A 122,079-nucleotide genomic window follows, 5' to 3' on the forward strand; every position below is an offset into this window, starting at 1 on the left:
TTCACAACAGAAAGTGAGGAATTAACAGTTTTGATGTGGAAAATCTTACTACACTGCAGAAATAAACACGCTCGCCAGCCAGAGGCGTTTTCTAGTCTAAATAAACAGGAGCATAAACACAACACCTTCCTTGTTAACACACTGTAAAATACCTTTGATGCAATGAAAGAACGACATCACGGAAATTATCAAATTCCGCACTCACTAACTGCCTGAAACAAAAAACAAAAAATTATAGTTTGACAGACTGCCACCGTATCGACCAGTAGCAATAAAAACCAAAGCCTGGAAACACAGCTGTCTGGTATTGAGATGAAATATCTGTTATTGAGATGGTGAACTACCGATCAATCAATAAGGTGGAGGCTACCACAGCTGGACTGCGTTTGAGATGTACTTCTGCAGGCTGTACACGCGTGACGGGGAACTCCCATATGATGTTGTGAGCAGACACCTGCATGCTGTGGTTTGTTAATCATCGTAAATACAGAATCAAGCAAATGACGGGAGCGTCCATGTCTGATCTCTTTTCCGCCGTGGACCACCTGCTGTCAAGCCGGAAAAAAATATTTCAATGTCACAAGCAAAGTTAGCTTGCAGCTACATACCAAACACACGACAGCTGCTGTCAGAGAATGAACTCTCCGTACTCCACCGTACGTGCACTTCACCCTATCCCGAAGAATCCGAAGCATCCACGCGCGCGCGTACTGTGCATTGTTTCAGGGTAGCCTCCGAGTCTCACACCGGGCTTTGACACACTGAAAAACAAGTTTCCATAACACGGTTTGGAATGTAATCCTGCTTAATGGATCAGTGTCAATAAATCAATAATGAAGCGTACAACGTAAAGTCGGGAGCTGGAGCTTGGTTGAAATGAGAGCAACAGTAGAACCGCTGGAAGGCTCACACAGACTCTTTTTGTCTGGCAGTGTAATCCTTGATATGACAGAGTGCTATCCAAACAAACCACACATTTTAATAAAGACAGGAATTCTTCTTCTCCGGACTATAACAAGATCGGGACGTGATTGGATTGAACACTGAAGGGAATGCGTATTGCTTTCGAGTATGAAGATTTGATTTGTATATTTAAAATGGCTTGGAAAGATTGATAACTGTCCTCCTCATTGTCTGTGACGGCCCTCAGTCATCCGGGGCTGAGGTCAATCCCAAAGAGCAAAAACAAAGAATCAACGGGACTTGTTTAAGTTTGGCTGAAGACGTTTCACCTTGTCCGTCCAGGCAGCCATCATGCTGAATGTGTGGCAGTCCTCTCTTTTGCAGGCTCATGTATCTCCCATATTTAATGTTTTAATCTTGCCAAGCGCTGTGGAGTCACTGTTAACAACTCATCTCTAATAGCACAACTTTAGTTTCCCAACAAGTTGTAGCAGAGGAAACCCTCGATGAACTTTCTTGGTGACTCCATGTCCTTGTCTTTGAACCCAACCCAGATCCCGTGAACCAAAGCACCCCCCCCCCACCCCTCCCTCGTCGACCAAGTCTATTATTATCATATGAAGTACCTTCATGCCTTTTAAGTGAGCTCTCAGGCTTTTAATGAGAGGCACGCAGAACTAATGAACTTGTCATGTCATCTCGAACGAGATGTCAAAATTTAGAGTGAATTCCGTGCTCTTCTGCTTGCCGCTGTGTTTTATTTATGAGCTGGCGTCCCTGCATGATGACATCGAGATGGATATTTAGCCAGCCTCAGGGAGGATTTTATTTAATGGAAGAAAATCATTGGCCTTGCAGAGCAGTGATAAAATGAATTTAACTCCTCATCCAAATCTGTTATTACAGGTTTAAATTCAACCTGGAGCCTAAAAAGAACAATGGAAAAACAACAACAAATGTTCTGTATTGGACTGGATATGAAGGATAACAATCACAGACCATGTGTCAGACAGGCGTGAGTGTGTGTGTGTGTGTGTGTGTGTGTGTGTGTGGCTGTGCCAGAGAGAGTTCATGCATCACATGTAATCACCTTTATATGTCGGATTAAGAAGTCCCAATGCTGATCAAGAGATTGCATTGTGCTTCAAGCTATTGCTTATGATGAAGGTAAGACTTTGTGCAACCCTTGATATGTGAGGTAAGCTGTAGCCACTTAGCACTGATGTTGAATGTCATGCATGGCTACAAGTGAAGCAATTCCCAACTGGAGCAGTCAGGAATCCTGTAAGATTAGCCCCAGTCCCTCTGAAGCACATCGGCGTCAGCGTCTGATATACAGCCTCACGGCATTCACCCGCCTCTCAGCAATCCTTTGACAACGAAGTCAGGATCTTTGTTCCTCACACTAAAGCTCAAACAAACACATTTACCATACACTCCCATTTCCTTTTGCTGGAGACAGAGGTCTCTCCTGGGCGTGTGAAATAATTGGGTGAAAGGCTGAAGTCCAAATTGGTTGGGCGTGACGGCCGCTGATTTGCCAATCATTCCATTGCTTTTACGGGACCGACTGGAATGCCAAAATAAAAGGAGGGAGAACTTCTAAAACCTGACAGAAAAAGAAGGAATACAGTAGTTACGAGGAAAAGAAACTTCAAATGTACCAGTTTTCTGAGGGATGTGAGGGAACCAATAAAAAACGGCACGGTTTAATCACAGCAGATGATCTCACTTGATGCTTATTTTATCATTTGTTCTGAAGAGTCTGCGGCTGTGGCGTCCACTGGCTTGAAAGTGATTCCACTGTTTTTTATGGTATCTGTAAATATCAGGCTGGACGTCTACGTGCATCGCATAGGTCGGGAAATGACAGCAAACACCTACCGTCGGTATGAAAACATTCCCTTTCCATTCTGTCTCTTTAATATGACCTCATCGCTGCACGTGTTTGCATTACTGGATAGGTCTTTGTTTGTCTACCCATCAATCTGGGCAGCCCTTGTGTTTGGGGTGCAGGAGAGGATGCAGACTAGAAGCTGAAAGAGTAAAATATTGTTAGTCATAAAACAGACCTTCCAGAAACTCAACGCGGAGCCAACGCTGCCTTTATTGCAGCGCCAGCTACGTGTAACCGAGGCCACTCCCGGATCAGATGTTTGCTTTGGACTGGATGTCTTCTCGACAAGAGCCTACGAGAACAAGACACCCTGATTCCGAACTGATAGCTGGATGATCCTCTCAGGTTCTAGTAACCCACCTGGCAAAACAGGAAAGGATTTTAGTGTATGTAAAAGGCACACGCACACGCACACACACACACACACACACACATGGACGTATGCACAAAATCATTCAACACCCATATGCATGCATTTGTAAACTTGGGCTTCATGTCTTGAAGCCAAAAAGAGAAAACTAGAGCGTTTTTCCATATGCTTAGTGTATATTAATAAATCATCTTGTTTATTAAGACTACTGTAACAAAAATATATTTTTATTTTATAAATCCTGATGATGGCTGCTTCCAGTTCGGCCTTGGCGTATGTATTTATTTACTTCAGGCTTTTAACTGCGATCTCCTGCAGACATGTCCACAGCAGATTCCTCTCAGGACACTGCAGTGGGTCGTGTGCAGGAACGCTGTGTTGAGGCCTGACTTTCATTAGCTCGCTGTGGTTCAGTGCTAATGCAAATATGGAAAAGGCCCACAACAGAAACGTGGAGACTCTCCAGGTCCAGGGCCATGGCCAATGTAATGTGTGTTTACTGGCCCGACACCATGGATCAGGGAAGTAAACATCACCAGCAGCTCCCGGCAAAGCCACAAAACAAAGAGTGCGACGCAAAGACGGGGGGGTCGAAAGAGTGACGAGTGTCTGTGGAAACCTCTGAGTGATGCTCCCGCTGGGTTGGCCGCAGAGCGAGGCAATCACTGATCTGGGCTGGGTGGCCTAAGCCGTGGTAATCATTGAGCCGACATGACACAATTACACCACACCTAACATGTTGCTGGAGCAACAGGATGTAATACTTTTACTTTCATTTGTCATTCTGTTTTGTTTGTAACAATGTACTACATGACCATGACCTGATCTGGGCTCGTTGTCCCTTCTTTGCAGACCCAGATCTCGCTATGATCTCAGACGACAGCGTTCTGGTCGTATCTGCATTTGGGCGGCTGTTAAATTTCGTGTGTGTGTGTGTGTGTGTGGCCACGCACACTAACAGAAGCGTGTCCTATTAGACAGACTTTAATTGCAGTGGTGACAGCAGCAGGATGGGACAAGATTACGAGATTAGAGACGAAGGAGAGATCGAGTTAGAAAAGAAGAGGAAGATATCGACTTAATATCCCTAATAAACACGGCATGGTGAAAAAGCGTCTTTTAGGTCTGTGAATGATTAAAAGTTGGAGAGCTTAGAATGCAGAGGAGCGCAAACTAGAAGATGCTTTAAAACAAATCAAGTCCTGCTCTAAAACTCTGGGTGATTGTCCTATAACTCAACATCAGTCCGGACTGGGAAAGGCAGAGGAATGGAGGTTATGGTTAATAAAAAGTTAAGTGTTTGAGTTTGTGTGTTCCTTTGTTTCACACACACACAGATTGATGGCAGTTTAGAGCTCTCGGTTTGTTGCTTGCAGATTCTTTGATATGTGGACTTTCCCAGAGACGAACACTGTAAAAAACAACCAAAGAAAGTGAGCTAAATCACAAGAAATAAATACTGAGATGTGAGGGAAATGTCCGTGCACAGCCCGGCACAGAGTCATTCTTGAGAACTCTCTGGATTCTGCACAAGGCTTAGTCAAGGGTTTAGTCCAGGGAGCACTAATAGAGGAAATTGATAAATAGCAGAAATAAAGACAGAAGGAAACAGGATTGCCTTTAATTCCCAGTAGAAAACAGTGAGTGATGAACGTTTTCATCCTTCTCGGAGCCCGGACTGCTCAGGGAAGCCCTTCAGTCCTGCCCTTCCTCTCCACCCCATAACTATTCAGTGCCCCCCCCCCCCCCCCGGGTGTGGGGGCCACCAGGAGGGGTCTGCTTTCACCTCCAAACCCTCGCCGCTCACAGGCGCACAAATGTTGAAGAACAATGAGGAAGAGAGAAAGTGAGCATTAGCAAAGAGGTTTTTGTGTGTGTGTGTGTGTGGGGGGGGGGGGGGGGGGTGGGGGGGTGCAGCAGTATTCAAAGGCTTTTTGCTGTGACAGGGTCTGTCAGAGTTCATGCTTTGAATGCCACAGCCAAAGACAACACACACTAGAAATGGAAGTCAGAGATCAGTCCTGTGATGGGGGGGTGGACGGTATCTGATGGGCTCTGGACTGGGAGCTGCGGCCAGTAAAGGAGCTTCACTGTGGTTTGGCTAAACGCTGCTTGATTCAACATGACTTGTTAATCTCTCCGGGATGATTTACAGCAGAGGCGCAGACACTTTCATGAGCTCTGTGACAACAGCGGGGCAGGACAGTGGAGGTTATGCCCATCTCTGTTGCTCTGCTACCTCTGCGTGTGTGTGTGTGTGCGTGTGCACTAATCACAGCATGCTCTCTTTTCACTTCTGCACCTTACGCTAGTTAGCCTGGAACATTTGCTGGCCAGCTGTCTTGCCCTGATGCTGCACATAATCAGACGCAGAAGCACCGACAGACGTGAATGCCTGCTGACCAGACCTCAAAGGTTTACCGCCTTGTTTTTACCTCCTGCCTCTAATCACTATAACAGAACATATTGTTCACACACTCTCATGCCCCCCCCCCCCCCCCCCCCCCGATCCCCTGGTGTATATGGATTTTCAAGGAGGGAATTTTAATTTAGTCTATCCCTGCTTTTAGTGCTCACCCATGACACACACACACACACACACACACACGCACTTTGTATGTTTTGGCACTAGAGCTCATGCTGTGCACGCGCCCCACGCTGCACACTCTAGTAGGCGTCCTGGGAAAACGTACACGTGCTCGCTCCACATTTGGGTCATGCGAGTCAGACGTGTGAACCTGTGCTGAAACACATATGAATCACACCCTGGTCATGAAGAAACACACTGATGAAGGAAGATAATATTGGAAATATGCAAAGTCTGGACACTGGTGTGTGTGTGTGTCACGCCTGAATAGCATCCCAAATGAGCCATCCTGCCAAATGTTTGCGACTTTGCTTTTGCCTTTACAAATTGTGCAAAACATTGAAAATGGGAAACAGAGCTTCACTCGTGTACAAGCGTCTTTCTGCACAAGCTAATTGTGGGACACGGGCAATTACCAAAAAGCCTAACGTTTGACAAGCCATTCGTTATAATTACGCATCTTGCCATACATCAAAGAGGTCGCAGGGGAAAGCAGGCTTCCCAACCGTGGGTGGAAGCCAGACAGCAGGCGGAGAAATGGCAACAAGTAATCTGTCCAGAAAGAGGCAGAACATGAGAAACAGCCGCTTGGAATTAAAACCTCGAGAAATAAGGTGACAGAGGGCAATAAAAAAAACCCCAGCTGACTCTGCAAACTGATAAATCTCTATATCCCTCCACATGTTTCTGAATTTCCACCAACAAAAAGAAATCCACAACATCGATTGATGATCGAGTGGAGCCAGGATTTGTTCAGCCTATACAATAATCAACATTTAAACCAGAGTTGATGCTCAGTCAAGATCTTACACCAACATCCACTCCCCTCGCTGCCGTGGGACGGGAGGCTGGGCGAATGACTGGGAGCGGAACAGAGGGGCCTGTGTTTACACTGGCAGGCCGAGCAGCTCGAGAGCCCCGTGGAAATGGCCGAGCTCACATGTAATGGAGTGAAAGCTCCACCGTGACTGACAGAGCCCGCTTGTCTTTGACTTACCTCACAATCAAAGCAGCCCGGTTCCCAGCATGTCTCGGGGCCCCAAGGGTGACTGCACCAAACGAAACAAACAGGAGTAGAAAGGCACCGGTTGCCACACCAGCAACATGGCAGCGGAGCGTTCACCGTAGGGCAAAGGGGTCCGCGAGGCCCAGCGAGGCCCAGCGAGGCCGGACACGTAATGAATCGTCCACTGACACTGTGACTCCAGCAATAATGGACGGGCAAGAACGCCAAGAGGGGTCCCGATTCTGAGACTGTCATCATTTCCCATGAGAAAGAAATGTAATCTACAAATAATTGCTGTACATTTCCTTCCATGTCGTTCTGATTTGTTTCCAGCATGTGTTCCAAGCCACTTTCTCCGTTTAATTGCATTCAGAAGGAAAGAAACAGCGTAACAACTAGACCCGCTGGAATACAGACACCGCTCTGACCTTCTTTTAAGATGCAAATGCATTTTTTTTCAAAAAGGGGGGTATTTCACTCATTGCCTTGAAATTCACAATGAAATCGGTCTTCTGGGACGAAAATAGATTTCATGCATTTAGAATTCCATCAACAGGCCCAGACTTCATTGATTCAGAGTGCCGTAGGAGGCATGGCATTGAGGGTTATAGACGGCCCCGTGGAGCCAGGGCACGTCAAAGCCAAGACATACAGCTGGAGGGGGTACTCGGGAAGGGCAGTTATAAACGAATGGATGGATGGATCAGGGGGGCTAACGCGAAGATGGGACACAATCTCACACACGGCTCGTAAATGGATGGTATAATCAAATGCATCTTAACGTCTGCTTCTGTGACGTGTGATCCACTCCTTTATTTATTTATTCTTCCACCTGTCGCCTTTATGGCCATCAGGAAGCCCAGAGATGATTTCCACCCAGAGATTCAGCCACTGCTATATCTGAAGCTATTACTGAGCGCAGCAACTTTACAGTCAGTGTGTCCTGTATGCTCACTTCTACAGTCCCAATCACGAGACTCCGCAGTGTTACCTGATGCTGTAGTCAAGCTTCACATAAAAGCCAAAGGCCGCCATCTAGTGGACGAGAATGAGAAGACGGTACTGCGACGTGCAAACCATTTCATATCAAGTGTTGACTTTTATTCAAATACACTGAAATTCAAGAAATCAAACACAACTAGGTCTTTATGGACAATTTGGGAGGAAAATAGTCTTTGCTATCACAAAGCGTGATTTTGGCAATGACCATTTTTAAATAAAGTTTTGGCACCATTAAAGTATCACAATCCAAAAAAAAAGATCTTTATAATATTTGAGGTGTAGAAACACAACAGTCACACATTAAACATACAGAATAAGAATTTATTTAGCTGAAATCCACCACTGTAACCCAGTATAAAATCTACACACACAGACCATTACATACGAGGGTCCATTGGCCTCCTTTTACAGTGAGATTATTTCAGTTCTGACTCTGGAGATCTTAGTGGGCGCCGCAGTCCACGGTAACATCTTCAGGCAGCTCCACCACCACGGGGGCACAGTCGTCCAAGTCGGCATCAAAGTCCCAGCGAAACTTCTTGGTCAGGTGAGCTTTGAACTTCTCTGCTCTCTTACGCAGCGTGGCATCGATGCCTGCTCCGCTGGCAAACTGGAAGAAGTCCTGCGAGAAGAAAAGCCCAACACGTCAATGGTTTGCAGCCGTGTGGCCCCATGACGCCAATAACAACGCAGGTAATCATGCTATTTTATAATCATTTAATAACACATAAACAGCTCCTGCTGTTCATTTCCTGTCACAACATCGAGGTCTAGGGTAATGAATGCGCTCGCACTGACACCGTTTAACCAAGTTTATTTGGTACAACATGCATTCGGAGCGTTGCATCATAGCCAATTTGTTGAGGACCCACCTGCAGAGTGGATGTGAGGAAGTTGTCCTGAGACACAATGTCCACAAAGAAGTCCGGTGGAATTTCTCCGAGCTGGTGGTACAGCACAGCGATGAGCCCCAGGTAGAGCTCCTTCCGTTTCCGCATCGTGTCCTCCGATCGGCACAGCAGCGCGAGGAGACTCTTCCAGTGCTCGAAGCCCTCGTATACATTTCCAACCAGGAAGCACACAAAGGCAAACTGCAACTCGCCTGGAGAGAGGGCAAGAGACAACATAATAATAATAATAATGTTTTAGGCAGCGTGTGCCCGCAACTAAATAATGATCAAACGCATACCGAGCAAGTTGAGAGGCTGCAGCTCGTGGTTCTTCTGGAGCACGGACTCCAGGGCGTAGCTCAGGTCCATGCTGCAGCGGGTGACTTCGGCCGGCGCAGCCCCAGGAGGGTAGGACCTTTCTGGGATAACGGAGAAGCGCATCTCCGTCCCTTCCCTCGGTTTCATTTTAGGGAGTCTGTCGAGCCCCTCCTTCATGCTCTGACAGGCGGTGTCATTCCTCGGCTGCTCCGCTCGGTCTTTGGTGTGTCTGAACTGAATCTCGGGGATGACATCGCTGAACGCACACACGCGACCCGAAAGCGGCTGCAGGGTTTCGACCAACTCTTGGCTGAGACGGTCAGTGAGGGACACCCATTTCCTCATCACCTCGTACGGATAGGGCCCCAGGAAAGGGTCGAGGTCTCGCAAGTTGGCCCTGATGCGGCTCATCTCTTCTTCGTTCTGGGAAGATGAGAAGTCCAGATCTTCGTTTTTGGCATCCCAATTGGCGAGGAGGATTTCCCTGGGCTTGAGACTGAGGAAGATCCCCGTCTTTGGGCCGATTTCTCCACCAAGGCTCGCCGGATTAGCGGAACAGTAATGGAGGAAGTGCAGGCCGGGAGGAATCATCTTCACGCCTTTGAAGCGAGGACCAACCTGCCAACTCTTGCAGTCGATCCCCAGCTCCGTGCCCTGTGGAACACCAAACAGCACCAGGAAAGCCCCCTCCTCGAACAGCCTCTGGGCAAGGTCCGGATCCATGTCCACGACTCCTCTGCTGTCGGCCATGGCTGCTCCGCCAAAAGGCAACTTTACTTAAACTTATTATTTATTTATCCAATTCTGGGCAGGAACGTGACGACAGCTTCAAGTCTTGCGTTAGTTTCTCACATTTAGACGATTCGGCGACACTTATCCATTAATTTATCCGTACCACTTATTCCTCTTAGACAAATTTATATACTCAAAAATATAATCTGATAGATTTATTAAAGTAGCCCGATGTTTACACGTAGTAGCGATGCTAATTTGTTGTAAAGAAACCTTGCGCGGTTAGATCGCATCGCTAGGAAATCGTTTGGTCCGGGCTGTACGTCGTGACTTTCGCTCCGGAGAGAAACGGTGCTGCATTAGAAAGAGTTCCGCTTCAAACGGAATGACGTCACTACAGAGGATCTCCGTATTTTTGCCATAGAGAGAGAGAGAGAGAGAGCTGTTGTTTTAATGTGGCTTTAAGGGGGTTCTCGCTATTTACATAGAATGTTTCATTACATACACTCAAAAAGAATAGAAAAACATGGTGGGAAAAAAATTAAGTTAAAAAGGTGAATCAAACAAAACAATATGGTATTTCCAAAAAAATTAAATATTCTACATACTTGTGTGGGGTTTGTTGTGTTTCAGATAACACCTCTATTATTATTAATCATCATCGTTATCATCATCATCATCATATGATGATACGTTTCATGTGAAAAAAAATAGATTTTTTAAATATTGTTTTATTATATAATCTACACTCAAAAACATGTGTATGGTAACATATGACTTGTTTGCAGTATAAGTGCATTGTCGATATTTTTATCTTATACCACTACTACTATATACTGCATTCAATAACAATCACGCCCAATGCCTGGCGTAATTTCAATATGCAAAATGCTGAGAACGTGACTATAGTGAACATTTCTACTACAGCATTTTATACTGGATGTCTAAAAGCAGAAATGTATTGAATGACAATCGGAATACTGATATCTCCAAGGCGGAAATTACTTTTTGATCAGTGAACTTTAGGAAAATTCATCTAACATCTTTGTGAAAAATCTGCAGAGGTGTACAGGATGCAGGGAGACACAATTCTCACTTTGGTTGCTTATAAACAGTCTGAAGTTTCTGCCAACAAGTGATCAATGCCTCAATAACTCTCATTAACCTGATCCTCTTCCTCTTCTTTCCTTTCATTTTCTTGACAGATGAACAGGACACTTTTCTCCCCTGAAATCACACAAGAAGCATTTTTTTGTTACTTTTTTATAAAGTTTTCAAGTTTTACTCAATAATATATTTTAATAATGTTCACGGTCACATCATCAATGTAAACTTGTGTAGATCACTACAAGAAGCCCATTCCCGAGACAATCCTTCATCTTCCTCTTATTGATTGGGCAGAGCAGTTTAAAAATAAAATAATATATTTGATCTTGTGGCCTTATGTGTTGTTGGGAAATTGAACATTACTCGAAACGCTCAGTTGTGAAAATGGAACAGCACAACTCTCTGAGTCCTCCTCACCAGATAATCAGGGCTGCAGTTGTGAATGATGAGCTGCTCCATGCGTTCCAGCGGTCTCTCGGTTTTCCCACTACACCGCATCTGCTGCGTCATACGAAGGATGGAGACCAGGATGTGACGTGCCTGCCATGTCCAGTCGTGCGTAAACGCGACAGAAAGAGTCACAGAAATGGTGAAAGAAACGGAAAAAAGAAATTAAAATTAATATCAGGTCCACGCTACACAAAAGCAGTTTAAATTACACCTGTAGGATTTCGTATTTTGCTTCCCCCCCCCCCCCCCCCCCCCCCCAAATATTTAATATACAACATGGTCAGTGATCCAGTGATGCGAGGCGCGCGTTCTGCTGTCATTTACCTTTCCTGAGCGGCAGGGGTCTCTCTCTTTGGATACATTGAATGACTCGGTCATATTCTACAGAGGAACAACCAAGTATGGAATTAGGACTTGCCTGTGATTCGGACTCGAACCAACTTAAAAGTGGCCAACTTGGCCTGTAATGTTTGAGGGAATAAAACTAAATGCATCGTGTTTAGAACAACGTCATCATACCAACTTCTGAAGCTCGACGAGGATGATCCCCGCGTAGGAGCGCAGGATCTCTTTATAGTTGCATCTACGCACGCCACAGGAGTTGGCCAGCAACACACCCATCAGGATACCGCGGAGCAGAGTTCCAGGCAGATACTGTGGAAAAGAGAAGACATGCGAAGTGCCTAAGTATCGCTCAAGCGGCTTGAGCGCGCAGCGCGCCGCCGACTGCTGTGCGTAATCCGACAGATGCTTTAAATACCGCTTCGTAACCAGATGCGCAATAGCTTTCTCGGCGAGTTCGCCTCTTGCGTAAAAACGCAGCCGATGTTAAAACCACACGTACCATTTATCATCTTCTACTGCAGGACCATTAGACGAGCAGAAATCATCCCCATCAGCAGCAGCAGGGAAATCCAATCAGTCGCCGCTCATCCAACCGCGCTCATTGTCTACCAAGTTTTCTCACGCTTCGTCTTGGCGGCTGGAAGACCAGTGCCGCGCTCCGTGGTCTCCAAAACCACCGAACCTGCTCCGATTTCCTCTCCCGTCGTGGATTGTTGAAGCCGAAGTTAAGGTTTCACCAAACTCCAGTCACGTCAAGTCGAGGAAAACGTCTGCAATTAATCACTCTCCTCTGCCCTTTCTGTTTCTCTTGGGAGACATGACACCGATGAGGCGAGGAATCGGGCGTAATCGGGTGGATGTTTATATGCATTTATATATATAAAAACTTTTTTGAGTAGTATTGGAGTACCAGCAGCATGAGCTACACACTGCACAGTGCGTAAATAATGGCCCGAAATATTTGGGAAATCGTCTCAAAGCAATGACGTGCTTCCAAACTTCATACAACTTGATGTGCAGTAAACAATGTTTATTTGATGTCTGCAAAGTATTTAAACACATCTGAAGCAAACTACAGTTTAAAAAAATGCTGTTCATTCTTCCAACATGACGAATGTGTTTAATATGAAGTTCCTGACAAGTTTATTTACACTAGATAGAAAGCCAACTCTGGATGGCCTACAAAAAAAACTTCTTCAGACCGCAGATGATTTTTTTTTTTAACATTTAGAATGAGACATTTTTACTGAATACAAAAAAGGTAAATCCAAACATGATGTAAAGGTGTTCAGTATATTTCTGTTGCAGGTCTCATTTAAAGTTCAACCTGCCTCTTCGTGTTTGTAGAGCGTCACAATAATAGAAATGAGAATTTTAACACTAAATCAGCAAAAAAAGATGGATGTCAAAGTGAAGACAAAATAACAATTTATTCTAATTTGCCAGATGTGAGATTCAATCAAAGTTAAACCAAAGTATTAGAACCATCTGCCTTTGGAGGAACGTTTACCTCCCATCAGATACTTTATACACAATACGAAGCTAAAGCAGAAACGGCTCTAAGAACAGCAAAATAACTTCCTGGTGCGGCTGGATCTGAGCCCAGGCTGCGATTAATGAAGACAGCAGCTAACCATCAATCTCCATGCTACATTAGACCACAGAGCTGCTACAACCAGTCAATTTAAACAGATAATGATTTTGAGTTTTATCCTGGTAGTATTTTAGAAGTTTGAGACGTGTGATCACTTTGACATTTGCTCTTGAGAACACAAACCGTGGCATGAGTTCATAAAACAGGAAAAAGGGGCATTTGAACACTTGGAATATTTTCACGAAGGAGCAAGTCTCAGTAGAGAACCAGAGTCAAGCATGTCCGCTGCTGCGTCCTGCTGGACCTCTCCTGCCCTTCAGGCATTTTCAGTCCAAACGGCCTCCGTTCCTAGAACGTGTTTTTGATTTTACTGGCTACTTGTGCTAAGATTTCTCCCGTCTTCTTCTGCCAGTTCAGAACGTGTTTGGACTCGGCACACCACAGCTCTCCATGGCGAGGCTCGGCATTGTCGCAGCGCTTCCGCACCTCTTCCTGCTGTTCCTGTTGGATGCGATACAGAGACATCAGACACCCATAACACGACGCATGGCCGAAGCCCTCCTCACACCGAGACTGGGTAACATAAATACTGGTACAAGACTACTTTTGTTTTTAGTATGTTACAACAAAAAAATAAATTAAGAACGCTTAAATGGAGGCAGCCGTGCGCAGGCCTGGAGAAACAGTTTCTACTCTTGATAAGAGATAAAATAAAATAGAAAAAAGTAAACAAATCTCACGTAAAAGCTTATACAAGTTCTATAAGAGCAGATCTTTACCTCTGTCCCATGCTGCAGCTCAAACTTGAAGAAGAGAGCCCAACCATCTCCTAAATCTGGCTCTATCTTCACTGTCCGAAGGAACCACTCTCTGGCTTTGGTGATTTTGCGCTCGCTCCAGAACAACCTAGAATTGTGCACACACGATTGCCTTTAGAAGGGACATGAACTCACATGCAGGTTTGGCCAACTACATTTTTTCAAACAGGATTGCAGGGAATGATAATACAAATGGAGATGAAGCACAAAGTGCAGCGTTTATTCTTGGGGAAGGAAGGGGTAGAAAACAATGAAAAGATGGATGTCTTACTTAGCCACAGCGAGCAAAACATGAGGATCGTGTTCACACTTCTTCAAAGCATCAACACTTTTAGTTTTCCTCTGGGGTCTGGCCTCCAAAAACACTGCCTCAGCCCACAGGATACCTTGTAGGAACATTTTTGTCGAGTGTTAGAGCTTATATTACATTTGGCAATTATAAACAATATCAATAGTGTATTTTTGTCCAAACTACCACCTTAAAGGTATGAAAACTGTTTACAAATATAAACATTTCTATCTAAACACATGATTTCAAAAGAAGGTGTCGTATTTGTCTTGTGAACTAATTTAGCTTCTCCTGTTGCTCAACAGTAAATTCTCTTTAAGGGTGAGTAAACGGCTGTAAACGGTCAGTCTCACCTGAATTGGGGCACTCCTGCAGGGCTTTAGCCATCAGCGTGTTGGAGATGTTCTTCAGTCCAGCCCGGAACTCCAGTCGGACCGACTCCAACCTGATTAATATGAAGACAAACGAAAAGTTTAGGCAACTTACTTTTTTATTTTATCTTGGTGAGCTAATTAGTCGTAATTCTAATCTTCCTATTGTGGAAATTAACATTAATCTCTAGAAGTGTGCTGTATTTTATTCCTATGAAGCCAAACAAACGCATCAACGAAGTTGAATAGGAAGTCCCATGAAAGACAAAGTAAATACTGATACTCTAATTCCAAACAGGATCCTGATCATCCAAACTCATTTATTTAAAGCACTCTCTTGATACGAACATATAAAAGCTCATCTTCTGACTGTGTTCTCACCATAGCTCAGGGCTCTGGGGGTTTTTCAGCCGAGCCTTTTCCAAGATTGCTCTGGCTCTGGTTAGTTGTCCCACCCTCTCTTCGAGATGAGACAGCAACAACCACAGGGCAAATGAGTGGGGGCACTTTTTCAACTGCAGCAACAAACAGAAAGTCATTGGCCATCAGGAAAAACATCAAACATCAAAATATGCCCCTGAACTCACCCCCTGGTTGTAGGCCTCTCTGGCCTTATCCATGTTTTCACATTGCTCTTCTATCTGGCCTCTCATCATCCAAAGTTTTGGGAAGTCCTCGTAGTGTTTTAGGGCCTCCGTGCACAATTCCTGGGCGGCATCAATGTTTCCCAACACCCACTCCAACTTCACCGACTTCATGAATACCTGTGGAGATGACAAACACACCGAAGCTATTCAGGGGAAGTGGTGCATAAAAACAAGATGCTGGCACTCGTATTTCATGTTCCCCTGGGTTGGACATATACTGAGCATTTTAACAACGCCGGAAACACCCGTCTGCTTTAAAGTGCTATAAATAGCAAATTCTTAGGGCCCAGCCAAACTCAGATTGATTCTGAAGGGAATCATCAATAACTGTCTCGTCTCTGGGGAACATCAACAAACATGTTTTCATGTTAACAAATGGAATACGTACAACTAATGTGGAAAAGGTGCCAGCTCAGCAGCTACAGATTGATAGCCTTAAAGCACTGCTGACAGCATCTATCAGCCCGGCTGCTTTAAGGTTTGGAAACCTGACAGTCTATCCCAGATCAGGACGGAATGCTTGTAGACCACACATCAATAACAGGGAACTACTAACTAAGTATTAAACATTTAAACTATTAGAAGAAAGCCTGGGGATCACAGGTCAGAGAACATTTCGAAATGAAAAACTAATGCTGCGTTCGTACACAGGGTCACGGAAAGGGAAAGTGTAAGCGACGAGGAATGTTGAAGTACACGCCGAACAAATCTCAGGAAACGTTGATTAATCTTTGTAATCTTTCTGGTTGGATTATGTCCAATAAATCTCAAAAGACATCATCGACGAAATGTTAGCTTAATAATGAGAATAGACCTAAATTGACAATCATTTTCCACCATGTAGTTACTGCATTTGTTTAACTTTCAGCTCTGTGTTTATGAGTTTCTGCTTTGTCAGTCAAGCACTCACTCTGGCTGTCGGGGCGCTGCTGCGGGCCTTGGCCAGCAGCCGACGGGCTCTTTCATACTCGTTATTCTCAGACTCCAGCTTGACAGCAGCCAGCCAGATCTCCTCACTATTTGGGTTAGCCTAAAAAGGACAATAAAGTGACCGAGAAGATGAGACATGGGGGGAAAAACAGGAAAATATGAAAGCAAGATAGCACGCGAGCTAATCAGCTGCACATTGTCTCATTACCTGGAAGGCCAGAGCGAGGATACTCCGAGCTGCAGGTACATCCTCAGCCAGCCACTTGGATTTGGCCCCCATCAGCCACAGCACCTCAGCCTTCGGACAGTGAGCCACAGCTCTTTGGAGCAAGGCCTCCAAAGACTCCCTGAGAGGAGAAAGGCAGCGTTGAAGAGCAATGGAGAAGACAACAAAGACCTGATGGATGACAAAGTTGAACAAATAAGGTTCATATTATTTAGAAAAATGAATCCGGTCACCTGGTGCCGTGATTTTTCTCAAAGTACGCAGCTCTAAGCCAAACACTCTTTTTACTGGGGAACACCTGCAGAGCATGGGCGTAGATGGCCCTGGCACACTCCAGGGCGCCGTGGGCCACACACTGAAAAATACGGCCCCATCTCCGTTATGTTAAAACCAGGAAGCAAAGGAATATGAGAATGGCGCCTATAAATGAACACATGTACGAGAGAGTAAAGTAGTAATCAATACTCACGCTGTCGGCGTCCTCCATCCAGGTGTGCTTGCGGTCCTCCTCTTCAATGCCAATCCCGATGACGGCCCGTATCACAGCCTGACACGTAGCAACGCTGCCCGCTTTGTCACACTCCTCTGCATCCTGCAGCAAAACAGCACCAGTGGGAAATACACTGTGGGTAGCACACTGGAGATAATGCAAATACAAGTACCGGTAGTAAATAAAGTCACAGGAATGATGAAGGAATTTACATGGAAGCAAACACACTGCTAAAATGGCAGAGAAAAGTTGAAACCCCTAAAAAGGTTTTGATTACTGAGAAATAACCAGATCAGAGATCATTAGTCTTTAACGAGAGCTCATGAGGGAGGATATTTGCGAGTAGAATAAAGGACTAATGCGGGGTCACAAAAAGGATAACTAACAACCATATTTCATGCCAGGTGTTCAGGAAAAGATAAACAACACGAATCAGTACTGCTGCTGCAGATAAAGGTTCTGATTGCAAAACAAACTTGCAGTCAACAAGATGTGCCGGCTTGTATTCTGTTGCACCCAGATGGAAAAGCAGAGCAGCTCTGCCAAGGTGTGCTGGTACGCTGTGAAAGATGCCAAACCCATGATGCAGATCTAACAGCCTGCCCTCCAACACCAGAGATAAAGGCACAAGCATTTAATAGTTCACTTTCAACGTTTACGGGTTTAATCTTCATAGATGGGAGATTAGAATCGTCTCATTATAACTGCAGCTGCACAAAAGACTTCTGGTCTGGTTCTCAGAGGAGCAGCTGAGGACGTTGCCCGGTGGTCACCTTTTGCACTGCATGAAGCAGGCATTGATTTTTTTTTTAAAGCTCACTGTCATCATTCGTTGCCAATAAAATTCCGTTACTGAAAGGATATACGCTGTAAAGAGAACTATTTATTCTGTGGGGACATTTTTAAGACATAAAAAGCTTCAGAAATCCCTGCTGGTGTCAAAACAACAACAACAACAACAACAACACACCTGTATCCACTGCTCTCTGTTGATCTCCACACCGTTGGCTCCTAGGGAAGTGATGGCTCTGTCAATAATCTTTTCCACCATCTGCGTGTTGCCATTGGCCTCTTCTAACTTGGCAGCAGTGATCCAGATGTGGCGATCGGTGGGAATGTTCTCCCGGGCTTTGTTTAGAACGCGCCGGGCGTTCTCGTATGTTTCTAACCGGGCCAGTGCCAGCCACAGCTAGGGGACAGAGAGATAGTTAGTGTAAAGGTTCATGTTGTGGAAAACCAAAATGAGATGACAGAGCAGCGCGTACCTCCACACTTGTGGGGCAACACTCCACAGCTCTGCTGAGCATAATCCTGGCGTCCTCGGGTTCCTCCAGCTCAACCGCCGTCTTCCACAGTCGGACTGACTTGGACACATTCTCCAGGGCTACATGGGCAACAATTACCTAAATGTTAAGCCCGGCTCATTTTGGACAATTATCTTTCATATTGACTATAATTACCATCGAATACAATCAAGATTTGAGCTAAAACATTCGACAGAAACAAACCAAACTGCATATGGAACAAGTTGAGCAGAATCCGAGAGGGGAGGTACTGTTGTGTATTTAATGAGGAGAAGCAGCAGCAGAGCCAACTGAACAAGTCGAGGCGAAGGCAGTTTCTCCACAGAGGAACTCCCATCAATCTCCGTCAGTGGAGTACGCTGCTGGGAAATACCGGTGTGTGTGTGTGTGTGTGTGCATGAGTGTGATAGGGCATTAAACGCAATGGTTCAAATGGGATGTCGAGCCTTGACAAGGAGCCGGAAGCACGGCTGTCTAACGCAACCCTGATGAAATCTGTCATGCTTTCTTATGTGAGTGGTGAAGACTGCTTCTGAATCGTAAATCTTTATTTATTTATTTAATAACTGCCTTTTTCTTGGCAGGGAACTTTTTTTTTTTTTTGACACATTCCTTCAGTATTCACTGCTGGGAAGTCACAACTCCTCCCAACAACTGAAGAGCAACACACATCTTGTCAAAACAAGCTTTACCCTTCCTGAGGACTCGTTTCTTGGCTCTGACGTCCGTCTCCAGCTCTGCAGCTCTGATGTAGATGCGGACGGACTGCGGTAGGTGGCGGACGGCCTGGGCGACCACGGCTTTGGCCGTGTCGCCAGGCTGGAGCCGAGCGGCCTCCAACCACACGTCTTCACTCTGGTGGGCAGGGAAACGCACCGATTATCAGCAGAAGGGCGGCGATTAAGTGGATTTGCAAATCCACTTAATACTGCCGTGAACACGCAGGTCTCAAGCATCCATTACCTTAACACACATCTCTGTGCCTTTCATAATGAGGTTTCTGGCAACCTGAAGTTTGCCTGTCACCTCCTCCAGCCTGGCAGAGGCAATCCAGGCAGGAGGATGATGAGGGTTGGTCTCCCTGACGGATTTCAGTAGCAGGCGAGCCTTCTTGATGTCGCTAGATACACATAACCGAAGATGAGACGACACATTCACCTCACATAACCACTGGGCCCTCTTATCCGACTCTACCTGATGTCTCCTCCATGTGTCGGGATCATGGAGTTGAGATCCGTAAGGTAGCCCTTTGGATCCACCACCGTCTGTCCGCTCACTGAGTCGGACACCTGAAGAGCGATAAAGATGAGAGGAGCCCCGTTAGATCCGACATATTGGAATGACAACAGCGAATGAACGATAGAACAGGCTCACGGACGATTATTAATTACCTGGCTAAGCCTCATATCCATGAGTGTGTTCCTGGCCTGTCCGATTTTCCTCATGTCCAGCTCACCTGTCCCCGGCGTCATTAAGCCAGGGGTCATACTTCCTGGGTAAGGTGTGTTCAGACCTCCAAGCTAGGAGAGAGAAAAGACAATGGAAAAAGAGAGGATCTCTGTGAGGAGTCTGTTACAGCATTGGTGAAAGGCACTTTTTAGTCAGCAGGCCATGTTTCAACTGGTTTAAACGTGAAGCTCTGTACAATCAATGCACTTTACTCAGAATATTAATTGTGTATTGACGTCACTGAATGGGCTCGAGAACACTTCCAAAAGCCATTGTCTTTTGGAAGAAAAAGGGTATTCTGAATGTATAACAGCATGGCGCCTGGCTAAAAGAGTCCTGGGAATAAACTAATCTGCATTCAGTCCAAATCTGTCACCCATTGGAAATATTTGTCATATTATGAAGCGTAAATTAAGACAAAGGAGATTATTTGAGAAGCTGAAATCCTACATTATCCAAGAATGTATAAACATTCCACTTTCAAAATGATGGCAGCTATTCTCAATTCTCAAAGGCATTAGGAGTTTTCTTAGAATATATATATATATATATATATACACACGCGTGTCTATATATGTGTTTGTTTCCATACTGACCCCTTGCAGAGGGTCAACGGTCGTATGCTTGTCTCCGGTCTGAAGGTGTTTGGAGAAGAAACTGTCGGGGACAGGCGTGAGTTTTTCATAGCGAGGATTCCGCTGGCGTTTATTCCTGGCATCGCCCACCTCAGGGATACTCAGCCACTCCTCCTCTGACACCTCTGACAACTTCCTCTGTATGGAAGTGGGGGTGGCAAGAAGAATAAAGAAGGATGACAGAATAGAGATGTGAATGGACTCGATGTTGAAATGTTTGCTTTAATCACAAGGAGCTTAGTTATTTTAAGCACTAAGAAGGCAAGAAGTTCATGAAGACAAATATATAAAAAAGAGGTACCGGTAATAATTTATATTTCATGTACAATTTAATTACCTTTAAATCCGAAAACTGCTGCTGGATTTTTGGTCGCTCCATACGATATTTCTCAATTTCTTCCTTTTCTCTCAGCTCCCTAAACACAAACAGGACAGCATTCACAATCTTAAGTGAGCAGGCTTTCAAACATGATTGTGATATTTCCGCTGTGGAGGGTACTGAACGTTTGTTCCATAAAATTCAAGGACTATTATTTCTAATAACCTTCTTTCTTTACGTCTTTCATCCATCCTTTTGTCCAGTGCTGCATATATAGCATCTGCTTCTTCATCATCCTTCTCATAAGGCCCACTGGAGAACAAACTCCCGGCATATCCATTAAACTACATGGAAAAAGAACGATTCTATCAGAAGGATTAAGGTCATCACAATCATTATATAAGTGGGGATATTATATGGTGAAATAACAAAGAGATGTGGCCATTAAAAGGCACCTCGTCATAATTTGTGTCATTAAGATCTTCTTCATCTTCTTCCTGGCTCTTCTTCATCTGATCTCCAACGGTCCTCTTCCCTGGTGGAGCATGTCGATCATCAACTGGATCATTGGCATCACGAGCCGGACCAATGTCGGATCGGGTGGTAAAACCAGTCGCTCTAAAGAGGAGAAATGTCGTCAAATGCTACAGAAACAAACAACAGCAGGATCAGGGGGTTCAACGGAACACATCCAGCTTTGAGGGTTGGTTGCCAAGCTTAATAACTTTATGCGTTTTTATTTTTGGTGACTGACTAATAAATGAAAACCATTCAGCCTATATTTTATAAAATGACTGTAAAAAAAAAAATAGGTTTTTCCATAATGCCTGCACTTCTGTATTTTTTTGAGGAGCCTCCTGAAAACGAGATCGTTTCATCTCAAACCAACAAACAAATAAATACTATTTATCTTTTATGAAGAGCTTTTAAGTCGTATATTTTCACAATTAACCTACCGGTAATATACAGTGTGGCTTGAAGATTCTAGTCCCGTCAGTAGCTAGCTTTAACTGCTGTTCTATGCATTGATCTTATTTAATTGGCTTACAGCGTTTGATATCTTGTCTCGTTAAATTAATTGGCATCACGCTATAACAAAGAAAGACTGCTGCAAATCCACTGATCCATCTACCGCTAAATAACCTAGCATGCTAGCTAGCACACTAGCATGTCAGACTGGCTTACCCTCTGCCGAGACCGGGAACGTAGCCCAGCGGAGCAGGCATGCCCAGAAACGGCTTCTTCTTTTTCCCCATGAGCGGCGAGGCAAGAGGCAGAGCCGGAGGGGCGCCGCTTGCCCCCGCCGCCCCGCCGCCTCCCGCAGACGTTTTGGAAACAATTTTGGGAACAATTTTGGGAACAATTTTGGGCCCATGTTTTCCTGCAGCGGCCGCCATCGTTGCAACGACGAGGAAAATAAGGACCGGATGAACAACAGCCGCACTTCCGACATGACGTTCTTCAACGCTCTGCTGACATGAGTAACAGCGCCCCCACAAGGCCGGCGGACTCCTTGTTTATTTTCACGAAAAATAATTTAATCCTGAAATAAATTTCGTTGAAATTTGTTAAATCCAAATTATGAAATGCGCTTATTTCCACGTCTCGCCGTGTTATATACTGATTGTGTTATAATTTGTTTAAGATTTGTCTCTTGTTTCCACACAATTTGTTTTCCACGGGAACCAGTGGAGGGCGCTGCAACCTTAGAAGAAATAAACCTACTGAACGTGTGCAATAATTTTATGTAGGCTATTTGTTGTTTTTCCCCGCAATAAGTATTGATTATTTTATTCAAGAACTTATATCCAGGTTGTTTAATGAAAGTTCTTTCAATATTTGCATTTGGGTTTTCTGCTTGAGTTGTCTCCGGGTTCTCTGGCTTCCGATTGAGTTCGAATTGTCTCCAAGAAAATGGAAGGATAGATGTTGCTTTTTATTTTTATTTTTCACATTTGTGCCTTGCTCCTTTACGTCCCCCTTAAGGCATTAATATGAAGCCCACAGGCACATATAGTAAACCCATTAATGCTTGCCGTGTAGTTGATGAGATTTAATTTCCTGCCTTGAGTGTCACAAATGGACCTCTGACCCCAATCATGGGATGTATGACACAGATGACATTTGGTTAAATTCTCAGTCCCCGAGGTTTCATATCGGCCAATTAAAATGAGACATCCAATTTTGCATAATCCCAGGGTTTAAATAACGCTCATACATAAAAACGAGCAGTACACAGTAGTGGTATAACCTAAACCAAACTATGACGCCCATTCGATAATGAAATGCTGAATTATAATTCAGGTCCTTATTGAGAGTCTATACATTTGCAACATTTGGCTGGCATTTAAGAGTAATTCTGACACTCATGTCAATGTGTTAAAGTAATAATTATGTTTCTTGTTTATTGAATGGAAACAGATCCATGTTGAAAAGACTGGATTTTATTGTGGAACAAGAGAATGCAATAAAACGAATTAAATTCTAACGTGACATTTCTGGGTTATTATCCCTTGAGAGGAAGCAAAGCCATGCATCAATTCGTTTCAATCAAGTTTAACTTAACCTGCTGTCTGAGTCTCGGCCCATGCCTTTACATTTTCTTTAATTTACGTCGCCTGGAGGCCAGACATTATTTTACTCGTGGGAGAAGAATGTTATGATGAAAATAAAATACCAGACACATTAGAAGAAATATAGCTCCCACAGCTGAGAACAGATTTAAACATGAAGTGCAGCTCAAGCCTTGATTTCACAGTCTCTTTTACTTCCCTTATTATTTTATTTTAGTTGATTGATTTTAATAACGACATGGAAAAAATGGCACAATGTGCAGCTTCACTTTATTTATTTAGTCCAATAAGGGAAATCAAACAAACCCACAAAACAACACGTGCTTATACACTGATCATACTGCTGTCCTGTCGATGGGTGATCCAGAGCAGAGTCATTAATCCCCAATAAAATATAAAGAGCATTGGACAATGCCCACCATGAGAAAGCTGCAAACACAGACCCCTGCTTAATTTGCACATGCTTCCATTTATTTATGTCATGACTAACAATAACAAAATATGACAACTTGTATTTCACTAACAAAAATGTTTATCAGTAAACAAATATATATCCAGTCCTCCTTCATACATAATCACAGTCATTACTATTGTTACCAACACTGCTATTCATAATGAGTTATTTCAATGTGATTGAAAATCACATTTTAACTGATATTAGTATTTATATATGTTTCAAAACGAATGCTATGTGTCAATAGGACGTATGATTGTGACACCGTTTATACTGAGGACAGTGTAAGTAATTTCATTGTGAACATTGGAGTTGTATTTTCAAGGAGCAAAGCTGAAAGGCATTTAATGGTTAAGCTATTCCTTTCTTTTAACCAAACTATTATCACTTCAATAGAATTAATGGAATTACATTTTTGACGTGGGACATCCACAATAATACTGGAATGTAATTTTTTTTACATGATGAGAAATTTATGTAAGAAAATATGTAATGACTACCACAATCTAACTGAAATGTTCTGAAAGAACGTCAATTATAGCTGGATCGCTAATGGTGTTTAAGCTTCCATGCAGAGTATTCTGCATGGTCTGCAGATTATCCATTTGTGTGTGTGTCAGTTTGCATGGATGCATGACTCCATTTAATTTGTGTATCCAGTGCATGTGACAGGATATATGGGGGAGTTGCACAGGAATATCTGGACTATCTGTTGGAGCAGATGTCTATAGTGTCATACAGTATTACATGTAGATGCAGAATGTATGTGGAGCTGCAAGGATGCATCACAAGCAGCACATAGGAAACCAAGAAAGTCCATGTTATTTATATGACCCTAAATCACACACAGCAGGGCTTCACTGGGCTTGACAAACTACAGTGTCTTAGACCCTTGATTTAATAGAGGAAAACTCCACCTACATTTTTTTTTGTAAAGAAAAAGCCTTCAGGAAAAGCCATTGGAGGGTGAATCCAGCCAAAGGCAGACAAGTTTACTAGATTTCAAATGTATATAAAAGATTAATAGATGAACAAACGAAAGGAAAATGACATGTTGCAGCAACTACCCTAATTAAAGTCCACTGACAGATGGAAAGCTACAGAGGTGTTGAGATGACAGGTTTAGCAATACACTTTCATGCATCACCTATACAAACACACACCCGCACACAGACAAAGAGACCGACAAGTCATTAATACTACTTGAGCTCCATTATGAGATAGGTTTCGCTAATTTTATTCAACAATACAATGAGCACAAAGGAAAAAAAAGGATGAAGACATCATCATCTGTCACCCTCTGTGCAAATATGCTAAAAAAAAAAAGCACCTGTCTGAGCTGAAAGCTGTCTGCATGCACAAAGTCTGACTTTTTACATCGAAGAAAATCCTGAAAGGATGAATTCTGTTTTGTTTGTTTTTTGTTGTTGTTGGAGATACTGACTGGCTGAAATAAAGGCACGTGCCCTTCATAGAGGACAGCAATAAATTACTATTGGCCTCTCTTGAAGTGGCCATCAAGAGCCATTTTGAGCAACAGATGCCAAGATAGAATTTCATTGATCCTCTGAGCTTGGAGCAACAACAAAGCTTTGAATGAGAGCAGTCCTGTAATTAGTCTGGGGCAGGATCTGAGACACTGTGCAAAGGAGGAAAAGATGATTGATTCTGTGTTTTGAATCCTAATGCATTTGCAAGCATGCCATGTGTGCTTAGTGGGTCACAATCGGGATGATTAATTCATTTACTCATCACTGTGTAATATCGTGTACATGTATGTCCCTCTCACCTCACGTGTTGCTGTCTGCTTTGCGCTCAGGTTCTCTCAGAGGTCTGAGAGTCTGAGGGTTTTACTCAGCATGGTAGCTTTTCCTAGTTCTTCTGGATAACTCATGACCCATTTGTCTCCAGGTATGAGGGTATGGGCCACGGTGGGGCTTCAGGATGGCAAGGATATTTCTATATGCGACCCCAAATAGCTGACCTCCTTGCATTCTCCTTGTGGCTCCTACTGAGCTACAAGGAGAATGCTACAGTGGGATATGAGTTTGAATAAACACCCATGTGTTTGTAGCTGTAGTATGTCTGGTCTCCTGACACGTGGTCATCAGGCAGCCACATTGTGTGTGTGTGTTTCAGCACAGCTTCGTGCATTGCCTGTCTTTGGTCATTTGCATAGTGGTGAGGTCACTGTCAAATGAGTGAGTGGAATTAGAATCTCTTTCCCACCCTTCTGTCCCTGCACATATGTGAATACATACACATGGACAAATAGAGAAGAAGCACAAAAATGTGACAAAAAATACAACCCACTCACAAAAGCACACACACACACACACTAGAGCAGGAGACAAAATGATGGTGATTAGGAATATCTTCAAAATGGTTTCTGTCATCTTTTGTCACCTTCAATAAAGAGGGGACGCGTTTTTCAGATGAGATCTCTTAACAATACGCACACAGAAATTAAAACAGCTCAGGGCCACATCTTTAATACTTTAAAGTGGATTCCTGTGTATCATCTTAGTGGAGGAAAATAACTTCCTGTGGGAATTCATTAGATTGCGTTCCCTTCCACCTGAAAGAGACCCCTCTTTCACATCAGATTAAGTGCGGACTGAAGAGAATGCTTATGTTCTACTGAAATCCAACCTCTTTAAATCTTTTCTGCTTCCAAGCATTTAGATACACCCGAGGCGGGGACAGTCTTTTCTCAGCGCTTCTTTTCTATTTTATGTCCTATTTGGTGCCATTATTTCCAACTGCCAACTCAGAGACAGCCATTCACCATGACACCAGCTTTGGCAGGGCTGATGCCACACTCCACCATCAATGGCTCCTCTGTCTCTGAAGAAGTGCTTGAGAGGGGGGGGAAGAGCGACAGAGAGAGAGAGAGCGAGTAGAGAGATGTGGGGGAGGGTACTCGTGCAGAAGCCAATGGCACTGATTTTTCATCATCACATTCTGATTGTTTGCAATATTAACACACTGTTTTGCTTTGCAGTCCAAAAAAAGAAACACAAAGTGGTGTCACAGCAACAATTTATTCAAGGAAGGCCATATGTGATCTTTTAAAAGTGTGATGACACTATCTCTGAGTTAAAAGATGGTCACCAAAAGGCTCTGACCAAACGCTCCCGTTCCCTGGGCTCCTGTCTTGTCATGGTCATCTTTGATGTACCGCTTGAGATGATTATTTCTAATAAGATTATTATTTCCACAGCAGCTCTGCCACTATGACACTGATGCACCGGTGCTGAGCAAGCCTGGCCCTTTGGTCCCTGCAGGTTCCAGCGTATTCATTATTCACTGCACTGACCGTGCTTTGAATTCAAGATATAAGCTGAGATTGCTCAATTTTTTAATTTTTGTTTTACAAGACAAAATGCCCTGGCAGGCACACAGTAGCACACATCTAAATGAAGCTCTGTCTCCAAGAGTACAGTGTGAGTGAGCATGCACTAATGTGTGCGGGTCTGCGTTGGTGTGTGTTTCTATGTGCATTCAAGACTGCAGGGATAAATATTAGAAATACATCTGCATGAGTGTGAACGTGTCTTTGCGTGGGCGATCCGGTGATGATGGACCAGCTAGTCCCGTGGTTTCTTACTGTACATGCCCTTTGATGATCCAGTAGCCGGGCTTTGGAGAGGACCTACTTCTTCCAACACACTGATGGATTGTCTTGAAGTCTTTCTTGGGACGTATCTTTTCATTGCTCACAACGAGTCCGGTGCTGAGCAGGCTGCATGCATCAGAATGCTGGCAGAATTAATTAGATTAAACTAACAAAGACGTGCTCACAACTTCCTCTAAATTACTCTGCTTTGAAGTGAAGCACCAGTGTTAGTGGTTGATGGTGGTGTCTACCGGGGATGTCTTTTTTTTTTTTAGGCTTTTCTGGAAACATCCAGTGCATTTCCTCCTTGTTTCTGTTTCTGTTTCTTGGTTCTTCCGAGGTGACTCTTTTTCTGTATTCCTTTATGTGTGCATGTTTGTTTATGCTACAGTGGGATATGAGCTTGAATAAAATAGTTGTGTCTAGTTTGAATTCTCTGAAAATAAAAGGAAATGGTATGCACTGTTTGGTTTTCACTGCTGCCGTAGGAAGTTATAGAGATTCTCAGGGGATGACTTACTGTGTTTTACTTTCAAGCGGACAAATTCTTCAGACGATCCCTGTTAAATTGAGGTTTTCTCGAAAAACAGGAGGCTTGTGCTGCTTGCCTTAACCACACCCTGTACTTCTCACCTTTTAGCATAAATTCTACGTTGTTTATGTGTGCATGTTTTTTAACGCATTGGATAAAAAACTTTTGTCAAAGAGGGTAAAAATATGTCAATTTATGCACATCCAGAAGAACAAATGCCTCAATTTCAATCTGATATATTAATATTAGAATAAGCTTTTCATTAGTACATAAAATACTTTGCTTTTAATATGTCGTACTAAATTATCATTATGGTTATGTACATCATGTTATCTTATTGGGTATTATAAGATATTATTTACAGTGCTATATATTTGATTATAGCCACATGAGAGACACGAATGTCCCTCCTGAGGAAACTTGATGTCTCTGCAGCTGACAACCAGCCAAACCAGGCTTGAAATAGTATGCCTGGTAATATCCATTAAAAGAGAGCATTCTATAGTTGCCGTGATTTATGTGTTTCGGGTGCAGCTGATGGACAGAAAATATATTCTTGCATTATATAGTAACACGTTCCAAAAACATTTCTCTGTTACATGAGGCAAAATGTATGTTAGTACAGTAAATTTAGTTGCATAATATACTTGTTGTGATATAGTTACTTTGGACACCGCCCCGCAAGAGAAAATGCACAAATTGATATGAAGCTTCCTGAAAAGACTGCACAGAGATTTGTCTTCCAGTGGGCAACAACGCTGTCAGCAGCGTCACCAGCTGATTCTCAAACATGGAAGATATTGACAGCATGGTTTTATTTTCTCCAGACAGGAAATGAAAAAAGGTAGCTAGTCTGGAAGGCTTGAGAAACAGCTTCAAACGAAAAGGAAAGAAAAAAACTTTACAAAAATCTAGGGTTGACTTTGATGGAGGGGGAATGGTGACGGAGGTCAGATGGTCACCACTGTTTGTCAGCTTTGTCACGTGATGAAAGGAAACCTACAGAGAGTTATGAGCCATCGAAGGAAGATGTCAATTTAAGAATTAGATATTTAAAAAGAAATATCTTCAGTAATATTCCTATTATAGTTTTTTTTTATTATGAAAGTGGGCGTGTGTGACTGAGTGCGCGCGCGCGCGCGAGAGAGGGAGAGAGAGAGAGAGAGAGAGAGAAAATCTATTCCGTATCTAGGAACAGCCGGTGTCGGGGCGGAATGACCTTTTGCCAGGTGAGGAGAGTTGGACGGAGATTCACACAGACCCGTTACGCATCGGACCGGTCCCGGTGTTCCAGACAACAGATGACGGTTAACCGACTGAGGGGGAGATTTTAGTCCCGGTTTCTTTTTCCTCTCAGTACAATTACAGTAAGAACCGTATCCATGCTCCCGTAGCGCGTTAAAGAGAGCAATACGCGCTCCTCATCCTCACTCTTGTTACATCTGATCCATCCGGCAGAAGAATGGGAGACTCCCGCTAGCACCACGGAGAGGTACCCGCTGAGACCGACTATGGCTGTGGACGGTAAGCGCGCGTCCCGTTCCGCTTGCACGCAACCCAATAGGCGTCCACACACCGGGACTTAATTGGCACTCAGCAATGAGTTCACTTCACTCTGACCTGAAAATACTACTTCTATGTTTTTTTTTACATCAAATCCAGGAAGTATACCTTCTGCCTCCAGGGATATGTGCTTATTGAAAAACAAAAAACAAAAAACATCCGTTCCTAGAAAGAAAATGAATCGGAACAAGGTCCGCCCCCCCTTTTCATCTTTTATTTTTAAATAGAAGTAAGCTTCACTGTGAGATATCCTGTTGATATGAGCTTTGGGTTGACCTTTTGAATTTTCATTAACCTTAAGATCCCAGAAGGTGTGAAGACGAAGTGTGATTCCTCCACTGTTTGTTTTTTGCTCATGGGTTGTCTTCATTTTGACATAATCCACTATGAAAACTTGATTCATGTCGTATCAGAGGGGACTTGAAAATCAATGAAAAATGGATGCATTGAAAAAATAAAACTTTTATTTTCACTGCATTTAAACAACACATATATTCTTTGTATCACTAAAGATGGAGAGAAACATTCTGGGATAGGCTCCAGCGACTCCCGTGACCTGCAAAAGGGGAAAATGGAAATATTAAATTGAAGGAGATGAGCCTCAATATTCACAAAAAAAGTGTTTGTTGTTTGTTTGAGAAGTTATTTTTGACAATAATTCAAGAAAAATCACATCTAAACTCAGACACTCATATTGTCTCCACTTTAAACCTAAAGAACCTGCTAATGTCTGATGTAATGCATGGAATTTATTTATTTACTTTTTTTTTCTGAATGTCCAAAACGCCAAAACTTTCTTTCATTATCAAACTAAATTGTCAAATTTGACAAGTTGAAAAATTGTGTATCACAATCGAGGTGAATATTCTAGCTGAGGTGCATCCATGCTGCTTGTTCCTATAGGCCTCTGGGAAATCTTGCTCAGTTCCTCAGCCTCAGGGACGGAGCTGATTATATATTAACATACTGTCAATAAAAAGTTTAAAGTCAGCCTTTAAAAAAAATATATATATTGTTTGCATTGATGTTGTTGTTGTTTTTGTACTGCTGCTCCATCTTGGCTGACTGGTGTTTGCTCTCAGCAAAGTGCTAACAAAGCTCTGAAGCGTAATCGGCGTCTCTGTGTGCTCAGTGTCTTCTGTCTGCTGGAGCAGGTTAGCTCTTCATTAACACGGCTGCAGGTATAGGACGCTCGGCTACGCGCATATGACGAGCAACACATTGTGCTATCTATAATTGATCCATAGTTTACTTAAGCATCATTAATTTACCGAGTGCCTTGGGTGCTGATGCCACCGTGACGGTGTGAAACGTTAGAAAGACTGCCGCTCCAGAAAGACTGTAGCGCTACTGACCATGGGGTAACAAGATATACACAATCTGTCCTTTTCATGCATGTTAGAGCACAGTGACATTTTTGATGTTGTATTTTATTAGTTCAAGAACTGGATACCAGCCAATTGATACTGAGGTTGATGGAAAATGGAAAAACCATTTCCCCTCAGAAATGGAGGAAACCAAAAATCAAACCTTTTACTGTGGATCATCTGGGAGTATTAACAACAGCGAATGTTTCAGGTGGGATATGTTTTGGCTGTAGTTTCATTTCAGCTTCAGGTCATCTGTGTTTTAAACGGTGTAATAGGCATTGTCGTCTAATTACACTCCCTTCTCTCTGCTGGCTGAGCAGCAAATAACACTATACAATTGTGCTTCTTCTATTTTTGGCTTCTCAGGTTGGAAGAAATTCTTCAAATGTTTGCTTGGATCACACAGAACATCTGGCTGTATTGTTATATCCAAGATAAGCAGTCGCACAAATGATGCTACTCCATTGTCCAGTCGGCAACATCCAATTTTTTGTTTAGCGAGAGAAAGAAAGCCCCCCCCCCCCCCCCCCCCCGTTTACATCAAGAGGAGGCATGAGGCAACCCTGTGTGTGTGCGTGTGTGTGCTCGCGCGCGCACAAGGTTTTGCTCAACTCAGCATGTAGGCCATCCAAACAACCAGGATATTGGTTGTATATTGGTGGACACACCCCATGTGCTGACCATCATACTGACAGGCCTGCAGGGAACAGAGCCCACGGTTCGATCCAGACCTAAAGCCAACCTTCTCTTATTTTTATCTCAGCCCCATGTCTCTCTGAGGGCACAAGTGGACAGGCTGCAGGAGGAGGGTAGATGGTATCTGCTCTTTGCCTACATGATGGACATGTGAGGAGAATGGGGGCTAACATATTTAACATTGGACGTCTCCGAGTAAAAGAAGAGTGAATGGGATCTGCTTCTTACTTTATAGTAAACTGGAATCAAAAGCAACCAATCCATGTAATGTACTTCCAGCGTTGAACACGTCACCTTTCTGGTGTTAACCCCTGTGAAGCAAACACACACACACTTTTTTCTCATCAGGTCACAGAGTCGTCTGCTCTGTCGACCGAAAAATCATTGCTCCTTTCCATCAGTGCGGTCCTACGATGCCTGAAAAATCTAATATGTATGTATGTGAGTGTCTGCATGCATGTGTTTTGGTGTGTGTGTGTGTGTGCGAGAACATGAAGATGAAGCAGAATTGGAGCCAGCACCTCAGTGGTTAGGATGACGATGGTGAGGGAGGTGGAGATCAACAGACCCTTTGTTGCCTTCCTGCCGTGCGTCACTTTGTCTGAAACGGCATCCATTTGGTGCAAATGGTGTCGAAGCCAAAAGTGTTTCCGGACTTTGTAGTTAAGTAATGGTGTTTTAACCCCAGCCATTAAAGTGACACATGAGATTATACGTATTGTGTGTGTGTGTTGGGGGGGGGGGGGGGGGTGCAAGGGAGAGAGAGAGAGCAAGCTGTTAACCTCTATCCCCAGTTCATCATCATCCCCTAGCTCCTCACAGCAGGGAGTGTGTCACTCAATACAATGCAAGGAGAATCTTCGTGCACACACACACGCACACACACACACACGCAGACGTAGCCTGCAGTCATCCATCACCCGGGCTCTTATCCACCGCAGCTCAACAGCTGCACTTGGCCCGAGCTTGCGGATTTTAACCCCACAGAAAGAAGAATACATATAGAGAAGATACCACGCAGGATGCGTTTCTGAAATGTTAAATGTTTACATTTTGCCTCAAATATCAATATATTGCCAACAATATCATACTAAAATTAGGTTTTGTTTCAATGGTTTTTTGTTTTTGTTTTCTGAAAATAGAGAATCTTTTTTTGTTTTGTTTTAGAAAGCTCAGCTCACTCCGTTCATAGAGCTGTCGATTTGGCTGTGCTCCTTTGGCAGCTCAGAGGCCTTTAAAAATGTTTATACAGAACCATGAGGTGCAATAAAAGTGCACCAGTCTTTCTATATGGGCTACAGAGGCCTGTAAAGTCATATCCTTCCAACTCCACACCCCCATTGTGTTTTTAGTTGTCAACCTTAAAGTGCTCAGACCAGCGGTTCCCACCAGGAACCGTAAAATACTCCCCCAAGGCAATTTGCGTAAAAAACAGAGGAGTACTACTTTCGATTTTTCTGTTAATTTCTAGAGGCTGCCCTATTGCCTTGCCTTTCATCAATCAGAGTTGGGAGTACATGGTTATGGAAATAATTAAAATAGACCAAAATTAAGATGAGCATGAATTATTCCAAACGAAACCCATGTGTAATACTGGATTAAGGCACTTAAGACTGCTCCCATTAAGGGTAACACAATAATCAATTCCATTCAAATTTGGACATCCAGGAAATGTAATGATGGGTGAGAACATTTCCGGTGAGTTATTGATTTGTCAAGTGGTCCTCTCAAAACGCCTGCCACCCTCTGAGCCAGTATGCCGTGGTGAGATGAGCAAAGGAAGATTCAGTGGATAAATATCTACAGACATCTGAGAGATTGATGACGTAGTAAAAGAGGAGAAAGTAGAGTCCACTTTAGTGTAAATCAGATGTGGATTAGCAGCTACAGAGTGCGGTGGATTTTGGCTTCTGTCCTGAGGTGTCACACTTTAGCTGTCTCATGCATTTTGCACTTGCTGCTAACCTTGCCATCCCTTTAATACTTACAAAAAATGACAAGGCTTCACCGTTCTGATCCAATGCACTTGTTCCGGGCCTGACTTCTCCCCCACACCCCTCACCTCCCTCCTTCCGCTCCCTGAATTAGAGCGAGCATGGGTCCATATCCAATTTCTTTCCTTTAATTAGCCTTCTGTGTGAGGAGAGACAGCGTGTGTGTGTGTGTATGGGGGGGGGGTCTTTACAGCTGGATAAAAAAACAAAAGTGAATTTTCTAAAAGGATTTCACAAATTAGGTATAATTTCATCAACAATCAATCATCTTAATCAATGTGGTTTACCCTTTCAGATAAATGATTTTTTTTGGCACTTCAATTTCAAGCCTCAATTGTCTTAAAGGTAAATTTAATCATTACAATTCCCTTATGAATATCATCTATTGCTTCTGTCCATCATCCTTGACCAGATGTTTTGCAGCCTGCAGATTCAACAATAGCAGTTGTCCTTCCCCCCTACTTGCCATCCTCGCCATTAGAGTCCGCTAAACAAACGGACTAATTAAGTGTGGCCCTGTGTGATGGGGTACATCTGGAGCCTTTCAGTTCTATCAAGTGCCGGGGGGGGGGGAGCCTGTGGTTCAGATTGCCCATTAAACCAAAGGGCTAATGGCCCCAGCTACACCGTAACAAGGGAAATATCCTTGTAGGCTCAGGAGCACAGGTCACATTCGTCCGCTACAAAAGCAATTACATTAGCTCTCGCCATCTAGAGCATGATCTGTGACTAGTTTATATGCATATGTAAGACTGTTGGGGTGCATATGAGTTTCAAATTTTAATATGTTTGAGAATCATTACACCAATTGGTCAAATTCCCAAAATAGAAATCCTTCTGCTTCCTGTAATCCTGACATCAACCTTTTCAACGTTCATGTTCTCTCTGCTCCTTCTCTCGCTGCTCCAGCCTACAGTTCACACTGTCAAAAATTGTCCTCCCTCCACGCTGTTCGCCTCCTGCAGCATACTCCTTTGTGCACTTTCCTCTGTCTCTTTCTTCTCCTGCTGTGTCGCCTGATGAGTGTTGTAATAGTGACAGTATGGAAGCTGGCTGCCACAGGGCCCTCAATTTACCATGTCAATAGGCATAGCCAACTGTTAGCGTGTCGGTTCCACAGCTGAGGTGGGGAGACAGAGTTGTTTAAGATGCAGCTCAACTTTCTGTGACACCATTTAACCCGTGGGACTAACATTTTCCCAGAACTGCCGTTTTTCTTTCCTCACATATGCGCTGCATTTATTGCCTGTTTTTTTTTTTTTCATTCTTGCAGAGACAATCTTTAATAATTCTGCAGTATTCCTCTCTGTATCCCCTATTGTGCACCTCTCTGGAGTTACATTAAAAAGCACTCATCACGATTAAAATGTTAGACTTTCATTTCACAAACTTTTCCGTTTCCCCTTCTAAACTGAGCCCGGGGGAACCTCTGGTGTAGCTTTATAACAGCCATATGGCACTATCAAGGAACAGCCCATGCTGTAGCGAATATATATATATATATCTGTGTATATATATATTGCAGGGATTTATAGCGTGCTCAAACTGCATGAATATTTCCCACTAGTTTAATTTGACATTCAGGTTTCCATTTCTGTGTACTATCTAATTTGATTTTCTGCTTTTCAGCCACAAATGCAAACTGACTGACTGAGCCACAGCCTAGGAAATGTCTTTGATGGTGAACTGAAGGGACTTTTTTTTTGCCTTAACGTAACCCACCGCCTCGTATGCTTCCTCCTGACTTCCTGTTAAATAATTTATTCTCGGAAAGAGATTGAAGCGACGATGCCAGAATGAGTTTCATGCAACATTTAGCATGTTTCAGAGAGGTTTTATTCAATTGTTTACAGATTTGGAATCCCAAACTCTACTTGATATAACACAAAAAAAGGATCTAATATTTCATGAGATGATAAAACAAATTTGGGCTCCTTTTTTGTATCAAGTGGTGTGAAAATTGACTCTAACGCTTTACACCAATTTGTTCGCACAAAATGTCCTTTTATATCTTGTATTCATTCATGTTCTTATCTGGGCCTGGGTCCTGGGGGAAGCCCACACCTCCTTCCTCCTAGTCGCCTCCATCACCTTTGGTAGGACACCAAGGTGACCCTGAGCCGTTCGAGATATAAGCCGTCCGCATGTCTTGGATCTCCCACTGGGACTCGCTCAGGGCGGTATTCTAATCAAATGCAGGAGTAGCAAGACACATATAAAGGCATGTTGGAGAAATTTAAAATGTCTTCTACGAAGCTTTAAAGTATTAAAGAAAGAAACATTCATCACTCTCATCATCTTTGTCAGTGCATTAATATATCGTCCTTAAAACAACTTGTTCTCTTGATTCCGGTGCATTTTTATTTATTTTTTATTTTTGTCTTGTCCTCTCGTCCTGTCAAGATACTGTTCTAGAATTTTGCCCCAGAAATGCTTGTTACCCTGAGCTCAGAATGACAGACGTTGAAATAACAACAATACCAAACTATTGTCGCAGGACTCGTCCAAGGTTGCAGGGCTGTCAGACAGAGTTAGTGGGGGCAGGGACTTTGCTTCCGTCCCAGAGTCTCAGTCTTGCCCTACATATCAGGTCAGTGGTGCTCTGCAGGCTTTGTGTTTTGCATGGTGGGATCAAGCACACACAGTCAGACACTCATACTGTACTTCTACATGTGCATAACTAAAGCTATGCATGCATGTGTTGGCACACATTTGCACTTTTGTGAGTTCACCATTGGTGCCAAAGAGAATGAATTCCATGTACAAATTAAATGGATTCAAGTCATGGATTTAGAGTTCAAGAATGCTCAGGGAAGGAAACCCTTTTTTTAAATTGCTCACTAGAGGTGAGATGGATCTTTTTAGAATCTGTTAGAGGCACAGTTGATCTGAAATTGAAGTAATTAAGAGTTAAACAATCAAGCTCTTTGTTTTATCCTCTATGTATTGACAATCAGCCAGTGCATTAAAATCAGTCCCCAAAATGCACACAGACGTGTGTGTGTTTGAAATAGAAAAAGAAAAAGCCAAGGGGTTTGCCCACGCATGTGCTATTAATGTCACTTTAACATGATGCGTCTGTGGGATAATTGGAGTGTGTTAAAATTTGTGTGACTGTGTTTCTCTATGTGTGTGCAATTGTCTGACATCTGAATGGTCGGTGATGATATGGAAAGTGGTTCAGTGGCGAGGAAAAGAGGAAAAGAGGGAGGGAATGAGAGCTGGACTGGAGCAGAGCTGTGACTCAAACCACGGGACGTGTCAGCCTTAACAAGCAGGTGCACACTTGTTGACGGGCACACACTGAGGATGATTAATGGGCATGTCTTTTAAGAGGAGCCTTGAACAGCCTCTGCTTTGCTGTGCTGTCTATGAAACATTAACATTTGGGCGTTGTCAACGGAGAGCGAGTGGTGTTTGGAAACCTGACGTTGATAGCGCTGTGATGCGTTTGCCTGAATAAATGGGTATAGGAAGTCATTTTTAGATCGGCTAATTACATTGGCTCAATCCGATTCAGATGGCAGAAAGGATTGACAATATTAGTATTATTATTTTAAATTCTCGTTACAATGATTTTCCAAAGACATTCGAAAATATTTTACCGTAAACTCTGGTTTCTGAATGATAACATTACTACATTAAACCCACGACTTTGTCCGACTGTGCAACTTTTGACTTGCTACTGTTAGCTTCAACATAAGTTGTGCATGAACCACACACAATCAAACGGCTGAGTTCATGCAAAATCTTGAAAAAGTTATGTCAAAATATGAATATTGAAAAAATCATAAAAGACATGCATTTTTTTTAAACGTGCCTTTTTAAATTCTGATCTCCCTCTCCATTCCTTCTGTAACTCACTCGGCCATTGCTGCTGTTTGTTTATTGGAAGGGTAACTTTATATAGAATAATGTTTTTACAAACAAACCAGGAAAAGATAAAATAATGTTAATCAATAATGAAATCGTTTTTTTTGAGCTAGCGCTCGCCATTTTACATTATGTTGTTGACATTGGCAGATATAAATGTAGAAACGAATGCAGATGGAATCTACCTTGAATCCATTAATCAAATGTCATCAACATTGGTTCTGATTAATCCTCGTTATTTCAATCCTAATCCTATAATTCATGTCAGAGACTTGGTGTGAACCCGAGGACTACAGTTCAATCAAGAGAGACTGGTAGTTGAAATAAGCATCACTGCTTATTACAACAAAGGTGATATGTCAAATTATTTGGTGTTTATAAACTCTTCACAGAGATTGAGATCAACAGGGGCATCGGTCCTGCAGCAGCAGCAGCAAGATGGATGAATGATTAAATCGGTGAATCAGCAGCATGAATGAGCTGCTAGAGCAATGGAGTCTGTGATGTATAAAAACAAGGACAGTAGCAAGACAATGGGTTGATAACGAAGGTGTTATCATTGGATAGACGTGACCAGCGGATAACTGACAGGGATAGCAGGAGCAGGAGCATGCGTGATGGGGGTGAATAACAGAATGATGATACCTGCTGACTCGATCAGCGAAATAATATTTCATCACTATAATAAAATATATCTTTCAGGAAAGGAACATTAAGAAGAACATGGAACGAGAGATAAGAATAGAGAGAAAATGACAATGTGAAGTGGATTCAAAGTAAAGGATTAAAAGGGAAACGGAAGTCGAGGTTCGCTTCGTGTCTTGTGGCTCCTGCTGGGACTTTGTGTTTCCTGATGTGTGTAGTTCTCTGCATGTGTGCACAAGGGCTCCAAAGACCTATGATTCACTCCTCCCGGTTTCACCCCGGAGTGCTGACTGTGTAGCAGGCATTGCAACCTCCGGAAACCATGCGAGTGAAAAGCAAGTGAGGGTAAGAGGAGGCGTAATTGCCTTGTCCACCTGAGTGAGAGGCCTGGGCTAAGTGATGGGGCAGGAGTGGAGCTGATAACACAGCAATTAAGACGGAGACAGAGCCTCAAACGCAACCCAAAAGCATTGGATCCTGCAGAGACACATAGAGACAGGAAGGACTGCAGGGAAGAGGATACAGATCCGGAGAGAAATAGCGAGAGCCTAAAGAGTAAAGCAATTTGCCTCGTGTTTGGTACAAGCGCCCGAAAGGCTTGTTCCAAGCACGTCTGTATTTCACCCTCCGCCTGAAGATCCATGCTGCTGCTAAGGAAATCCAGGTTTTATCACGTCTTTCGTTGTTAAACGACACTTTAAAGTGTGTTGAAAAATAAAGTGTGTTGAGTTCCTGGCAAAGTTTACGATTTCCATCCTGCATGTGTAAAAATAAGCCAGAGGAGATTTGGTTGGATTTTTATTTTAATATCTAGATCAGCCGGTGCCAGTGTTACGATCATCTCCTCGCTTGTCTCGGCGTTATTGCCGAAGCGTAGCTGGTATGGCCTCCTACTGCAACTTTTAAATCTTTAACCTGTCTTTCTCTTCTTTCACTCTTTTCTGGGAAATATTTGAAGCAGCATCCTGGATCACATCACACAGGAGCAACACACTTTAAAAACTTCAAAAGGGTCATGGGGTCTTGACAAAATAAGTGTCAAGACCCCATCCACCGCCGGCACCACCAGCAGCAGCACCGCTGTAGAGCTGCTGCTTCTAATTATTCATGCTTCAGACGAATCTTCAAACTAACACCCTGTCTGCAATTTTTCATTCTCCCGATGTATATCTCTTCTTCCAGCTCATCTCGTTCTCCCCTGTGCTCTTTTGTCTCTCTGTTTACCACTCAGCTTCTGTGGAGCATTCAATTTTATCTCCCTTCTTTACCACCCCCTTCCATAAGCCTGTTTCATCTTCTTTTTTTTCTCATGCTTTATTTTCCTTTATCCTGCATGATCTGGTTTCTTTGTTGGATGCAAGGATGGCGTGGAGCGTATTTTCAACCTGCTCTCACAACGGCTATTTATTCACTTTATTGTTTGCAGACGTCTATGTGTTTAATCATCTGTGTGTTTTTGTATGTGTTGCCCAAAGTAGTGTACATTTTCTTCTATCAACTGGCTGTTATTTTTGCCATGTTACGTTTCTCAGATATTTCTATTCCAGCGTGTCAAAGAGGTCTACGACCACTGACACACACACACACGTGCAGGCAAGGAAGGGCACTTGTCTGATATTCATGGTTTAAAGAAACTCAATAACTTATTCCACATCCAGTTCTCTCACTGGGCCACAGCTTGAGTGCACCACATCGATTTACAGGACACGCGTGACAATCACAGTCCACTCTCATGATCTGAGTGCAATGTTAGGTCCACTCTGACAGATTGAACCTCTGCAGGGTGTGGTGATCCTCTCTGATCTCAACACAATGTGAGAGTACAAGGACCGGCTTCTTTATGGTCACCATCCAAATTGTACTAGATTGCTGCCAGATGGCCTTGCAGGCTATCAGCGAAGGTATGTGTCCAAATGTATGTAAAGTGTTTTACTTACTTTTGGTCTCGGGGGGGGGGGGGGAATATTTGACAAATGGCTTTAATCAATTCAGAGTTTATTAGCAGCCCATCTGGCTAATAGTGCTTGGTTCCAAATCATTGCACTTGAAATCAGAGGATTAATTTTCTTATTGAACTGCATGTTGCCGTTACCTTTTTAACAGTCTGCTAAATTATTTACAGTTTACAGTTAATTTAATTTACAATTTATGAAGATTTTGTTGCACAATTAAGATTAAAGTGGAATATTTTAGAGTCAATACCTCACTCAGACACTACATTGGGAAACTTATAGACGCTAAATATCTAGAGTGCAGAGAATTCAGAGACAGAGGCACGAATAAAAGTTCAGCAAAAACACTTTACTCATATAAATAGAAAAGATAAAAGAACTAAGGCTTGGACTGGCTCAAGTCCAGCAAACATTAACATAAAATACAGCAAAAACAAAACACATCACTTGTCATATTGTGAATCTGCCAGTTGAGGAAGAGGATGAGCAGTGAGATTATTTAACATCTTGACCTTTCACTATATTAAATTATTAATTTAATGGGATAGAATTTTTGATCCAACCTTTATAACCCTTGCCGCGTGCATTTAGAACTGACTCTGACCATTCTGACCTTTTAATTTAATTTTCCCTATTTCATGATCCGTCCCATTTGATGCCCGGATCTTTTTGGAGATCCTAAATAGGCCAGCGTGGAGGGATTCTCATGAGCTGTGAGTGATAGCGGTGTGAACAGATGATCATCTCAATTACTTAAACACTTAGACTCGCTTGTCAAATTAGAATTAAACATATAATAAACAAGATCATGCAAATGTTCATGGACATTTGTCCTTGACGATCCCTGGTACTTCAACCTTCATTACATAATCCCTGACGCTGATGGGGTTTTTTTTTTTTTTTACTAGAACCATCACGTAGATTATGCTATGGATAAATCATGCAAATGCAGCTTCTGTTGTTCTATATATGGATGGGAGTCACAGCATCAAGGTTGAAGTCGCTGAATTGCAGCATATGAACGCAGACACTTGTCAATCCTGGATTGGCCGAGGCAGTTTTGGGTTTCAGTGCTTAATAATATTTGGAATTTCCTCCATTCTTGAAGGAAGTATGGGGAGTTTTACAACAATTAACTTGACATTAAAGCTTGAGTAGCCCAAAAATGTGTTTACAGATTGGACATTCATCCATCATAACGTAGCCAGGAGGCTCCACAAACACCAGAGGAACCTAAGATACCAGGAATACCAGTGCAAAGGAATCGTCAGTTTGATCACAGCTCGACCTCAGTCCTCTTGCTTTCCCCTCTGACATTTGCTTTGAATTATCGATTGTCAGTTATACTCGCCCCTCCCCCATGAGTGATTGGCCGTGAAACAGAGAAAACAAGAGAATCTCATCTTCTCATCATTTCCATTTTGCAATTAATATTAATGCTCTGCTCTGAAGCTTCTGTCCATGCATATCCTCCTCTGTGGCTTGCCATCTACTCATTTCTCTCTCCGTCTGTCCATTTATCATCCTTTGTTCCTCTGACAGGGGTACAAACATGCCAGCCTCCTGTAGCCCATCTCAGGGACATGTGTCATTCGCTCGTTTCCTCCCGATGGCTGAAACATGTGGCGAGTATCGTTGAGCAGGAGTGAACATGACAGCCAGAAGCCTCGAGTCGGGGGGAGACGGGTGGAATGGGCTTTTGCCTCTGCCTGTTTATGTGCGTTTCATTTAAGCTGATCTATAATTGTATGTTCTCTGACACAGTGAAACCAGGGTAGGGTGAAGAGTTATCGAATAAAATATGCGTTGTCCTCCATGATGGAATCTTTTCTTCTTCCTTTGCCTTACGACTTAAAGAGAGGAATCAGAGGTCGGCCAGGCTTTTCTCATGCCATCTCTGAATTCAGAGGACAGTTGGAGCTGAACAACGTTTGTCAGTGCGTTAACAGCAATGCTACCATGCTCTGAGCTCCACTTTGCATTTTGAGTCACGCCGAATTTTATATCCAGAAATCATCCACATTGCTGCTTGTAAATTTCAGGGTTGAGGCAGCCTTGCCTACATTCACTAACACGCAAGCATATGGCAGATTTAGTTAGCAATTCCCACATCTGTGTGCCGATGGCAATTGGTGTGTGTGTGTGTGTGTGCATGTGTGTGTTATCTTTAATAAGTCGGCATCGTGCATTGTTTAGCGCCATCTCAGGAAGTTCATGCTCCAGTGAGTCTGATAGTTTGTGAGAGGTAATCCTCAGCGCCAGCATCGGCTTCAGTGTCTTATGTCACAGTGGGTAGTAAACCGCAATGCATTATGGGGGAAAAGCCTTGGGGTTCTGGGTTTTATTTTTTATTATTAACGCTTCTACCAGAATCCCACCCAACCCGCCAACCCTTGCTCTTTCAAAAATGGAGTCATTTCATGGCTCATTCCTGGGGTTGGTCTGCCGTGATGGAAAAGTAAAGAGCCCCTTGCTCAGCCCTCAACATATTCGTCTCTGCAGGACCACAAATCCGGATCATTGCTCGATGCACTTGACCTTGTGGAAGTCGGCAGCATTGCTATTGATACATTTAAGACTTCAAGTTTGGTGTGACTCACACCCCCACACCCCCCCCCCCCCACCCTTCTCAGATTACAGAAGAATGAGCATGAGCCTCCTGGCTTCATGCAAATGGTTGACTGTAAATAGAAATGTTATCTTTCAGTTGAATGGGAGGTGCTTAGCGGGGAGGAGGCTAATGCAATCATGCTTCTGAAATGGCCAAGGCACCCCCGTCTGTGATGCCTGAAATTAACAGGATTATGCAGACACTTCCCTGATCCTTTATGGACTTTAAGGGGCAAGCACACACACACACACACATGCACCCTTAGGTTGATGCCACCATTATGCAAAAAAATTCAACTTCTACAAAAAGCCTAGACAGCAAAATAGGCTGCATGTAGTAATTTAGACACTTGCTTTTAGAGTCCGATGCCTAATTTCCAGTGATGACATGTTAATCAACTGTATGACTTGACTTGGAACGACCTTCCAGGGTGCTGGACCCAAATCTTAATTACCTTTTGAGAAGGGAATACCTCTGAGAGTTAGCAGCCGCTCTGCACGGCAGGTGATATGAGGTTACACTTCAGTGGGCTGACCTACGTACCCTCTGTGCACGCACACACACACTGACACACGAATACCGGCCTGACACTTTACCCTTGATTTTTTTGCATGCATAGCCCCCCAACAGTTCTTTCTCCTTCACGCCACCACCTTATTCACTTGTTGTAACTCATAGGACCCATCTCAACCTTTTTCTCCTTTTCACCCGGCCTCTTTCCAGCCGCCCTTAATTATCCCCTATCTTCTCCACCCTGCCTTGACTGGAGGTAATAAAAGTCACCGGCGTTTGTGGCCAGAGATGATGCGACTCCGGGTAGTGACAAATTGATGGGAGATGTGGCGCTGGTTCCGACTGATCAACTGCGTGTTGAGACAGGAAAGGAAAGGTGAAAGAAACGCCTCCCGCTGAGTGGAATGAAAGATGATCAACACACGACGATCCATTTCAAGAGATCATGATATATCACACATAAATCCTCGTTTCCCTCTTCTTTTTTTATATATATAAATGTTTCAACTTTAAAAAAAAAAGTACAGCAATGTCATTTTGAATGGCAGCTAATCAATTTGAGCTGATTCTAGATCCTCAGCCTGTGCCAGAAGGTTGAGCCGAAGAAGTCTACTAAAGCGTTTCAAAATTATCAGGTAGTATTGAGTAACTGTTTTGACGGCCTGGCAAAGCAATATTTTCTGAACTCCTTTCTGAGCTCGTATAACTTGCAACAGTTTGAGCTGTTTGTTGGTCAGCACAGATCCGCAGCTAATTTCTGCCACCGCTTTTTTCTACTTTCTTGTAAATCTTTGCTTTTGCACTGCCGGCTGTCTTTTTCTGTGATATTGGCCGGCCTTTAGGGAAGCGAGGTGCTTAGCCTCCCAGGTTTCCTCATCCTGTCGGCTCCCTCTCTGTCTGACTGGCAGTAATTACATTAGGGCTGGGCTTGGTTCATCCCAACGACCCCCAAAGACCTGACAACCAGAAAGAGACGGACAGAGGGAAGAGAAAGGAAATGAGAGAGAAACAGCTGCATAAGACAAATTTGACAGTATCAGCAACATGTAAAAATGGGGAAAGTGGAGGTGATATGTGATGAGGAGGTAGAAAAGGTTAGACAGCAGTCATTTTTGACAGCCCTTCATTTTCATCTCAATGAGTGCAAGCTCTTGTATTCACGTAATTGGTCATTTGAGTGCAGAATAAATTTAACGCAGGATATTAGAGAAGATTTCATATGCATTTCAACCTCGCAACTTTTCAGTAATAGCAATGATTTCTATTCTTGCATATTTTTAACCAATGCTGACATTTGATGCGTGTCATTATGTAAATTCTTTCGTGTATCGTAGAACACAACAGAACTGAGAAAGACCCTTTTATTTAGATGAGAACCATTTTGTCTAACATCAATATCTTGGAAAGTGCAGAGGATATGCTGTTATTCAGGCTGAACTGCACTCTAACCCAGTATTGGCAACTTGTCCTTCTTCGCAGTCCCACCGCTGACACTCGGCCCTGGGATGCGAGGAAAGATAGACGGCGAGACGGATGAGGAAAAATCGAATAACCACCAGGGTATAGGGTTTATATCATCAAAAGGCTAATCCAGCCAGAGGAACACAAGTCCAAACTTCATCCACTGCCTCTGTGAAGCAACACAACATAATTAGAGATTACACTAGAGAAGCATCACTGCCCCCCCCCCCCCCCCCCCATCACCAGAACAGAACAGCCATCTGTTTCTAGCTGTATGAGAGTCCGTACAAAGAACATGCATGTGATCTACAGCTAACACATTCTGATGCTACGAGGATAATCAATTATTTACGTTGGCCTTCCTGTTGCTCCGCTCACAGGCGATGAGTACGCACTTGTTCCAACAAAGAAAACCCAAAGTGAAGGCTCATCAGATTTCGTTCTCTTCTCTTTTGCCCGTCTGTGTCTGTCTTCCTCGCTTCTCAGCGGCGTCCAGCTTCAGTTTCTGCCGTGCGTCCCTGGAGCACACGCTGTCTGCCGAGGAGCTGAGCTACCAGCTGCCGCATCGCGCCGGAGGCAACAACCTGACCTGGCACGACGGCCGCGGCCAGAAAACGGCGCACACGCGCACTGTCAAACTGCTGCAGCAGCCTGGCACAGAGGGAATCCAGGTAGGAAGGCGTCCACAGAAACAGACCAGAGGCAGGGTGGAGGAACAAATTCACTGTGTGTACAAATAATTTTTTGATGTTTTATGTAAGCAAATAAAGTTGTAAATGCAAGAGGGGAAGTCTCTCAGTTGAGCAAGTTGGACAATAACACACAGAGAGAGACAATGGAGGCCTGTGAGGCCCAAAAACCTGGTTTCAGCGGCGTTAAAAGCTTTGTGCATTCATTTACAAAAGGAATAACATTCCAGCCAATCGTCAACGACGGTAGTCGCTGCACTCCGGTCTCACCATCTGCAGACTGAAATCACATCACGGAAAAGCCATGAGATGATTTCTTTTCCCTTCGCTTTTGAAGAAAAAAGGGTTTTCTTTGTGAGGCGCTTTGCCTTAATTGAATATCTTCTGGAGTGAATTGATAGCTCATAGAAGACATGGAGCAGTGTTTGTGGCTATCCCGGAAAAGGATTGGTGAGGCTGTCTTGACTTGGATTGGGGGAATGGCAAGAAGATAACAGTGGTAAATGCATTTTTATCGTCCAGGAGACGAGTGAAGAACATCGGAAGTGCATCAGTATCACAGTTGTGACTCTGTGGTAACAGGAAGTCTAATTGTTATTTCTTTTACATGTTCTTGGTCAGTCTAATCCAAGCCTGTGGTAGATACCGTCAGAGAGGAAGTTGTTATGTAATGCAGGAGTGGAACTTCAAATGAATAGAAAGTAGACTCTCTGGAAAATCACACTGCGGGTCCTTAATGTTTAAAAATCTCCATTGTTCCACGTGCTTGTGTCGCTCCCAACAAACCTTCCTTCCGTTGGTGAGAGATGGCTGCTCGAGGGTTTAATGTCTCAGCTGTATACTGTAAGCAAAGAAGAAAGAGCATCATTTACTTCCACAAATTGCTCTTGCGCAAAATTGAATCCCATCTGTGCAGAACAAGAGAGGCGAAACAAGGGAGGGAAATAATCTATTTTGAGCCATTCTGCCCGCGTTTGACCTAAAACAGCAAATGACACATCATCCTTCCCGGCTCCTGCTTCTCACATAAAAGAGCGGCAGTGTCGTGCATGGAGGTCATTTTCTCACTGCCTTAAGAAAGTTGGCTCCTGTAGGGCTCTTAGATGTACATATGCATTGCAAGGTTGTTCAATAATTCATAAAATACAGTACCCCCCCCCCCCCCCCCCAGCCATGAAAGCTATAAAAGACTTTAAAATAAAACAAGTGAGAAGCTGTTTCCAAATGATTACACAGAGACTGGATAATTAAACCTCCTCTATACCACGAGAAGCAAGGCTTATCATTTCCTTCTGGCAACAAGCCTCATTATAGAAGTCCAGCTCTCTCTGATGTGTATGGCAATTTCCTTTTTTCCCGCGTCCAGTTGTGCGTCTGTTATTTCCAAGAAACGGTGTTTAGAGCTGTGCGTGCGCTTCCATGTGACGATCGTTGTTGTTGTTGTTGTGTGGCTTCGTGTTTGTGCTTTCCCTTTCCTTTCAGGAGTGATGATGGGATTTTTCTCCATTATTCTGCCTCTCCCTCATTACAGCTGAAAAACCCTCGGCCTCTGTGTACATTGGGACCTGGGGAATCTGATAACAAAGCTAATGTAACACATTATACACCTCTATGCAAACCACTGTGGACAAACACACAGATGTGTTGGCACAGCCCTGGCTGTCAGTGGAGACACGGGATAGCAACAGCAGGGAAGACAGTTTAATATATATATATATATGTAGATTATTTTATTTTAATTCCCATCACCATGTTGACCCAGGATTTTTTTATTTTATTAAATGTAGTCTATGCCTTTGTCTTTTTTCACTTTCTTTTAGTCAAGTGTAAATTGATTATGATGGTCATCTGAAGGGAAGTAAGAACTTCATTGCTCGGGGTTGCTGTACATGACAGTCAACTTCTGGAATCTTGAATCTTCAGTCTTTGTGGCTGGAGGTCCGTTCAGTCCTTCAGATCCAGATCAGGTCTCTGTTCCTAACCCCTGATCTGGAACTTTCTGAACAGTCTCCTATACCACTTCTTTTTCTTTTTCATTTTTAGGATTTGAGCCTCAAGTTCCTCCAGCTGGGACTTGAAGGCCTCTTCCTTCTCCTTCCACTCCTGCTCCTTCTGCAACAGAGTGGTCTTCAGCCCATCCATGTCCTGGTGTAGAGATGCCTTCTCCTCCATCCACTGGCTCTGGTTGGACTCAGACTCCTGCTCCTTTTTCTTCATGGTCTGAGTCATGTCCTCCATGTCCTTCCTTGGAGACAGGCTCTCCTCCTCCCAGTTCACCCAGCTGGTATTGAACTGAAGCTCAGCCTCTTCCAGGGCAGCCGTCAGTGTCAGTGTAAATCTGGTTGTTCTGCTCCTCCAGCTGAGCTTCATAGCAGGCGCTCTCCTGCTGTAGACCCTTGTTCAGGGCCTCGAGCCGGCCCAGCTGGGCTTGGAGGACATTGCTGCAGGAGGTCTGCTGCTCCAGCCTGGTCTGGGTGTTCAGATGTAGCCGGCTACATATGGCGCTCAGGATCAGCAATGGACAGCTGCATAGGTAGTCTGCAATACATGTAGCTGTCCGGTGCTGATCCTGAAAGTGCTGTCTTTCCTGTGGCATTGACTCTGGGAATGTTCTTTATCTTGCCCACTTCGGTTGGTTTTTTTGGCAAGGCAAGGTGGTGGTTTTTGGTTTTGCTTTGATTTTGTATCGATTATCTTTGTTCCAGCGTGATAACTTTTCCACATTATTAGATGTGTTAATTTATTCCCATCACAAGCTTTGGTTCATACTTGTGATTTCTCTCATTTACAGTATGGCTTTATCTCTAACCATTTTTAAGTTACAACCTTTTAAAAAAGTGATATCAAAACTGAATATTTTATTGTAATTACTGTGGTGGCTAAATAGTTAAATTAAAAAAAGTTATTGGCAGCATGTTAAGGAGTAGTTACATTTATTTTACATTAAATGACATTACATTTAGTTACATTTTTTACTGTGTTACGGTTTATATTTGGCTTTTGGAGGGCAAACATAATGCTAATGTGGCCCTTGGAGAAAATGAGTTTAGACACCCCTGGTCTAAGTCTTTTTCTGTAATCCTGCTAACGAACAAACAGATGTAAAATAAAATAACCTCCTTGTCAAAGATAATAAGACTCTCATTTTTCGTGTAAATCCAAATACGAGGGGGAATGTTGTTTTCTTCGTCAGTATTTTGTTCACAAAGAGGCTAAATGATGTCACCCCAAACAGGCAGCCAACGATGATGGCAGACGAAATGATTTGCCAGCACAGATGCAATATTCTTTTTGCTTTGTATTGTTGCAGGTAGAGCTGCATGCAGACGTATCTGCTAATAGTTTTTTTTTTTGTGTGCAAATAATGACTCGTTTTGCTGTCCTTGTATTGGCTGTTCTTTGGGTTGCCAGATGGGCTGAAGGGAGGGGTTAGCCTGTGGCTCATTTTGCAGTCTGACAGACGGCCTGCTGGTGAACCTTTAGATGAGATGAGGGAATAGGAGGAATAACAGAGACACAATTTGTGAAGTAACAGCAGCTACCCTGCTCTGGAAAATGAGGTCCTTATTCACTAATTTGCCATGTTTTGAGGACGGGATGAGTAAGACCAGTCTGTCGTTATTTTTCCCTCATTAAAGAACACAGTGTTTGGCTTTCTCGTGATTTTTAGGCTGTTGGTTTCATGTTGTTGTTTTATCTACCAGCTGGATGAGTATGTATGGATGTTTTATGTTGCTGTATATTGCTGTGTATCACTGATTTATCATATTCACCACCAACATGCTTAGCCTACTAGGTACATAACACCCTGTGAGCATGGCTTGTATTGTCATGGTGTGCTAACATGCTACAATGTGACAACCTATGCTCTTTGTTGCTTTGTATTTTGTGTGATGTAAGCTACAGTCATCTGCTATTTTATCTTTTTTTTTTTTTTTAGCATTTTCTTGTTAAATAACTTGGACTGACAACAACAGAATGAATGGCTTTCATTCCCTGTTGTCCATTGTTTTTAGTGCTAGTTAGTTGTAGTTTTTCTTTTGCACATTTAACACAATTCAGATGCAAAACAAACTCAGATTCAGAAACCCCCAAGACTGATTTGCTCATGCATGCTTTATTCTGCTAATTGGCACAGCATCATTGATCAATCTTAGAGAGGATGTGGATTTGCAGACGGGCAGAAGCAGGGATTGAAGGAGAGGTGTTATCTGTCAGAATGAGTGAATATTTAAGGATTCCCCACGCTCCCCTGACTTCTGGTTAAGCCCTGATTTTAGATACACAGACAGGCAGGGAGCGCACGAAAACACATACGCACAGAAACAGGCACGTATGTGGACTAAAAGTGTCTCGTTGCACTGAAGTCAAGGCAGACAGAAAGGAAGAACACAGTGCAAGAGGAGGAGGGTGTGTGGTGGACCGAGGATGGAATTTATTAGGAACGAGTAGACTGGGAGGAAAGAGACATGAAAGAACAAAGTAAGTACCCAAGGACAAATCAGCTGGTGGAGGACGTAAACAGGATGATCGATAGAGGAGCACAGAGAGGAAAGTCTGTTTGTCTGTCTGGGTTGGGAAAAGGAAGTGAGGAAGGAGGATGATGCTGCACTTTTAGCTTTAAAGGTAATCATGAAGATTCAGCAGCCAGCTAGCTTTGCGATATCTGATATGTTAACCCCATCACAGCTGAACAATGACAACGTCACCATTTGGTTGGTCTTTGTGGGGTGAAAATGATATGTTGTGGTTTCATGGTTGTGGTGTGATTCTGGGTCAATTTCTCAATTCACTGATTCTTAAATGCATGCTGTGTTTACCGCACTCCGTAAAACAAGATAGTCTGAATACATTTTGCAGTATATTTTTCATGCGACATAATATGAGAGGCTTATATTAATGTCAGGTAACATCAGGGCCATTGAAACATGCTTGACTTTGACTTTCTGTCCCAACCATTTCATTGCTTTATCTTCATATCCCTGCGTGTCCACTACCCCCCCCCTCCCTCCATCCAGTCTCGTCTCCGCCCCCTCTCATTATGCTCTTGCTCCATATGCAGCCTCTTTCTTACCTTTGCCCTCCGTTCCCTGCAGCTCCCTTCACACTCCTCCTCTCCTGTACATTATGAATGAGTGAGCTTCTCCTATTGGACAAAAGTAGGTCTCGGGGAAAAGTAGCGGAGTGAGAGAAGGGTGAACAGGAACTGGCCAGTGGAGATTCAGTGTGATGTGGGGCCTAAGAATGGTTGAAGAAGGGCAGTGATAGAGGGATGATGGGGACTATCATTCTATTTCCATTCTGTCTGGCCTCTAGATGTTGAAGGCCATTCATTCCTTATTCACAGAGTTCCGGCAGACTGTCTGCTCTTTCTTTTTGTAATTTGTTGTCTGCCTTTATTGTTAATGCAGTCTGTCTTGACTTATATTGCACAGTTAAATAAATGTCATGCGGTGATCTGTATCACAGATGTATTATGGGTACTAAATGATGCCTCAGTGAATCAAAAGCGTGACATTTTATTTCTGCTGTGACGATGCAGTACTGTGAAGCTTAGTCGCTATTATAGATGAGTTATCACATGTTGGAAGGTCATATTTTGGTAGCATATATACGCGCTATTAATTTAAATGTAATTTCTCAAATATATAAGTCCCTGGATTATTATGAATCTGCCTTCACAAATAAATCACCCCCCCCTCTCCAGGAAGTGCTGCATACTTGGCATCAGCAGCATCGCATAGGAGCTCACAGCAAACATGTATGCAGAAGATGGTAACTGGTTCTGTCATGTCTGTCTCAAATCAAAAAGGCATCAAGGAACCAAATGCATGGTTGCAATTCTTGCTTTGATTTATTTTTTTTATTCTAGTCTAGGACATATCAGAATCAGAATACTTTATTAATCCCAGAGGGCATAGTCCCTGATTCAGACTTGAATTCTCCCGTTTAACATCTCTTCCCGACAATTTATGTGAGCCTGCTATGGATCCATTTCATAGGCATGATGTTATAGCTAGCAGCCAGTTAGCTGAGCCACATTCATCATTTGGACAGAAGGGACAGCGAGCCTACCTTGAGTAGCCAGTCTAGCTTTTACCCTTTCTCCAGATGTAGTATCATACAAATGGCGGTGTCCTTGGCAACGGCCTGAATCCTTCACCGACAGAAACCGTCTTGAAATGAGAGGGAAAATGAATATGGTTTCAAACTTGCTTTGTGGAATTACAGTAAAATCACAAACAAAATGCCCCTTTGGTCCTGATGAAACAAGTAGTAGGACCATCTGTTTTCGACCGAATTTTAATTTGATCAATTGTTATAATTGTCCAGGTGTTTGGAACCTCCAATCATTCACCTGCAATATTTGACTCACCTAGTAGACTCTAGAGGGATAATACAGATTAAGCTTCACGACAGGAATACAAATCTATCCAAGGATGAGAGAGCATTCTTAATCATCCACAGGAAAGTGCATTTTTCCACTTCTACCAGCTCGAGCACAAAAAAACTGATTGGGTTTGGGGGGGTGAGCAGTAAATTTTGGTTATTAAAATGGCTCCAGTGCTCCACTGAGTCGGGTTAGAAATCTGTGTATAATTAGTAAACAAGCAAAAACACTGGAGTGAAAAAATGGTGCTGTTTTTCATTAAAATCTACAAAGCACTGAGCTTGGTATACCAGCAAGGCGTTTATTGGTGCTAAAGTTGACAGCAGCAGCTCTCATTATGACGGTAGGTGAAAATGTAAATGTTATAAGCCTTTGTCTATTGAGTATTCATATGTAAAGGTGTTCTGGGAGCTCGTCTTTGTATATCGTTAACAAGAAGCAGCAACGGGAACATTAGATATCAAGCTACAGGCGTGTGTGAGCTGCATTTGTGTGGATAACATTTCAGCATTATCCCATTAAATGCAGTCAGATATGAGGTGGAACGTCTGGCAGAGGCTCTGTGTCTTCCTGCTGAAAATCAGCCGCGGCCATTGTGGTAGCGTCGGCTCGGCTCGAGCACAAGAGAACGGGTTGGATCTGAAAGAGTCTCGTGAGAGAGCAGAGGACAATGAGCGGTTGCGTCTTCGGCCAGTATGAACTGGCGTTGACTTCATTCATGTCCGTATTAATTCCCTGCACGTGGCTGTGAGACCAAAAAAAAAAAAAGCCAACAATCACGGTCAGAGGACGGTGTGTGAAGAAGGAAAGTGTGTGTTGAAAGTTGAAAGATAAAGCTGGCAGACACTAATGCAGGGCTGACTGCATAATGAAGGCGCTCCTGTCAGGAAAATTATCTTCGGAAAAAGACTAAACACATTACACAACCCGGTGGACGGTGGAAATGATCATTGAAATGTGATCATCGTATTGGCAGGCCGGTGAGGCGGCGTATAGAAGAACACATGAAATGCATTTTAAATTTCTGATTTGTATTTGTGTCTATAAATTAGAGGAAACATACTTATTTTTCTTCAACGCAACAAGTGAAACTGCACTGCAGGCGTAACGCTCAACAGATTGTCTTTGTGCGATTTCTCCGGCCCGGAATAAGTGGTGGAAGATGAATGGATGGAAGTTTGTAGAAATCAATACACATCACTACAATCCGACTGAAGTACATTGTATTTTTTAAGATTGAGCAATTTCAGGGTGCGAAAAGCAATAAAAAAAACAACAATGTTATAAATTGTCATACGTGCACACACTGTGTGTGCACATACCTATTGTGTGTGCTGCTTATCAGAAAGGTTTCTGCTTATTGTGTCTTTCAGTTGCGTCCGGGTGAAGCTTTCACTGTGTATCACACCAGTCCCACTCTGTCCAGTTTGTCCAAACCTGTGGTGCTGTGGACCCAGCAGGATGTCTGCAAGTGGCTTAAGAAACACTGTCCTCACAACTACCTGACCTACGTAGAGGCCTTCTCTCACCACGCCATCACAGGTACTCTGCACAACACATGATTTCTGGCTGGGACAACATTATTCTTTAGTTTTAAGGGGTGCTTATTTACATTTATGCAACTATTATTAGAAAATAATTGTTAATATCCTCGTATTGTGTTCATTGACCTCTGTCCCTTTTTAATAAGCTCAGTGCCAGCACTGATGCCTCTGGACTGTGCAAATCGATGGCGTGAAAGGATCGCAGTTTCGGAAATTGTCACACATGTTGTATTTTTAGAATTGTGATTCCGCTGCACAGCTTTTTCAAACGGAAACAGGTTTACACCTAAATCTCTCCAAAGGAGATTTCAAAGGCGTTCATGTGAGGTAACGAAAGGACTGCATCCTATTTATGGAGGAGAAGAGGAAAGCTATGGAAATGGAAGGTTATCGTGTTTCGAGCTCAAACGACACACACACACACACACACACACATTTATTAGACCAGTAGGTAGAATATTGGGGGGGGGTAGGTGGGCAGTATTAGTGTCTGTTAGAGAACAGATTGCACTTCTTTACAAGTTCACATTTACTTTTGCGTACACACACACACACACATACTTATACATGCACATACGAGTTAACAATTCTGCTTCTCTCACAGTAACGCAGATCTGATCTGATCGTTTTTATTTATATATTCTCAAACATAGAGGAGCGGCAGATAAGGATAATTGGACACAAGCCTATGTTTTCACTTCCTGATGTCCGAATGGATTCTGTGTTTGCCTTGGTTGTTTAGAGTCCATGTTTTTTGTGCAAATGTTTGGTGAATATGTCTTCCTGTTGATGCATATCATCACTATCAAAACAACAACATCAATAAATCGGCATACAGATTTTCTGGGTTCTTGTTACGCAGCAGAATGCTTGATCTTGACAGTCGAGAAATGGATTGTGTGTCTGTGTCTGATTCATCTTAGCTCAGTGACCCGAAAATAATTGTATCTCTCTCAGTCGCTGTGTGAAAGCACCATTACACTGGGACAAGCTGCCTGGGGAGATTAGAGCAGCTTCTTCAGTGTCTCTCTCCCTTTACATTGAATTTAATACTATCTTCTGTCTCATTTCATAGCTAATCTTGTCTTTGTTAATAGTAGACAAGAATGACTTTATTTCTACACAAGTTAACGTGTGGAGTGATGTGAATGTGATAAATGTATTGCCCGACTGTGACTTCTTCTCTGTGACCGCCACCAGTGCTGTAAAAGTAGAAGTAAATGGTCTGCAATCAGTAATTTATGCTTCTAGAATTTTATTATAATTAAACCTCATTCATTTTCCATTTACCCTGTAATGCTACCTGTAAAATGCCAAATCCTTTCATGTAATGTCTTTTGCATATCATTTATATTAGTTCACACAAATACTCCATACATCTGTTCCTGGCCCGGCCTCTCTGGCAAATTTTAGAACCCATTGGGGCCCGCGAGTCAAAACGTTGGCCCATCTCTGGCCTAGGGCCTGAACTGGGCGGAATGGACCAGACCGGACCGGAACACTCCACTCCGCCTAGGTCTGCCCTGCTCTTCCTGCTCCATCCCATTCCCGTTGTGGGATTCTAAACCAGTGCCTGTTTTGAAGGTTTAAACAATGCTACCAACTATACCAACTGGATGAACACCCCCCCCCCCCCAAAAATAAATAAATAAATAAATAACAAAAACGTTAGATCCTCAAGTTTCCAGGAAGCATGTTATTCGGAATTTCATTGTGCCAAGCCCTCAGAGTTGTTGAGAATGAGCTCACATGAATGTAATTCTTGCGTATATTTTAAGTTGAAATATTAGGTTTAATGTAATGGTCAACGATTTCATTAAAAATAATGGGCGAATATTAGGTAAAGTAAATTCACTCATGGGCCCCCATGGTCCTGAAGCCCGGGACAACATACCCGGTTTTCCTCCCCTGTCGACGGGACAGGATGTATAGATCTGATTTTTATTGACCAACTCCAAGTACTGTCTCTGACTAGATTTCAGCTCAGCATGTTGGACTAGATAGGGGATGAACCATAAAAATGACATGAAGGTTATAGAATATATATAGTGTAGCATAAAGATAATACAAACGTAATTATTTATAATATGTATAAGACTAAAGGTGGTCGGAGCTTTGAAGAATGGCATGGACTCCACTTTTCTGCTGTCAAAGGTTTAATCTAAAGGTTGTTCTTTAATAAATAAGTCTTCACTTCCCTCCCTCTTGGATTGCCTTTCAAACCGTTTAAAGTGTCATTATTATCCCAGCCAAAGCAGAATTGTTTTCCATTTGCCCAAAGACATTGTTAATAAGCAATTTATTTTGAAGCCAAATTGAGAAAAGCGATCTCCATTGAAACAGCTCCTGTTTTTGTCTCATTTTCTGCCTTTGACGGGACTGTTTTCCCAATCTGAAGGCAATTATTACGAGCTGTATTAAGTCTGTCTGAGGGGAACTGATGTGAGTTTGATTCATCTGCTTTGTCTCACTTTTACACACACGTGCGCGCACACACACACAGACCAGTGGTTTTCCTGGGACGTACTGGCTGTCGGGGAGATACGTGAGAGAGGTTGATCAGTGTGTACTTGCAGAAGTGCACTTGTAAAAATACGTCTGAAACTGTGTACGAAATGAATGGAAAAATTAAATTTGCTTTATCTCCCAGACAATAACAGCTCACACCGAGTGGGATGTTCCAGCCTGTGTGCTATAGACACCAGGACTCTGAGGAAAAGTCAATTATGTTCTTTTGAACCGCATGCGCGCACACACACACACACACACACACACACACACACACACACACACACACACACACACTTGCCCACAATAGAGGTGGCTCTTCCTGGTCAGTCTGGTTGTAAGCCAAGGACTGGCTTTCAATTCTGTCCCCATTTGGCTTGTCACAGCTCCAGTGAGAGTTAAATATCATATCTCAAAAAGATATAAAAACAAAGATGTTCAGTTCTGTGTGCTGCCTACAAAATGCTAATCACTTGATTAAAGTTTTATCAACAACCACAAAACATTTCTCCATGTTTAAAAAAAATCATAAATACAATCCTGTGATGTGGATTGGATGTGAGTAGGACCGTTCTGAAATCCTATTTTATGTTACTTCTGGAGGATAAGTGCAGCTACATTCAGAACGGCGTTCCATGTAGGGAGACAATTCAACAAACGGCGTCGGACAGAGCTGCTAGATTTGTGGGATTTTGTCAGTCAGCTGGGTCATACGTTTGAAAATTGCCTGGTGTGGATACAAAAACTGAAGGTGGGAAAAAAATTGTTCTAGTAGTAAAGCATCACTGTTAAAGGGCCATTACTCCTCAACAGAAGGGCACTTTGAAAGCTAAGAGACCATCAGAGCAGTTGTTTCGCACAGTTTTTGCGCTCACACATATGCAAGTGTTCAATATGAAAAATGTCTTGGTGGTAATGCAGACACGCCCAAACGGGTCCCTGTGTGCATTATGAGGGCTGCGTCCTTCAGGGCTGCAGACAGAGGAGTTATCCATCATACCTGCAACAGCTCTCTACGATGCCCAAATCCTGATTAGTCTCATTACTCATTTCACTCTCCATTTTATTCCATTCATTCTTATTTCCTTTCTCTCTTGTTGTTCTTTGCAGCATCTGTTCATTACCAATGCACTGCAAAGGAAAAGTCCTCCAGGTTGTGTATGCCCGTGTACATATACTTTATTAATTCATACATATAGTATACAGTTTTTCTACGTCCCTCCCGCTCAGTCATACAAGCGCGCGCACACACACACACATACCGCGCTGAGGCTGTGCAAGAGAGAAGGAAGGAGATGAATCCTATTCCTGTTCAACACGTGAAAGCTGCAGCCCAATACAATGTCATCAATCCTAGAGATACATTTGCCAAGAATAAGAAGTTGTACGGAAATGCACCTAATGCATACTTGAACAGAAAATGTCAAATACACAAACCAGATAATCCCTTTGCATTTGTACAAAATGGCCCCTTAAAGTGCATGTGATTGATCTTTTCTCTCTCTCACACACACACACGGAACACTGTGCAAACCCCGAATGAAAAGTGTTGCATTTTGGAGAGTTATTATCAGGATGAGCATTGCTCTTACGCGCAGCTTCAGCTACAAGAGTGAGCGTCTGCTGAAAAGAAATTATTTTCTAAATCTAATAGCACCAGCGAATTTAAATTGGGGTATCTGGGAAAACAGCTGGATCAGCATTTTGGGTGAGAACCCCGTGGCAAATGTAATCCTGTGTGTTGGAAGGAAGGGGATTTAGCCGATAGCTGTTTCCCATTGGTTTCCTCATTAAATAAATAATTCTTGACTGTGCCAACTAGTTAACCATCTGATGATAAACACGGACAAAAGGACATGTATCAGCTCTAATGGTAATGATCTATATTCTTCCCAATAAGTAGAGGCACTTCATTCACCTACTTCTCCCACCGGCAGGGCGGGCATTGCTGCGTTTGAACGGAGAGAAACTGGAGAGGATGGGGATCATCCAGGAGACGCTAAGGCAGGAGGTCCTCCAACAAGTCCTGCAGCTGCAGGTCAGAGAGGAGGTCCGCAACCTGCAGCTCCTTAGTAGAAGTGAGTAGCGTGACGGTGTGCACGAGCAGCCGTATTTGTGTGTTTTTCTGCAAGAAGGAAGAAGTAACCTGTTGGGCTTGTTTAAATTGGAGGGAGGCACTCTGAGGCCATGCGCGCCTGCTGTGACTTGTGGAGCCGGACATCAAAGCGCAATTGTTTGTGGCTGCGTGTGGTTTTATTGATGGCTCTTGATTTGCTGTCCTGCCTCTAAATGATGGCTTTGGTAAAAATCTATTATTATCTAGCCTCAGTAAACTCAGTCAGTCAGTCACTGCTTGGGTGGACATAGCAGCGGGGAAGGGCGGGTTTCATGCAAGCCTAGCTTGGATGCCAATGATTGTCATCGGTGCGTTTCAGTTTTCATCTACAATGTCATCATGGTGCAATGTTCGCACAATTTCCTTCCTCTAGATGTGGATTTCAATCGCTTACTATTTTTATATCCACTTTTACCACACAATGTTCCATGTAGGTACCTGGATGAGTACTCTAGGATTCCATCAATATGAATAAATGCCCTCGTATTTATGTATTGAATATATATATATATAATCCTAATAAATACATATAATATTTTGCTAAGTTTTTGTTTTTGACATTTAATGGAAATTGTTTTTATGACCTATATCCACAGGAAGCGTATTGAACCAAACTGAATTAAATTGAGTAAATAAACGTAAATCGCTGTGAATGGAGCAATGCAAATGTAATTTGCTAGGTCAGTATGCTCTGACTCAAAGCTTTAAGGGCAAACTAATTTGATATCCTTGTTAGTCACAGGATTGGAGGGTATTTTGAGGTGATGAATGTAGGATGAGGTGGGAAGCATCTTAAAAGGTGATAATGGGGTCGTTTCAGTGTAAAAAAAAGGGGGGGTGTAATGAGGTGGTGATAAGTTGATTAAGGTGGGCTGAAACGTTTTTAAAGTTCACCTTAAAATGTCAGTCTGATTGCCAATAACTGAGCAAAGTTCATGTGGGCGAAAAGCAAACGAATGTCTGTGCACATCTTCATATAAACAACTTTAATAAATTAGGTCCATCCCAAGATGATGTTGAGGCTGTCGGCAGTGGTGGAAAGTCATTTACTCAAGTGACTTTGATATCCATTGACTTTTTCCACCATAAATGTCACTTTTAAGGGAAATGTCTCAAAAACGGTTTCCCTTAAATAACGTCAATAATCTCCATCAGCTCCAGCTGCCCTTTGTTTTCAGTAATATATAAAGAAAATGTTACTATGAAAAGATGATCATGTTTCACCCAGTAAACTGAAGATGATATGTGCTGAGAACATGAAAGGATTAGGTTTGCAGGTGAAGCAGATGATACACCTGCAGGATTTGCTCTTAACCTCGTAAAGAAGCCCTGTTCACATTGCATTCAACTCAACACACCCATTCCTTTATTTTCCCTGAGAAATTCTCCTGATGCATTTACAATTCTGGTGATTTATAGAAGCCTTGCGTCATCCTGCCTGTCAGGACTGACTCAGTGTCCAATGGATTTACCAAAAATTAAATATTGATCTCACAACAACTCTTGCGATGTGAATGAAAACCAGCAAGCGTGCCTGTGAGTCACAGTGGAGCTTTTTAACCCAATCCTTTCAACGCTTGCCTATGATTCACATTATTGACTTTGTAATCAGTTCTCTTTAGTGACAACTTGAACTTGTACAATCAGCAAGTGCTCTCAGTGTCATTCCAGTTTAGAAAATGGAATATGTGAGACAAGATTGAAGGGGGGAAAAAAATACAAAGGTTTCACAGTTAAAGGTGGAATGTTTCAAAGATGGGGGGGAAAATATAGGATGAAACTGAAGGATCACTTTGATGGAATATGAGTAGAGTAATGAGAATGATGAAGGCCGATGTGAATAAAAGCCTGATTCAATATCTTGGGCTCCACTTTCAGCTCTATTCCTATCTTTCACTTGTTCAAAATGATGTAATAGTATTTTATTCTCAACACGACACCCTATGAATAAAAGTAGATAAATAGAAAAAAGGCTTTTTACCTGTGACTAAAATGTTTCTTACAATATCTAACATCCATCTGGAGGGAGCTTAGAAGCGCATGATGAAACGGTCTCTGAGCCGTCTCGCCAGCTTTGCCCATCCTTCAGTCAGTCTGCATGTAAGTGCGATCATTAATTGCTGAAGCACCACTTTGTGTTTTGTTTGCTGTAAAAGTGCCATTTTCCATTCTTCCCCGAGTAAACGGCAACAATTCAGGCATGTGTCTGATCACTTCTGTCAATGTTGTCTGCTGGGTATTTTCTCGCTGTCTTATCGCTGCCAAATAATATATGAATGTAACCATGATTTTATGGATGTGAGGTTTTCCACAACAAAGAGCCTTTGTCAAGGTCCAGGCGCATTGTGTGTGTCTGAAGGATGGCAGACGACAAATGACAACGGAACAAGCCGCACAGAGTTAATGACGATCGCAGCTTTTCAAGAACTAAGCAGTCTTCTATTATTTTACTTTCGTTCTTCCACGTCCAAAGAATAATGCGAGTACCTCCACTTGAATGTGACATTTTACTTTGACTTTTGAAATTGTTAATGCAATTAAAAGAATTTGACACTACGCAGACTAAATAGCCGTGGTCAAGCTTCAATTACACACACAGTATATAATCAGTGCTGGGATGCATTTTTATTGGCAAGTATTTGGTATCTAATAACTTCAATAAACTTCCAACAACTACCTTTTGTTTTGAACATCATGAACGTTTGTGTCACATTATATGCAGGTCACAGTTAAATAACTGTTAATTTTGTAACGGTTACAAAATAGTACTGTATTAAATAATAAAAATCCATTTGAAATACAAATGTAGATATTTCTGTCTATCCACCAGTTCAGCCTCATGCTGGAATTTCCTTAACACCGTTTGTTATTTAAAAAATGTTATGGGTGGAAAAACTATTTATTTTTGTCCATCAATTTAATATTTATGTTTCTGAGACACTTTACCTGCAGTATTTTGTGTATTATCAGTCAGCTATTGCTGTATTGAATCAGTCAGACTGTGACGAGTGTGGATACCTTCCACTGCCCAGAGATCCACAGCTTCCACAGAATGATGTGAACATCTGCAAAACTAGGGGGGGGGGTCTGCCCTCAGCTTTTGGCTGTCAGTACACCTTTAAATAAACCGTCAGTGCTTCCTTCCCTCCTCAGCACATCAAAATTGCATCAAAGTCTATCTATGCCTTCGTGTGTCTCCGTCTGCTCCGTTTGAGACTCTCTGCGGTAATTAACTGCAACACGACGACAGCATGAAGAGTGCAGTGCAAGCTTCGGCCCCCATATATATATGCATATATACATAGAACAGATGTGATGTGATATGGTCCGCCTGCATCTCTAAAACTGCATTAAATGAAATGTCACGTATGCTTTGTGGGGAGACTTAAGGTGCACATCCTTCATTTAGCATATTTTAACATGTTTAGGCACATTTGAACTTTGGTCATTTTTATATTATTTTGCTAATAATTCTCATGATTGAAGTTGTGATTTTTCCAAATGAGCACAAATTGAATGTTTTTCCATTTGCAGGTGCATCTCTGTCCTTGGACACAATCCATCTAGTTATCCTTCAAAGTGTCGGAATGTGAGGAAATGTCAAAGTGTATAATATTAAAATTGTGTTTTTTTATGAGTGTTTTGTTATTACCTGTATTTTATTAGCAGTGGCTGCGGAGGCTCAGAACAGCCATCGCTTTGGAAGGTCGGCGGTTTGAGCTGCACATCCCTGCAGTCGACGTGTTTTGTTGATGTGTGACTTTGCCTGCCTGATTTTGACTCTTGGTAAATCACGTTAATGGTGCCGTAAAGTGCTTTGGGCGGTCAAACCCGCAATACCATCCATTTGGTATAAAAGCAAGATTCTCTAATTATCAGTCAGTTTATATCCTGTTAATGTACATGACTATGTATTGTGTTGAAAATTTACGTGAATCCAGAAATGGGCTGTATATTTATTTCCAAGTAAAATGCGTAAGGAAACTTTTTGCAGGTGAATCTCCTGCCAGTTGATTCTAATTTACTGTGAAATCCTTCACACTGAGGCGTTGGCGGCGTTGCGCCGTCTTCCTTCACTTCCATCATCCTCTTACTTATGAAGTCCGACGGAGTTTCATAATAAATGATTGGTTGTTATAGAGGTTGTTTTCTCTGTGATTGACTGCGACGTGTTTTGCGAGGAGAGGCCAACCCATGCAAGCTGCTTGATGATTCTGCAGAGCCCGGGAGGGAGGGAGGTGTCACATACAGATTCAGGGAGGGTCAAGAGCCCAATATTTGTGCTTTCAAAATGAGACTTGACTGAGGCCGTGTTTCAAAGACAAGAGAATAACAACTTCACGGTGCATCAGCGAAAGAGGTGTGATCGTGTGCTGCTTCTACTTCCTCAAGCCACATGAATCTTAATTACGTCCTCTTCTCTCCCCGTTTCTCCTTCTGCAGCCTCTTTTGGAAACTTCTCTTAGCTCCTCCACGGATCCATTCGGCAGCCTTTTCCCTCAACCCGCCCTCTTATAGTCCATCTCCAAGAGCCGTAGAGAAGCTGCCATCTTCTGATGAGTGGAGAATCAAAGAGTGAGAGGGGAAAGGGTGAGCCTATGGACGACGCGCCGACCAACCAGTCTGGGGGATTCTCGTTCAACATGACCGATCTGGTTTCCAGACACTGAAACAGAGACTATTCCCCTATCCCAAGCAGGGGTGCCCACTGTAACATAGTGATAAGCTGTAAGATTCACAACACTAGTGATCATGTAGCCGTGTCTCTGTTAGCTGTCTGATCACGGAAACTTTCCTTTTGGCTTCCTGTCTCGTTCATATCTGACAGATTTCAGGACAATCTCTGAGAAACACTGCATTCGGGGTTGATTTGCTTTTAGTCTGCACATCATCGGACATTCGAGACCGTTACACGAGTACAGCTCTTTGGGATCATTTCGCATCACTCTAACCTTTGTATCCAGTTATGTTAAAAGCATCATAGTTTTAAATGCAGTGCCACCATTCATGCACTGAATCTGAAGTTAGTGTGTGTAGCACTAATTCCAATACAATTGCACACCCGCAGTCTTCACTCTACAGTTTCTTCTCAGGACTCAAAATTTGGAAGTTTGGAGCATCAGAACACAACACACCAATATATCACTCTAACAATCGGTCTTTTTTTAATGTGATCAATCTGCAGTAGGTCAGAGAGAAATGAAAAATGTATAAAGTGAGCATTGTAGAATAATAAATGCAAATCTGTGTATACTATAACAGTACCTTAGTCTTTTATTAAGGAGCAGAATAAGAGGATGAAGCGTGAACACGATCATCGCCCACTGTCTGCGCTTTACTAAGCAATAATTAAAAATGTGAAATGTGAAGAGGAAAAGCACCGGAGTTGAAAAGTATTTAGAAGTCTTTTCAGTGAGCTGAGATGCAAATGTGTCTTCTGAGGGAAGTCTATATTTTGCCTTTGCCGGGCCAGCAGCTTGTCCTTTGTGTGTTGCTACGGTAAACTGTTGCCATCTTTCACAAAACAAACTGCAAGAAAAATGGAAACCCACTGCTGTGCGCTCCTCATTTCATCCCCAGTGTGAGACTGGGATTGCAAATGTTCAGAAGTCACGATGCTGCGACGGCTACACAGATGCAAGATGCCAAGCGCGACTAAAGTGAACGTCTTGGATGTCGTTTGTGCCTCAGATGTTTGGCGATGGCGTTCATGTCACATGAATAAATAAATTGCATAAATAGTCGAGCACGGAACAAAGCAAAACCTTGATTCCTCCTGTTCTTGAGAAGACGTCTTGGGGTGATGTAACTGGATGACTCTTGGGGACACGCGCTGTCTTTGGATAACCTGATTCAAAACTTTGGTTCACTTTGTCAGATGACTGATCAGCACTTTTAATTGCAAGAGGGGAAATGTATCTGATTAACAGATATGAAGACCTGCGGTACAGAATGTGATGAAAGCTGGCTCTTTTTTTTAATAAACTAATTTGGATTGATTATTTTTTATTGTTAGGATTTATTTTGCTGCATTTTTTAGTTGTCCGAACAGAATAGATCAAAAGACAAATCTTTGTGATGAGAATAAAGTTAACCTGTTCAATGGCAAAGATAAACAAGAACAAGAAACACTTGTTTATATTCTATAAAGATATGAGATATTTTTATGTGAAACATAACTTCTTGTATTGTTTCTCTCCTTTGCCTTCTTTACCATCATTCTCTGCTGTTTGCGCCTTGTTTACGCAGAATAATTAGTAGTAATAATAATAATAGTTTAAATCATGCATATCGATTCTATGTGATCATTTTTATATGAATGTCCCCAAGACGATAGAAAGAATGTATTTATTGGGATTTTTTTAAAGAGAAGTCAGTGTTAACCTGAAGGTAATTGTAAAAATCAAAATGTCAGATGCACCTGTGCTCGGAGTTGTACATTTAGGATTTATATAACTCTGAATACACAACATATTGCCTTTTTAAAGCGACACTCTCACACACACACACAGTCTGCCTACAGCTCTCACACATTAGGATCCAATTACTGAGAGACATGAAGCATCTCACCAGATCATAACAAGGCATGTGCAAGATAAGTAGATTCAGTGAACAGTGGCCTTCTCAACCCTGAATAAATCTGTGGAGCAAATGGTCTGATGCTGCAGTAAATTGGTTACTGTTGATTATTAAATGTATTTTCTTTTTTTCAAGGTGAATCTTTTGCCATTATTCTCTCAAAACACCCAAATAATGAGACTCTCATTCAGCTTGTTTGTTCCAATCTGCTCATAGCGGTCCCTGACAGTGGACCACTGTGGATGAGCCCTCATGCAGCTGCTCGCGTGGAGTCAATCAGTGACACAAACAGCTGAAGACTCATTTGTCTGCCCAAGTATTCATATTCAGGTACTACTCTAAAGTAAGTCAGCATGGAAAAAAAATATATGCATGTGTGCTTGTTCAGCTTTAAGTGAAAATGTCAAGTTTAAATAGTAAAATCAATTCCTGGACAGGCTCGTCATAAGACGCTTTGGGCACAGACCATGTCACCGGGCCAGTTTAAAAACCATTAAGTGGCCATTTGCTCACTTAGTGGAGGTGGCGTGTGATCATAAATCGCCACCGCAGTGAAATGATTCATCACAGGTCAAACAGGATCCCGTGTGGACGATTCATCAGCAGCCATTAATTAAGGACAGCACGAGGAAGATTTAACGTCATAAGTTAGACACACCATGCAGCTGATGCAGGAGGCTGTCATGGTGCCACTCAGCCCAGAGTGTGATGCCCCTCATGCTTAGTGTGAGTAATGACATGCATAGCAGGTAGTCCTCAGGTGTGCTAACTCACACAAGATCGGCATGAAAATAAACTACAGATGAAAAACACAGTAAAAATGCTAAACAAGAGCTGCAATCATATAACTACACTGCCCCCTAGTGGAGGATTAAGTGACTTTTTTAGTCATTTTTCAGCAGCATTAAACAAATACTGATGAACACTTTGCCTGCGTCCACCATTTCTGTCCATGACACATAAATTATCTCGTGGATTTGGGCGATATTTGGTAGCTGTATTTGGCGTGTAACAAGATAGAACCCATTGGATTTTGGAGTGGATCTGGATAAATGGGCATTTTGACGTTCTTTAATGTTTGTGAAGAATTGGCCTTTCAGAACAGGAACTATAGATTATTTTAGAACAAACAAGATTTAGAATCGATTCAAATTTAAGGTGCACGTTTTCATGGTGAAATAATCCAAATGCCTTGGAAGACCTTGGAATATGTTTATCCAGAAACACTAGTGTCTGCAACAAGGACATGTTTTCACTCTTTTTCAACACCTTCTTGGATTCCATGCAGAGCATATACATATTACATTTTAGGCTTATATGCGTAGCTTTTGTCAAACAACGTGTGACAACGTCCGTGTTACTGTGGGCCGGTACTGTCATAATAAAGTGTACAAAAATGAGACTCTCCTGCCATCCACTGGCAAAGCTGAAAAATGTGTTTACATATTACATGGCATCATGGTTTCAGATGATTAACACTAATAGCAAAAGATCAGGGCACGATGACTGGCACCAATCTTACTGGGACAGATGTGGTGTCAATGACGTCATGAATGATAAATTTAGAAAGCTGGGATATTCACAATTTAATATTTACTGTCTTATAGATGGGAAATGCCACATTGCCTGTAGTAAATGTGTATCTATGGGACAAAAAAATAATAATAATCCAACACTGCAATGATGGCCTGTGTTTTATTGAGAAGCTTATTACCATTGATTATGATTAATATCAAATTGTAATATTGATCCTGAATTTATGAAACTATTTGAAACCACGTTTTTTTTTTATGTACGCTGTTGCGCAGAGCTTTTTTTGTGGTTCTTATTAATAACTCGGGAGGACATTTGGGGCATGTCTATTATTCCAGTGTTTTTTTGGGAGAGAGCTCCTCGCGGTGACTCAAACTCAAACAACTGGATCTCAGGGAAGCGATGAGGAAGAATAACGTCAGAGCTTCCGCCGACGCGACCAATAATCGTTTATTCCGGTGACACCGCGATGGGGCCGCCGGACGCGTTTTGGGATCGTTTCACATCGATTGGAAATACTTGACGATGGTTGATTTAAGGGATCGAAGCGCTGAGCCCCCTTTCCGCCAGGAACGAGCGCCGTTACGGTATTGCAGCGACTTTATCCAGACACGGTCCCCGATATTGATCTGCTCGATATCGATGATGATGATGATGATGATGATGATGATGATAATAACAACGCGAGAGTTTGCAAGTTGTTTCAAGACTGTATAGTGGCCGCTGTCAAAGGTGGAGCGGATACGCGCATGAGCCAACACGCGTTACTGTAATACTGTACACGGCCGCAGAGATAATATCCCATAATAAACGGAAATGATCCCGAGGTAAGGAACCGGGGAGCGCGTCCGCACCGGAGCCCGCTCGGCGGTTCTGCTCGTTTTCCTGCGCTTCGTTTTCTTTGACTCTCAGCAACTGTCTCGCATAAACATATTTTCGTGCCTCCCTTTAGCTCCAGAAGCGCAAGGATTTTTTTTTCTTTTTTTTTTTTTTTACTCCTCCTTCGTAATAAAGTCGCCATTTTGCTTCAGTGCCTATATAAACCATCCCGTATTCTAATATTTTGCTCAGGGAGGGGGACCTACCTTTATTTCCTTGGCTATTTCTAACAGTGTTTAGCGAGGAGACGGGGCTGGAAGAAGCGCCTCGTGGTTTTACATATTAATGCTGGAAAGGAGGGGGGGGGGGGCGAGGCGAAGGGGAAAGTATCCTGGATTTATTTTCATGTACATGAGACGTTTCTAATTTCTTTTCTCCCCCCTTTCTTCTTCTTCTGCGTCGTCTACAGAGTGGGGGGACGGTGACGACTGCCTGCTTTCTTCCAGGGCCCCCCCAGCCCCGCTCTGAAACGTTGCTTGACGCCCAGCAGGTGTGATTCGCCATGTAACGTTACATTGGTGGGAAAACGCCCACTTCAGTGCTCCTTCTGACCTCCTCCTCCCTCACACACCCGGGGCTCCTCCTCCCTCACACGGGTGACCCGGGGCTCCTCCTCCCTCGCACGGGTGACCCGGGGCTCCTCCTCCCTCGCGCGGGTGACCCGGGACTCCTCCTCCCTCGCGCAGGTGACCCGGGGCTCCTCCTCCTTCGCACAGGTGACCCGGGGCTCCTCCTCCCTCGCGTGGGTGACCCGGGACTCCTCCTCCCTCGCACAGGTGATCCGGGGCTCCTCCTCCTTCGCACGGGTGACCCGGGACTCCTCCTCCCTCGCGCAGGTGACCCGGGGCTCCTCCACCCTCGCGCAGGTGACCCGGGGCTCCTCCTCCCTCGCGCAGGTGACCCGGGGCCACCCGGTCACGAGCGCCGGGTGATTTGTTCAGGTAGGTGCGGCTGACTGGGAAAATACAAAAATGTGTAGCATTTAATAAAATAAAATAGAAAATAAAAATAATAATACAATCACAAAAATACAGGGAAATTGGCCAATCACGATGGAGTTTGCAGACACTAACGGAGCGCCGAAATGTGCGGCGGTTGTTGCACCTTTGTGTATCCGTGAATCCATTTTTCATGTTTTGATTCCTGAACTGTTTAATATGTTATAATGGTTCTGCAGGAAAAAGTACTGAAGTAGTTTTTTTCTTGGTTTGTTTTCCTGAAGGGATTTTCATCGTTTTGTTGGTTGTTTTTATTTATTTATTTCTTGGCCCTAACTTTAATTTTTCCGTCCGTCCATCTTCTTCTAGATGAGATGATCGTCTCATCTACAACCGCTTTTTGGCAAAAAAAGATTCTTAAGATTCTTAAAAATAACCTGATGGAGAGACGTAGGGATGCATCACTTCTTTCCATCGTACAGAGAGAAGACATCGTGTCCCCTAGTCCATGACTTTGACTCACCTTTTGTTTAATGGACAGAATATGGAGTTAGTGAGAATATTGATTTTCTTTTATGAAACATTGAAGGTCACACCTTCATTACCTTCACAAGTGATGATGCGTGTGCCTCCACTCAGACGACCTTTGGTCCAACAGCACAGATGGAGGACATGATGAAAGTACATTATAGAAGACAGTCTCATCAGAAGCTATTGATGTAATAACATGGTAATAACAACGCTTTGACAAGCAATGAAGCAGGATTAACGAGATTCAGAAGGGAACCCATTATTGCCTTGTCTCTGTTCCTCCTCTCTACTACCATTGCAGGCATGGAGAGCCCAAGTAGCGGCCCCAGGGTTGGGAAGCTGTCCTCATCGGGGGGGCTGCCGAGGGGCCGGACCCCCAAGCACGGACATCACCATGAGCCCGTCAGGCCCACGCCAGAGCCCGAGAACAACAGCAAGCTCGGTAAGTCACGAGCCGCCATGCATGTCGGCTCCGGGCCGCACAGCGTTTCTCCGTGTCGGTTGAAATGTGAGAGCGAGGAGGGCTTTTGTTTGGGTGGTCTGGGTTTACCCCCCCCCCCCCCCCCCCCCACACACACACACACACACACACACACACTCCTGAGGCAGCGTAAAGAATAGTTTTGCACACAACATCAGGAATTAATAAATGACGACTGCCATTGAATTTGTGCGTATTTGTCCCTATATGATCCAATTGATTTTACATTTGTGGACTTTAATTTAATTTAAATTCTGTCCACTTTGAGCGGCTGGAGAAAAATAACGAGAAGGCGAGACCGCCGGCATGAACACGTAGCAACGGGGAATAAGATGCTGCGAGTGGACGACTGGACAGACAGATAGATAGATATATTATTGTCTTAGACTTTTTTAAATAGGATTGTTTAAGGCTGAGAAATAGCTTCGTCTCCAGCCCTTAAGATTTAGTTGGTTTCTGAAGTAAGAAGGCACGTCACCAGTTTTACACGGTTCATGAAAGCCCCTTGTAGCCCCCGGTCGAGCCGTTTAGAACTCCATCAGCTGCTTCTCAAAGGGTTAATGAGCATTGCACATGCAGAGTAACCGTCCCCCAGCGCTTCTTTGAAAGGATTCTAGTTTACTTCAAACCGCGGGTCCAACGGCCTCGGTGTAATTCTATCTCTCGCTCACCACAGAAGGGCCTGGAAACCGCAACGGTTTTTTTCCTGCAACTGCCCAACTAGTGAGAAAGCCAAACAAACAAGCCTTGCCAAGTATTGTCATGAATGAAACTCCTCGCCATCTGGATGGAGACGGACGATCGTGGCAGCAGAGAACCAGACCGGGGAATTATGTTTCAATCCAATCACCAGCAGACTTTGTTAATAGAGTCGGGCAGATATGGAAAACTGGGGCTGCTCTAATATGACCCAGTTGTTTGGGTTGTTCCAAAATAACCCCTCGTTCTTACAGACACACACACACACACACACACACACACACAGCGTCCACAGAAGACTAGGCTCTCCAGCTTGCTTGCTTTCTGTGTTCATGTTCAGCCCTGTAGGCAGGATTTGCATGGCTGTGTAAGTGTGTGTGTGTGTGTGTGTGTGCTTGAGCGTGTGTGTGCGTGTGTGTGTCCTTGCTCTGGACATTTAAAAAAAAAAAAAGGCTTCATTAGAAGACAATAGGACAATAGGTTAATCATCAAAAAGTTGTGTGCCCGTTTATGTAATTGATCAGACTGATCTTGTGATTACCGGTAAAGTTCCGTGGCGTTTCACTTTCTGGTCAAGTGTGTGTGTGTGCGTCTGCGTGTGCGTGACATCAGATAATGCTATCGCAGGTGGTGTTGGTTTGATCCTGTACTTTATGGGAGTTTTCCTGGTAACTTAAGACTTGAATATTTCTGCAGGTAATTTTCCAGTTGATCTGCTTTAACATTGAAATGAAGCTTCTCCAAAATGCCAGCGCAGTAATTATGTCAGCGGATTTGATGCTGCGAGAATCTTTGCTCTGGTTTTTCCTGCGAGGATTGCTTCCAGCACAATTTGATTGCATGAGATGAAAAAAAAAAATACTTCATCGCCCTGTGCTTTTGTTGGAATCCTGTCCTTTTCCGACGGCAGCGATGTTCTGCTGTGCATGGAGCCCATTACCTGTAGTTTTTCCTTTGCCTTCAGACCGGTCTAGCCGGTCACGTCACCCAGTGGAATGAGCTCTACGTGTATTTGTGGTTTAAAGATTCTAATTGAGCAGCCAGAAACCTAAAACGGGAAACACAGCTGGTTGTGGGAACGACATGTAGAAACTAGTGAGCCACCGGGAATACCGGAAAGACACCCGGAGTTTATTTTGGAAAACATTTCATTTGATGGAAAGCCATGCCAACAACAATAATATTTCTGACAATAAGTGTGTGGACAGCTGAAATAGAATAAAGAGAATAAAAGTCAGAGAAGAACTGAACAATGTGACCTTAGACGCCAAACACAATTTCAATGTCAATTTAAACCCATTTAAAACAACAACAACAACAACAACAACAACTATAGAGCACTTAGCCAGTAGGAGAAATAGTGACACAGCAATATTCAACATTCAGTTTTTAGAGAAACTACTGGCGGCTGGTTGGACATTATTACTGCCCCTGTTTTAGTACCTCAGCCAAGGCATTACTAGCCGATCCCCACTCTGCTCCTACTCTGCCTCTGATTCGCTGAGACTCATTGCCGAGGTCAGCTGGCTTTAGCCATTAGAGTTGACGATTGGTTTCGGGCCGGTGTGATAATGTCAGGGTAAGCCAATCATCGGCCGAGGGAAGGCCGGCCATGCTGTGCTGCGATTCACGAAGTTTTGTTTCACACGTGTAGTTTCTCCCTGATGAGAGAACTTTGACCACACAGGAAACGTCCTTATTATAAGCAACATTAAGAAATAGTTTTAACGAAAGGTGTGCAATCTGACCTGATCAATGTGCTGTGGTGTGTTTCTGTTTGTACATGTTTGTACACCATCAAAACAAGAACAACATGTTCATCAAACGCTTCTCAGCTTATTACTTATTAGCAAAGTGCTCGCCATAATGAGGCTGGCGCTGGTTCGCCCATCCCACGGGGGGGCTGTGAGTCTCAGCTCGGCAAAACAAAGTCGTCAATATCCAAGGCTCTCTGTGGCGTTCCAGGATTTCCGTGCTGAGTTTATGCCCATCGCATGCGCTGCATTCTCCGTCTACCGAGGTGCCACGTTATCGTCAGAAACTTTACATGATATAGAAATGAAGAAAATCCCTTCTGGCTGGGCTGTGGGTTTTCTTTTTTTAGCTTCTGTATCCATGGTTTCCTAAAATCCCTTTATGCTTTCATACATGGGAACAAAGCGTGCCGATTGGGACCGTGTTCTTCCCTGGAGGAGCGTTCTTGAGCTGTCACCTTGCCACGAAAAGGTTGACTTTCTTCTTGTATCTCTTGTTTGCACGCTCACATTTCTTTTCCTCATAGTAACAGCTCATGATTAGAGCTCTAAATCTTTTCCCCTCCACTTGATGAGCTGTTAAACAACCAAAGTGAAAGTATCTTGAGTATTTGGATAGAACAAATGTTCTGTCAAACTGTCAAGTGCTTTAGACAAACCCTTTTTGCAAACTGGATTTGTTAATCTCTCTCTCCCTCTCTCTTCCTCTCTCGCTCTCTCTTTCATGGCATGTGCGTTCTCAGATGATCGTTTCCCTATTCTGATTGTAGGACTTTCCCTTCAGGCCTGCAGACACCATCTGCTGACCCTGCATATTTGCCTCAGTAACAGTCTCTCTCTTTCCCTCTCTTTCTCGCCACACTTTCTTTTGCTCGTTTGTCTTGCTTCGTAGGCAATATTATTAGCAGCAGCGAATCTTCACTTGCTCCACCACCCCCTCTATTCCACGTCACCCTTCTCCCACCCACTTTCCACCACTCGCCATCTTTTACTCTTCTCATGTCTCCTATTTTCTTTGATTTTTGTAATTCTCACGTTGGGACCCTTTGAGTCTCCCAATGCAAAAATATTAAAACATGTAGTTTGAAGATATATATATATATATCAGCCTGATGCTGCATCCTGTTTAGAGGAGAGTCCTTTGTCATCTTTGTCACATCTTTATTTGGCAGCTGAGAGGAAATACAGGAAAATGGGAGAGGAGAGAGATTCTGATGGGGACTATCCATAAAGGAGGCCACTGCAATCAGTCTGGAGACGGCATATATCATATAGTGATGTTGCACACACTCCTCTTTATGCCCTGTGTGTATATCTCAGTGGGTTTCTTCATTTTTCTTATTTGTATATGCTTAAGCACATTTGAACTTTCTGTTATTCTTCTGCAATGAGTCAGGTCACAGTCTTTTTCCAGTCCCCGTCGCAGCTGTGTCCTTGGACACTGGTCTTTTATTTGCCTTTCTTGCCGTTGTGGTTACACTAAACACACTTTGTGGGCATGTCCCAAATGAGCATCAGACAATAGATTAGATTTCCAAATAATATGGAGCGTGCAGCTGATGTGGAAGGCAAAAATCAATGGGCTGAAAGATGCTGTATAGGTTGTGTGGAGAACCAGATGATGGAGCAGGAACCTCCAAAATGAGCCCTTTTCCTTGATTTGGCTCCTTTAAGTGTTGCTGTTGTGGTGCTATTGAAATAAAACCACACTATAAATCTGCGGCGTTCTATTCGGCTCTGAGCTAAGCTTTTACGAGGCAGAGTTGCATTGCCACTCATTTTCCTTTATTTATTTAGAGGAGTTACGCTGGACTTTGTTACTGTGGCCGTGCTTCTGTTGTCTGCCTTGTGGCCATTGTGTTCTTCTTTTGTTAATAGCAGTTGCAAACATCCTGTGGGTGAATCACTGCCACCTTGTGGTGGTAATACTCCATTACCACCAGATGCAGATAAGAGCAAGGGGGGAATGTTTTTTAGATATATATAACAAAACAGTTATTGGAAATTTTAAGGAAATGTTTCGAATGTTACCAGGAACAAATTATGAAAATGTTAGTGATGATCCAGAAGAGATCCTAGATTTTGGATCACTTTGAAACTTTCGGTAACATTACAGTCAATGGAGCTCTTACATTATGATCTTCTTAGTCACAGCAAACATTCAAGTTTCTATTAAATGACATGAATGGATTTGATTTTATCTGGGATTTAACTGAGGGAAATTATCTGTATAATGCAGTTGTTGTCCAGAATGCATAGCCCCAAACTCGAACCCATGCTGTGGCCTGACTCACAGAACAACATGTTGCAAGGAGTTATAAATGTATTCTTTATTCTCTCATCAGACCATTATATTCTTTGATTTCTGTTGAATAACTTATTACTATAATAGCTTTTTGTTTTTTTCATCGCTGATTTTTGTGAACGTTTTTAAATGTATTCTCTGTTGAGATTATTGATATACTGCTGCACAGAAAGTGAAACGATGAGAGAGAGAGAGAGAGAGAGAGAGAGAGAGAGAGAGAGAGGAAAACTCAAAGACTGAGAGTCAGTCTCAGAGTCTGGTTTTCTTTCTGCGTAGTAAATCTGTTCTGGTGCAGCTCCACCTCCTCTTCTTACACGCTGGAATCTTGCCTGTCTGGGCGGGAAATATGGGACGTCTCCAAAGAGAGGTGTGTATAAAGTGAGACAACTTGTACTGTGTGTGTATGTGTGTGTGCATGCGAGAAAACGAGGAAGGAAATTAAACTGCAGGATGAAAAATAACTGGCAAAGTGCTGACATGCTGCTAATAGAGAATGTGTGAGGGTGGAAAGTTGTGCCGAGGTTGAAATGGAAATGCAGCAGCTGAGCGGGAGAACCAGAGATGGTTGCATCCTCGTCAGCATGTTCACGCTACGAGTGCAACCAGACGCATCAGTGTCTGCATCTACGGTTTCGGTGAGATGGAGAAAGTAGCGATACTGGAACTGCGGTCGATGCAGTTGTGCCAGCGGTGAGCGTTTGTGTGGGTTTTCTTTCTAAGCCATGTCTCAGCTCGACTGTGCAGACAAAAGGCTCCTGTGTGAGTGTTTGTAAAGGAAAACAAACGACTGTTCTATGCGTATGACTGTGTGTGTGTGTGTGTGTGTGTGGATAATATGCGCGCCGTTGCACTCAGGCGCAGCAGTTGCAGGCGTAGCTCGGAGAAGTCGGAGGTTATTTGAGATCACTAGGCAGCTGCCTGACTCCTCTCTCCTCTTCTCTCCTCTGTGTGAATTGACCAAGCGGTGCAGCAGTTGCAGACAGCTGGAAGCGAGTCATGCTCTGTCTGATATTAGTTGAGCAGCTGTTTTATCCCCATGACCTAGACCGGTTTGAATTTAACACAGTGGGCCTGCTTTGTTCCATTTTGATGGCTGGGCCGCCTGTTTGCCGATGTGCTGCTACCTGTTGTCAAAGCGGCACAACGTAGTACGAGATGCTGGAAATATTTTATTGCGTCTGTTTGTTTCACTCCAGGAAAGACTTGCCTCTGTTTATTAATTTTTTCTTATTTAATTATAATGATATATTTGCACTCTGGCCTGTGTGTGCACTAGCCTATATTTGCATTGTAGACGTCTACATGTGGTCTTTCCGCTTGCTGTAAAGAGGCCTACGATACCGGTAACTAAGACAAGTGGATCTTATTCCCATAGCAACAAGAGCATATCTATCCCAAGAGCAGAATTAATTAATTATGCCTTCCTTTCAAAATACCTTTTATTTTCTAAGACAGGAATTAGAATGCATGTTCAATTTCCTCCTCAGCCCAGGAGCTGCACCTCCGACTGCACCGCCGACTGCACCACCTCTCCAGCTGCTACCCAGACAGTTAATGGAGAAACGGCGCATTGCCTGGAGAATATTAATACACTCATATCTATGCACACAAATCACACGTGTACACACGCTGGTAATGGTTTTGTGTACTTGTATGCGGGTATCAGTGTGCACCTTCACGGCCAGCGCGGCACTACTGCTCATTCAATCTCATTCAGCCTCGCAGTTTTTCTTTCTACCTTATTATTGCAACTCTGAAATAAAAGATTCCCTGTAATCTGTCAGCCTGTGTTTGTGTCAGAGAAAGGGAAAAGCAAAGCAAGACAAACGAGGTGAAATGTAGAAATAGAAAGCCTTTATTCTCATTGCATAGTGGATATACAATGAGACTATACAACGAGATTAGGTCATCCATTGGTAAAAGTTCATGCCGTGTAATGAAAGTGAGGCGAATGAGAAGAGGACGTCATGGTGGCTCGAGCCCAGAGTGTGTTTTCATACAAATTAACACGCTGTTGGTAAAAACGGCTAAACCTCTGCCATTACGACCTATTTTCGTACGAGCGATGACAGCAGTCAAGTCAATTCATTTATTTGATGGAAAAATTCCTCCAACCATTTCCATAATCCTGGCAGTTGCATGGACGGCCCTGATCCAGAGTGGGCCCAGAAACAATCGGGCTATACTGGGCTTCATGCTCATCCTGTTCATCCTCGCTGCAGGAGAATGCAGCCGACGGACAACGTGTTCCCCGACATGGGGAAGTCAAACAGATCCTGTGCAAGGCCGCTGCCGCGTTTCGCTTCACAACAAAGTGCTTCTCACCTTTCAAGTAGTTTCCCTTTGGCATGTTCTAGATCTGATCGGACTCGGTGGCCTCCTGTCTTCCGCTGCCCTTGTTCGGTTGCCTCCGTTGGGCCAGTGCAAGGCAGCAGCAGCTTCTGTTTACTTTTTATCTGTCATATCCACCCTTCTCCAAATCACAAGCACCGTGGATAGGAAATAGAGGAAACCGAGGGCTAAAGGCAGCAGATAAGAGAGCAGTAACGATCTAGTGTGCAGCCTGATGCTCACGTAGAGGAAGACGGAGATGAAGGGCGTGGGGAGAGGAGAGGAAGAAAGTGCAAAAGCTACACGTAGGGTGAGAAGAGAGGGAGGTGATGGCACGAGAGAGGAGGGGAGACGGAGGAGCTTAGGCGGTCCGTCTGCTGTGTGCTGTGTCAGAGGTTCACGCTAACTCTACCAGTTAATGGCTGCCCTCACAGGCGTCCTTCCATGACATCAGAGGACATGAAACTGACTCACAATACTAACTCTAATCAGAACCACTGCTAACCTAACCATGATCAACCCATCTTCGTGCTGAACTGAGTAAAGGTGAGGCAGCAGGAGCAACACACGGCCTTTCCCCTCCTCTCCTCTCCTCTCCTCCTCTGACAATCGCACTCACCGTATATATTTTTTTCATTGGTTTTTCTCCATATTTGCTGTGAATGTTTGCGCGAGTTTCTTTTTGGCTTTTTGGCTTTTTAACAGTGGCGATTGATATTTGTGGTGCTATATGAAAAAAAGTCACGTAGAAATGCAGTCAAAGGAAAACGTATCTCGCTTTAGATTTAGATCAAAGCAAGCACTGAATGCGTCGAGTTTTCAAGAGTGTAATATCACCCTTGAAATTCATTTTGAAAATCCAAAGCGCTGATAAATAACTCTCGGTGCTAACGCGAAACGTGTTTTTTTTTTATCAGGTTTGATGTGTGACGAGTCAGGGGAGGGGAAAAGGAAAGGCCGTCCCAAAGCAGAGATGCAGGAACTGAGAAGCATCCCTGTGAGTATCTCTTTTTGAAGTGGGATTCATTTTATTTTATTTTATTTTATTTTTCTGCAGAGTCGGCAGCTCCCAGTGAATGTGCACAATACGATACAATATACAGCAATATTTGAATGCATTGAACTCTCTGCCTCTCCGCTAACCCTAACCCTAACCCAGGCCCACCTGATATTACAATGGAAAGAAGAGTTCAAGCGCCGCTCCAGGGTTAAGTGTCCGCGTTCAGGCTGCTGGTTAGAGTTCCCCAGCATATATGGTGTGAAGTACCACTATCAGCGCTGCCAGGGGGTGAGTCGCCAGCCGCTGTTCCTTTCTAGCACGCGACATTTCTACCTCAAGCCTTAAAGTAGATCACAGTTAAAAACGATTGTGGAAAAGCTTTGAAAGGAGGATCATAGAGGTTTTGTAAAAAACATATATATATAATGTATTTTACATGAGCTGTTTCAAGAACGTGTGCACTTGCTTTTTGCGGGGGGTGGGGGGGCAGCTCAGTCTAAAATCCCCGCTCCTTGTGCACATGTTCATTTCAGGCCACCGTAGCCGAAAAGCCGAGTCACAACTGCCCCTACTGTGAGGCCGTGTTTGCCACAAAGGTTCGCCTACAGAAGCATAAGCTGTGGAACCACCCAGACAGGGTTAGCGTGGAGCCCAAGGACGAGCTGCCTCAGTTCCAAAGCAACGCCATCAAGTTTAACACCAAGAAAAGGTGCCGGAGAGCTTGAGTTCTCACCCACACTGAGCAGCGATGTCATAACGCTGACCGTCCAAAACTGTCCACTGTCCGTCTGTGAATTTAGGCCCCTGGAGTATAACCCCCCTTCTCCAGTGTTCTTCAAAGTGAAAAAGACTCACGAGGTGTCCTCAGCCTCCCACAATGGGGACGTGGCCCACCAGAAAAGTGAGAGGAACCAGCACAGCCAGCCGTCGCAGCAGACTCACCAGCCGCTTCCGGCCCAGCTGCAGTCCCCGCAGTCCCAAAGCACGTCTTCTGACGCAGGGGGTAGCGAGAGCGAGGGAGGCAGCCTTCCTCCTCCTTTCCCCGATGAAGACCCAGAGCGAATGAAGCACAGTAAGATTACATCATATCTTTTGTAAGGGGACCGCATATTCTCATTATATATGCTGACTTTTCCTCGCTCTGTGTTTTTCTCTCGAGCCAGGACGGAAGCAGAAAACCCCGAAGAAATTCACCGGAGAGCAGCCGTCTATATCGGGAACATTTGGACTGAAAGGTAAACGCAGGAAAACGCAGGAAAACGCAAGCCGCCAGTTCATGACAGGGCGACACACTCACACACTCACACATATGGACAATTTAGTGTAACCAATACACCTAATATACAGCCGGAGAACCCGGAGAGAACCCACGCAGACACGGGGAGAACATGCAAACTCTTCACCGAAAGGCCGCAAGTCAGATTCGAACCTGCAACCTTCTTGCTTAGCACTGTGCCACCATGCTGACCGCGTGAATGAATCAGTGACTTACAAAATAAGTCCTCATCTCACACACACGCATGGTGAAGACGTCCAGCGACTCATCTCTGGGTTGTAACAGACACTTCCTGCTCGCCACGGGGCTCGCTGCTCACAGTTGCTCTTTCCTCCGTCGATCCCACAGGCATGACTAAGGTGGAGGAGAAGCTGAAGGGGAGCCGCGCGAAGAGACCCGAGGGAAGTGGGCTCAGCGACGAGCCCCAGAGAAGAACAGCTGGTTCTTCGAGTCAGTCCTCAAAGAAAGACCCAGCCGCGAGCAGCTCGGGTGAGATTAGTGTTTAACGATGGGTCGGTTTACCCATGAAATGTAGGGCCACCGGCAAAGCATGTGTTTAAATATCACATTTGAAATCACATCGATATTTAATTCAAAAATATATATCTATGTAACACAGAGAACTGCACTGAATGTGTACATCATTGAACCTAAAGTATGCAGTCTTCAAAACTATCTTGAAGCTAATTAGCTGTTCATTGAGCAGTTGCTAAAGCACGACTGTAATCTCTGCATCTGGTACTCAGCCAGAGGTTATTTTACACAAGTGGGCTCTAGTTTATTGCCATTTCAACTTTCAGCATCTCGCTTCAATGTTAAGCAGCAGCTGCGGTTCAGGTCAGGCTTATTGGCCTATTATTATATAGAGGCCGCAGGGATGGCAGTAAGTACCGAAATAGAATTCGCTCCACCCATTAGCGCATCGTAGTGCAGTCACAGTAATATCGGCTAACTGACAGAATAACACTTGTTCCCTCGTGTTTCCAAGGAGCTGCTTCTGACCCTCAGTGGCAACAAGCGATCTCCGAGCGAGGTGAAGTGGTGTGTCCCACCTGCTCCATCGTCACCAGGAAAACAATCCACGGCCTCAAGAAACACATGGAGATCTGCCAAAAGGTCAGCGTGCAATAGAGACATCCATCAGGGACATGGTCTCAGCTTCTTCCTTTTTTTTTTTTGCCAGAGCTTCCTGTGAAACCAGGAATACTTTTACGTAAGAAAAACAATTTGCAAAAGTATGAAATAAAGCTGAGGTGTAATTTCCACATAACTTATGGTGTAGCATCGTTAGATACATCTCCATGACAACCTCATGTTAGGGGGTCTGGGGAACCTTTACGGTAATAATATTGATTGGTAGGCTGTATAAATGACATCGCGCAGTATCTCAGTAATATCCTTTATTCATTTGCGCCGACATTAAAACTTGAATAAGTTGAAATGAATCGAGGGAATGTGCATTGTACTTGTCTTTGGTTTGTTTGCGTTGCACTCAGTTGTGGTCAACAGTAATAAAAGCGATAGGGCGAAGCGTGGAAGTGGTTCATCCAGCTACGTTACTCTATAGAGAGGTGTTTGCACTGAGAACAAAACCGTCGGGCTGGTGCGGTAGCCTCCAGGTCTTCAGAGACGTGTTCCTACAGTCTATTTAATACCGCTTTGGCCAAGCGACCCCGGCGACTCCATTAAAGGGACAGTCTGCCATTAAGGAATGAGGGAATTACAACATTACGGCTGGGTGACTCCCCAAATCAATAAAGTCGATGCTGAAACGAGCAGTGAAACCTCGGAAAGGGAACACTGAGTTAAATTTCCCTTTATGGTTTCCAGAGGTGCCTGATAGATCCTAAACTGCAGACAAATAATGAACTCTTATCAGATTACAATGAAAGTTGAGTTTATTGATAGAGCCAATAAAAGAGTCTCGCCACAGGAACACTTGCTTCCAACTACAGAAATATCAAATGATCCCGTGACTGGCTTTTAACCCCCGCAGCTCCAAGACGCTCTGAAGTGCCACCAGTGCCATAAACAGTTCAGGTCTAAGGCCGGCCTCAACTACCACACCATGGTTGAACACACCACCAAGGTATGTTACAGGCACGCACACACAAGAGCTCGTCGTTCGCTCTTAGCTTCTTCACGAACGTAGATCTGCCTCCTGAGTTTAGCTTTGTCCCGCTGACTGGAGTAACTAGTTACTGGACACCAAAGGTCGGCTCCACAGCCATTTAGAAGGAGGTCAGGTGTGCAGTGTTGTGATTCCATGCATGGACATGCACATTACTCTGTGCTTTGTGAAGGGTGCACGCACCCATGCAGGAGTCGTTCTACACTGCTTCACTATCTGCTACAGAGCTGCCATGCCCGCTCTAAAAATTGATCTTTAGAGAGCTTCATTTTGAGCTTCTTTTAGCTCAGTTCATCCTCCGGTTGCTAAAAGAAAAACACAAATGGCATTCACTCCACTGGGATTCCTCCGTAAGTCCCAACTCTCTCTACCCCCCCCGCCATCTGTTGTTCTGGACTTGGCTCAGGTTTGGCACCAGTCCACGCTCGAGTGAAAACACAAGTCCGACAGTTGCCGTAAACGAGGCTCGAGCAACAGCCTCACCGTGAAAACCGTATTATGATCGTGGCGCAGTGTGAACACATGAGATGGGAAGCACATTTTCAGCACCATTATTTTAGTCAGGCGGGAGACAGAGGCGTTGTGGTGGGACTTGCTGAAGCGACGGTGTGTTTCCCCACAGCCCACGGGGAGTGAAGGCCAGACGGGCGACAATCACAAGGAGAGAGAAAGGCTGCGCCAAGTGCTCAAACAGATGGGACGAATCAAGTGTCCTAGTGAGGTATGCACGCCTTCTTTCTGCCTTTCTCACTCCCATCATTTACTTCTTATATCCTTATTACCTTTTTTTTCTTTTTGCATCACATTTTCCTCGGCCCGTTTCTCCTTTCCGCCTCCCTTTTTCAGACCCCTTACTTTGTTTATCCTTTTACCTCTTTTTTTCTTCTTCCTCTTGACATGCTGCCCAAAACCACATCAACACTCTGCTTCCCATTACTTACGCTAGAGCACAAAAGGCAGACAGGAAGAGAAAGTGCTTGAGAAAACACTCTCCACTGTGACGTGTACTTTCACTGGAAATTGACTTTCTGCCTGTTTCCCTTCTCGCTCTTTTTTTTTATCAGTACCTATAAATTACTGACCAGCCGCAATATTGTTCCATTAAAACAACACTTTTGCTCCACTTACTCCATCTTCTGATTAATGAGTGTTGTTATTTTGTCTCGTTTTCATCGCCGGCCTCGCTCAATTCCAAAAAAAAACATGATGTGTACCAACACATACAAATACAGGGCTGTTCAGCCCATTTTTCCAGCCTGATGGGGTACCAGTACCACCAGAAACGCTGCGGACGGGAGTTCTCCGAAGATGAGAAGCCTGCGTTTCTATGCCAGCACTGTGGAAAAACCTACCGTTCCAAAGCTGGCAGAGACTATCACGTGCGTACCGAGCATTCCTCAGCTAACGCCGCCACCGCCGCCGACAACAACAGTATCCCCGACACCAACAACAACCCTGGCACAGAGCGGGTAAGATCGTCTGACAAGTCTGTGGTGCTTTTTGAACTGATGGTAATATAATCAGTTGTCAAAGTTCTCACACAAAAAAACTTTTTTTTCTCACACTGCTCATTCAGGTCATCCCTGAGGATGTTCCATCAATAGGCAAGAAGGAGCAAATCCCAGCTGAGAAGAAGGATCGGCAAGAGAAGGCGCGGCCCGGCCATCCGAGGGAGAAAGAACGAGAAGTCAGGGACGAGACCGCGGGAAGCGAAAAGGAGAGGGAGACGGAAAAAGAAAAAGAAAAAGCCCCACCGAATGCAAGTCTGGGGGATGACTTTGAAAGGACCCCCAGTGGGAGAGTGAGACGCCGGTCAGCTCAGGTAGCAGTCTTCCACCTGCAGGAGATAGCAGAGGATGAGCTTGCCAAAGACTGGGGCACCAAGCGGCGCATCAAGGACGACCTGGTGCCTGATAGCAAGAGGGTAAGGACAGAGAGCGGCCTTAGCTACATGACACGCAGACAAACACACGCACGGGCTCAGGTACGGACACGAACACCTTCGACCAAAGATCGATCGAAGCCCGCTCACGTACCGACGATTTCACTCCGACACACGTCAGAGCGAAAATGGCTGGACTTGATAAACACATCTGGTTCATCAGCAATTAAAGACGGCCCCGCTGTCTCTTTTTTAGGTGTGACATTATCAGAAGAATAAATGCAAATGTTCTCTCATGCACAGTTAAACTACACGCGACCTGGACTCCCCAATTTCAGCCCTGAGCTGCTCGAGTCCTGGAAGAATCAGGTCAAGGAACAGGGCTTCGTCTGCTGCACCAATGAGGTAAAGAGCACGATCTGAGTGTGTGTCGGTGCCGATGACGTGTTGACTTCACGCGCACACCCAACTGGTTGTCGGCTACTTCTTCTCAGAACTGTGAAGCAGTCTATTCCAGTGTGTCGGGACTGAAAGCCCATCTCGCCAACTGCAGCCAGGTACAGAGTGCTTCACCCAAATGTGCACTTTAGGTCAAGCAGAACAAGGTTGTACTCATCTGGCTTCCCTGTGTGTGCGTGTTTGTGCGCGTGTGGCAGGGTGGTGGAGAACTGGGGAAGTACACCTGTCTGATCTGTCAGAAGGAGTTTAGCTCGGAGAGTGGCGTGAAGTACCACATCAGCAAGACTCACTCACAGGTGGGTCTGTTTCAGTGTGAAGCTTCAGCTTCAGCTCGCCCAAGTTCATTTAGTTTTGCTTCTATTTTAATGTCACAGGCAGCAACGAATACAAAGTCCCAGAAGAGGGCATGTTGATCTATGTGAACAAGATGACAAGATGCATATGTTAAGTTCCGACAGTCGACTTTACCCCACGCTGTCGTAGATTTGTCGTCTCTAAATAACTGTCGCCTCTCGCGACGCCCTTGTTTCTCTCCCTTCTAATGACAGAGAGGAAATGCGCCGAGCTGTATCGGCGCTCCCGTGGCTTCCCCTGAGGTTGGCCGATCAATAACAGTGTCTGTCGTTGCTTTAGAACTGGTTTCGAGCAGCCGCCAGCCAAGTGGTCGCCAGCAGCAAGAGCAAAGTGACAGAGGACACTGGGGTCAACGCCGAGGTGAGGAACGGTGCTACCGCCGGTAAGAAGAGGGGCCGCAAGCCAAGGGAGTACCCGCCTGTGGTCTCGCCTCCCCCCATGAAAACTGAAGCGCCCACCACTACTCAAAACTCAAGCCTTGCCACGAGCCCCTCATCCGGCGCGACCCCGTCCCCCGTCCCGATATCTGACCCAACAGACAGTGCGAATTCAGGCAAAAGCCGGCAGCCCTGCATGCCCCCCTCCGCCGCCGCCAGACGAAGCAAACCCAGGTGGCCATCTTTGTCAGAGTAGCCCTGCTTTTTGTCGACCCAGGAGCCAGAGACGAAGCTTACTGTAAATGTTATACCAGGAAGTCAAATGACCTTTCTAACGCAACACGAGGACTCGGCACCGATAGGAACTAAAACATGTGCAGACTTGGTTTGAAACCCCAACGTCTGCTGTTATAATCGATGCCCACGTGACAGTCGTGTTTTAATTCCTCATGACGCTTTTGTCTCCTTCTTTCGGGCGCACATTTCAGTTTCTGCAATCTCAGCAGGGTTGTCGGCGCTCATCCCGAGCTCAACTCCTGACTTCTACACGGATAGCATTTTCTTAACGGAGGTAGTATTTGAAACAAACATTGAGCAACTCTCTCCAGAGGTTTCATGTCGTGTTTGAGAGGTTTGAAAAATGATATTCTATTAGTATGGTGAAGTCACTTAATGATAGCTAGATAGCTGTTTTACATTTCCCCCACCCCCACAGATATACTGTCCTGTGTAGAGAAACAATATCTATAATCTATATACCTATATACGCAGAGCAATGATGCCGTCTGTCGTTTTCAAGCCTGGCACATTCAAGTGGATTACAAGCAATCGGAATTGTTGCAGAGTGTGCTGTAGTGCAATGTTGTTGTTTTTTTTCTGATTCTGCATTTAATGTTATCGACTTTTTCTAAGTTAGCAAATGTCATATAAGCTAAAATGTCGGTCAGTTATCTTTAGCCCACAGCCTATCAATTTGGAGACTTTTATTTTGATGTTATTTTTTTTTCATACGTATTTTATGAGGATGTCCGCATCAACAACCAGAATTAAGTTTAAAAAAAATATTAGCTATTTTACACTGAAGTATATAATAAGCAGATTACTCCCCCCACCCCCACCCCAAAGAATATGATTGTTTTAGAATTCCATCTGAGGTATATGTTGTCACAAAAACACCTGGCATTATATGACATTGTTAAACAAAAAGTAAGAACAACTTGAAGGATTTTGTCTAAAATAGGAGGGTGAAACTAAAGCTGGGACAGGAGGATCAATTTCGTGAAGCTTTGTTGCACCATTGCAGCACAATCAAAAGAATTGATAACATCTTAAAGATGTCGGCTACTGTCTTAGCTCGACTCAAAGAAATAAGAAAGTGACTAAAACAAAATAATATCTTTTATAGAGAGGATGATGAAAATAATGTTATATTGAAAAAGAAAATCTCAAGTGAAGTTTTGATGATGTATATGAATTAATACCTGGTTGTTCAAAGCTATTGCCTTGCACTTTAACTCTTAACCCCTACTTGCTCTCCTCTTGTATTTTTGCACTCCAGGGTTGTTCGACCGAACCTCGTGGCTGTCCGGTGGCAGGAGTGGGAATATTTAACTCTGATGTGAAATGAAACTAGAGAGAATCTAAATTAGTTTTTGCCATTTATAACGAACAATCGTGTTTAACTCTCGAGACAGTATCAGTAATCCAACACTACCCGTCTGACGATGATGATGATGATGATGATTACGTGAAGCCATAAATGGTAACTGAATTTTAATGTTAGTTTAGCTTGAGATTTTAAAATATATATATATATAATATTAAATTACTTTTCAATGTAAAATGTGTGCAATCACAGAATATTTTCACTTTAACGAATTTTAAGTAGATACTTGAATCCAAAGTTATATTAATGATCAGTGCAAATCAAACTCTAAAAGTTTACGTCCGTACAAACGATGGCTAGCTTGCTAAAAAAAACTTTAAAAAATGCCGTAGAATCTATTTTATATTCTCGTGAGTAATAGACAGTGATATGAAAGCTTTGGCTAGGGCTTCGGCGCGAGCATGTTCTGCTGAGAAAAGGGTGCTGTACTTGCCACTCTACCTTAAGGACCTGACGCATCGAGACGTTCGTCAATCCGTCCGGCTCTTTTCCTCATATCGGCGAGGCCTCTGAAAGTTGCACCGACAAATGTCGACGTCGTCTTTTGAATCAAACACTGATGTCAGCATTGAATTGAATTTGAAATGTATGTGTCCCACGTGGCGTCATCCCTACGCTGTGACCTTTTTATATTACAAAGCAAAGAGTTTTGAGCTGAATTCAGGTGGGGACGAATATGCATGCGTCTGTCTCTGATCGTGGGACGGACCTTTTATCTTCTATCCAGGTTAAACTGATGGAGAGGATAAGTTAAACAAGCACTGACTGGTCCTTGGATCTTTTCGATAAGAGTTGTCCGGACCTTGTGTGCGTGTGTGTGTGTGTGTGTGTGTGTGTGTAAAACAGTTAGCACCTTTGTAATGACTGGATGTCAGCAATGGCAACACTTTTTTGTTGAGTGTTATGCACAGAATCAGTTCGTCAGCTGCTTGTGACTTGTTCCATTAATAATGTCACATTGACTGTGCTTAGCTGACAAGCTTTCGGTGTTGCAATATGATAGTTAGGCACTGCTTTTAACAGTGGGTATTTTATATTTTATCACACCCTTTACTATTCGTCTTCCTATGATGTGGAAAACACATATCTATTCCGCAGTGTGTGCTAACTGCAACGTGTTTAGAGAGTACAGCAATACACCATATTTAGCTGGTTTTGTTGGCTTGCTGATATTTTATTAGCGATTTTGTCCTCTGGAAATTGTTTCACCTTTTTTTTTTCCCCCCCGATCCCCTGCTTTTATTTCTTTGTGTTGAAGATGTTGGTAACACATTAAGAAAAAGTAGGGAAAAAAATTAATTGTTGACCCACAAAGAATATTGTAGGCCCATGTGTTGGCATACACTGTTATTTTATCCATTTTTAATGCACTTAAATTGAGCTTTTTCAGTACACGATGACAAACACATTGAGAGTCTTTTATTACTACCTGTATCATATGGTACAACAAAGCGTATGTATGTGTGTTTGTTTCTGTATTTAGTGCACTTATTATACCACGAAATAGGCTTGAAATAGGAGTGTTGTTGGAACTTTCTAGTTACCCTGACTGTGTGTGGTGTGACTTTTGTACCCGGGGAAGCAGCAGCCTAAAGTGTCTTCCCATTGTCAGCAATGTTATTTTCCAAAAACAAGGTTCATCCTTAGAAATCCCCGTATAGGCAGTCTGAGAACTTTACCCTTCCATGTGGAGAAAAGCGGTTTGTTTTGTATGCTACCTACTTCAAAAGCAAGAAATGGCATCTGGCTCCGTTGGGGCTGCTGATATGAAACTGTTGGGAATATTCAGAGGTTATGTTGTAGCTCATAACTCGTTACGATGTATAGGTAACAGGTGAAATTAGACTAATGATGTTTTAAAGATGTCCATATCCTAAATTATACTGTATAGAACCTTACGTAGGAGGCAACAACACCTCCTTTGGTTTGAACTGTTACAAATGTTCTCACAAACTTGTTGTATTTCCTGTGCATTACTATCCCTCAACTAATTAATAAAGGTTTCTTGACTAAATTTGTGTTAACTGTGTCAACTTTAAGGTAACCACTGATATCTATCACAGCAGTTATAGTGTCTGATAATACCATGAAGGCCTTTTCGTTTGTTTGCCTGACAACACAAAAACTACTAGACTGATTTCAGATTTTCCCTAATTAGACAAAAACTATAGAGGAGATCTCCTATATTGACTTTTACAATACTGCCCCCCAAGAGTGGAACTGCTTGACTCCTGCCCTCAAAACATGCACCTCGATGGCCTCCTTCAAAACAGCTCTGAAAATTCACCTTTCAGGGGGGCAGAAACGGAAATAGTCATCACGACTCTCTCCGGATCAATTCCCCCCCTTTTTTCGTCCACCTACGTTGTACATATTATGTGTCTTTTTTATTTATTGTTATTTTGCATCTGTGGAGTAATTTATTTTTATTGGTATTGTTACATGTCGATGATTTATGTACTAAGAACTTTCAATGGAAACAAGACAGCAAGGGCTTTTTTGAAATGCTCCTCTTAGACAGGGTGTTTGACTGTACTTGTACTGAAATACATACTATAGTACATAAATCACCGACATTTAACAATACCAATAAAACTAATATTAAATTACTCAATTGATGCAATTTAACATACAAAGTAACACTGGTCTAGATTTGAAGAATACAAACAATCGCCGTATATAAATTTGACCGTGACCTCTGCTGTAGATCTAAAATGATTTCGGGTAAACAAAATGAAAAAAATATGGAAAAACGTGCATGCTGTAAACCCAACATAATATTTAATCTTTATTCAATTGCTCGTCTCTTACTTAAACTCTAATCACCTTTGTATAATACCATTTTCTCCACTTGTTTGCTGAGTGAAGTTCTTCATGTGAAGAGTTCAAGTTCTGCTTGTTTGTGTAAATGCTCAAGAGTTGGCATGTAAATTATAGCAAATCAGTGTAATAAAATCCAGAGTTAAAATGTTCATGTGGGATTTTGTTAACCAGAGTGTTCAATCATATGAAATAACACTAAAAATGGATTCATTCACACATTTCCGAGAACGATCCATGAATGGGAGCAAAGCGGAAATCCAAAAGGCGACAGCAAACAACGTAATCTCCATCAAAGAACCCGCAACAAGTCGATACATTTTGTTTCCTTTTATTTGACGCGGAACATCCGGACGACACAACTCCTGCATCCGGTCACGTGGGTTTCTGTTAAAGCGATACGCGCATCGATCCGGAGCTTCACGCGTGCGCACTCGACGCAGTGCTGACGCGCCAGCGTTGTTCCTCCCATCCCTAACTGTTAGCATTAGCATGGAAGACAGGCTGGCAAAGATGGAGACCGAAGACAGAACTTCTGTCTCAAACAGGTAAAACTCTGGCTGCTCTCGGATGAACTCCGGGACTCCCAATTGGCGGCTTTTAATGATTTTCGCTCACAGTTGGGTTCAGCATCTTTGCTGAGACACGAACTCGTACGGTGTCCCCTTTTTTAAGTACACTCCCCTGCAACGTTCCCTCTAAGCTGCGCGCGTGCGCAATTACGCACCGCTGATGCGGTCTTCGCGCAGCGAAAATGTCCGCTGCGCACAAAAACGAAATCCAACCTGAATTGAAAATAAAAGAAACACGTTTGAATTCATCCCGCGCTACTTTTCAATGTGAGCCAGTCGGTGACCGGCTGCTGAAGCCAACGATGAGAGACGCGTGCGTTTTTACGCAGCTCATCGACGGGCTTCCTCATGCGCCGCCGCCACAGGTGTTTGAGCGAACAAAGCGGCGTGGCCGATGTGGAGGGAGGACGCCCGTATGACGCGACGCGCTGCTGATGTCGACCCTGTATAACAATGACAAGGCGAACGGGCGGTGACGTCATCACGGCACGCCAGAGTGAAGGAGACGCGATTCTTTTTTTAGCTGGAGCGCAAACAGAAGAAGAAACGGTGAGACTGGGGGAGATGACGCGCGTTTCCCAGAGGATGAAGGGGGGCTCGTCTGTTTTTGACGTCCAGGCACTGAGCTCTGACGTCACTTGGAGCAGCAGACATTGCTGCATTGTTCAGCCGCACAGTCGATACAACCACTAGAGGGCGCTACTGCACTGCTCACTGGGTTTGTGCGTTTGTTTTTGTTTGGACCCAATCTGTAAAAAAAAAAAAAAAAAGGTCAACGTTTCATTCACATTGCATGATTAGACTTGACACGATGACGCCTTATTGATGTTAATATATGTAAAAACATTACCTGAGGAGGTATTATTTTTGAACGCATTTCACTATTAAATATAATGTAATCTGTCAAACTACAGCCAGGTGAGAAAACAACACACTCTGAACCCAAATTACACAGAATAAGTCGCGCAGATTTTATTTAGCTGCAGTTATTGTTCCTAAAACAACTTTATTTTATTTTAAGACAATCATGTAATTTCTTCTATTAATTAATAAAGAGTAACACAGTATTGACACACATTGGTACGTTCTACTGCAGCGTCTCTGTCGTCATGGAGAGATGGCTGGAGTGTTTGGCGTAGCAACCGGTCCAGGGTTCTTGTTTCCATGCGGCTTTCTCGCTTCGCAGCTGTCTCCCAACTCCTATTTAAAGCAAGAGTTGCAAAACTACTGCGAAACAGGTATTCCCCTTGTATTTGTGACTTTAAAAAGGAACGTTAACAAATGACTGGGCTTGGGTCCGAACGTGAAAACATCCGGTGTTAGTCTGAATTATGTCTCGTAGCTTCTCTTAGTGGTGGAGTTCCGGAGGAGCGGACTCAGCCCTCGTGTTTGTGCTGCCCCGTTAAGCAGTTGGTCTGTTTCCTCTGATATCTTGTTATTTGTCTGTTCATGTAGCCTCGCAGGAATTGCAGCGTGTGCGTGCATGCGCTTATGCAATGCTTGTGCGCATTGCCAGTGGGCTGGGGCTGTTCCTCCTAGCTGTCAGCCAGAGCGCAATGGAGGCAGTGTTGGGTTTCATCATGCTGTTTTTTAACCCCCCTCGCTTTACTTTTGGTGAATTTATGGGGTGGAGACATGGACATCTGTGTGTGTGTGTGTGTGTGTGTGTTTCAGACACTCTCTGGTCTAAAGCACGCAAGGTACATGGGCGAGTTCCTGCAGGGTAAAACCTTTTCCCTTCTCCACAGCAAAGTCCAACGTGTCTAAATGAGAATAAATGTGAGCTGGTTTTATCCAAAGCTTATTTCCTGGTGTTTCTCCAGCTCTCTGCTGCTGCCTGTTTCATCTCCAACAACATGTTACACTGACTGTCAGAGACAGATGACTCGAGCACGGTGTGTGTCAGCGTGGGGAGGTCTGGTTTTAACGTGATACTATTTATATCACCTAATGAACATAATCTGTGTGGTGGGTTTAGCCTCTTACATTTGTTGGCCGGGCGACTAAGGGGAGGAGGAGTGGCAAACTGGTGTGAAGGAGGAGTGCAGGGAAAAAAAACCGAAAGCTGTTCTGTAGTTTGGCATGAAGTGCACTCTCTGTCGCTGCAGTTCCTCTCCCTCTATTGCTCCGCCGAATGTAGGAAACAGAAAGCTTAAGCAGATGTTGAAAGTTTCGTTTCTCATTTGATCCCCCCCCCTCCTGTTAGTGCCCTTCTCTCTGCCTCCCTCTCTCTCAACATTTATATAAATGTCTGTCTATACCTGTTGGCAGTAATATTGGTTTAATACACAGCTTGCGGAGGAGACACAGGAAACCTCCGCTATATATTGCTCCAGCTATGAACTCCTTGCCAGCTTACTCAGGAGCTAGAATTTCTGGTTGTTGGACTTTGAGATCTGATGGCAGGTAAGTCGCCTTTTATTTATTTATATACTTTTATATACTATTCTGGAATTACCAGTTGTCGTTAATCTGTATACATGATGATGTCAAGATTTAAGTGACGGAACAAACGCTATGAGGGGAAAAAGATCTGCCATCAGATTAATAATTTGAGGCTTGGATTTTTATTCTGTTTACTGTGGCATCAGAAAAGTGTCCTCTGTATTTTTTATTCTATAAATGAAGGCATCCCGACGATGTTCCGTCAGGTGTTGCAGACATTTGAATACTTCTTTTGTTGAATGCATCATGTGACGGAAGCGTTCTGTCCTCCCAACGTGGATCAACAGGATTGTTTACTCCAGTGGATCTCAGTGGGAATGCCTATTGCTTAGGTTTTGGTTGATTTAAAGTTTTATTAACGATTTCTGTGTAGTTTTGTCAAATGCAATATCATAATAATGTTCATTTAAACAAGAATTTTATTGTCATAAATAATACTTTAGTAAGAGAACACGTTCTTATGAATAGTTTTTTTCATTGATTTCTTTAGTAAACCAAATTCCTGTCTCAAAACCTGCCTTTTATTTATGGAGCACAAGAGGTTGCATAACAAGCCCGGCTGTAATCTATAGAACACAGTTACGGAATCCTTATAGCTTATACTACATGTTTTTTTTATAAATAAGTCTTTGTCTTTTCTTCTCTACGGGTATTATTGAGTAATGGAGACCATTTGGACTGAGACGGTCCAATGTCTACTCTGTCTGTCTTCAGGTAACCTGTATTGTGTACGAGGTTGCATTCATTGATTATGTGTAATGTTTAGCCTACACTGAGGCCTGTGACCATTGAACAAGTAAAGTCATCGTTTATTGCACCCTGGTTTGGTCTTAACTGATAAACCGAGCGGAGTGTGCTATGCCTTATGCGCTGTCTGTGTGTCCTACTTCGACATAGCTCGCTCCCAAACTCCATCCAAGTTCAATTCACCCTGTGTGATAAGATAAGTCTTTAGTCCGCCTTGTTTGCCTCACCTGTGGACCTCCTGTCGTCGCCCGGGGAGGTGTATGGCCTCTATAAGCATGTGGAAACTGATCTTTATGAATATCAGAGGAATAAGGGCTGTCCTCTGACTCGGCCGGCTCGAGTCATGGCATCTGGGTTTTTACAGTGTTCTCTTGGTGAAGTGTGGATGTCTCCGATTTTGCAGTAAGTGTTGTTTTCAACTGTTTTCTGGTTGGAATCTTCACTCAGAGCGATTTGATGTTATTAATCAACAAGGATCATTTGTTAAATGATCGCTCTTAGCAATATTTGTGCTGTTATTCATGACATCAGTGAAGTAAAATGGTTGCTTCCCTGATATCATAGCAGTAATTCTCCTTCCGGGTTAAAGTTTTTGTGTAATAACGCAACACAGAACTTTCAGACTTGCCCTTTTTCCAGGCCCGGTGGTTTCGTCAACCGATAAAGGGTTAGACCGGTTCTTTGTTGCAGTGCCTCCCGCTCTGAATCTTAATTAGCCGCTGCCATTAGCTGGATGGTAATCCTCGTTCTTTTTTCACATGCTGCTTGTGCAGACATAAAAGAGAGCATGTGTTGTCTGGGAGCAAGTGTAGAAATACAGGACGGCAAATGTGCATGGAGTGTAAATCAGTACTTTGTGTGTTATTGTGTTGTCCAGAATGTTTCGATGGAATAGTCCATGCAAATTCTCTCTGCCTGGCTCCCACAGGAAACCTCAAAGCTGCTTTGAATGAGCTGCTGTGTTGTTGAGAACGTTCGAGATCTGCCTCAGTCGTGCTCGGTATTGACACCCCGGACATATCGCGTGTTACACAGTTTGGTTGCACAACTGATTGCAGGACTGTAGTAGATGCATTACTCCATTTGTAGTAGTGAACACAAGTACGATACAACTTCAGTGCTTGCAGCATTTTCTCAGTTAATTGGACAGAGTTCACTTGTTGATAACTGTATATCTATATATCCTTGATAACTGTATATATCTTGATTACTGAATGTAATCCTTAGTTTTAAATGATTATTATTTTTCTTGAAGTGCGACTGTACAAAAACCAGTTTCTCCTCGGGGATCAATAAAGTATTCTGATTCTGATTGACTATGTAAAGCGAGACTTAAGCCCTTGACGAGAGGAGACGAGGTACGAGTTCAGTCTTGTTTGTCCGTTGCACACCCGAACATGTTGAGCGGTCGGTCTTTGTTTTAGAGATAACCGTGACATTTTAGTTTCTGTGTCTTTTTGTGGCGACCTTGTTCTTGCTGTGCCTGGTTGTTAGCTTTAACACAACTTTCGCCACTTATTAAATTCAGCTTTTCACACAGGGACATGAACCAGCCATGGTTTTGAGAAGGTGTTTTTAGGTGGGCTTTAGGTGGCTTATTTTTCTTGTCATTTTTAATTATCTTGTGTCAACTCAATTTCACTATACTTTCCACGAACAACAAATCGGGTAACTTTAACGCGTTTGATAACAGATTAGCTATTGGATGAATATGAAATGATTTAGACCAATGAGAATGCTCATCATATTAAATTCATGGGGGCATGTTTGAGTCGGAAGTTTAATTTTTGGTGTCGTTTTCAGTGCAATTAGGAAGTTTTAACAAACGATCAGGAGTCTTTGGTGCTAGAAATCAATAAAAGCGTTAGAAGCCGATTGGATGGGACGTCTTGAGCAAAAGGCCGCTGCGTTTGTTCAGGTTAAAAGATGGAACAAAGTACATTGAGATAATCAACAAGACATCAGGTGAGAGACTTCATTAAAGAGGAAGTGATGTTGGCATGGCAACCTGAAGGAATAAAAGCTGAAGGCAGTGCAGAAGTCGGCAGAAATTGCTTCAGAAAAGAGGAAGTTGTCAAACTAGAATTACCGTTTATAAACTAAATAGTGTAAGTGTGAACATGACCCATAGCTAGAAAGTAATTACTGAACAGAAGAGAGGAGACGTCTTCTTTATGAGAACAAGTGCAAAGCATTGAAGAAGACCAGTTACAGGTTGGGGAACATGATTTTAATAACTGTAAAAAAAAAAATCAACAACAAACAGGTGAACAGAGTTTCATGGAAGATCAGCTTTGTGAAATAAACAAGCTTTCCAAACAGTGATCACATGCTCTGCTGTTTGTTTGCTGCTTTGCAGTGGCGCCAGCGATGACTCACTGGACCGGCTTCTCCCGGTGGTCAGCACGGGCCGTTCACCCAGGAAGAGAACCACCAGCCAATGCAAGTCTGAGCCTCCTCTCCTACGCACCTCCAAGCGAACCATTTACACCGCCGGCCGGCCGCCCTGGTACAACGAGCACGGCGCGCAGTCCAAGGAGGCCTTCGTCATCGGTAGGACTCTTCTCATCTCATCTCGTGTTGGCTCTGCTTTCCTACTGAGAAATACAAATGGTCCTCGCTTAACGGCGTACTCGAGAGTTACGACGGGCTTTCTGAAAGTGTACGTTCACGACAAGGAATCGATGAGTGGAATGTACTAGCTGCGTGTTGTGAGTACGTACATGTGTACAGTATAAATGGCCTGGACGTATGCAAATTTAAAAAAAAAAGAATTTTGGGAAAGTTGTCGGTCATTGGTGATTTTGTTTAGCGACGGGCATCGTTAAGTTAATTGAGGACCAGCTGCATTGTATAAAGATTTATCGGCATTTCCGAAAATATCCTGAAAACTCTTTCACAGGTCTGTGTGGCGGGAGTGCTTCAGGAAAGACGACAGTGGCCAGGAAAATAATTGAAGCTCTAGACGTCCCGTGGGTCGTGCTTCTCTCCATGGACTCTTTTTACAAGGTATGCACGTGCGTGGCGTGGGTGCAGCGTGCGTGGCGTTCTTTACCGAGGCGAGGCGGGGGTTACGCAATCGCCGGCGTTTTTCTCTCTCTGTCCGTCTGTTGGGAAGATAACTGAAAACGTTCTGGACAGGTCTGGATGAAATGTTCAGGAAATGTTTGGAATCTTTGGTGACGATCCAGAAGAGATCCTGGATTATGGATCACTTTGTAATTTTCGTTAACGTTGCAGTCAATGGAGCTTCAAACTTGATCGGTTGATTATTGATCAATGTTTATGGAATTTGACACCGAATTCATAATAATAATTTGTAACTGATTCAAAAATCTGTTAAAAATGCACATCAACTCCGATTCACTTTTACTTTTAATGGTTGGTGTATAAAGATAACAAGAACAATTTCTAACCTTTTGATGATTCAGATCAACATGTGGACGTAGATTTTGTACTCTTTTGCCCTTATCTTTACATCAATCACAATGCTTTAAGATAAAATCCTCACTCGGATTAGTCCAAAAAGTCTTTTTTTTTACGGTTTCATCCATGTGGTTTGAGAGAGTGGATAAAAAGAGCGAGACTGAGGGCAGAAATTAGATTGCCAGAGAGATGAGACTGGAGAAAAGGGAGGCAGAAAGGATCAAATATTGTGAAGCAGATGAGTCTGAGTGGTGAAAGAATTCAGGAGAGAAATAGAGCGGTGGCGTGCAAGCAAGAGCCTTCATCCATGCCCCGTTATACCTCCGTCCACTCCTGTTTATGTAATCCCTCCATAGTCTGACGGTAGCGTTTCAGACTGTACAAAGGAGCAGGGATTTATCGTTGTCCAGTGGGATTGAAAAACATCTTGGCTGTTCATGTCTTTGTTTTTTGAGTGTCCAGGTCTTTGGTTGGTGTTTCCTCTTGGCTGTGTTGGGCCTCCTGCTAGCCTGTGACTTTGGTCATATTAAGCACGCCTGTGTTTGAGAATGAAACAGGGTTTTGTTCCACAACCACTCAAAGTGCGCATAAACACAGGAACGACCTGTTTCAGACGTCACAGAAGCACCAAATTTAGGTCCCGTAACTACACTGCTCTCGGCCAGTGATCTGGGTCCAACAGTTTTTTGCACAAAGCCATATTTCTATCACATGCGTGTTTGCTTGTTTTTAATGAATGCATTGTTTATTTCGGTTACAAAAATTGAATCATAAAAAAATAATTTTACAAATTAAGCAACTGAAAAAGGAACCGACTGAAGCCTAGGCTTATTCTGTCCTATCCTGTACAATCAACCCAACAACCAAAATCAGGAGACATGTTCTTATAATATTACAACGTATTAATGTCAGGATAATGCAAATTTTCCTTTTCAGTATCGGCACTGTGGCATCTTCGCCGTGAGGTGACGCCGTTCTCGTTCCTAATCCTTAGGTCCTGACGTTCGATCAGCAGGTGCGAGCTGCCAGTAACGACTACAACTTTGACCACCCGGATGCCTTTGACTTCGACTTGCTGACACACACCCTGCACAAGCTCAAACAGGGCAAGAGCGTGAAGATCCCCGTGTATGACTTTACCACTCATGGGAGGCAGAAGGAATGGGTGAGGATGAGTGCAGACGCCTAAACGATGTGGCATGGTCAGTTTGAAATTAACACCAGGATGCTGAGCAGAAGCTAACTCACCAGAGCTGTAAAGCAGCACGCCATGGCTGCTGCTGTTCATTTGCTATTTGCTGCAGTTAAATGTTCTGTCTTCACCAAATGATGATTATTGTAGTGTGATTGTTGTAATTTACATGGATGTGTTTTCTCTGTATGTACACCCGGACCTTCTGTAATACCACATTCACTCGTCTACCGCAGAAAACCGTGTACGGAGCCAGCGTTATCATCTTTGAGGGAATCATGTCCTTTACAGATAAAAACCTCTTGCAGGTAGGTCAGAGTTATCTTCACAATATCTTAAGTTGTCGGTGCTCATGATCAAACGTGTATAGGAGAAGCAGATATAAGAAAGTTAATGTTGTATGATGTTAATATTAAAGGTCATTGTAAAGCTGGTTATACATAATTATTGTCTAATATTTGTTAAAGAAATGATCAAGACTCCAGGTGCAGAGTTTAGATTTTCCAGTCGGGGCTGAAATTGGCAGCTCAAAATGGTGAATTCTCTCCCTCTGTAGAAATAAAGCCTTATTCCAAGGTAACAAACACAATATGTTGAGTACCATATCCAAATTCTGCCCTAAAATCACACTAAGTGGACTCGGAACACCAAAAGCGTGCGGCTCAATGATTCTTTTAAGAGAACAGTGTCTTTGCAGACACGTCGTCCTCGTCGAGGTAAATGTTTCGCATGCATTCGCATCACACTCGTTTCCCCCACGCTTATTTTCTGCTGTAAAAGAAAAGTCTGTCAGCTTCCAGCACATTAAACATGAATGATAAAAAAACAAAACAAATGTCTTGATGTGATTTATAACGTTACACAACTGTCAGTAGAATTGTTCTCCCCGAGTTTGACCCGAGAACACCACGAAGACGCTTAAATGAGACGAAAGAATATACATTTAGCTTGTTATTTTTGTGTGAATGTGTGTACTATATAAAGCTTCATTTTCAACTTGGCATGTGCTTCTAATTTCATGTTCTGTCAGTTGCTGGACATGAAGATTTTTGTGGACACGGACTCAGACATCCGCCTGGTGCGCCGGCTGAGGAGGGATATTACAGAGAGGGGAAGGGAAATCGAAGGCGTCATCAAACAGTACAACAAGTTTGTCAAGCCGGCGTTTGAGCAGTACATTGAACCCACCATGCGTCTGGCTGACATCGTGGTGCCACGAGGTGTGTATATAGCCCATACAGACTTGCATGCACATAGTGCACGGAGACATATGTACAGTATAGCGTTTATATTATATAGCCGCTCCTATGATGCCAGTAATGGAAATAAACTCCATGAACACAGCAGCAGCAAATCTATTTTATTTTGTTTAATGGTTTCCCATCATGCCAAATATAGTCATCCAGCTTGTTTGTTTGTTTTTTTGCTCCACCAGGTGGTGGCAACATGGTGGCAATCGATTTGATCGTGCAGCATGTCCACAGTCAGCTGGAGGAGGTAAGAGGTCGCGTGCTCAGGAACACTCGTACACAGAACACGTGTCATAATTAATTTACAGAAGGGCATTATTGATCTGTTATTCATGTTTTTATATCGTTTCTGACTAACCCCATCTTACTGTTGGAACTGGGAGGAACATTTTGTGTGTGTGTGTGCTGCACTTTTTAATTACAATCTCCGCCCCCCCCCCCCTCTAGTGAATGGAAAATGCACTGCGGTCACATGAGGGGGGGATGAAAGTGCAGCCGCTGTTCCAGGCTTCAGTGAGTCTGAACAGCAGAAGAGGGATAGAATTATGTCATTATCATGATAGAATTTATTAATTACAGCAGATAATATTTGCTTTAAAAAAAAAAATCTTATTTTGTGAACTTTCCAGTATTTTTCTAAGTCATTGTCAAATTAATTTGTTCACACGATTTCTTTTAATGACAATAGAATCTTCATAAAGCCTTATAACCCGACGTGGCATTAATTGCATGGTCCTACTAGAGATCGTGTTTTGATGATTCTTTGTGCTTCTCTTTAGAATAAGCACTTAAGTTAGTTTGGATTAGACTAATTACAACGTGTTTGCTTGTGGGAAGCACTTTGTGCAGCAACGCAGTGTGCTTATTCCCTAACCACTAAACACAAACAATAACACACACACTGCTGATGGACTGCTGTCTCACTCTCTCTACCCCCCCCCCCCCCCCCCACTACCCCTTCCATCCCAAAACATCCTGGCTCACAGCGCGAGCTCAGCGTCAGGTAGAGTGGCCTTTATCCTGTCTGTCATTCTCTCCGCACCGTCTCTCAAGTTCCCCAGCTGCTCCGGCTTCTTACTGGCAGACGAGAGGAAAAGGGCCAGTAAAACCAATCTCTGGCTGTTCTGCTGGCTGCCGTGGGTCACCACAAGATGGCACTGTTGAGTCCTCTAATTCACATGATAAGCAGTCAGTGCTGACAATATCAGACTGGGCCCAAAATAAAGGAATACAAAAATCAAACTTCGGCATTTTGAAGTTGAGCTCGGAGCTTAGACTTCGGGGGGTGCAGCCAGCATTTAATTCAGAGACTGGGTTGGTTTTCCTTCTCTCTATTTACTCGTAAAATGACAACTCACAATCGTGCTGCCTTCTGTGTCTAAAAACACACCAATGGTTCAAGTCCCTGACCCCTCCTTTCGTTCAGTGGCATCTCGATGAAGAGCGAGTTACTGTTAACGCAAAGCACGAGAGAGGAAGCTCCTGCTATAGCCACTGTTGACGATAATATACCTCAGCCACAGAGAAAGGTTCCAATAACCTGCTGCAAAGCGCCGACTTTTTCCATTGAATGTCGGCCACAGTGTCAGAGAGAGAGAGAGAGAGGAAGTGAGATTGGTGTCTGTCTTTAGACACAGGATGCGTTGGAGCCTGTGAGCTGAAATGCCAACCTTTACTATTCTACACGGAGAAAAAGTGACAGCCACACAATAGCTTGCGCGCCTCCCACGCAATCGCACAACGAACGCATGTGTGAGGAGGTCGTTTCAAAAATGGGTCATTTTAAAGCATGACTGTGACTTCATTTCTTTGGGTCTTGACATTCACACAAAATTTTTTTTTTTATTTATTTATTTTTTTTAAAGAAAAGCAAATATCAGGGTGGTCGACGGTTCCCAAGATATCTGACACTTACTAATCTGAGCTGTCATGCTTTTCACTGTCACCATCCCTTCACCTGATGTTGTGCCTCTTCTCATTTGTTTCCTCCTCTTATCTGTTGTTTCTCGTCTTTCTGTGTGTGTCCCCCCCCCCCCCCCCCCCCTCTGTCGTGATTGTTATTTCATCGATAAAAATTCTAGAGGAAACTCCGCTGGGATATGTGAGCAGACTTGATATGATTTCTCTTTTCTTTGCATCTGGCTAATGTGTGTCTCAGTGACATCAGAGATAGGTGAGGCTCATACTGAGCACCGTGGAACCTCGGTTGTCAAACATAATTTGTTCTGTAATATTGTTTGAAAACTGAAACTATATTTCACATAAGAAATAATGGAAACTAGATTAATCCGCCCCTAAGCGGCAGGTAAGTGCCCGTTTACAGTAATCTAATCTAATCTAAACAACAGATAACACATAAATGTGTAAATAATACGAAAAAAAGGCATAATAAAAGTTAATTTAATTTTACAACCGTTTTGGCTGCATGTCGGGAGGGAGGTGGAGGACAGAAGGAAGGAGGGAAGGGTTATTCCTTTGAAAGGGGGGAGTCCTCCATAAAATGACTGGGTAACTCCTCCTGGGTTTTCTTCCTTCTCTTTTACTCAGTTCTCTTAAAAACGGTTGAGGATCCGAAACACGAACGCCATTTTCATAGTTGGCGATTATTTCCTTCTTCAATTCAAGTTATGCTCGCTGCCTTCCTCTTTTCCTGTCCAGTATTATTACTGCTGCCTTTTTTTTTGTTCCGTGACTAAGAGTTAAAGCGAGTGCTGATTGTTCGACCACCGGGGCGTTGGAGAACCGAGGTTCCACTGTATTTGTAACGTGTGTCTGTTCCTCAGTAGAGCCCAGAGTAGAGCTCAGCTTATAGACGTAATCTAATGTTCTTGTGTGGAGGGCAAGGGAATTATTACAAGTGGTAGAGACCTGTTATTGGAAAATAATCATCATGAATTTGTTTATGACGGGAAAAAAAACAAACCTAATTTGATTCTAATTATTTATTTTGAAATGTTTCAGTTTGACATATTTCTAACTTTTCCATCATGGTCTCTGTGCTGTTGTAATTTCCCACTAAAATAACACTCGAACTGTTTTGCGTTTTTCTACCTGCCTTTTCCAAAGTAATCCCATTACAGTGGTTGCACACACGACCGTCGTCTCCTTTGCTCGACTGTTGAAACATTATTTGTGCAGTATTTTGCTCTTTGCATGTACTTACACATCTGTGTGTGTGTGTGTGTGTGTGTGGGGGGGGGTGTTTGAATAACACTGATTTCCAGTTTTGTGTCTCGTATGTTTCCGTGTGTCTGTCCATCCCTCTTCCTCCTGCTCCTCTGACTCTTCGCCACCCCTCCTCTGCATTTTGTTGCTGTGATTGCAGGGCAGCCCTGGCTTCTGCGCACCAGGCCCAACCCCTTCCCCAGACGCTTAGTGTTCTAGAGAGCACCCCCCAGGTCAGGGGCATGCACACCATCATCAGGTAAAAGCTGCCTTGCTTTCTGTTAAACACCGCAGCAGTGGGCGGGCGTTCCGGTCTTCACGCATCCTCGCTCTCTTTTGTTTCTGCTTATCCCCGTGTTCAGAAACAAGGAAACCAGCCGGGATGAGTTCATCTTCTACTCCAAGAGGTTGATGCGTCTGTTGATTGAGCGAGCACTCTCCTTCCTCCCCTCACAGGTGCCGAACACTGACGCACGCACTTCGATTACTTCTCTAATCTTTTATTTGAAGACACTATCTCTGAATGCGGGGGATAACAGACAAACCACTAAAATGCACAAATGGAAACTTACCAAGTCGCTGTGGAAAGTTTCCATACCTTTAACCATAAGGTGCAGGTTGCAGCATCATGGTCGGTCACATCTTCTTTTCCCGTCTTCTGTAGAAGTCAGCTTGGTAATGCCATTATGCTCTTTAATGCTCTCTCAGTTCTGCGTAGTCCAAACACCCCAGGGAGAGGATTACGAAGGCAGGACGTTCCATGGAAAGAGAGTGAGTGAACTTTTATTTTTTTAAACCCTTTAAGAAGAGCCTTTTCTCTCTAAATAATGCAACTTACATTAAGATTACTTTCTTTTCTTCTTCGTTTTCCTTTAGATTGCAGGCGTGTCCATCCTACGAGCCGGGGAGACCATGGAGCCGGCTCTGAGGGCCGTCTGTAAAGACGTCCGCATCGGCAAAATCCTCATCCAGACCAACCAGGACACGGGAGAACCAGAGGTGGAGCTTTAAACTCCTTATGGGTTATAGATATTGCGTAAAACATTGTGCCATAAATAGGATAAATATTCCCTTAAGTTGTTATTAAATAATAATCAATAGCGGCGAGGCGCTTTTGATTTGCTTTATTCATGCTTTTTCTTCGTCATCGTTCTCTTTCATGGAAACTCGGATTGGGGGACGAAATCGATCCGTTTTATGTTCGTATTAACCCACGCTGTCTCCACGCATTTTACAGCTTCATTATCTGCGCCTGCCAAAAGATATCGGTGAGGATTACGTGATTCTGATGGACTGCACCGTGTCCACTGGCGCTGCTGCCATGATGGCTGTTCGGGTTCTGCTGGTGTGTGAGCCTGATCTTACAGTCAGACTTGCGTTACCTAAGTGGCCTTTTTTTTTCTTTCTTTCATGGATGTGTTTTTGTTTTTTAGGACCATGATGTTCAGGAGGACAAGATCCTTCTCGTGTCTTTGCTGATGGCAGAAATGGGAGTCCACTCGGTGGCCTACGCATTCCCACAGGTCAAGATCATCACCACAGCTGTGGACAAGAAGGTCAATGACCTCTTCCACATCATACCTGGCATAGGTGAGGACTAGAAGACTGTGTGGATTACATTGCCCTGTATTGATTTGAACCTTAGTTTTAATCATCATAATCCAAAGTTTGTTTTAACGAATGTTGCCATGCTTTCTTTTCTTTTTGTCGTAGGTAATTTCGGGGATCGATACTTTGGGACAAATGCGCCCCCTGACTGGAGCGATGAAGAGATGGATGAACCCAGTTGTTGATTGCTTTTATGTGTCATTGATTTTATTATAATTAGATATTTTAGGTGATTCAGGGCCTTGTGGACAGAATGAGGACATATTGTTTGCATCCACTGGGGTGTAAAATGTGTGTCATCAGGGCCAAAACAGATTCCCTGAAAGCAGGACAAAAACTTCAAAGATTTTAACAAATACAAATGTTTTTGTGTGAATTTGTGTTATGACGTCTGAAATAGTTTTATATGTACCATATGTTACTACTGTAAGTTTTATTTTTTGTGTTTAAATGGTGATGTATGTCATCTTAAAGAGCCCGAAGCCTTTAACCAGGGATGACACAAATGAATGTTGCTTTGCTCGTGCTGCAAAAGAATAAATATCACACAGTTAAGGCTGTTTTTTGGTTTTTAACACATGCCTTCACATGTTTTACTAAAGTTATCACAAACTGTTGTTCAACTTCTATTGCCACGAGCATTTTCTGAAGGACCATTAAATCAGAACATGTGTAGGTGTATTTATTTTCTTTTTTTTCTTTCAGCTCTGCGGTTCAGCCTTTTCCTTCTGTGGATTCTTACCATTCGAAAGGGGTGTTGAAAATCATTTGTCATTATGCAGCGAAAAGTATGCACTTGTGTACTTGCGCTGCATGTACTTCATTTACATATTTGGTTATGGATAGACCTGACCAATCAGTCAAATCATGCATCTTTTTATGCTCTGATAATTTTCATTTGTTACACTGATTAAGCGTTCATATTGATGTCTGATTTTTCCGCTGCTTTTTTTTAAGGACTGTAGATTTGAAGATTGATAAGAACAAAAAATGTGCACAAATTGCCCCGTCCGTGCCTGATCTTTTAACCTGCTTGCGTTATTTTCAATGAAATGAGATTTGCCTGTGTAAGTCCGATGCCTGTTTGATATTGCCTCAAAGGAAAAAGTCTAAAGTTTGCCAAAAATGGAGTCACTGCATAAAGTTCGCTCGTTAAAGCAGCTTGATATTTGAGGCGTGGACACTATCGCATTAAAAGGTTCATTTTTATGTGCAGTAAGATTTTCTCTCTTCCGAGTTCACCATGACTCAAAATACAAATTAAAAACAGATTATCTTTAAAAGTTTAACGGCATTTCTTCAAATTTTAAATGGAAGAAATGAGACTCGTAAATGTAACTTCAGCTCTTTGTGGTTAAATACTGCTGGTTTATCATTGTCATTGAGTCCCCTGCTACTGTACAGTATGTGCTTACTGCTGAATGCAACTAAGTCTGTACTGAAAAGCCATTGATTATTTTTGCAGTCTGTGTTTGACTGCATGTTTTTTTTTCTTCATGTTGAATAAAAGTGCAATAAAGCTCCTACTTTACATAAAGTGATTTATCTCTTGTTTCACCAGCTCACTCCAGTTAAACTCATCAAACATGCTTTTCTTTAGGCGGCGTTACTAAAACACGATGCACAAATTGAACACAACGTGATTGAAGCGTTTTGTAGATTAAAATAAAGAACAAAGTTATTGATCTTGTCTTTGTGGAAGGAAACATTGGTGGCTTCCATCACTTTCCACAATTACCTCTGACAGCTGTCGACATGCCCAGAAAGGTAACGTATGATTGGTGCTTTCTGCTGACTGATGGCTACAAACAGGCAGCCCGGCAGGTAGAGAGACTGGGGCCTGCGAGAAGAGCTAAGAATAGCAGTCGCCTCAGATGTGGCATTTTTTGTTCTTTCCGGTGCTAATTTATCAGCAGATTTAGATGCTTTTATTTGCTATGTTGGAAACGTCCTTGTGATTAATTTAATTCTGCTAATTTTTTGGCATCTTTTGTAGTGAAATTCCATTTAAATGAGTCAATAAATTTGTACTAATCCCTCTATGCATGTCAGTGGAAAGTTTACTACAGCGCTGACAAACAGGAAGGTTGTGTGAGTGTGTGTGTGTGTGTGTGTGTGTGAGAGAGAGAGAGAGAGCAGCATCCCCATTGGTAGTGTGGAACATGTTGAGGTCACAGCTCAGTAAAGCCGGCAGGAGTGGCCTTTTTTACGCATTTCTTTTTCCGCTTTACTCCAGGTTGCTCTGCTCGGCCACTTCTTCTGGCTCTTCATCTTTTACATGATGAAGACTTCTCTCTTGAAGGGTTCTTCTGTCTCCAGGCTGGCCAGGTCAGTAAGAAATGTAGAAATATGCAGAGAAGACTTTCATCCACCTGCCACCACGCTTCTCCTTAGTTGTGATGATTGCTGAGATGAAAGGGTTGTGTTTTACAGGTGGGGGGGGGGGGGGGGGTAATGTGTTCTCTGCCAGTGTGTCTGAATTGAACATGAAGTGATGGTGTGAGTAGGCCCAACACAATACAATGCCTTAATGCATGATAAATTATTCAGGCAGTGATGTGTTTCTGAATCATAAAGTATTTCCCTTCCTTTCTCTCCATCTGCACAGCTTATCATAAGAGTAACAAAACGAAGCGACTGAGCTGTCCTCATAAAATCAGGGTGAGGTGATTTAGGTGTTTTTTTAGAATGAGGTGCAGTTTGTGCATTAAGCGCCAAGCGTTTAATTGCTCTTTGAGTGCTCCCATTGCAGGTTAGCTAACAGCACCACGCCAGACATGGTGTTAAACTTCCAAACTGCACTCTGGATTTCTAGAATGAGACAATTTGTACAAATATGAGCCAGGTAATGCATTTGATATTAAACGAGAAGCCGCATCTTTTGAAATAAGACCACCATCTGCAGTTTTTTTTAGTATCCAATTTTTTTTTTGGATAATTGGGTCATAATTAGGTCATTATATATTTTTTTATTCTCAGTTTTATTCTCGCTGGATACATTTTTTTCTGGTGTGAAATTCCCAACATCTGCTTACATACATTGTGGATGCTGTAGTATAAATCTAATGTTTGTATATAAATAACTTTACAACAGCAACAACAGAATTGTCACTTTTGGTCACACAAGTCTCATGTACAAATAACTGAAGCAGATGCTGTTTAGCAGTTACTTCAAAAGATAATAATAGTTGGTATTGTTGTGGAGAATTTAGTACGTACAACACAATCTCTCTTTCATATGTATTTAATGTCCACTTTTGTGTATCTGAACAGTTTTTAAGTGGACTCTGATCAATGTATCACATAAAAGATGCAAATCCACAAATGCATGAACACATCTCTTTATTATCCTAAAAATAAACATTTTAATATTTTTCTAAATCAAGTGATTTTGTTTTTGTCCAAGTAGGAGTTCCACTCGTCGTGGACTTCAAGCGTTCTGAACACCACACAGTGATATGAGTGGCTCTTCCTCGGACTGTCCAGCCTGAGAATGGTGATTTAAGACTCAATCTCAGGTTCGTCAGCCCATGGAACGCCAACTCACCTCTTCAGCAATGCTCCCTCCAATTTTTCATGCGTCTGAGCAAACACACAAACTCCCCGAGTGGTCCCTTGGACAACTTTGAGCAACATTATAATCATACATTTTATTTTAAACGCACTTTACATTTAAAAGCAAATCTTAAAGTACACAATAGTATAAAAATAAAAAACATAAAAACAACAGATAAAATCAACAAGCAAAGGATGTGTGTTCTGTGGTCCCGAGAGAGTTCTGGAACTCCGTTTACAATGGCGTCTATTAGATGCGTAAAAACATGTGAATCTCATCATTAGCCGGAGCAGCCAGTCACCGGACACTCACTGACTCAGTGGAAAATAGCACAGAATGGATTGTTACGTGTTTATGTTATTTTCAATTTAGGTTGGATTTTTTTTTTGTGCGCAACGTAGATTTTCGCTGCGCGAAGACCGTATTAGCTGTGCGTAATTACGCACGGGCGCACCTTAGAGGGAATGTTGCTCTGCAGCAAAAATAAAAGCACACAAATAAAAACTGCCTGGACTGTACAGAATGCATTAATGTTTAGAGAGTTGGGTAGGAAACAACTCATTTTTGTATTCATCATCTGATTATTTTATTCATATATTCCTTTACAGTTACATTTTCTGGATGTCGGCATTCAGCTATCCGGTGTAGATCACTAAGTTTAATGTTCCTTTCTCACACAACATGCATGAACATTATCCATCAGCGCAGTGGAGAAAAACAAAGCCTTATTCCACCTATAGTATTATAAATGACTACGTACATTTTTTTAAAGTGTCTCTTCTTATTGTCCTGATCTCGTGATATTCAAGTTTCCTCACACTGAGCGCAATGATTCCTACTCGCCAGTAGAGGGCGCAACGCGCACACTAACCAGAGAGAAGACGCTTCAGAGCTTCTGAACAATTCTGAGATAATTTAACAAAGCCGAATTATTATTATCGGCGCTGCGATGAACTGGCGGCTTGTCCAGGGTGTAAATTAATTATTATTCTAACTTCAAAAACGGTCCTTTCCATTGGAAAGATGATAAAAAACTGCACTACTTTGAGTTTGCCTCACATTCTGTCTGCCCATGTGACAAATGGTGAAATAAAGTACTTTTGTTGGCGAAAAGGAAATGTTGTTGTTTGATCCCGAGTGAACTTATAGCAGCCGTTTTTGATCTACCATTGTTCCAGACAAGAAATGATGCGGGAAGAGTGTATGTAGAACTGTACTTCTATTTAACGTATGTCTCCTTTTATTTATATTTGCATTCAGCGATGCACAAATCAATAAAAGAAGGATGTATTTATCTTGCTTTTTCACAAATCCAGTGAAAAATTTTAAACAAATAGTTAAAAATAATAATAATAATAATCTACAAAGTTCAATTTACAAATCAGCATTTTTTTTTTATTTAAATGTAAAATAGAATCCTAATTCCAAAATCCCTTCTGTGAAAATATATTGCTATCTAAAATAAAAATTAATTAAAATAAAATAAAATAATTATTCATATGTTTAGATACTATTTAGAATTATTTGTCTATTTAAAAAAAAAAAGCTTTCTGAATCTCTGATCTTGAGCAGACGGAGCATTTCAGCTTCTTTACTTCTCCGAAAGACGTTTCTAGCAGCTCAGCTTGTCAGCCTTGGAGAGTCGTTGTTTGTTTCATCAGAGTTTTGTCTCTTTGCTTTCTGAAATGTTTATTAAGGTAACATTTTCTGTGAGAAACATTTTAAGAAGGAAATTGAAATTCTATTCGGCATTCAAGTGCAACACTTCGAAATGATCACTTAAAGAAATTTGCTATTTCTGGTCCGATCGTCATGGTGGCATGGTGGATCTTTAGCGATACATTTATTCCTGTAAATGTTTTCATTTGGAACATGAAACCACTTTACGATTTATCTTCAGAGGGTTTGTATGGCTCATATTCAGGCGCAGTAAAAGTAGCATCCCTGAATACATTTCAGCACCTCTGACACCGTTTTACGTTGCCTTACCGGTGAGGTGTATATAATATCCAGCGGGAAAAAATGGAGCACTGAGATCATGTTTTTCTGTCGCCACTTCGACAAACGCAACTGTACAACTTCATGACAATTAAACGAAGCCAATTAGCTTTCTGTTCCCCCGTAAAATCCAATTTGCGTAACGTCCTTTCAGAGGAACATTGTCCTGCGGAAAAAGACCGGAGGTGTGTGTGTGTGACCCCTGTGACCTCTCTTTCACTGGGGTTAAGGGTCAGATTGGGATCCAGCTCTCTGTGGAGAGATTAAACTCAGTCACCAAGGTAGCATTATGTGTGACCCGGACAGCCAGGGTCACATCGGTGAATAACGGCGCTTGGATTGCACACCAACTCTTATCTTATGGATGGCGAGGGCAGCGCGTGTTCTTTGAATCACCTGCTGTTGAATTTTCCAAATTAGGTTCTTGAATTTTTGCGAAGAGCACAGCAACATGAGTGCACACTGTGTAATTTGATGTGTGTGTGTGTGTGTGTGTGTGTGTGCATTTCTTTTCATGCTATCTGTCTCAGTGTTAACCTTTGTTGCCCGACAGCGTTGTGCTTGTGCATCAGCTGACCGGGGCTGAAGCGTCTGAGCCGTGTTGCCCGGGGTCAGTCGGCTGGGAATGAGCAAATCGAATGAACATGTTCATGGATTGAAAAGCCAGATTGTGGTCTGAACCGGGGCTTGTGGTGTCGGGCGAAGTCCGGGGGGCTCATCGGAGAAGTTCGGCTCAGAGAACCTCAAGGTTCCTGAACTCATGGGAACGACTGAATAACTAAAATTCTGGAAATGTCTGATCGGTTTTGGGGCATTTTGCTTGTGCCTCTCTGTGGTTTAGCATATTACAGCCAATTCTATACAATGGACTCAAAAAAAGTACCACCATTCTTTAGCCACAATATGAGAATCAATATCTAGAGGCAGGAAAATTGCCGGGCTGATCTAGAAACTAATTTGTACGGATACAAAGGCAGTTTGGTCCCAGCAGCATGGATCATTTAAGCAGCTAATGGCTCCTGTAGGAGACGTATTCTGTGTTCGTTCACCATGTTAGTCCAGTCCTGATGTCCTTATTGATGACTGGAGCCTATATATGTCATTCATTCTTACTGTTACTTATCTCTTACATTTCTTACACCCTTTAATTTATTCTATTGCATTCGTTCTCATTGTGACTTTTATCTCAGGCCTTTTATTCATTGATTCATGGATCAAACGTTGTCTTTGACATTCTCCGATACTGTCGAGACGTGTACGCCAACAAAACCAAATCCCCCTCACCGTACCTTACCTTGTAGCATCTGTCGCGTCCACTGTGACCTGGCATCATCGTGTATGTGTGTGTGTGTGTGTGTTCATCAGAGGGATGATATGCGTGGTGGGGGCTGTGAGCTGAGGTCAGTTAGTTCCTACCCCAATCAGAGCACCGCCGCGGCCTTGGAACAGTGTGGGGGTGGTTCACTTCCCCTTTCCCCGCCTGACAGCTTCCTGTGAGTGCTATAACCGTTAACCACACCCTCCTTCACTGGTCTACCCCCCCGCCCCACCCCCGCCACACACAACACCAACTCTTCCTTCTTCCTCCTTGATTCCATGGCCAATCAACACATGTGCGTTCCAACAATAGTCCTCCTTCCTCATAGCATAATAGTCACACCTCTACCCTGACAACCGTCGCTCCCTCAAATGCCCCCCCCCCCCTTCTAGCTAATTATAAAATGAAATAAAACAACTGTATGTGGACATGATGGTGCGTCAGTCATTGTGTCTATTGTCGGGGGGGGGATAAGGGACTTCTCCCAGTGCAGGTTTGTTGTATCATCAACATGATTGTCTCATCCAAAGACGTCCTAAAGATGCCGCTCCTGCTTAGCAACAGCTAAACCAGCGCTGAAAGGTGCTAGTGAGCAGATTTCCCCACATAAAACGAGTCTTTTTGTGTGTGTGCGTGACACAATGAGGAGAGGGAAACTGTAAACCAACAAAAACAAAGCACCAAAAAGGCCACGTTCCATTTATCACACCTACAATACTCACATTCTCTCTGTAGCCCGGTCAGATATGAGGCAGAGCAGAATTCTGAACAAGAGCATCTGTGTCAGTGTGTGTGTGTGTGTGTGTGTGCGCGTGTCAGTGTGTGGGTGTATTTAAGCCTGTGGTCAGTGGGATGTGTGTGAACAGCAAAGAAGGGTGTTTGTGGGGTGCTGTGTGTGTCTACATTGTGAATGTGTGTCAGTGTGTGTGTGTGTGTGTGTGCACAGTGGTAGTGGGGGTGGGGTTGAGAGATGAGGTCCACTCCCTCCAAAGGGAGTACAGTTCCCGTAGGGGTGAGGAGGAGTCGGGTGGAGTACACGGACTGTGTGGATGTGGGGGAGTGATTGTGGGGGCAGCTAGGCCATCTGGACTGTGAAGAGGAGTGTGTGTGTGTGTGTGTGTGTGTGTGTGTGAGAGAGAGAGAGAGAGAGAGGACAGAGTAGGGATGAGAGGATGGATGGATAGAAATTGGTGGTGTGGGAGAACAGATGAAGGTATGTGAAGAGAGACAGCGGCAGAAATGCCACAATAATCAACATAGAATTGTACCGCACAGACGATGTTTCATGCACTGCACACGTACCGTGTTATTTAAGTCATTAAACAAACACATTAGCTGCAGCGATTCCATTACAGCAGGATTTACGTACGTGCACGCATAACGGGAGAAATAAAGTATCAGCTTCGAGAGCTACAAAGATATGGACGCGCAAGCCTTTATTCTGGGCTGAGCTCTGAAGAGGGACAATCTTTGTAAGCATAACTTGTACTGTTGTTATTTATTGCCCTGCCACTACAACTAAAACTGCAGAAAGCCAGAAGGAGCCAGAGACATGAAGTTCGACCCTCGAACTGGAAATGATGCAGAAGGTCTCCAAAAGGTGCAGCTAAGCCACATACTGGCTTTCTAATCCACAGTAAAACAACATTTTATATTTGTTTGAAAGGCTTGCACAAACACACACACACACACTGTGAGTCAGATTGAATTAAATTTGAAATATAGGTCCATTTCAGTGTGTTTTACAAAAAATGGAACCAACTAGACCATAAAATTCTGAAATTGTTCTCTAATTTGCACAAAACTGGTAGAAAAAAAAGACCTGGTCGGATTTTGATGGTATCAAGATCAGCCTGATACACAAACTGTATTTAAAGGACTAAAATGACAAGAGGAAGAAGAAAAGGAGGCGTGTTATATAAAGTCTGGCTGGTCGTATTGATAAGTTTGAATGCACGCTGTGTTAATAATAGCAATAGCAAAATTGCAGTAATCACATGACTGACGGCGCCTCCGCCTGCACTCTCTACCCCGCGTGTGGAACTGAGGAGTAATTCCACATTAAACGGCTGAGATTGGGCCTAAAACATGGCGGCCATCAATCAGAAATCTTCGGCAAGGACAGCGCTCCGAAGGAAATTGGCCGTAAGTCAAGCTGTCTCCGAGCAATCCCGATTTAACACGCCGGAGACATCCGTCACTTTGTCTTGAGTGCACATGCAAAGTTTCATTCAGTTTCAAATGGTTGGAACTTTTATTACGCAGTTATTGAAATGCTGCAGGCTCTGTGATAATGAAACCAGGGTGTGAGTGGTCTCACTCTACTTTACACAGATTTCAACTCGCTCCTTTGCTCATTTCCGTGGAAGCTGAAACCTACCTCTTGCAGAGTATGCAGATTTCTTTTTTTTTTTTAATACCAGACTGATAGAGAAGGATGAAAACAGAATGTAAACAACAGAGATACAATAATAAAATAATCAAGCAGTAAAATAATCAATGGTATTGGTGGTGGGAGGGGCCCTGTGAAGACTGGAGCCGGCTCTGGAAGAGATAAACTAACTTCCTGGGTGGCGGTAATATTCCGCGGTGAAGCTTTCTGGGCCGTTTCTGGTCCCCAACGATCAGCTGATGCTTTGCCTGATCAATAGCTGGGATGATTGTTGGTACAAAATAAATTATGACAATTATGTTACCTCCCATTTTTGGACCTTTTAAGACAAACTTTAAAGAATGTTCTAGAGTTAAAAGCTGAATAATATCTCTTCAAATGCAGCCGATCGGTGGAGCGCTGTGCAGTAAATGTAACGTCATCCGTCCAAATGTGTGACGAGCCCCAGAAGATAATGGCCGCCAGCTAGCAGGTTTGTGTAAACAGATTAATGGGGCGGATGATGCATCATCTCCACGGTGACGGATCACACGCTCTGTGATGATTGACAGACCCCCGCGCCCCCCCTCCTCTTGTACCCTGTGCTCCTCCTGGCTGAAAGGTCAGCGGGGGTCAAGAGTCAGTGATCCACTATGTCTCTCCTCACTTTCGTTCTCTGTCCGTCATTCTCTTGCTCCCTCTATTCCTCTTCCCTCCATGCAAACACTCAATATTCGTGCCACTCTTCCATCTCTCCTGCTCCCTCTTTCTCTGCTCAAGCTGGTCCTGGATGGGGTATTGATTGGGGTTTCTACTCACCTTCACGCACATCCTCTCCCTGTCTATATATATACTCCCTTTGTTCCCCGGTGTCCTGTAATGCTCAGGCCTCTTTGATCTGTGTGTTTGTGTCTGTCTATCTACTGCTTTGCTAAACGTCTCCATTTACTGTAAGCTCTACCAAAACGCGATGCTCAATTTCATTCTCTCCATCCATGACACACACACACACACACACACACAAACACCCGACACACTGTCAGGTTGATGTCTGAAATATCTACGTGCCTCTGTAGTCTGACTCGTAGCTCACGTTAACGCATTTGTCCGTGCATATCCAGCCGAGTCTTTACCGTGAGCCGATATTATATTAATCTGTGAAGGCTCGCCATAATCTGGAAAATGTAATTAATCAAATCTCAATTTGACCCCAATTTCTTCTCATAATCCCCAGTGAGGATGTTTACTGGGCGTATTAAAGGCAGACGAGCGGAGAGACTTCCCTCTATGTGTTGGATGTGTCGGTTTTGCTGTTTAAAGCTTAAAGTTGAGATAAAACAGCAGTTGAAGAAGACGAGCTGTCGCTCCACTGAAGCGCAATGATTCCACTATTGAAGCAGAAGAATGGTGCGGCAAGAAAATCCCACAAACACAGCAGAGCTGAAAGTCCAGCAAACCATGGACTGGTTAGAAGCACCGCAGGAGCCATGCAGGTGCAGACGTGTCTCTAGCCTCTCTATTCAATTTTCAATTCAGTTTTATTTATATAGCGCCAGATCACAACATAAAGTCATCTCAAGGCACTTTACAGGATTAGCAGGGAAAGACCTGCAGGGAAACACAGAACCCAACTTGACCCACAAGAGCAACGGAGGCAAGGAAAAACTTCCCTTTAACGGGCAGAAACCTTGGACAGAACCTAGGCTCATGGTGGACGGCCATCTGTCTGGCCGGCTGGGTTGAGAGAGAGAGAAAGAGAGAGAGAGAGAGAATGGCAGGTCGGAGACGAGTCAAGGAGATGGATAGGGAAGTGATAGTGAGACAGAGCAGGAGCAGACAAAAACTAAATGCTAATGCTAGCGACGTGGACTTCAGTGTTGAGGGACACAGGTCCAGGTTCTGCAGCACCACGGACAGAAGGACCTGAAAGAGAGAGAGGGACAAACAGCGGGAGAGAGCGAACAAGACTACGGGGAATAGAGACATATTGCACACATCTATTTATAACATAAATAATCAGATAAAGGGGGAGGAGCTCAGTGTGTCATGATGTTAAGCCACCAATGCTGCCTAATAACAGCAGATTGATTATACTGATTACTGCATTGATTAGTTATAAGCTTTGTTAAAAAGGAAAGTCTTTAATCTACTCTTGAACATAGAGATGGTGTCTGTCTCACGAACCAAAACGGGGAGCCGATTCCACAATAAAGGAGCTTGATAGCTGAATGCTCTGCCCCCCTGTCTGCTCTTGGAAATTTTTGGAACCACGAGCAGGCCAGCGTTTTGGGACCGCAGGGTCCTAGTGGGGCAATACGGGATAATCATCTCTGTAAGGTAAGGAGGGGCCTGGCCAGTGAGGGCTTTAAAAGTAAGTAGAAGGATTTTATATTCAATCCGTTCCCTAACAGGAAGCCAATGCAGAGACGCCAGAACAGGGGAAATGTGTTCTCTCAGTCTGGTCCCCGTCAAAACACGAGCTGCTGCATTCTGGATTAGCTGGAGATGTTTAATAGACTTTTTGGGGCAGCCGGACAGTACGGAGTTGCAGTAGTCCAGTCTGGAAGTCACAAAAGCATGGACTATTTTTTCTGCATCTTTTCGGGTTAGTAGGTGCCTGACTTTCGAAATATTCCGACAATATTTCTACTGTCCTTTCAGCTTGTCCCGTTAGGGGTCGCCACAGCAAATCAACGTTCTCCACTTCACCCTGTCCTTTGCATCGTCCTCCCCAACACCAGCCACTCTCATGTCCTCCCTCACTGCGTTCGTGTATCTTCTCCTGGGTCGACCTCTAGCCCTGTTCCCTGGCAGTTCCATCCTCAGCATCCTTCTACCGATATAGTCCCTGTCTCTCCTCTGGACATGTCCAAACCATCGAAGTCTGGTCTCTCTGACCTTGTCTCCAAAACATCCAACCTTCACTGTCCAACCTGGTCACCACAAAGGAGAACCTCAGCATCTTCATCTCCGCCACTTCTAGCTCCGCCTCCTGTCTTTTCCTCAGAGCTACTGTTTCTAAACCGTCCATCATGGCGACAATCACTGAGCGACAAGCTCGGACCAACTGCGCCAGTTCTACCTCTAGTGAGAAAAATCATCAAAATATATTATTTAGTAAAAACATTCTGATCCTGTCTTGCATTTCTTTATTCCAACAGCACACATATATTTGTTTTAACTTCTCCCAGAAGTATAGTTGTGATTAATCTTGTTTAACAGGCGATTATTGAGATTAACGACTGTATTTTTTTTTAATCAATCAACACCATTTGTTTGCATGTGTGTGTGTGTGTGTGTCTGTGTTCATCTGTCATAAGCCCATGTGTTTCCTTGCATATTAACAGTTAGCTGTGTGTGTGAGATGCTTGTTTTCCCAAAGGCCATCAGTGTTAAATCATCATTTTGAAGCTAAACAACTGAGTACTTCAGAGGATTTGCATGCAACAGAGCGTGCACACACACACACACAATGTAAATGCACACTCACACATACTTGCAGAGCAAACAGCCATGGGGAGGGGTTGTACTTTACCCCCACATAGCTGAAGGGAGAGGAGATGAGGTAAAAAAAAAAAAAAAAAAATAGAAACTAAATTAGAGGAACTGGTCAGGCGAGGAGAGGCAGAGAGGAGTTGGAGGAGAAGGAGGGCTAGGACAAACAGAGCCGGTGACCTAAGGAGGGAGTGTCTGAGAACCTACCCAGGAAGCATCAGGCTGCTGAGAGGACAGAGAAACGGGTTAAAACAGCGAGAGCAGCACAATGTCGAGCGCGTGTTGTGGGTCGTCTTTGTCCAGCTCTCACCCTCTGACCCTCCCCTTGGAGGTGAGGGTCCATTCTTACATAGCAACCCTAAATGCTCCCAACAAAAGCATCTCTTGTGTCTCCCCTTATCACACCCTGCCCCCCCATGCCGAACCCCCTCCCACCCAACATGCTTCACCGTCGCCCCTTCCCACATCAGCGAGGCAAACACTGACCTGAACACACATTCGCCCGAGAGCAAGATTGGATTTTTTTTCAACCCGCAGAACCCCCCCCACACACACACACACTAAATCCGGCTGCTATACTGGTGCAGCCCACGCTTTCCCAGTCGGTCTCTTTTCCTCAAAGATTGTAAAATATTTTAACTCAGAGCGAGAGAAGAGTCAGCAGGGTGGGGCCGGAGGAGAAGAACTTCCAGCGTTATTGTTCTGAGTACTTCTGCAGTCGTGTTTGCAGCAGAATCATCATCGCACTCAGATACACGACAGACACTCAAACTGCACGGCAGTATGAGCGTATACCCCCCCCCCCCCACCCCCCACATAAGACAACCCTTCCTTGGTGTGAAGAGAAACTGCACATTACAACCTCCTACAACCGTGACCTCCGCCCCCATCGTCTTCTAACTCTCTCCCAATCTCCCTCCCTCATCCTTTCTGCAGCTCCTTCTCCCTTTCTGTCTGCTGATCTTCTCTTGCCTCATCTCTTTCTCTTGTTGGTGTAAGTAAGAAGCTTAAACACCTACAGGGTGTGACATTGGGGGCCCCACGCGCCTCCAAATGCAGTCATTGCGGGCGGGAGAAGGCAGCGGTGAAAAGAGAGCGTTTCATCTGTCTATTCTCTCCTCGCTGCTCCGCCTGGCATTGACGGCGCGAGTGTGGTTAAGGCAAAGCCGAGGCTGTCCCCACACATTAGCCGGAGCTGATCCAGATGAGCCGTCATCCCCCTACACTGCTCAGCTCAACCCCCCCCCCCCCCCCCCCAACTCTCTCTCCCTCATCCTCTTTTCCTTCTTGCCACCCTCAACTCAGCTGTGCCATGGGCACCGGTCCCCAATCTCCAAGGTGATTATGACAAAAACGAACAACCCCCGAGAGACGGGGGCCAGTAGAGATAAGAGAGAAAGAAGGAGATGGCTGAGGGAATGAATGAGGAGGAGGAGGAAGGGATTGGAGATAGATGATGTAACAGGGAATTTTGGCTGTGCATTATGATTTGGGCTGAGCGTTTCAGAACTAGCAGTTCATATCAGCCCGTCTCTATCTGGATCTCCATCCCACCAGCGCTTTCGAATTATTTTCTGAACTGCAAAAAAAGGCCATGATTGTAGGAGGGTAGCAGTTGGATAGATAGATAGATCGGTGGATGATAGCTAGATACTAGTTAGATAGATAGACAGACAAACAGAGAGACAGATAATAGATGGATAGATAGATAGATAGATGATGGATCGGTGGATGATAGATAGATCGATGGATAGAGAGATGGATAGATAGATCGATAATATATAGACAGATGGATAGATGGATAGATAGATAATAGATGGACAGATGGATGATAGATATATAGATAGATAGATAGATAGATAGATTGGTGATAGATGGATAAAAGATAGATAGATAGATAGATAATAGATGGACAGATGGATGATAGATAGATAGATAGATAGATAATAGATGGACAGATGGATGATAGATAGATAGATAGATAGATAGATAGATAGATAGATTGGTGATAGATGGATAATAGATAGATAGATAGATAGATAGATGCTGCGTACTGTATAACAGACAGATGGTGAATAACACAGTTCGGATTCTAGCCCTCCTATAAGGGTCAAGGATAATTTGTTGTGGTGTGGAATGGGGTCATGACCTCACACGGTCAGGCAGGTCAAATCAAACGGTGGCACTGAGCCCAAGAAGGTTATTAAAGAGACAGAGGGGCCTGATGGGGGGGCTGAACGGGGGCCGCTGTTAACCCCTTCCCCTGCCTCCCAGCACAAATGAGAGGAAGCAATGAGAAAGGAAATGTAGTGGAGGAGAAGAGATGAGAGGTCATATTGTTGTAGCATAGCAACCCAGGTTTCAGTGTGGGTTGAGGCAGGCAATAATATACAATATTGCTGAGAGGTTAGACAGCTTAGAAGAACCTTTTAAGATAGATGTGGAAAGAGAGGTGCACTTTCTGAGCAGTCGAGGAAGAGGGAAGGTAGGAGGGGGGGTGTGTGAACAGAGACTGTAGAAAAAAATAGCCCAATCCTCCCATCTCCATCCACTCCCCTTTTCGCTCTCTCTTTCTCCCTCCCTCGCCCTCCGCTCTGTGCATCATTAAAACAAGCAGAGTAGTGTTTAGAACGTGGGGCTGCACCGAGACGGTGACCTCTACAATAAGAAGATGTTCTTGCTTCAGGGAAGAGAAGGTTGTTTTGTACTCCTCTCTCTCTCTCTGTCTCTCTCTCTGTGTCTCTCTCGCTCTCTCTGTCTTTCTCCTACTATACTTCCAATGAATTAAATGAGAGTTTTAGAGGTGGGGAGGGGGTAAGATGGTGGAGGAAGGGATCAAGAGGGTAGACACACAGACAGAGATAGAGATTAGGAGGTAGAGAGGGCAGTTTCATGTAGAACTCATAACTCGAAGTAAGATATGAAAAACAGGGAAGCGCCTGTATTCCCCTTAAGGTGGCCCGTAGGCACAAGCAGTGAGGCGGACGGGGGCAGGGACCTCCCAAATTCAGGGGATGGAGAGCCTGAAAATGAGTCTGTCCATTTTTTTCATTTGGGAGGAGAATAATTTGTCGGGGTGGAGGGGTTGGCACAGTAAGGTCAGCCAGGGGTCGTCCTTATCGAAGAACGCATCAGTATCCCCGTCCAAAAGGCATCACAATAAACACAAGACCCGGTCGATCAGGTGAGAACAGGAAGTCCTGTGGGTGACATGAGGACAGGCAGTGGCATGAACGGCCCCAGCGATCCCCCCCCCCCCCGGTATGTCGCCTTCACACAGAACACAATGTGTGGGCAGCGAGCACAAACACATTCTCTGTATCCTCCAGATGATTATACATCCTTTAAATCCAATAACCTCGATTCATTCTGCTGCTCCTGGTGCCATTATTCATTGGGATTCATTCATTCACACTCTCTTTGAGCAATCCGCCTCATTCTCTGGAATCCTCTCCCCCTCTATTAATCCCATCCTTCCGTCCTATCGTCTTTCCCCTCAAACCGTTTCATCCTCTCTTCCTTCTCCCATCAATGCGCATGATTCCCATTCTCTTAATTTGCCCTTTCTCTGAGGGAGGATGCTTTATAAAAGCCTTGTCGTGTCCCAATACTGATTCGAGTATCACTAAGCTGCACCTTCACACATATTGTTGCCTCACACCTTGTGCCAAATATCCCTTTGTAAAGCCCCCCCGCCCCCCATCCCATGCCTGCACCTGGTGGAGATAGCGTTCTTTCAGCTACAGGCTCTGCTTTCTATACAAGCGGGGCTGCGATGGCACAAGCAGCTCACAGCTGTTCCCCTCGGAAAATTGATAGTGAAGGGTGGTGGACGAGGGCTTTGACGCTACCTGCTGCTACTTTGGAGACAGATAGATTCTGTAGATTCTTTTTCTTGTTTAATTTGAAGTGACCATTTGGGCCACGCTCCTCGGCAGAGGAGATGACTTCTAGAAGTTTTCTTAAAGGGCAGTTTACTTACTTCATTTCTCTTTTTTTGTTTGTTGCTCAAACACATGAATTTACCCTCATCTCACTTCCTGCACTGAGCGGAGTCGTGTGTGTGTGTGTGTGTGTGAATCTCTTCTCTGCATCTGTTTTCAATGTTTTCTCCCTGGCGTCAGTGACAAACTTTTATTTTCTTTACAAAAGTACCACACGTACACAATTCCACCAATCACACCATTATGGCCTTTCTCTAATAACACTACACTCCCTCCTGAGTGTGTGTGTGTGTCTGTGTGTGGGGGGGCTCCTTCCAATGAATAGAGAGAACAAGGGAGTGATGGCTTTGAGGAGGTGGTGTAAGGGGGGGTAGCCCAGGGTCACGCTTGCCATGTCAGACAGATTGGAAGGCCCGGTTGGCTCGAGGGAGCGCGGCTCCCAAGTAAAGCAGCTCATTTCAGGACGGGATTGTGTTTGCGGAACCTCCTCCGAGAGTGTGAGTTTGAATGTGTGAGTGAATGAGCGCGAGCGAGCGAGGCAGTGAGAGAGACACACAACGTGTGTGTGTGTGTGTGTGTGTGTGTGAGAGAGAGAGAGAGAGCGAGATCTGTGCCCGGGAATTACATGGCGACATCCTTAATCCACGTGGCCTGACATCCTCCACTATCCAGCCATCAGCGGTCGACGACTCAGGATGATGAGGCACAGCTCTACCCCCTGCTGTGTGATGTCACACGCCCAACTCCGCACGCACACACACACACACACACACACATAAACGACCACATGTTTTGCCGTGCCACCTGCTGTCTTCATCACTTCCTCAAACAGAGTCCCAGTTAAACCTCTGTGAACGCCGTATACTTGCATTTCTGAAGGACCGCCCCTCCGCGGTTCCTCATTACTGCGTTCACACACCAGGAAGGGCGCCACTAGTGACACACACACAAACTCACTGTGAAAAAAGCAACAAATGAACTCACTTTTCAGATTAAGATTTTGTCTTACGCATATGCAATCAACGAGCTCTCTGGGGGGGCTTCCTGTTGTGTGTCGGGTGTCTTTCAGTTCCACCAGAGTGACTTCCTCACTGATCTAAACCCTCCAATGTCCAGACATATAGAGACGTACTATACTCAAACACCTTTCTTACCCAATGAATCCATTTCCAATAAAAATAAACTACTACTCAGCAATGTTCCCTTTTTCATGCGTCTGAGCAAACACACAAACTCCCCGAGCGGTCCCTTGGACAACTTTGAGCAACATTATAATAATACATTTTATTTTAAACGCACTTTACATTTGAAAGCAAATCTTAAACTACATAATAAAAATAAGTAACATAAAAACAAGAGATAAAAATCACCAAATAAAACAAATAGAATCAACAAGCAAAGGATGTGTGTTCTGTGGTCCCGCGAGAGTCCTGGAACTCCGGTCACAATGGCGTCTATTAGCTGCGTAAAAACATGTGAATCTCATCATTAGCCGGAGCAGCCAGTCACCGGACACTCACTGACTCAGTGGGAAATAGCACAGAATGGATTGTTACGTGTTTATGTTATTTTTTATTTAGGTTGGATTTTTTTCGTGCACAACGTAGATTTTCGCTGCGCGAAGACCGTATCAGCTGTGCGTAATTACGCACAAGCGCACTCAAGAGTGTTAGAACATCTCTGCCTCTACGCATTGACTCTCACAAGTCTTAGAAACAGCGTGTCATCTAATAGCCCCGCATCTAAAACTCCAAGTGACAAAAGGAGCGATCCGGGAACGTTTGGGGAATTACCCCAGACCTTCAGCCAAGGATTGGCTGCGGCGCGCTTCTCATCACATGAGCTCAGTGACACGTTGTAAGTGTCTGTTCTCCTTTTGAAGTGACTGGCGGGTGTTTCCTTGCTGTTGCCACAAGAGGGGGTAAGTTCCCCTAACCCCCCCCCCCCCCCCCCCCCCAGGTCTTCACTGCGCCTTACAGCAACAGACGCACCAGTCAGAACCCCGTTGATCCGCACACACAGGGCTCATGACCCCCCCTACCTACAAGACACAAATAAAAATGTCTTCTATTACTCTTACTGAAATTATCACAAGTGCTATTTCTGTATTTTTTTTCTTATTTTTAATCCAATTAGTGTACATTTAGACAAGAGTGGGACTTGTCCGAGATCAGATGGAATCGCGCGTTGTGTGCGTGTGTGTGCGCGTTCACGTTGTCTCATTTCCTGACTCTGCCCAGAGAGAGAGAGAGAGAGAGAGAGAGAGAGAGAGAGAGACACAGACATGAACAGAGGGGGAGGAGGAGGTGGCGGCTCTTGATACCAAGACACGGAAAAGCAGGGGAGGGAAAGAGAGAAAGAAAAAAAAGGGGCTGGTGGAGGAAGAAGAGCGGGGAGAGGGAGAAAACTGGGGAGGGGGGGTGGGGGGCAACACTTAAAGAAGGCATCGGGAGGAGACGAGGAGCAGCACCTCGTGCTTTGGACACCCCCTCCTTTCTTCTCTCAGGCTGTCACACCAGACTGGACTCCGCAGGACCGCGTCCACCCCGGCCCCCCTCCCCCGGCCCCCCATGGGGTAACAGGTATGTCCCGCGTCCTTGTCCCTTCGGCGTCGTTGTCTCATTCAAACATGGCAGGATGTCCACGCTGGTTATTTCACGGCAACTCTTAGTTTCCTGCCTCGCGTTGCCGTCGCGTCTCCAGCTGATTGTTTGGGGGGGGGGGGGCGCACAGGTTGGAGACGTCACACAATGCAACTCCTCGAAATCGTGGCTGTGTAATAGTTGGGGGGGGTCCGGTATAAAGGCCTGTTTGTCTTTTTATTCCGGCGTGTTTGTGTCACGGCGCGCGTGGATTGTGACAGCCTGAAAGTCCGCCTACCTGTTCCGTGCGTGACAGCCAGCTGGCCGCGGCGCGTGTTTTTTATTTTTATTTTGCTGAAACTGTCATCGAACGAAAAGGTTCGCGTTCAGTGCTGTTTTTAATATCGGGTGACTGATCGTGGAATTGTGTTCTTATAATAATCATTAAAAACGCGCCGCTGTTTCGTGTCGCGCAACTGCTCTGAAATGGATGAGATCGATTTATTTTTTAGGGGCGATTAATCGATGTTTCGAAATACTTTTGAATGAAAGTGCGCCAGTTTACCGAGTCACGATAATAATGTTTGATGTTTGTCGGCTGCACTTTTAGAAGAAGCGACGCGCGCACGGAT

General features: G+C 43.6%; 5 protein-coding genes and 1 long non-coding RNA gene across 7 annotated transcripts; 3 read left to right on the forward strand and 3 right to left on the reverse strand.

Moving 5' to 3' along the window:
- Positions 1 to 7,907: 7,907 nt before the first annotated feature.
- On the reverse strand, positions 7,908 to 9,723 carry aar2 (AAR2 splicing factor). Its single transcript, XM_068751985.1, has 3 exons — positions 8,955 to 9,723; positions 8,638 to 8,867; positions 7,908 to 8,387 (listed from the first exon to the last, which is right to left on the reverse strand). The coding sequence occupies exons 1-3, from the start codon at positions 9,721 to 9,723 to the stop codon at positions 8,208 to 8,210; spliced, it is 1,179 nt and encodes a 392-aa protein (XP_068608086.1). The 3' UTR covers positions 7,908 to 8,207.
- Positions 9,724 to 12,627: 2,904 nt separating this feature from the next.
- On the reverse strand, positions 12,628 to 21,935 carry prpf6 (PRP6 pre-mRNA processing factor 6 homolog (S. cerevisiae)). The gene is made up of 21 exons (XM_068745761.1): positions 21,865 to 21,935; positions 21,135 to 21,297; positions 20,905 to 21,023; positions 20,698 to 20,776; positions 20,286 to 20,498; positions 19,668 to 19,796; positions 19,471 to 19,565; positions 19,240 to 19,396; positions 18,969 to 19,131; positions 18,238 to 18,356; positions 17,943 to 18,161; positions 16,952 to 17,074; positions 16,716 to 16,837; positions 16,465 to 16,603; positions 16,237 to 16,356; positions 15,267 to 15,443; positions 15,061 to 15,194; positions 14,662 to 14,753; positions 14,291 to 14,405; positions 13,981 to 14,107; positions 12,628 to 13,702 (listed from the first exon to the last, which is right to left on the reverse strand). The coding sequence occupies exons 1-21, from the start codon at positions 21,933 to 21,935 to the stop codon at positions 13,550 to 13,552; spliced, it is 2,829 nt and encodes a 942-aa protein (XP_068601862.1). The 3' UTR covers positions 12,628 to 13,549.
- Positions 21,936 to 39,838: 17,903 nt separating this feature from the next.
- Positions 39,839 to 62,249, forward strand: samd10b (sterile alpha motif domain containing 10b). The gene is made up of 5 exons (XM_068752096.1): positions 39,839 to 39,899; positions 45,022 to 45,206; positions 52,989 to 53,157; positions 57,605 to 57,745; positions 62,227 to 62,249. The coding sequence occupies exons 1-5, from the start codon at positions 39,839 to 39,841 to the stop codon at positions 62,247 to 62,249; spliced, it is 579 nt and encodes a 192-aa protein (XP_068608197.1).
- A 5,320-nt stretch (positions 62,250 to 67,569) lies between these two features.
- Positions 67,570 to 68,560, reverse strand: LOC137906574 (uncharacterized). The gene is made up of 3 exons (XR_011105904.1): positions 68,537 to 68,560; positions 68,318 to 68,356; positions 67,570 to 67,729 (listed from the first exon to the last, which is right to left on the reverse strand). It is a non-coding gene; the product is annotated as an uncharacterized lncRNA (long non-coding RNA).
- Positions 68,547 to 83,548, forward strand: znf512b (zinc finger protein 512B). The gene is made up of 16 exons (XM_068750853.1): positions 68,547 to 68,685; positions 76,731 to 76,810; positions 76,973 to 77,101; positions 77,347 to 77,522; positions 77,614 to 77,885; positions 77,977 to 78,048; positions 78,438 to 78,578; positions 79,078 to 79,205; positions 80,086 to 80,178; positions 80,843 to 80,941; positions 81,453 to 81,689; positions 81,797 to 82,144; positions 82,406 to 82,507; positions 82,597 to 82,659; positions 82,759 to 82,857; positions 83,195 to 83,548. Exons 1-16 carry the CDS (start codon positions 68,547 to 68,549, stop codon positions 83,546 to 83,548), a joined length of 2,532 nt encoding a protein of 843 aa, XP_068606954.1.
- A 6,915-nt stretch (positions 83,549 to 90,463) lies between these two features.
- On the forward strand, positions 90,464 to 103,720 carry uckl1b (uridine-cytidine kinase 1-like 1b). Of its 2 annotated transcripts, XM_068754061.1 has the most exons (15): positions 90,464 to 90,756; positions 93,902 to 94,095; positions 94,445 to 94,551; positions 95,963 to 96,133; positions 96,397 to 96,468; positions 97,191 to 97,380; positions 97,596 to 97,657; positions 99,492 to 99,511; positions 100,736 to 100,834; positions 100,938 to 101,031; positions 101,284 to 101,346; positions 101,452 to 101,574; positions 101,813 to 101,920; positions 102,009 to 102,165; positions 102,289 to 103,720. In XM_068754061.1, the coding sequence occupies exons 1-15, from the start codon at positions 90,689 to 90,691 to the stop codon at positions 102,366 to 102,368; spliced, it is 1,608 nt and encodes a 535-aa protein (XP_068610162.1). In that variant the 5' UTR covers positions 90,464 to 90,688; the 3' UTR covers positions 102,369 to 103,720. The 2 variants fall into 2 exon arrangements, with proteins under 2 accessions (XP_068610162.1, XP_068610155.1); XM_068754054.1 differs by having other exon boundaries at positions 100,938 to 101,346.
- Positions 103,721 to 122,079: the final 18,359 nt, after the last annotated feature.

The sequence above is a fragment of the Brachionichthys hirsutus genome, chromosome 2 (genome assembly GCF_040956055.1).
Source record: "Brachionichthys hirsutus isolate HB-005 chromosome 2, CSIRO-AGI_Bhir_v1, whole genome shotgun sequence".
Classification (NCBI taxonomy): domain Eukaryota; kingdom Metazoa; phylum Chordata; class Actinopteri; order Lophiiformes; family Brachionichthyidae; genus Brachionichthys; species Brachionichthys hirsutus.

Excerpts from the sequence above, each read along its gene's own strand:
- uckl1b (XM_068754054.1), top strand. The coding sequence starts at position 90,689 with ATGAACTCCTTGCCAGCTTACTCAGGAGCTAGAATTTCTGGTTGTTGG. Across the intron at positions 97,381-97,595 it reads TGACATCGTGGTGCCACGAG|GTGGTGGCAACATGGTGGCA; the intron begins GTGTGTATATAG and ends TTGCTCCACCAG. Across the intron at positions 101,921-102,008 it reads TGGCTGTTCGGGTTCTGCTG|GACCATGATGTTCAGGAGGA; the intron begins GTGTGTGAGCCT and ends TTTGTTTTTTAG.
- samd10b (XM_068752096.1), top strand. The coding sequence starts at position 39,839 with ATGGTCACCATCCAAATTGTACTAGATTGCTGCCAGATGGCCTTGCAG. Across the intron at positions 45,207-52,988 it reads CTGGCACAGAGGGAATCCAG|TTGCGTCCGGGTGAAGCTTT; the intron begins GTAGGAAGGCGT and ends TGTGTCTTTCAG. Across the intron at positions 53,158-57,604 it reads CTCTCACCACGCCATCACAG|GGCGGGCATTGCTGCGTTTG; the intron begins GTACTCTGCACA and ends TCCCACCGGCAG.
- znf512b (XM_068750853.1), top strand. The coding sequence starts at position 68,547 with ATGGAGAGCCCAAGTAGCGGCCCCAGGGTTGGGAAGCTGTCCTCATCG. Across the intron at positions 76,811-76,972 it reads AGGAACTGAGAAGCATCCCT|GCCCACCTGATATTACAATG; the intron begins GTGAGTATCTCT and ends ACCCTAACCCAG. Across the intron at positions 77,523-77,613 it reads AAGTTTAACACCAAGAAAAG|GCCCCTGGAGTATAACCCCC; the intron begins GTGCCGGAGAGC and ends CTGTGAATTTAG.
- prpf6 (XM_068745761.1), bottom strand. The coding sequence starts at position 21,935 with ATGGGGAAAAAGAAGAAGCCGTTTCTGGGCATGCCTGCTCCGCTGGGC. Across the intron at positions 20,499-20,697 it reads AGCAGTTTTCGGATTTAAAG|AGGAAGTTGTCAGAGGTGTC; the intron begins GTAATTAAATTG and ends ACTTCCATACAG. Across the intron at positions 15,444-16,236 it reads GCAGCGCCCCGACAGCCAGA|GTATTCATGAAGTCGGTGAA; the intron begins GTGAGTGCTTGA and ends TCATCTCCACAG.
- aar2 (XM_068751985.1), bottom strand. The coding sequence starts at position 9,723 with ATGGCCGACAGCAGAGGAGTCGTGGACATGGATCCGGACCTTGCCCAG. Across the intron at positions 8,868-8,954 it reads GCAGCCTCTCAACTTGCTCG|GCGAGTTGCAGTTTGCCTTT; the intron begins GTATGCGTTTGA and ends CCCTCTCTCCAG. Across the intron at positions 8,388-8,637 it reads TCCTCACATCCACTCTGCAG|GACTTCTTCCAGTTTGCCAG; the intron begins GTGGGTCCTCAA and ends TTCTTCTCGCAG.